Genomic DNA, 130,387 nt, shown 5'->3' with positions numbered 1-130,387 from the left:
GAGTCCTCTGGGTCAGTATAGTACAGGTCAGTATACAATTATTCCGCTGCTTTTACTATACCTTCGAGATTGCTGATGATATTACCCTGCATATCTTTCAGTGCATACATCTTGGCTTGTCCTATGCCAAGTTTTCTTCTCATTGATTTCAGGCTGCGTCCATTTCTTACGGCTCCCTCCGTCTTTCTCACGTTATAATTTCGAATATCGCTTATTTTCGCCTTGTTGATCAGTTTTTATAGTTCCGCGAATTCTATCTTATCTCTTGAGTTGGACACTTTTATTCTTTGTCGTTTCTTTATTAGGTCCTTTATTACTTGGGAGAGCTTGCCTACTGGTTGCCTTGCCTCAAACCTCAATTGCTGCCTCTGAAGCAGTGGCGTAGCAACAGGGGGGGCCGGGGGGCCGTGGGCCCCGGGTGCACGGGGCAAGTAGGGGGGGGGGGGTGTCATATACGTCTGAAGACACCCGAAAATTGTCGATATCCTCGCCTTCCTCGACTACACACGAGGGGGGGGGGGGGGTTGACAGGAGAGCTAAGGGCCCCGGGTGCCAGACGACCTAGCTACGCCACTGCTCTGAAGCCAGCCTATAGTTACGGTTTCATTCATTAGCTCTATGTCATCATCATCTCTCTGTTCTAAGGCTGCATATTTGTTTGCAAGTACCGGTCTGATTTTGTTTTTACCCTTACTGCCTCTAGGTTGACCTGTTTCTTCTTGACCAATTTTGCTCTTTCTCTCTTCAAATTGAGGTGAATCCTAACCCTCACTAACCTATGATCACTGCATTTTATCCTACCTATCGCTTCTACATCCTGCGCTATGCTTGGATCAGCAGAAAGTATGAAGTCAATTTCATTTCTTTTTTCACCACTAGGGCTTTTCCAGGTCCACTTTTTCTTGTTACGCTTCCTGAAGAAGGTGTTGATTATTCGAAGCTTATTCCTTTCTGCGAATCCTACCAGCATCTGTCCTCTAGCGTGCGTAGAATCGACGCCGTAGTTGCCAATTGCTTGTTCACCAGCCGGCTTTTCCCCCACTGTTACCCGCTATGTCCTTATGGATTAGGAATCCTACCCCGTATTGCTTCTTATCTAGGAGACCTCTATAGCAGATGACATGACCATTATTCAACAATGTATAAGCCTCACCTGTTCTTCTAATGTCACTAAGGCCGATGATATCCCATTATGATATCCCAGTATTCCTATAAGGTGTTAATACCAAAATGATACATGCTTGTAATTTACTTTCTTGAGCTGACGCCGTCCGGTGGAGCTCCTTACGGGAACTACTGCTGGGCTGGGAGAGTGTTGAGGTATCTGTACAGGAAAAACGTTGATTCACAGTGGAGGAAAAGAACTAGGAAGCTTACCAGCAAGTAGGCGGCCTGTAGGATGGGCAACACAGCAACAAAGAACGTCAAGCGGGAAGTCAGAGAGGCTGAAATAATGTCATGGGTGGCGGCAATGGAAAAGAAACCTGCCATGAGTAACTACTTAAGAGGAAAAAACTAAATCAGGAAAGGAGAAATTTATGATAACTCAAAGGGAAGCTCATTACTTTTCGAAGCGAGATCGGGATGCCTTAGAACACGCACCTATAAAGCGAGATTAAGAAGGAAGAAGAAGCATGTACTTGCTGCGGTAAAGCTAGGAAATTATAGATTTTTAAATTCATTTCCTGAACACACAAGCAAAGTCTGCCCGACTCTTGGCCAATCTCCGTGAGAGGGTATGCGCCAAACTCATCAAGGACATCATCATCATCATCATCTGCTGGCCTCGACAGTGCAACCGTTTCGTTGACCTGCAGTGGTGCTTTGGCTGAGTATCGGGTGGTTTCAGGTGTCTCACTAACCTTATTTTAGTTTCTGGTTGATTGGCATTCCTTGCGTCAGCCGTCTTGGGCTGATGTCGACCAGTTCTCCTGGCCAGGCGCGATCCGCCTGGTCAGCATCCCTGCCACCTAATGAATTGCCTCTAGATTTATTTTTTCGCAGTGGCGTCAGCCCCATTCCTGTTGCACTTGTGCCTACGTAGTGGAGGTTCCATCAGGATCCCGAATCCACAAGCTGTCCAGAAGGCACTTAAGACCACGTCCAACCACTTCCAGGCCATCACTGACGTGCGAGCGTTTGGACGGGGAGGTATAGTGTGTCGTTCACCCGACCAAACCTGTGTTGAAGACCTCTCGAAATGCACTTCATTCGCTTCCACCCCGCTGAGTGCTTTTATTCCGCCTCACCTTGCGTGCACCAAGGGTCTTCTATGGGGCGTAGACTCCCGATTAAGTCATATTTAAACCCTGGACAAGCTCTCCGCAGCAGGCGTCATTGCCATCTACCGTTGCAATCGGCTGGTAAATAACGAGAGGGTTCCGACGGGGTCTGTAATTGCAACGTTTGTAGGCACATCATGTCCATCTGAAATAAAGGCGTGGCCTCTTGTGTTCCGTGTAGAGCCACTCGCGTCACGTCCAATCCACTGTCAGAATCGCTGGAGATTCGGGCACAGCGCAGGAGGATGTAAGTCTAGCTTGCGTTGTCGCACCTGTGGAGATGGTCATTCTTCAAGTGAGTGCTCTGCTCAATCTCAAAAGTGCTGCCTCTGTGGGGGAGCACACCCAGCAGACTGTTCGAACTGCTCAGCTCGCGCTCAAGAAATACAAATTCTTGAAATAATCAACCGCCATCGCTGCTCCCGAAGAGATCCAGTTGCATTTATCAAAGACAGGGCCTTCGGATACTCCGGTGTTACAGCGCGCAACACTCCAAGCGTGGATCTTAATATCTCAGAAGCAATTTACTCTGCTGTTGAAAAAGCAATGGCTAGCTAAAGCTATGGATAAATTGATATTCAGTCTGTCTGATTGTTTAGCGCAAATCATTTCCAGTCAGATGATGCAAATAATGCAGACCACTAAGGTACCAATGCAGTCCCAGGTATCTAACGGCACACTTCGAATACCTAGCAACGAGGTAGAGACGCCTTCTACATTTGCAGAACATTCCACAGACACTACTCCGCGCTAGCCCAACCAGGCCAGGATGAGCCCTCTTATTCAGACACTGTTAGTGTCGCAAATATGGAACTTGACACTCGAGCTCCCAAACGTATGGGATCCTCAATTTCAAAAATTATGAAACAAAAATAAATAAAAAGAGTCAACCATGCATCTCCTATAATTACAGAAAGTATTCTAAAGGCGGCAGTTGCCGCTGCTGTGCGTTAAACACCATTGGACAGTTGAAAGTACTACAGTGGAACTGTCGCTCTATATTTTCAGCTTTAACAGATTTATCTTGCCTATCTATTCAATTCAATCCAGATATCTTACTTTTCCAAGAAATTTGGCTTTCACCAGAGAAAAATTTTCATTTAAAAGGTTTTCGGTCTTTCCGATTATATCGACACTCGCGAGGTGTAGGATTACTGATACTTATTTCCAGTAAAATTTGTCACAAGGAAAAAATTTCTTTTCAAATCATGGATTCTGACTGCGAAATTTTGGCTATAGATTTATGTCTCCCAGGGTACCATCCATTTTCCATTATAAATGCTTATTTCCCCACCGGTGTGCAAAGTACACGTCAACTTGATAGGGCAGTGGCTGCGTGTAGAAAAGAAAATTTGTTTGAAGGGGATTTAATTTAATTCGCATCACGTGTCGGGGGGGAGGGATAAAAACACATTTGTATAGTAAGAGACTATGGGAGTGGACTATTGATAGTCACCTTTCATGTCAGAATAGAGGACAAGTAACATTTGCTAGAGGTCCCTTTCGTTCGGTATTAGATTTAACATTTTGTGGCGCTGGCATCAATGTTTTGTCGTGAGTAGCGGTTGACTCAGCAGCCAACAGTGATCATTTTCCTGTGTCATTTGAAATAATTTGTCCAATAACATCTTTAGAATACCAGGCATGCACATTTGTGAACCAGTCGAAATTTAAGACTTTCTTGCGTTCAGCCGTTTCGAAACTTGCCAATGCCAATGATAAGGAAATTGCTTCAGCCATTTGCTCAATTCTAGAGGATTCCCGGAAGCAAGCTGAATTTGTCATCCCTTCGGCTAAAGGCACCGCTTGTCTTTGGTGGAATAATGAGTGTACGCGGGACTATATAGAAAAAGAAAAGCCACTTGGAAAATGCTTCTGCATAATCAGTTCCCGACAAAATGGAAAAATGATGAGTTCCACGCTGGTGTATTCAAGCGTACTGTTAATCGACCCAAAGAAGAATACAATATTAGTCATTACGATTATCTATCAAATTCAAAAAGTAAACGTGCTTTATTTGCATTTCTTCGGGCTAGGAAGGTGCCACCAACACCCTCAACATTAGACTCAATTTTTTTGACCCCGCAAGAATTGAGCGCTTCCCTAGAAGAAATTGCCAAAGGCTTAGAAAAGCGATTTACGGCCCGGCTTCCGGCTATTCATTCTACATTAGATCCTTCGGATGGCTTTACTCGAATTTGAGACTGCACTGTGCTTGCCGAATTCAGCCCCTGGCCCTGACGGTGTCACAAATGCAATGTTAAAAATATTGTTACAGGAATCGCCTAACGTTCTTTTAGACCTGGTGAATTATTCAACTAAATATGCTTGGATTCTGTTGCAACGGGAGCTCGCCAAAGTAATATTGATGCTTAAAAAACAAGAAGGAAGGTTTGTATTGGAGAACATTAGGCCCATTGCGCTTATATCAGACGTAGTAAAATTCATTGAGACCCTTCTTCACCTTCGTATAATGAAATTTATTAATGATAATTCCAATCTTATTCCTTGTCAGATTGGTTTCAGGCCGGCTGCTCCATCTGGTATGCCCACGTCGACTTAAAAGCCGAATACAACTCGCTCGACGTCATAAGCAATACGCTGTCTTAGTGACGCTCGATATCGCTAAAGAATTCGACACTGTGGAGCACACTGTATTGATCAATCGGTTAACATCCTGTGGTGTTCCTGGGTATATAGTAGCGTGGATTCAGTCATTCTTAGGTGAAAGAGAATTCTATTGCTACGAAAGCGGCTTTTCTTCTTCTAAGCACAAACAAACGAGAGGCGTACAGCAAGGCTCAATCCTTCTTCCGGTGCTTTTTAATATTCTCATGAGCACACTACCTTGTCATCAAGAAGTTACTACTTATGTTTATGCAGACAATATTGCGTTTTTCGCAGCTGCAAACGACATCCACACGCTATACCAGCGACTGCAAACTTACCTTTGTGCTCTGGAGAGGTGGTTAGATGTTAATCACTTTATACTCAATGCCAGCAAATGTGCTGTTCTCGTTTTTCCGATACGTGACATAGTGCACATCTCATTGTCTTACAACCTTCAAGACATACCACAGGTGGAATCTGTTAAATACCTCGGAATTATTTATAACGCCTCTCTCAACTGGCGCCCACACATAGATCATGTGACTGGAAAAGTACCCGTGCAATTGGCATATTGCGTAGGCTGAGCAGTCGTCGAATAGGATTGAGAAGAGATTCACTCCTAATGATATATCGTACGTACGTTCGCCCTATATTAGAATTTGGTTGCGTGCTCTTCTACGGAACTCCAGCCTACATGTCCCGTCCTCTAATCAGCATTACGTCTGTGTTTAGGTCTTCCTAAATTTGTTGCAAATTCTGTTAATCTAGAATCCCGTGTTCCTCCTCTTTCGTGCAGGTTTCCGCTTTTGACAGTGCAGACGTTCTTAAGGATTTATAAATCACCGCTGCGACATCCCCAAACAATCTTTATCTCACAACCTGCGTTGTTTTTCGGTGTCAACTGGCCGCGACTACATACTCCGCATATTATATTCGTGCAAAAATTACTTGACTCTTTGGGAGTGCGCATATGCGATGTACTTCCTATTCCCGACAGAGCTGCTGCAACGGATATTCAATTCGATGACATTTTTCCTAATCATGCAAAATTACTTCCACAACGTATTCTAGACGGTAAATTACAAGATCATCTGAAGAACCTTCAAACAAACATTGTAATTGCGACAGACAGTGGCGTAGCTATAGGTCATCTGGCACCCAAGGCCCATAGGTCTTCCGCCCCCCCCCCCCACCGGGTGTAGCCGGCGGAAAGAAAGGTGTCTTAAGACGTATATGACACCCCCCCCCCCCCTCCACACACACTGGCCCCTTGCACCCCCCCCCCCCCCCGTTGCTCCACCACTGGCGACAGATGCTTCACAATTTGAAGTCAAGTTGTCTCTTCGGCTGCCAGATTTCATACCGATCTTTTTATTCGAATTCATGGCCGTGGTGGTGGCATTACGCAAATTAGGACCATCAATTACATCAGCCGTGACATCGATTCGTTATCATTGTGCTCATCCCTTACTGCTTCTCGTGATTCTCGCGTGATGAGGACGTTTAAGTCATTGGTACTTGGGTGCATGAGAAGCGTGCGTTTGATTTGGGTGCCTGGCCATAAAGGACTAATCATAAATGAAATTGCAGACTCTCTAGCCAAGGCATCGATAAGTGGTCCAATTCCTTACTGCTCTTTGACTGCACATGTTACTGCTGCTAGATTTCGCAGGAGTGTCATTATGCAGGCAGCATCAGGCTCCGCTTCACCAACTCTGTGGATTTCCGACATCTCCTTTACACTTGGCACAGAGATTTTTTTTTCCGAACACGGAAAATTGAAGTGTCCATCACGAGGCTGCGCTGCTGTATACCTGCGTTCAACTTCTATCGCCACAGATCTAGTCCCCTCACCATTATGCTCATTCTGTGACGAAGCGGAGACATTAGACCATTTCTTGTTGTCTTGCAGGCATTTTGCTATTATAAGAAAACGACTACTCGAAATCCCGCTTGGCACTATTGGTCTAAATCTATCAGTGCCTGTCATCCTATCTTTTGGAGCCTCCATTATTGGGTTCAGTTACATGAATGTTTGCTTGGCAATCCAAAATTACCTCATTGAAACTAATCGTTTTCCAAGACTGATCGTTCTCCCTCCCCACCATTGCTTTCTTTTATTTCTTATCTATTATTAATTTTTACCTTTTTCTGATACCCGGTTTCCTTATGATTTTTTTTCTCCAAACACAAAACGTTTACTTTTAAACTCCAATGTTCAAATTGCTAACTCCCTTGTTATTATTATTTTTCATGCACCTAATTTAACCACCCGATTCATGGCCAATCCCCCAATGTGGGTGTGTGCCACGGCCACTCAGAACAACAACAACAACAACAACAACAACAACAATGGCGCATGTTTTACTATAATGTGAAGACGTCTGCCCAGCGGTCGATTTAGGCACCACTGGCCTCCTTGAAACCCTTGGGTTCAGCGAGCAGTGGAAAAGTAAACATGTCCGCAATAGGGATTAGTAAGAGGCGACTGGAGGAAGAAAAGTAGGGAAACGACAAAATACGGAGACGTACAAAAGCAAAGTTCGCAATTGGGGATCAGAAAATTTGGTTGTGGAAGTTCATAGTTTTTTCTTTCTTTTTTTTCTTGTTTAACCTTGGTAGGACATTAAGCAGTATAATAGCAAGAGCTTGGTGGTGCTACCCATCGCCCCGTTCTAAAGGGGACGCTCATAACATCCATCCATCCGCTGCTGCTTACCTGGTGCCACAACGTTGGATCAATGCACAAAGAGCCCGGAACGAGAATTTATATAGAGCAAAATAAACATTTCCTCATTTCACATGGCGTTTGCGTCTACTTCTTGAAATTGCGCGTGGCACAGATTCGACGGAGGCCTGTAAAGATCGTTTGCAATCATTCTTATTTACTACTAAACCGATTCAGCACGAAGATCGCGCGTGGTTGAGCTGCAGAAAAAAAAAAAGAATGCAAATGACACGTCGATAAGCGCAGCCAGCGTAACGCGTTCCAGCTAGTATTCAAAACACGCGCGTCCAAAACCGAAACCAGAAGTGTGGTTCAGGTGTTTATGCCGGTGACTTGGAGCGCTACAGTTGATTCGCCCGCTGGGCTCTATGGGAGTGTCCACTCTAGTTGAATTTCTTTCTCTAAGGAAAAAACACCGTCCAATCCACTCAATCTCATTCTAGGCTGCGTTCCAATAGTTGCCGTAGACGGCAAAATAGACGGTTAAGCGGACAGCGGCCTATGGTCCCTAGAATATTCTAAGGACCATAGCATAGAGTTTCTGTAGGAAACTCTATGGACCATAGAGCTTCTCAGGGACCATATCTTGAGTCTCGTTCCAATTCTCACGAAGACATCAAAGTAGACAGCTTCGCGAAGACAGCATCGAAGTCAAAATGATGCAAGCTACTTTCATATCCAAACAAGATGGCAGCTTAGAAGCACGACGGGAAGGTCGTCGGCGCACAAGAAAACGTAGACACGCTTTCCTATAACCCTTACACGTGCGCATAGAGCACATGCGTTTGATGAATGTGCAAAACGTGCGACAGCCTCGGGTGTGCGAGAACTCGAAAGAGAAAACTAAAAATACAATAAAATACCGATAGCTGACTGGTGAATGTTACGTATCATTTCAAATTAGGTGCTGTACGTAAAAAACAAAAAAAAAGTATTTTTCCATTTCCCACGTAAGAAAACGAGAGCAAAACTGCTGGCCTACTTCCAGCAGTGGTGAAAGAGGCGCGGTTAGTTTCCGTAGCCTTCGCTTCATAGCAAAGCAAAGTTGTCCGAGAGTTTTTGTGTCATCATACCACCGTACCAATGCTGCCAAATGGCGCCACGCGTTTGCAGCGCCAGCATGTTTGTCGTCTGCTACCTACCCACGGACACCGCGGTGTAGGGAGCGTATATGCTGCACTATTGCTATAAAAAAATGACCATGTAGGTGGGCGGAGCTACTTTTCTACAACAGTTAAAAAAAAAAAAAAAAAGTGGCTACGCTCACGCAGCAAGAGTAGGTAAAATATAGCCCTATAGACAACGAAGCCGCAGCACAAGGCAAAGCTACGCGGGATTTTTAACACAATTGTTAAGTACCTCCGCTGCATTAGATTGCGGTAAAACGGGCAGAGTACGCCAACGCTGCTGTTCGGCTACTTGAAGTGGAGTACCCCCTGGGACTACTACTTAATCCTTCCACCAAAAGCCCTCTAGCATATGCTAGTGAGGAAGCCTGTACGCTAACGAGGCATTCATAAAATTACCCAACATTCAAATGTGTTACTCCCCATTTCCTCCGACCATGCACTGAGGCTTCGCAACACCTTGAAGTTTAATGCAGTTTTAGCCACACTTCGTGTACATACCTTAAAAGGGGTGGAGTGGGACAGATCTGAATGCACCTGGTAGAATAGCAAATGCCATACACTTCCTCTAACAAACTTGCGACATACTAAATGTCTTTATTGAAAGCCATCGATACAAAAAATAGTTATGCCACTAAAATGAGTCTTGTCGAATAGCAATGACGAATGAGCAAAAGAGGTGAATTAGCAATGAGGTATGATAACAGAACACAACTGAAAGCCCGAGACAGTACATGTGGCACCGGAAATTAAAACCCATGTGGGCCAGCAAAGCCTCGGGGAAAAAAAAAAAAAGTATATACAGTCTTACATCACACATCAGTGCAAAAACATATGACAAACCCCAAGTTTGAGGTGCAGCTAGGTGATCTTCAAAATGGGCAACGATGTGGTATGCTCACAGTGCGTACGCCAATGATGAAGAGTTTTAGTTAATTTTTACAGTAATTAAGTTAAAACAGTATCTTGCTTGTTACTCCACATGCACACATGTACAAAAGACGGGAGGTGAAAAGTGGGAAAAAAAAAAAGGGGGAGGCAGCCACTTTGCCCGCATCAAACAGGGGAGAAAGATTATAACACCCGTTTTGGGGCCCCATCAGAGCTTTTTATCTGTTTTAGAATAATGCATAACTGGGACCCTGCAAATAAAAAAAAAAGGAAGAAAAGAAAGAAAACTGAAGAGTTAACCAAAAATAAAAGTAAACGGCAACTATGAACACAAGTGGCATAGCCACAAGGCCAGAAGTCTGGAAAAGAAATAAAACGAACAGAAGGACAGGGGAAAGAAAATGAAGTGTATGCGTAAGAGTGATGCTTCTCAATCCTCGTCGTCGTCATCATCATCTTCAGCATCCTCAACCTCATCTTCTTCATCGTCATCATCTTCGTCATCATCCTCTTCCTTCTTTTTGGCCTTCTCCTTTGGTGGAGATGCAGCCTTGGGCTTCTTTCCCTTGTAGGCCTTCAGTTCCTATAAAGCAAATGACAGAACATGCTCAAAATCATTTCAATGTACAACAGTGCATACTGATATGCAACATTGACGAAGTATGAGGCAGCTACAGAATCATTTGAAACTTGCCTTCTCGTAACGCGCCTTGTCCTTGGCAGCCAGGCCCTCGTACTTTGACTTGACGTCGTCGCCAACCTCATTCCATCGCCGGCCCAGCTCTTTCGCCACCTCACCGACAGAGGCATCTGGGCTCTCCTGGCGCACGTTGGGTCTCTCGTCATTGCAGAACCAGAAGAAAGCAGACCTGCAATGAAACACCAAAATTCAGTTTGTCTTGTTCCAGCCAGGAAAGGACAAAAGCCAGCAGTAAGCACCAACTTCGCCTTGTCCAGCAGAGTCGCTCAATACACAGCATTCTACTGAGACATCAATATTCCAAGAATTTAAACTGCACTACCTGCGTCTAATCAAGAGTCTGAGCTCTAACAGCCTGGTCAACTGAAGACATGCTGAACAGAGTGGTTTACCACTGAAAATTTACAATCTGGTGGGGATGCTTACAAGGGGCGCTTAGGTGCATTGGGATCCTTTGCGCGCTTGCGCTTCTTGGACTTGTCGCCCTTGGGCGGCTTGTAGTCGGCCATCTCGGTGTCGAAGCGCTTCTTGTCCTTGTCGGCCATCTGATGGAAGCGCTTCTTCTCGCTCTCGCTCATGGTCTTCCAGCGCTCGGCACATTTCTTCGAGAACTCGGCGAACACCACGTTCTCGTTCGGGTGCTTCTTCTTGTGCTCCTCCCGGCAGGTCTGCACAAAGAAGGCGTACGCAGACATCCGGCCGCGAGGCTTGTCTCCTTTGCCCATGTTGATAACTTAAGTCAGCCGAATGTCACGAGAATCTGCGACAGAACGAGAGACAACGGGGAAAAAAAAGTTAAGTCGAGGTCCAAGCAGTTGTGGGCGCGTATATACAGGTTTACTCAGCATGGCATTGTAGCACCGTCGCGACCCAAACGCTTCCAAAATAGGCGCCAAGAAACTGCCGGGTGGTTATCGAAAAATATGACGCCAACAAGCGAGCGCCACTGAAACCGCAACAGCTACTATAAAGAGAGGAGGAAAAAAAAAAAAAAAAAAGGCGCGGAACGCATCTGCCGGAAAATCGTCTGCTTCGAATTGCTACGGCCACCCTCTCTCGTGACTCGGGGCAAATCACCTAAACTACTAAGCAGAACAAAAAACGCCCAGCGCTAAAAATTCTTCGAACTCTCCAAAATCAAGGAAACTAAAGATATGCGCGCCAAATGTAATTTATCGCAGATGCTACGTACAAGACTTCTCGGAAAAGTGCCGGCGAACGCCACGCAAGTAGCCGTGAAAAACGTTCGATTTCAAATGTGAGAAGTATATACAAAAGCACAAATTAATATAGCCACTAAACTCGGTGCAAAAAGAATACAGCGCGCCAATTGCTCATAAGCGGGCGACACAACCGGCTAGCAGACTACAGATCAACATGCTCTCGAAACGCCACGCAACTAGAGTTCAAGAACCTGTCAAGGAAAAAAAAAAAATGAGCGACGCGAGAAGACTTCAAACGTAATGGATTCGAATTCCGAACCGTTAAATCTGCTTGTGCACGTTATAACAGGACAGACGCCAGCACGACGCGTTTCTACCTGGGGCCCGCAAGCCAGGCGCGTAATGGAAGCCAACGCGGGAGTCGCAAGCACTGTAAATAGCTATGAGCGAGGAAGAAATCCCCGTCTTCATCAATGAAAACCCCGTCGAAATATGCCCTTGAACGTTATCATGGCTTCCTCAGCTAACACTTGCAAGCCGGGGTTCTTCGCGGCAAACTTACTAGCAAACTCAAAAGTGAGCTCGGGCACAGCCGGCTTTTCCTATGGAGCGGGCGTCCCATAGAGTATATAGGAAGCTTTAGGTTCCCTATGAGCGGCCGCTCTACGTGCATAGCAAAAGCATGGGAGCGCCTTGCAACAAAGGCTGGAAAAACGGCCCATTTCAGTCATTTTTCTGGCTATAAAGAACGCTTAAATTCGCACCGGAAAACAACGCGAAATAAAGTTCGAACCCTCTGTTCCACAGTAGAAGCCTGAGAATAGCATAAAATAAAGCGACTACAGCAGTAGAATTTTTCGAAAAGAGGTGATCGCAGCCCGCATGCCACCATAGAAACACTATGGCGTCCATAGGCTTCCTTTGTGAGGCCTCGTCTACCCAAGGGTTCCTACGGCCCCATAGAGTTACATGTAATGCTCAGTTTACGAACTCGCGAATAACTTGGTCTTGCAGAAAAATGTCACGATGAAAAAAAATCTCATTCATCTACAGTGTTTTAGAACACACTTACTGCGCACAAGATGGAGGCTCCAAGGTATTTCGTTGGGAAGATTTGCAATAAACAAGTCGACACTCACCGCAGCGATGGCTTCCTCAGTACCGAGCGACCCACGGAGCAGAAACGCTACGCCGTTGAATTCTCGCCACAGGAAAGCATAGGAAAAGTTGTGATTGGTGGGATTTGGATTGAGCGCAAAACCTCATCCTATAGAAGCGCGAGTTTTTATCACGTGGGCATTGCTCTTGGCCAATTGTGTGCGAGCAAGGAGCGAGCGCGGGAATCGCGCGTGAGCGACGTTGGCGCGAATAGCGACAGTGGTGGCAGCGGCCGGCAGCTAGCAGACGACGTCGCCTCGTAGAGAAAATGTGCATCGCCAAGAGGTGTATATAGTGTATGCTTGATCTACAGGAACACACAGTGGCAAAAGTAGGTGTCTACAATACTCTACATAACCTGAAGCTGAAAAACAGTGATTTAAGGTAACAAAAATATGGCTTCAGGCCTGTGCGGTTTATATGCGAAACATTTAGCCAACAATTATTTTGACACGTTTCGAGAAATAATGTAGCGCGTTGCTGCAGCTAAAAAGACGACTGACGATGAATTGTACACCAAACGAAGAACGAAAGTAAAACGACAAAGCAGCCGCAACATGTTGCTCTGCCTTTTTTGGTGCATGAGCTTGGCAGCGTGATGGTGATGGCACCGATCCATGAGCATTTCGTGACGTCAACGCAGCGCCGCCGTTTCATCCAATCGGTGTCTAGAACGGTTTTCGCCGTGTTCGCGCTCGTGGTTTTCTGCTACTCTGTGTGCGTTTGTTTGGCGTATTTTTGCGATTTTCTCTCGCTCTCCTGTGCGCTCTCTTGCGCCGAAGCTTTCACTGTGCTATCTTCCTCCCCTACTCCCTTGCCACCATCGCCGAAGCTCTTTGGCGTTGCGCTCGGAGGCACATACGCCGGTTCTGTGCGCTGTCAGCTACACTGAGTGTAAACAAACTGTAGCAGTCGCTACATTGGCTTCGTCACAAAGTGAACCACATCCTTGCGTCGGCTCGGCTACCATCCCGATTCATCTCTTACGTTGTTGTGACAAGACCGACAGATCTGCGGTCCCGGCGTCAAGGTAAATATCGCGGCGTTCTACTCCGCGACTCGTCGGTGCAGCCGTGCGCCGATCAGCCTGCAGAAGCACATGCCAGCCACAGCGTCGTGTCTACTGAGATTTGGCGCCAATTAGCATCCGTGAGCTCGAGCAGCCTTCATTGCCTTTCCCTACAGCAGTCGCGATCGACTCTCGGCTGCCGCCGTGTCTTACCGCTTTGCGTTGCAGCCGGTTAGGCCTACGTTTTGAGCGACGTCGCCCTCCCGCGAGCGCGTCGTGCCCTCTCCGACATCTCGTAGTATGCCCGCGGTTGGCATGCGTGGCCGCGCCGGCGGAAAGTCGAGGTCGCTCTTGCTTCGCCCTGCCTCGGTGTCAAAACTCTCGACCGCCCTGCCACTGTTGCGCAAACAGCAGGTCTCCACTTCAAAGACCCCTCTGACAGACACTTCCCTGGTAGGCACCCATCATCGCGACCGCCCCGGTTGCTGCGGCGACCTATTTTTCATGCCGGGTCTCGTGGCTTGCATGACATGTGGCCTCCCTGCTTTGGACAGCTGATCATGCAGCTGACGATTCGGGCATCCAACTAAGTTCTGCGAACGTGCGCCTGTACGTTTCTAGCCTGCCGCAATTCCCAACAAAATGTGATGGAATTCATCGGCGCAGCTTCACCATCCGGTTTAATGTACGATTAAATTTCGTGCGGAGCTGCGCTTTTACATCTGCGGATTAATTTTTGCCTAGCGGCTGTATGTGGATCGCGGCGGTCTGGGTGGTTGCCTGCCACGCGCCGAAATTTTATTTTACTTCCCCCTAACGAAAGCCCCATTAGTCAGTGTTGATACAGCGTAGAACGCGCGCCCGTTATTGCGTTGTTTGTATCATTGCATTCGAGAGTGCACTTTCAGGTTGTTGTGATCGTCCGCGACCTGTTACTTTCGCCCGTAATTCGGTGATGCAAGCTCATCGGGAGTGTCGTGCTGCGGTTTTCTTTCGTCTGTCGAGGATGCATGCACTTGGCGTGTGCCTCCCATGCACCGCGGTTAGCCTGACGTGCTGCGACGTCTTATGTTTTAGAGAGGCCTGATGAACGGATTTAGTACAGAAGAAGAAACGCAGAGCGGGCACAACCAGATCTGCTGTCTCTTGGACGACTCGGAGCGGTGCACGCGGCCAGCCGGAAATGCCAGCTACAGCAAACGCATCCAGAAGACCGTAGCTCAGCGCAAGCTGAAGCTCAACATTGATCCCAGTGTAAGTGACGCTGCAAAAATTGAAAGCATCGTGTTGTCCAGTGTTCGCCCGGATAATGCGTCCATATAACCACTTTGTAGAGAGGCTAGGGGCCGCCGGAGAGCGTCCATGCTTTAGTTGTGTAGCGCGCGGTCGACACGTTTCCACGTCTCGCCGCATAAAAATGCGTGTTTTCATTTTCTTTTTGTGCAGGCACGACACATCTACATCTGCGATTACCACAAAGGTGTCATCCAAAGCGTGCGCACCAAGAGGAAGCGTAAGGACAGCGAAGACGACAATGGTTCCAATGAGCAAGAAATGGACATTCCTGAGGCAAGTTTACTTCTGAGAGGATTCGGGCTACGACGGAGATAAAACTTAGCTTGTAGAAATTAGCCTTGTCACACTATGTTGTGTCTGCATCCCTTGGATCAGTGTGCAGACATCTTTAGCATGAAATGATTCACTTTGCAGACTAATATTTGGTGCATGCTAGTTGGTTCAATATTTAAACTTAATAGTGGTAAATAATACAAGGACAGCACAGGTGCCAACTTCCAAATGATATTAATGCCAGAAACCTACAGTGAAGTTGATGCATGCATGTTTACACACAAACAAAAACAGCAACCATGTAAACTCCATATTGTATAGACAGCTCTATCTAAATACTTATGTTTATTGCAATAGAAAGATATAGAGGAAATGCTGACATTGTGCTCTCTTTTGCTTAATGGCTTGGGAAAAGCTGTGACCAGTTTGCCCTATATTTAACGGGGGCATTCTACGTATAGAAAAAGGGAATGCAAAATGTCAGCTTACCCTCAGTATTCCTCTATTGCAATGAACAGATGTATTTAGACATGACTGCTGCTTTTCTTTTGTGGGTGTGTGTGCATGTGTGCGAAAACCTACATGCTCCCAAAGTTTACTTTTGTGTAGGTTTCTGGCATAAAAATCAGCTTGAAATTGGTCCTGTCCTATCCTTCTTGTCTGTGCCTTTTATGTATTACGATATCCTTAAGAGTGCCGGATGGCTTTGTCCAAGGGCATGTTTCATTGTGACCTGAGCTAGTAGTAGCTTACGGCAGCTTGTGCGTACAGGCTTAATACTTGTCTGGTACTTGTAGGGGATGCTGTCTCATCTTAGGCAAGCGAGATTAGAGGCTTACGCATTCTCACTTGTCTTCACTGTACTCTTGGACTACCAGTATCATGACTGCAGTAATGTCCATACAAGCCTAGTATATTCACCATGTGCTGTGATGTTAAGGTGTGTCTTGTTACATAAAGCTGCAGTTCATTTAAGAGTTTTCGCTGCTATCTCGAGTAGTCGGGCTGCTTGCTCGTCAATTACCAGCCTTATTTTTAACAGTATGTTTAAACAATCATGGTTGTTTTGCTAACTTTCCTGCCTTCTTAATGATTACAGGTGGACCTGTTCCAGCTTCAGGTGAATACGTTGCGAAGGTACAAGCGGCATTACAAAGTCCCAATGCGGCCCGGACTCAACAAGGCAGAACTGGCTGATGTGAGTGTTCCTTGCATAAAAAAATGGTGACAATTTGGCATTGCTGTAGCAATTAAAAGTGCATTGACGTGTTCACAATGCCCTGAATCTCTTCCTTAATTTGAAATTGTCTGGCCATTTTCGAATAATTTCTTCCGTAGAAGTAGGAACATGTACAAGTTCCATTCAAGTTGTAACACTTCACATTTGACAGCCCACACCCAATGTACAACATAATTAAATATAGTTTGTGGTGGATCTTGCTGCTTTTAATCAATTGTGTTGGCAACTGTAATGGCTGCTGTTGCTGAAGATTGAAGAGCAGATTTAAGTTCAGCATTGGAGGTCATGCCTTGAAGCTTCCTTGATGCGTGCAACCCATTTCATTCATGCAATTCATCTTAGTACCAAACAGCACTATGATTTTACAATGTGGCTGGCTAACCTTATTGCTCTGGTACCCATCTTATCAGCAGTGTGTGTGCATTGTCAGTGGTGGTATTTGAAGGAGAAAAGGTAGCTACTTCTTCACTGGTGCAGTCTTGTTGTCATTAGTGATGGAGCATAAACTGACAGCTTCCTTTTCATTCCTGAAGTCAAGCAGTTGTACGCATAGCGTGTTTAAGCAATCTCAGACTTAGCCACTTTATGTTATGGCTACCCTCTAATTCCCAAGTCCTTCCTGAAGAAAAAATGCTCATAAGTTTTTAAAACCTTATTTTGCACAGTATACTTGTCATATAACTTCATGTAATTTATCCTTGCTTTTGTGGTTTCTTAATATGTTGATAGTGAAATGCATTCCCGAGGGAGTTATGCTAAATGGAACACAAGGCTTTGGCTTCAGGCGGTATTCAGTTCCTAATTAATTGAAACCCAACCATGCCTATTCAGCTTTCAACTGTAAAAATCGAACCAGGCATTTATGCCCAAGGCCACATTTCAGCTTTTGCATTAAGAGCAGCTTTTCTTTCCAATGATCTACTGTTTGGTATTTGCTCTATACTCGGGGCGTTTTATTTCATGTTTACACAGGGGATGTATTATTGGAGAAAACTTTGTCCACAATGATGGCGATGCAAGTCTATCATCCTCACAGTCAGAACGCAGAGCCAGGAGCTGCCAGTGTAGCTTTCTTTTATATCTCATCACGGTGTAAAAAGTGACTTGAGATAGAAACAGTCCCAGTGCCTACTCAAAACTATAAGTTTGCTGTTGGAAGCAATGCTGAATATGTAAAACAATAACAGAAACCAGCTCAACAACAGGGGCGGGAAAGCGACAATAAGGGAAACAGAGGGGCTAAATGTTTTTGGAGTTTGCACTTTAATAAATATCTTCACTTGCTCATGTTGTCTGCTTGTTTCCATCCCATGTCTGTTCCATTTGCTCTTTCACTTAACCTTCATGACACATTACCAACTAGTCCAGCCCAGGTGCAGTTTAGTTTGCCAGATCACTGTTGCAGGTGTTCCATCTGATAGGCGCACATGGGCACTTGAACACAAGTTGCAGGCTGCATAGTTTGAGTGTCCCTAGTTTGCATAAATTTTTTGTCTCCAGTGGAACATGGATATAACAAATTAGACATAACAAAGTAGATATAATATGTTGCCCTCCAGTACTGTCGGCATGTAATAAGATATTATAAAGTTCAACTGTACTACTGCACTAGTATTTTAGGCAGCATCATAATGCTTGTCCTTGTTTTCCATGCAGACTTTGGCACGGCACTTCAGGACCATTCCGATTGCAGAGAAAGAAGCCATCACATTTTTCATCTACATGGTCAAGAACAACAAGAATAAGCTGGACCAGAAGAATGGCGCCGACCCATGCTGAACCTGATCAATGCTGTTGGCAGAGTGATGTGCATTTTGTGAAGCCGGTGCCCATATTCGTCTCGTGGACTGAGGAATGCAGTTAGCTCTATCATCCCGCAATCACCACATTCATCACTTCCGCTTGTATATATACCATCTAGCTGCTTCCTCTTGTACATACTATACATATAAACACATATAAAGTCAGGTGCATTCTGGTGAAAAAAAAATGTGTACATAATAAAACCGTGATTGTTTATTTGTGGATGCAACTACATTCGTTTTTGTTGCTTCGACTCTGCTTTGAAAGATGCCAGTGTAAAGTTGAGTCACTGCCATCTGCCATGTTGCTTCTGGGCACAGAATTGTTCATTTATGTGGAGCAGTTTCCACAACCCCAATAGCACAGCAACAGAACCAGTGCCAACATTTTGCAAGAATTTTATTTTCACCTTTATACGCCACTGAAATAGGCACTGTGGCTGATAAAAAAAGAAGTAGAAATGAAAGAAAAATATCATTACAATATACTATAACGGCAGGTGCGTGTAGGATGTTGCAAGCCTTTAGGAGTACAATTTTCATATGAAGGTAAGTCGTCATTGCAACAATCTGATGAACACTGATTATGCTCACCTCATGGTTTCTTGCTTGGTCATGCTGTTCAGGTGAAGGTGCACGTGGCACATCAAGGCAGCCCTTGACGCTACCTTGGCACTTGTACAGCTCTCTCCCTAGGGCACGTGTAGCGGCCAGAGTGTGCTGCAACTGTTAGCATTCTTTTCAGGGTCAACACACCGAGTACTTTGCCTTTGCCAAAACAAACAAGAATGGCAATAGACGTACTCCAGTTTCATTTTTTGCGTTTGCTTGAATATAGTGCTGGCTGATACAGAGTTACATACTTTAACCAGGATGACCACTTGTGCTTTGTAGTGTAAAGCTTATTCGCTATTTACTTTTTCCGAGTTGCACGTAATGTTCTTCAATGGCTTGTCGCTGGCTGATCCAGAGCTATACACTTTAATCAGGATGACTATTTGTGCTTCGGAGCATAAAGCTTATTTGCAATTTGCTTTTTCCAAGTCGCATGTAATATTCTTCAATCCCTTGTTGCAGCTTTTTGGGGTTGTAGTTTCAACTTTGCAGGGTTGTAGTTTCATGTGACCTGGACTAGAGATTTCATTTAGATGCGCAGTCCGCTTATTTTAACGGACACCACGTTGCAAACACATATGTGACCACAGCAGCGCTGCGATGAACAGCTGTAGGTCTGACTTGTAAAGATTGCTATCACCTGCTCTCTTGTTTGGTGGCTTCTGCAGAGAATCGAAGTTTTGCATCTTACCTTTCGAGACTTGAAACTTGGCCGTCCCGTAAATTGTAATGTACAGATGATTTTTTCATGCTAACAAACCTCATTTCAATACAGGCCGCTCGGATAAGGTATTTTACTTGCTTTGAGAGGGGCATTTACATGTTGGCCGATTCATCTGGTCAGCAATTTGAGCCAAGTAATGACACCATAAAAACACTCTGCCTGTAAGAAATACACAGACATACGTATAGACTACAGGAATGAAATTAAGTGCAGTATAAAACAAGTGGGAACAAAACAAAAGTTCATAATTGAGTTATCAGATCAGATAAATGGACAATTATCCTAAAGAAGAAACCAGGTGCATGTCGTCTCCTTATTTGAAAAAAACATGCAATAATGTCTGAAACGTATCGCTTCCTCTTCTTTCATGTTTGCAGAATGCATTAAAAAAAAAGAAGGGGGTTTTACGCGCCAAAACCGCGATCTGATTACGAGGCATGCCGTAGTGGGGGACTCTGGAAATTCGGACCATCTGGGGTTCTTTAACGTGCGCCTAAATCTAAGTACATACATGGGTGTTTTCTTGTTTTGCCCCCATCGAAATACGGCCGCCATGGCCGGGATTTGATCCCGTGACCTCGTACTTAGCAGCCCAACACCACAGCCAGTTTGCAGAATGCATGCAGCCACAGAACTCCTGTGTGAAATTAACATTTATTACTGATGCTGATCATTATCTTTGTATTATAATAGGATGCTCATGGCCAAGAAAATGTTTAAAAGAAAGAAAAGACCTGCAAATACATCCGGGACATATTTCCAGTTTCAGTTCAACAAATGAGTAGCCAGGTTGCATTTAAAATCACGACTACTTAGTGTACCGTAGCTATAGAATACAATGTAATTTTGTTTCAAGGTGATTACAGGAGACCTATTAGTGAGATTAGTTTGAGTATGACACAACCAAGAGATCCTCTATCATAAATGGCAGTAAAAGTAGTTAGCAAAGTCTTACCACGTTTTTCATATATGAATTTGTCTTTGTTGTTTGCAAAAATCACCAGTGCAGTAGCTTCCCAATTTTCTTGCAAGAAGACCTAGTCAGCATCAGAATGCAGAATGCAGCAGCTTCCTATCGCACTACACACTTGTTAGCAAAATCGGTTATATTAATCTAGCCGCCTGCAGACCACCTCCGGTAGTCTCTCGCACATGTCAGTCACTTACTTTTAGGGCACACTATTATATTAACTATCTACTATAACTGATATGCTTGACAACAGATGATGAAAGGTGTTGCAGCTGTTGTAAAAATTGTGCAGTCTTTCAACACACAGTAACAACCAGCACACTTGGCATAGCACTAAGACATTTCACAGAATGAATGAGAATGCCACATTTATTCCATGGCTTCCTGTCTAGTTGTTGCTGCCTCCTGAAGGAGGTGGCGGTGGCGGTGGTGGCGGCGCTAGGGTCGGCATGCCGTGGCCGAGAATGCCTGGAAGCTTTGGCTTGGCTTCCAACTTGAAGCTGAACTGCAGGAAAAACTGCTTGCTGTCTCGATTCCAGAGAGTCCAGAACTTGCCCTCAGACTTGTCCACCTCTCTACTTGGCACCTACAATGTCATTGCAAAATTCTTTCAGCTGAGAAAAAAAACCTGGCGGGCCGGTGCACGATAAATTAAACAGGAATGAAGTCGTAACCTTACACTTACTGCAAACACGCACTTGCCATAGCCCAGCTGTCTTACACCACTGTTACCCAGGCTTATACCCAAATGATGTGTGTAAAGTGTGCGAACACAGAGTAACGCTTTGACACACGCTCTGGAAATGTGCCGGCAACAATGGTACTGCAACCGCCGCCGTTCGCGATGCGTCCGTAACGGCACACGTTACCAGAATACAGGAAGCCTAGAGCTCGCTGCTTCCTGGTGCCGCCCCAGCTGCGGGGGCTGCTGGGCTGCTGACCCTCAAAAGCTCAGAGCTGGAAGATCAGTTCTGACTCGTCCAGCAAGCCGAAGATGCCGCCCGAGTCCAAGGACTCCAAGCCGGCACCTGAGGCCACCACAACGAAAACTGCTGGACCAATCTTTTCATTAAAGTTTGTTTTCTTCTGGCAAGCCATGAGATTTTGCATTCATGGGTCAGATGTGCAGCTACCCACTCTGCTCAGTTTCAAACATGGACAAGAACTAAGCTAGATTGGAAGATTACAGATTTGGAATAACAAGTTCACCAGCCTGCCGTACATGGATGCTCAGTAGGCCGGAAAGGATGCAAGAACTATAAACACCACCAACTTCAGAATCGTTCGCCATCATCCCTTGATATCACGGATTTTAGTAGAATCTGCTCAGTACTAGCTAAATTTCGACATACATATTAGGGTGCATTCAAGAGTAAGCAGATTCAGCATGGAAGCTATTGGCACTTTGTCCTGCACAATATCGACCTACCGTAAGTACGAGAAAATACCATGAAATATGTGACATCAGAATCTCAGTTTAGGCACAAAATTTTCGAATGGAGTTTTTCCACCAATGATATGCAAATAAAGTTCTGCAGGATTACTCTATACCATTCTAAAACTTGCTTACTGTTTTTCTTTAGCATCACCTTAATATATTTATACTCAATATGAAAATTTCCATTTAAATGGAACACAGGTAAATGATAACAGTTCACAAAGACACAGATTATCATTGGCTTTATACATTTGTTTTAGCTCACTTGCACGGTCATAAGTAGTAATGTTTCCTAAATGATTTCGGGGCACCGTGCAGCACAATGAGGAATCTAAATTTATTTACATGAAGTGCAATGTTCCAACTGTTCCACAGTGCCATTTGAACACAGAGCAACACTACCCAATAATGCGCTAGTGCTGAACTCAACTTTAAAGGAGTATGGCAGACGGTGCATTGACACCAAAACTGAGCAATACAGAAAAGGAGAGAGCATAATAACAGTAACACCTATCAGACATGGCATACTCTGATGCCCCACAGTCAAAATAACTAGTGTTGACTCTCCCTCCTCAAAATCCACATTTAATGGAAGCAAAATTTTAGAAATAGCTAAAGTAGCTCCACACACTTCCTTAATGTTTCAAAATACTATGGGTATCAGTTTGTGCATAGTTACTCAGTTACATAGGTACTGAGTAAACAAAACTTTTATTTTGGAAATATTTTTTTGTTAACTCTACAGGGTTCATTGACAATTGTCTAAAGCTGGGTATTTATCTTCCCAAAAAAGTAAAGACCTTTCCTATTTACCAGTTGCATTCAATGTGTCTTCTGTTTAATGGTCAGTGGGCTTTGTCTTAGGCTGTGTTCATTAATACTCAGCTAAATAAATATGTACCAACTTGGCCGGAAATCTATGTTGCTAAATCAACTTCAGTCAGCGCATATATTCACCTTAAAAGCAATGGTTTCATAAGGTTCAGCTGCAAAGAGAAGGTACTGCCACTTCTTGTCTGGTGGTTCCACCTTCTGTTCATAGGCCGACATGAACCGATGTCGAGGCACCACATTGTCATTGACCTCGGGGTAGTCCACTTGAAACAGCAAAGACTGCTGGCCAGTTTCACCATCCCTTTGCTGCATAGGATCATTGATTGAATGAAAAGGGCAACAACTTTTAGAGAGGCAGGTCTCAAACCTGTGGTTGTACTATGTCCAACCTTTTGTGTTTTTTGCCACAGAAACTAAAAGTATACCATGTTCCAATCTGCTAAATTAACATATGTATGCAGTGCACAATCAATACAAAAACTTGACATTACATGCTAGAACCAAGGACTCAGAGTTGTAGGTTTTCTTGACTACTGTCAGAGTACAAAGTAACAGGTGACATGAAGTCTGTTCCTAGCTTTCTGTTTTATCTGTATCAAAGTGAAAAGGAAAAAAAAAAAAATCTTTCACACAGAGATCATTGAAAATGACTTGCCAGATGTTGCACAAGCTTACGAGCAATAAAAAACAGCGCTAAACGACAGGACGAGTGAAGGGACACAGACAACAGCCTGTCGTTTAGCGCCGTTTTTTATTGCTCATAACCATGAATCATCCAGCCCAAATGCGTATTCTTTTGCACATGCTTTTCTGATGGGTAATCATACCGATGCTTGTTGACAACTCTGCCACAATGCATGCAAGACTGAGAAATCTTACTGTTATGAATAGTGCATCGGAACTGACCCCTGTATACTTTTAAACGGTCTTGGACTCTAACCTCTTCCTTCGCTTCACAAAGCTGAACACAGTGCCGGCCCTACAACAGAAGTTGCTAAGCTTAGGAATGGCTGTGCGGTGTCAAAAAAGCGCAGTGATTATTTCCGTGAGGAGGCAGCGCTATCATCTTGAGCGGAAGTACTGTAAAATACCGTGGAAGTGCCCAGTTTCGCATAAGCACCCAGTGCACATTTCCAAAACTTCAGAATTCTGAAAATTCTGTGTTAAGCGCCCACCCCCTCCAAAATACCAGCATCAGTGGAAATATTCACCCCACTGCAGTCGCTACGAGACCGCTAAGGGCGATGACAAGATATTTGCTTCCTTGCAGTAGAAAGGAAAAGATTGATGGGAGTGAAGATAATGCAGAGTGACAATTAACAGTCCTTGAAAGAAAACCCAGTGGTCGCAGGGCTTTTGTGCGACAGATCTTGATAAAGCGTGCAGTGCAGCCACTGTTCCCGCACTTCTCATGCAATCCGCTAGCCACACGATGCACTCCTACACCATCGCCAGGAAGATTGAGGTCGTCAAGTGGCACAGAGCATCGGGAAAGAGTGTGAGTTGCATGTCTCAGCATTTCAAGACAGAAATATAATCCGTGAGTGGGAATCCACAAGTATGATGCCCTAGAGCACCTCAACTACGGCAAGCAGAAGACGAAACGCGAACGCATGGACGGCGGGCCCGCCTTCCATGAAGAGTTGGACGACGCCCTCTTTGATTACCTTCGAATGAAACGAGATGCTGGCCGCACTGTCAGTAACTGGCTCCTAACAGAGGAAACACTGAGAATGGCTGGAAACCTGAACCTTGGCAACTTCAAGGCCTCAAGCATGCCCCCATCCACAAAACGAAGGCTGTTGTCGACGCAGCAGAAGCCGCCGGAACCAACATAGTATACATTTCAGGAGGCTGTACAGGAATCCTGCAGCCTGCGGACGTCTAATGAAATAAGCCATTCAAGGACTCCCTCCGCATGTAATGGACTGAGTTCATGAGCAAAGCAGAGAAAACTCCTAAAGAGAACCTCCGGAAGCCTTCACGCCAAGACATGCTGAAGTTTGCGTTGGCGGCTTGAGCTGCTGTGTCTGAAGAGATGGTCGCTCCATCCTTCAAGGGGTGTGGGATCAATGCCGCGTTGGACGGCAGCAAATAAGGGTGCTTGCATAACCGACTTGCAGGCACCGGAAAGCCCATGGCCTGTTCAAGTCGCGCAAGTGTCAACGACGAGTGCATTGACCTCCTATTCCACACTGACTCGGAAGAGTCGTTCGCTGGGTTCAGTGACGATGAGTAGGAGTGTACCCCAGCCCTGCCTCAAAGAAATCAATGTAGAAAGTTGGGCTAGTTGGGGTTGACGTATTTGCTGTGACATATTTACTAATGCTAGCAAGACTAATAGAAAAACAAAATTCCGAATTTTGGCACCAATCTGCCATTCGCACCTCTGCCATCGAGTCCTCACCGCGTCGAAAGCTTGTGGATGCAACAACTCGGAATTGGCCTTCAGAGCTCGAACTCGTGAGGCAGCAAGATGGCCTGAATTCCTGTGGGCACTCCGCCTTCCTTCGTAGTGCCATGGAAATAAGCCTGCTGCGGGAATCCGGCTCCTACGTCTGCCAAGGTGACGTACCTTGGTGGTTGCAGTGTGCCTAGCAAGGTTCATGATGTGCTACAACATGGCCCAAAATTTTGCAATGAACCAAGTGAAATGCCTGTCTCTTTCTTAGGTCTTGTCAGAAAAATTGCCAGCTGTTCTAACCCTGAGGCACAAAGTAGATCTGTTTCAGAAGGTGCTGACTGCCTTCCCTCCGGAGGTCACACTAATAATACTAGTAAGGCAATTAAGCAGTCCGTTAAATTTTTAAAGGTTAATAACATGTCTTTGTTGGAGTCTGATAAAGAGTGGGGTTTCATTGTCTTGTCGCAGACACGTTTTCTTGAAAAGGCACATGCTACCTAGTGCTCTGTCCTGTCCCAATTTTTTCCCCTGTTAGTCTTGCTAGTGCCAGTAACTATGTCACTTACTCAAATATTTTCGTTGGCCACCATCTTTGTTTTTACTGCTTCGACTGGAGAAATGCCCATATCTAGATTAACCCAATCTTCAGTGAAAGTGGAGAGGGCAATTCCACGGCATTTTACAGTACTTTCTTGCCTTGAGGTAGAGTGTTGAGTGGAGGAACATCTAGAATACGGGGATAAGTGTTCACACCCTTCCCTCAGCAATGGCCACAGTGAGAGCACAAATTTTATATACCTTGACAATACATTCTCTTCGCATCGTACACAACTAAAGACTGTGTTCAGCAAATGTGCGCAGTGGAAGCACAGGGTCCCGTATATATCAATCAAGAAGTCTCTTACCATTTGCTTGTTATTCACACAAATGTTAGAGACCACACTCCCTGACCTTGTTTATGCAAGTGTAGAGCTGCTGCTGGTACTTTTCTAGTTTTATTGACAGAAAGGAAAAACCTGACCAACAACGGCAGTGTTTAACTAAGTTTAATTGAGCTCACTAAGTGGCCTGTTATTAGTACCTGCCTGGAAAGCCCATTCCCGCGCTTTTGCAATTGTTTTATTTATAGCAAACGAGGTTAGATCAGCCACATCCTGCTTGCACTCGCCAAAATATGGTGCTTAACTGTTTCAAGTGACCGTGGCATGCCATGAGATTGTGACTGCAACACATACTTGCATTATCTTACCTTGGTAACCCTGTAGCCTGGTCGCCCAATCTTCACAAATTTCTTGATGTCGACACGAGGCTTTGCCGGTGCGGGCTGGATAGGAGAGTCTTTGGCTTCCTTGGCTGCTCGGCGCGCAAGATTGGCCTGGTGCTTTTTGCCTTGCGTGTGGGCCAAGTAACTGCCTTCGTTGTTGTGCAGTGTCAGGCACAGTTTGCACTCGTAAGAGCCTGCAACGAGAAAACATTAAGAATCATCAGCTTCTAATGTTCAGAGCAAGAGATGCTCTGGCAAACACCGTCAATTTGTGCAACATTGACTAAAACATCACCGATTTCCGTCTCACGGGGAGTAAGAGAACTGCATTTACCAAGGTGATTTTTCATGAAGTACGGGTCCTTTTGAAGATCGATAGTTTCCAGGGCAAGCTGTCGCAACCGTTCCCTCCGGTCTCTGTTGGACTCCGACCATGACGCGACGCCTCCGGAGCCGGTCTTGCCGCCGGGCCGATGTTGGAAATCCATTTCGTCCTCCCCTTTGCTTTAACCTAGAATATGAAGACGAATTTGATAGTTTAGACGAGCCAAGTCTTCTTGGGACCCCTGGAGAACCGCTCCTCGTTTGTTTTCAATGCTTAATATGAACGGTTGAAACGTTTTAATCGCAGACACGTAGAACAAGTGATATCGACTACAGATCAAAGCAACGTGCTCAATATTATCACCTCTTTCTGCAAATGATTTACATGTAACAAGAAACACCTCACTGAGTAAACTAAGAACACGAACGCTTCAGTTGTTCACACACACAGACGCCGCACACAGCCACACACGCAGCAACAAGCATTGGGACGCAATGAGAAGCATAGAATCACAGAATAAACAACCAACTTATGAGAAGTTGAACGGCTAGATGGCTGTAACATAGAGTAACACAGTCATTACCTATAAACTGATTACCACTGGTGGTTACGGCCAGTATTCCACCATACAGGCAGCACACCGAAGAACACGTACGTAAACTATGCTATAGTACAACCACAGCAATGATGATGATGATGGTCTATGCGGTCTTCCCTTTGTATCGGGTGATCAACGAGAGTTCGGATCTGGCACTCATTAGAAGAAACCGATTGAATATATGAGTATATAAAAAGACAAAACTAACAAGCAAAAAAAAGACACAATCACTTAGCGGGGGGGGGGGGGAGAAAAACATGAAAAAAAGGGGGAAAAGGGGAAAGGAACGATGGGGGCGGGGGGCACAGACACGAGACGTTCAGACGTTCATTTGAGGGATTGCTAGTCGTTTGTGCGCAGGCGTGAGAGAGCAAATGGGGGGGGGGGGGGGCTTTTGCTTCTTGAATATGACTCTGCCTACGTACTGCCAATGCCTCCTTTACTTGTACTGCGTCTTGTAGGCATTTGTCCCTAGGCGTGCCGGCAGTCGTGCTCACGGAATGAAACGCGTCAGTTTAGGGCTAAGTAATGCGCATACTTTCGTTTCAACCGGCTGCGGTTCGTGTCACATCGACGTAATTCTGGCGCGTACACTTACATCGGAGTCCTCGTCACCTTTGGTGACCAAATTCCTAGCGATATGACATGATGGTGCTCTCGCGTACTTTGCACACATGTAGGGTTCTACTAAACGCTCCGTGTCCCATTTCATTCCGTGTGCACTGTACCTTGTAAATAACATCATAGTGGCTGAAAGGCCGCCGGTGACCCAGCACCGGCGCCGCAGGCGCGAGAAAGTCTCCGACGTACCTTCAGACGCAAAGTTCTGACTGGTGCTGCAGAAGTCGCGGGGCGCGGTACTGCTGAACTTGGCGTCACAAGTTGGCAGCTGGGCGTAATTACATTTATTTAAACGTTTTTTTCTTTTTACTAATTGTAACAACGTGTCATTATTTCGCATTATTGGCGGCGCCTCCAGTACACCAAAGCGCAACGGGGACACCAAAAATAGCACTCGGACTGGTCCGTGGGTTGGGGCTCGCCGAGGCCTGCGCTGTAAGCCAATTTTTTATGCGAACACCCCCTGGCACGCTTCGGCCTCCGCGTCCCCAATCCACGGGCCGCCCTGCTTGCAGCTTTGATGCCCCCGCTACCCCTTGGGTGCCCTGGAGATCCTGCGCCGCCTATAACCTCAGCTGCTCGCCTGAGGCTTCCGTTTGCCGGTTACATGTGCCCTCTGGAGCAGTGCTTGTGAAAAATCCAGTCTGTCGTCGCACTCTAAGAACAGTTTACACCCTTTGGCTTGCCCCTTCTGCTTACCCACTCACGGGGATTGGCCAAGAGTCGGGCAGACTTTGCTTATGTGTTCAGAAAATGGAGGTAAAATCTATAATTTTGTTACATAAATTTTAGCGATTCATTAGACTGTCAACGGTTCATTAGACTGTCATGCTATGAAGAGGAAAAATTATCTATAATAGTTTCCCTAGCTTTATCGCAGCAAGCACATGCGTCTTCTTCCTTCTTATATCTCGCTTTATAGGTGCATGTTCTAAGGTATCCCGATCTCGCTTCGAAAAGTAATGAGCTAGCTTCCCTTTGAGTTATCATAAATCGTTTCTTTCCTGGTTTCCTTTTTTCCTGTTAAGCAGTTACTCATGGAAGGTTTCTTTTCCATTGCCGCCACCCATTATATTATTTCAGCTTCTCTAGCTGGCTTTCCGCTTGACGTTCTTTGTTGCTGTGTATGGCTGTGTTGCCCACCCTACAGGCCGCATACTTGCTGGTAACCTTCCTAGTTCTTTTCCTCCACTGTGAATCAACATTTTTTTCCTGTACAGACACCTCAACACTCTCCCAGCCCATTTACTTTTTTCCAGATTCCTCAGTCGTTCTTCATACTCAAGTTTACTGCGAGCTTCCCTCACTTCAATCACTCAACAGGCTCGTTGCTCCTGGTGGGTGTCGCTGGCAGACCATTTGTAGGCTGAAAGTGGCGCCAAATTTGAACCGGCGAAGGTGAGCGCTTCAGAATGTGCGTAGGAAATCTACGAAGAATCAGTTTCAGCGCGCTCCGTTTGTGGTGTTGATTACGGTACGAGGGGTTTCTATGCTGTATCAACGTAACTATCCCCTATCAACGCTACTATCCCCCCACTTTTTCCGAAGCATGCAGGCAACTTCCACGCTCACAAAATTTAGTGTCGCCCGCTCCCTCCACGCCACCGCCCAATTCGTTGAGGCTTCCCTGGATCCTCCGTGACAATGCCTTCAAATCTCGATACTTTTTCAACATAATGGTCTTCACAATGGCTAGAAACGTATAGCTCGGAGACATCAAGTGCTAGCCATCTTGAAGATAGATTGACATAGCTCTAGCTTCTTCTGGCCTGATCAAGCTATATCAAGCTAGCTAGTAGCCAACTTGTGCTTCATGGGATGAATATAACGAAGTAATTTTGCCCCCCTCTTGGTTATAATAAAATTTACGTATTCGTTAAGTGCCAATACCGGCAATAAACATTTCTGCTTTACTTTGTTATTTCAGTGTTTGCTATACAGAGGTTCAAAGAAGGACTGCAATTCAAAAGGGATGGCAGTGCTACACTGTCGTATTCTTTCACACCTGACGCAGCTGCCTACGAAACACAGAACCTATTAAAAACGTCTTGAAACAGCTACAAACGGCTATAGACGTCTTGATATACAATAAGAATGAACGCATAATTTCTAAGCATAACCTAAGCATCTGGAATATACTAGTACATATTCTATCTGCGGTAAAATCCACTACTGGTGTCACTATAGAGTCTATCTTGGTAAAGACATTCAGAAAGTCTAACTCAAGAACTTTATATGTTTTTGTCTAAATGTGCATAAAATGCCAAACGGCGTGTTAAAAGTGCGGTTAATTACCGTCGGCGTTCACAAAAAAAAAAGACGCCATAGACAAATAGAACTCGTAGGAAGCAGCATAATTTGGCTTCAATGTTGATTAATTTCACACCGAAACTTCAACCACGGGGCGCACACACGACACCTGGAAACAGCTTATATGCTCGCGCAGCAGGCATTTTCTTTCTCTGTGAGCAGGCGCCGACAGCAGCAGGAGCGAAAGGTCGGTGTCGCAGTATCACAGCGGTGTCACAGTGCTAGTAACCGCGCTGCGATCACTGTATGCTTCGGCGCTAGTTAAGTAGACAGGCTATAAATTTGTCAGGCATCTCACTCCGTGCTGGAAACACAAGGAGGAAGGAATCATATAGAGAAATACGAAGAAAGTTTGAAAAAACGGTCACTGCTGCACGCAATGTCTCGGTTGTGTGCCGTTCTAAGCCGTTCTGTACATTTACTATATATGAATTAACTGGAGTCATTCAACTGTACTGACGCTGTTTGCTGTGCCTTTTGCATCAGTGCTTCGCGACATAGGCTGTATTTCGTGTTTTCGCCGACGCCTTGCGGGATTCGCGTTTGCAGGCTTCGTTCTCGATGTTTCTTTGTACGTCGCACTTCGGATAGCACTTTCTCCGGCACTTCGTCTTGCGTCAACAATGTCTTAATATTTTTAGGTGTTACCCGCGACAATTCTTGATGGTTGGGCTCTTCTGCCCGCCGGTTTTTGTCATCTTGTATGGTTAACGTATAGCGTCAACCAAAGAGATCAATTGGACCATCAACGTCCTACAGATGTCCAGCCAAGAGAAGGGAAGGGCAATCGAGGACGGCCGAAGGCTATAGGTGGCGCGATGAAATTAGGAAATTCGCGGGTGCTAGTTGGAACCGGTTGGTGCAGGAAAGGGGTAATTGGAGAACGCAGGCCTTCGTCCTGCAGTGGACATAAAATAGGCTGATGATGATGACAATTCCAAATGCAATAGGCTGCAGATGTAAAAGTTGCACTGATGCTTTGTTCTAAATAAGCTCACAAGCAAAATGGGCCGAGGGCCGACCATGAAGAGCTTGGACCGTAAAGGGCCGACCTCTCTTGCCGACCCTGTCGGCGCTGGCTCGTTAACGGATGCTGGCCCGGATGCGTAGGGCTGCGTAATGCCGAGCACGAAAGTTTTGGCTGGCCAAGGACGTCGGCTTCAAGCTGGCGTGTCGCTGCTGTCCGATCATATATAGGATGCCGCCGCTATAGTCGGCGCCCAAAGAGATGACGCCTGCCGGCGCCGACTTCTTGTCCATGGGCCAGGAGCGCGGGAGGGGGGGGCACTTGGGGAGTGAATAAAGCACTTGACAAAGAGATGTTCCTTGCTAGCGTAACTAAAACTGACTGGTCGGAAGTTATATAATCTAATGAACCCCAAAAATCTTTTTCGAAGTTTTTAACCACACTTTCATCGCATTTCAACTGCCACTATCATAAAATAAAATGCAGAAAAAAGGTATCATCGCTACAAAATCCATGGCTTACAAATAGCCTTCTGAAAGCAATGCGGTCTCGTGAAAATTTGTAGAAAAAAACAAAGAAGCAACATTTCAATATTAAACTACTTGCCCGTTACAAAAATTTTCCGACTCACTTTCTGCACAACTTAGAAGTGCGAAGAGGATTTATAATGAACAAGAAATTATAGAATGTGGTAATAAGACTAGGAAAAAGTGGGAAATAGTTAACACCTTTTTAAACCGTAACTCTCAGAACGTCATTTCGAGACTCATTCACAATAACATGGAATACATTAATCCACTTGATATTGCAAATGCCTTTTGTGATGCTTTCTTCAATAACACTACTGATTGCGCTTCATGCTGTAACATGTCCTTTAAACGCTTACGTCATTCATTTTTCCTTTTTCCAACAACACCTGGTGTAGTAATTTTAGTAATTAGAACCCTTAAAGCCACTAGTGCTGGTCTAGATAATATTAACGCTTACCACATTAAAATGATCGCGCAATATATCGCTAATGCCCTCTCAGCTATGTTAAACCTGATTTTTAAAACCGGTGTTTTTCCACGTGAACTCAAACGCGGTCGAGTCATTCCCGTTTTCAAACAAATGTGATCGCACGCTTACACGGAATTATAGACCCATTTGCGTTCTTCCATTTAATTACACTTTTAATAAAGTTGTTGAAAAACTTATCGAAAAGCGTCTAACAAAATATTTAGATAAATTTAGTATTCTTTCCCCTTTTCAGTTTGGCTTTCGTTCTATAGCTTTTCAACTAATCTGGCACTTATATCTCTTACTGATTATCTCAAAAAAGCAACTGATGAAGGTAAATTTGCAGCCTCGATATTCGTTGACTTATCCAAGGCCTTCGACACAATTAATCACACAATTCTTTGTGCTAAACTTGAAGCCATTGCCTCTCCTCATCGAAGTATATTCTGTACGTTGATGATACTACTGTATTTAGTTGTAACAATTGTATATAAACGCCAACACGTGAGCTCAACGAAGATCTCGTGAAAATTTCCACATTGTGTGAACTTAACAAGCTACAGATTAGCCATAATAAGACCAATTTTGTCGTCTTTGCCTCACATCAGCGATCGCCTGAGCTCCTTCAGTCTATTTCCATCAACAATCACCTAATCACTGCAGTCGATCATTGCACCTAATTAGGTGTGGAATTTGACCGCCATCTTAAATTTCACCTTCACATAGCTAATGTTAAAAAGAAAATAGCATACGGAATACGTGTTTTAATCAAAGCACGACCATATTTCTCATTTTCTACTCTCATATGTCACTTTATTAATTATGCTTTTGTTCATTCTCGTATTAACTATAACATTGAATCATTGGGAAATACTTGTAACAGTCACCTAACTTCGTTGCAAGTCATTCAGAATCGAGCTATTCGACTAATAACATTTTCACCTCGTAACATTAGCGCAAATCAGCTGTTACATGCACATAATATTTTGAATGTGACTGACCTTCTTAAATATAACCTGGCCATATTTATTTTTAGGGCATTAAACAATGATATTCCAGTAACCATCATACCAAAGACATCCCTTACTAATATAAATAATACTAGATTTGCAGGAAATATGAACTTCATTTTACCCTTAGTTCGCAACAACTATGGTAAGCGGTCATTACACTTTTCAGCTTTATCTCTGTGGAACACATTACCATTCCTTTCAAAATTGTTCAAAGCTCACAGATTTCGCACAGAACTTCATTTTGTTTTAGCTTCCTCCGACTTTCCCATTTTAGTACGGTATGAGTTGTATTAATAACTTCCACTTTGTTTCTCTATTTGTCTCCCGCATTTTTTGTTTACTTTTTTCTTCTTAAGCTATTTTTGTAGTTTTACCTTTTGTTGACTAATCCGAAGCTTTATTATTGTTTAATACATTCATCTGCAGCTTTTCTGTTCATTTTTGCCTTGTCTCCTAAAACCTTTATTCGTAAATTTTACATTGTTGTTTGTATTATTATTTCTAGTCATCATGCACAGGAGGTCCCATTTCACTTTCTAACTACGGGACCTCCTTCTGTATATACTTAATTATGCTGTAACTATCCCCATTTTTGTCATGAATAAAACTGATTGTGATTCTGAAAGAATAGAGACTGCCGCCTCAACCGTCTGTGGCAGTCGGGTCAGGCAGCATTCACTGGAAATGAACCGGCGAGAGGCGGGCGTGTAGGTGGTGGCCCTTTGGGGGAGCTTTTGGCGGAAAGAAGCGTTCAGTGGCTGCTTGATCGGCGCAGCTTCGCACGGTTTCTATATGGGGCTGCGATTCTTGTTCGTGAGAAATGGATGTTTCCAGCCAGCGGATTTTCATCTGCTACGGACGTTCACATTTACGCGTAAGTCGCACGTATTATTTACGCTATCAGAACATACATATTTTGTAGCGTTGTGGAAGGAGAGCGCGTAAGGCAGCGTTTCCCCGTTTAGAGAGCTCATCTGCACTTTTCTATAAGTTGAAATCGACAAGCTAATAGCACGGCCTGAATTCGATGTCATGCGCTCTTTGCAGATGCACTTAATGTGCGAGAGTTCGTATGTCAAAGCTTGTCGTGCAAGCGCATTAAGATACTGTGGGTGCATCGCGATATGCATGGAGCGCCGATGTGTGCATGCAGTGTTCGTAGCGAACTATACAGGGTGTCCCAGCAAATCTTAGCTAGAGTTAAAAAAATGGAAATGTCACGTAGCTGGACAGCACAAAGTAATGTCGTTTCCAGTCGCTTGGAGATACTCAAACTATTTTTTTCATTCCGCCTAATTAGATAGTGTTAATTAGTCAGCTTCTCGAATATTATAATTCGATGAAAAGTGTAAATGAGAAACTTGTAGAGTGAGATGAAAAACTCCCGATACAGCTTTCTGTTCCTCAATGCGTGCTACATAAACGCGTTTTTCCGAACGTGAAAGAAGCCCGCGAATACAATTAAGCGCCTCGAGCGGCTAGTCGCGCGGCGATTTCGCATGTATTTGCGGGCTTCTTTCATGCTCGGAAAAACACTTTTATGTAGCACGTATTGAGCAACAGAATGCTGTATCCAGAGTTTTTCGTTTCGCTCTACAATTTTCTCATTGACACTTTTCATCTAATTATAATATTCGAGAAATTGATTAATTAATTAAGACTAATAATCTATTAGGCGGAATGAAAAAAAATAGTTAGAGTATCTCCGAGCGACGGCAAACAACATTACCTTTGTTCTGTCCAGCTGCGTGGAATTTGCATATAGAAACTCTGGCTAAAGTTATCTAGCTGGGACACCCTGTATATAAGCGCACAATGTAAATATACTTAGGTGGCGGTCGTGATGATTTGCGTAAGATAATTCGTAGAAACGCGAATTTTGACCCGCTGGCGTAAGATTGTTGTGACGCTTATTACTTTGAGGCTAAATAACGTGAGACTGCGTTTGCATGTGCGATGCGTATTTAGTGTTCGTCGTGAAAAATTATGGATTTGTCAGAGTCTGTTCATAAGTACAATGCTTAAGAGTTAGAGCGGCCACAAGGCGTCTGGTCCAAAACTCAGCACCCAAACAATAGTTACACATGTCCCATTTCTGAAACTTGCATAGTAAATGTCTGTATTTCAGATGCCAAAGCGGGCCCGGGCCATATAGCAGAATCAGTCAATTGTGACCTGGCTGCACAGTTCTCCTGTGAATGAACTTCAAGGAAAAACATTTTCAACAAGCCATAAAAGAGTCATTAATTCACGTTTTATGTTTGGCACAACCACTAATCTACTATCACCACATTTCACAACAAACTATTCCAATTTCTGTTATGTTTCTATCTAAATAGTTCAATAAAATTTGACAAAAGATGAACATGTAATTATAATTTGTCTACAAAGCGCTCGCCTTCTGTAGCGCGCTTTGACACGAAGATGTATATGAATTAAACGCCGAATTATACAGGGCGTGTTTTCCTATGTCAATTTTTTTATTTATTTACTGTTGCAGATACCCGCATCCCGCTTCTTCATCTGGGCTACATTTAACAGGTGGACATTACTTTCGAAATGAGTAGTAGTGCATAAGGTGCTGATTGACAAAATTGTGCCAATTACATTTTTAATTATTAACTTTAGTGTAGATGTTGCGATGGTGGAAAAGAGTCCGTTAACGTGCAAGGCCTATTCAGTTGCAACAAACCAGTTTCAAGATATGCGTCAAAGTATGCAGCAATATGTCTTGGTGTCATAGCTATTTTCTTGTTGCACTGCGAATATATGCAATGCTTGTGTAAAGTAATCAGGACATCGACTCATTTTGCTGACTCGTATATCTCGAAATTGGTGCTTACTACAAAATTGGTTCCGACTGAATAGGTCCTGCACATTCACGGCCTCTAATTCCTCCATTACATGTGTCCTAAAGCAATTAAGTAAAGATATAGTGAGGGCGATTTCTTCAATTAAATGCCTCTGCACTTGCCGCTTATCTAGAACGCAATGTCCACCACGTGACGCAATCCTGTTGAAGAATCTGAACACGCTGGTATCTGCAAAAAAGGCCTTTAAAAAATCGACATAAGAAAAAGCACCCGGTATACGTGACTCAAAAAAAAAGAAAGAAAAAGAAGGAAACCAAAAATGATTACCGGAAAAAAAAAAAACGCTGGCCGCGGACAAGCCATACTTGCCGTCGTGGGGAAGGCGCCGGCTCCTCTGCCAACTGCCTGTCGTTCCGGAGGTCGCCAAACGGACTGGCCAAGTGCAAAAACCAAGCTCGGTCCGACCTAGACGGCCGAGATCGGGCCGCATACTTTTTAATTGGCCATGGGAATCGGCCCGATCTTCTGCCCAGCTCATACTTTTTTGCTTGGCTTGCTGAAGTACTTTTAGATGCCCACCGCTACAAAATGTCTTGATCAAGACAGCTACTAGACTTTTGAATTAGGCCGTTCAAGTCATCTTTTAGACTTCAAATAGCTGCTTCCGTGTTTCGTGGGAGTGAGCTTTCATGCAAGCGTAACAGGGCATAACAAGGCAAATACTAGCACCTTCAGAAGGGCGCGAAGAAATAGAAAAAAGAAACATTCAGTCCCTGTCCAGTGGACAGAAACTTCGTCTAACAGGATTTCTACGTCGAAAGCCCTGAAATTAATTTAATAATAGAGGTCAAAACTTAAAGTGCGAGCATGCCGGAAGACAGCAGATTACGGTTTCTCTTCTGACACGCAGAAAATGTGCCACTTCCACATGCAGCGAGGTGCACATGCAGCTATAGGTGTGTTGCTGTTTACCGGCTGAAGAGCTTGTATAGACGTCACAAATATTTTTTGCGCAAATGCGAAAAGTGTCGCGCCTGCCCATAACCAAACACACGCCTAAACACATTGCCACGGTGTTTGTTAGTGTCTATACAGGAAATAGCCCAGGTAGCACACAAAGTCTTGAAAACGTCGTATTAAGGGATTCAACGTCTGAAACGGATTTTTGACCAAAATCGACGCATCAAAGACGTTCCAAACAAGATAGCTTAAAAATGAGGGGTGAATACGTTTTGATAACGTTGGAAGCCAGACAGCTTAAAAACGAGGGGTGAATACGTTTTGCAAACGACTCAAAACGCCACCGCCACGCCACGACGCGTCAGCCTCTTTAGCGGCTTCTACAATATTCAACAACCCATCAACGCTATCCAACCTTGCGCAAGGTGGCGATACCGTCGTCAAATCATGTGACCAAGGTGGCCACGTGATTCGTGATGCCGGGCAGCCGGGCGAGCCGGGGCATAGTCGCGTCGTCATGGCGTCGTCGCGTCACCGAACTCGCATTGCGCTGTGGTGTGTTTGCGGCTGTTCTGAACGTGCTGCCGCTGCCCTTTGCTATGTAAGTGTTGCAGTGTTTTGCTGTCAAGAAAACGATATTCTGTGATCAGTTTGGGTTGTGCGATATGTTTGTGTGGTTTTAATTTGGAAATCAGTAGTGTTTTCAATTGTTATGTGATCAAGGCGGCCACGTTATTCGTGAAGCCGGGCATAGTTACGTTATCGCACTCGCATGGCACTATGGTCTGTTTGCGACTGTTCTGAATGTGCTGCCGCTGCCCTTTGTCATGTAAGTGTTGCAGTGCTTTGCTGTCAAGAAAACGACATTCTGTGATTAGTTTGGGTTGTGCGATCTGTTTGAGACGGGCATAATAACGTTATCGCACTTGCATTGCGCTGTGGTATGATAGCGGCTGTTCTGAATGTGCTGCCGCTGCCCTTTGTCATGTAAGTGTTGCAGGGTTTTGCCGTCAAGAAAACGACGTTCTGTGATTAGTTTGGGTTGTGCGATCTGTTTGTGTAGTTTAATTTGGAAATCAGTAGTGTTTTCAATTGGAGGGCGCGGAGTGGAGGGCACTAATCAGCTCTTCAAGTTCATTGTCATGTTATGTGAGGCGCCTTTTCACTGACGCTGTAATTAAGGCGTTAAGGGCAGTATAAGGACGAAAGTTAGAGGGACGAAATCGTGCCTGTGTGTCCCTAGCGTCGGGGTCGGCCGCTATACGTGATCCTAACAAGAAAGCATTTTGCAGAATGCGAAGAAAGGCGGCAAAATTTCTGTCTGTGCGCACCTTGCCGATCTCCGCAGTAGAGCCATCATCGTGGTATTTTAGTCTCCCGTTTAGCAAGAGTGTTGCAGACAAGGGAACTGGTTCAAACAGGCTTTTTTTAATGATTCACTACTAGTGCGGTATCCCAAAAGGTGAGGTCAAGTGCTCGCCCTATTTTCTTCCCTCGCGCTACAGCGCACTGACAGAATTTTGCGTGCACCATACCGTGCTTTTATCATTTGCGCTTCAGGTTCTCGATTGTGTTTTCGCCCCCTTTACCCACGTGATGGGTATTTCATGGTATTACCGGGTACCACATGTGTCCATATATTGTGTCCAATATATGAAACGGCCAAATTCGATTTTATTTGACGCCTCAAATGGTAGTAATGTATTGAGTCCCTTGTAGCTTTGTGCTTGTTATCAATTTTACTATTTGGCGAATGGATACAGCATGTACGCTGCATAACTCGCTTGTGCATACTGCATACGTGAGTCGAGTATGCCCTTGGTATAAAATAACTTGTATGCTTTAGGTAGTACGATTGTTTGCAGTTTGGGACATGTGTCGGATTGTACGCTGTGCGCCCTTCGCGCTTTACGGCGGCCTGCCGAGTTCGTGCGGGTGCCATGTGTGCGCATGGAGTTCGCGAAGCGCTCTCGCAGATTTTTTTAAATATATATATACATGTGTTCTGTTCGCGCGCTTCGCACAACAGGGCATGTCGCAGTTCTTTGTCCTTGTGCAACACATTTTCCTAGCGTACGTCTGTGCATTATTTGATACCGGTTTCACACAGGGCTCTTTTAGCCGCTATCCAGTCCGTTACAAATCGAATTTCTCGGTCGTGATGGCTCCTCTGCGCAAGCTACGAGAGTGAGCCAGTCGCATCGATAATTTCGATCCGGATCGGGCTTGATCGCGATCGAGCGTGGTCGTGTGACACCGGTTTTACACATGGCTTCCACATAGGGAACACCTTAAGTTCAATGCTACTGAGTGAAGAGCAAGTGCATATATATGCCAGTGGTGGTATGTGGGCAAGTCTCTCTGGTGAAGCCAATACTTGTGCATTCAAAACATTTCAATTACCAGCGTAGTGCATCAATGTGTCTACTTCGACAAAATGGAGCACCAGTGCAGATATCTGAACATACCTGTCCAGGGCAGCAAGTGTGTCTAGATTGAAACCACTACCAGCATGTGCGGCAGTTCTATTTCTAGCAGCGGGACTGCACAATAATCAGTAGGGTGCTCTCAAGCTGTTTATCTATGAAGCTCTGCCTGGACTGTGTGCCAAATATTTTTGGACGTGAAAGTGGGGGTGAAGTGGTAAACATCAGTGGAACTGTGCCTGGACTTTGTGGCAAATGTTTTTGGATGTGAAAGTGTGAGTGAACTGGCAAAGAATTTGCTCTGGGCTACATGTGTTAAACGTTTTTTCTCATTCAGAGTGCTTTTTTTTACTTTAGGAGACTGGAGATGTGCGCAAAGTGTGACATGTCAGTGTGCTAATTGATGTATTTGCTGGTTTGCAAATTATTCGTTGCAACTTGCCAGAGAGGTACAACTTTGCCTCTTGTAAAGGGCTTTTTAGATAAAACACTTACTATTTATTATGACCATTGCTTCCTTTGTTACACAAATGCAGCTTCCAGTGCATTCCATTTTATTTCCATGTTTATGTGGGTTTCTAATATGAGGCTTGCATATTCATTTCTCACGTTCTGGAGTGGCAAGATGCAGCATTACTGTCTCATCGTTCGCTGTACTACAGTAGTGTTCACTTGTTACACTGAATCCCCCGTTTAAGTATTCTGTACTAATTTCACTTTATTGCTTTTTTGTTGTATGGTTATTTTTCTCGCCATTACCTTCTTTGATATATCCTAAAGGCAATATTTCCAATTTTGCATTGTTCCCATTTTTTTTATTTCTGTCACAGGATTGTTTTATGATGGTATGCGGTGGTATTTCTTTTTGTGCTCTTTTCAAGCTTCTAGATGATTGGTAACATTGCTTGGAGGCAGTTACCATCCAATTCATACTCTTGCATTTTTCAGTCTACTTCTTCCATTCGCTCCGATGTCACTTCTGCATAACTCTAGTCCATCTAATAGCACGCGCACTTTACTATGATAAATTAGACACTTTAGTACACTCCAGGTTTTTCTGTTCATTTTTGTATGTGTACTTGGAATTTTGTTTATGTGCTAGTGAATGTTCACTTTCGAGTTCATTACGAATCCTTTGTGCGACTTTTGTCATTGTTGATGTACTTTTATTTCTATTTGCATTTCTCACACAGTTTGTTCGAACCTTGCATAAGCATTACATTTTAATAAAGTGTTCTTGCTTTGTCACAATGTTCTCATTTCATGCATTCTTGGCATGAAGGGCTTGGTCTGGCCACCTGCCAAGACGTGGCCATTTGTTCTTTGCAGGATGTCATCCCCATTGTGGTTGTAAGCATCGTAGCTTACTAAAGGCGGTATTAAGGATTTATTATTCCTAACAGGCTCATTTTCGTGCGACTTGGTAGACGATGCGCCGGCCATGCGGGGAACAGTGCTTGGCACTGCGCCATGGCTCTTACAGTCAACACCGACGCTTCTACTCATCTGGGGCGCGATTGGAGATCGTTGTTCGAAACGCCCGATCAGTTTCACCTCACGCGATTGGCCTAGGCCGTGCCAACGGGTGCGGCTGACGACGTCTGCGCGGCATAGGCCAGTCGCGTGAGGCGAAACTAAACGCGTGTTTTGAACAACAATGTCTGATCGCGCCCGTCACCCGCGAAAATTAGCTTCAGATGATCGTAAACCTTTCAAGACCGCTTCTAGACCAGCTTTTTGATAACGCCCTAAAAACGTTTAGAAATTGGTTACGAATAGTTTTGGCAAAGGGATTACTTGTGTCTTTCCCAATCCTATTTCTAGACCAGCTTTTCGAATACGTCTTGCAGACCTGTTCTAGATCGTCTCAAGAAAGTAATTAAGCCGGACATTAGCAGAGATATCCGACGTTTTCCCGCCGAAGTTCTCTCATTCGTGTCTTCTTTAACCCGTTTTTATCGTCTTGGATAAACGCTACGAAAACGTTACGTATCTCTTTTGTGCTACCTGGGAGCTGGCACGACGTCCTGTATTAATCACACTGAAGAGTAACCGGCGTAGTTAAAAGAAACAGCTTCGTAAATTGGAAGTCCCGACAAACTATATTTTCCATCGACACAAGACACGTCGCACCAACATTTGCATCAATAAAATAATTTAAAGTTTAATTGTCTTTGACGAGAGCAGATGAATTCATTTCTTTTTTCTTTAGAGAAACAAGCTTTATTTCTCTCGCTGCATAACAGTTTACTTACTTGATCAGCGGGATTCTTCAACACCACGGTATGTTTATTCTGTTCGGTAAAAAAAAAAAGAAGAGATACACGCTAAACGTAAGCAACAGTATCGAGCAGCGCGCGGACCGCGCAAGCTCGTGCACAACGCACTTCACAAGAGCAGCAAATTTTTAGCTGCTGTACCGGACCTCGCAGCGCATTTACCATCTAGCTGACAGGGCCATGATTTCGATTCAAGACAGCCGCATATTGTCAATCCAGAGTCACGTCGTTTCTGGATACGTAGGAAACAAATGCATCGCTTTCCCGTTACAGATCTTGGGATTCGACGTCGACACGGTGGACACTGTGCAGTTTTCCAACCACACGGGCTACCCAGTCTGGAAAGGCCAGGTGACCGACACCGACGACTTGGAGTCAATGCTGAGTAATCTCGACACGTCTGTCTACTCGCACGTCATGACGGGCTACATTTCATCGGAAGCGCTGCTTGAGCGTGTACGCGACCTCGTCGCCGAAATGAAGAAAGCTAATCCCGAAGTGGTCTATGTGTGCGATCCTGTAATGGGAGACCACGGTTTCCTTTACGTCCCTGCCGAGTTGGTGCCGATCTACAAGAGAGATCTACTCCCGATGGCCGACATTGTGACGCCAAATCAGTTCGAAAGTGAGCTGTTAACTGGCATCACGATCCGTGACGAAGGGGCAGCGCTCGACGCTATGGAAGCACTGCACGTAATGGGCGCCACATCGGTCGTTATTACGTCGACTACGGTGGACAACAACGCCAACACACTGGTAGTGTTCGCCAGTAAGCGCACCGGGGACCGGATGACTTCGCTGCGAGTGGACGTGCCGCGCATAGACGCTCACTTCTGCGGAACGGGCGACCTATTCGCAGCCATCCTAGTCGGCTGGATGACGAAGTCGAACAACAACTTGCGCGTGTCTGTCGAGAAGACAGTGTCTACCATACAAGCAGTGCTAAAGAAGACTTACAGACATGCCCAGAACATGCATGCTGAGTCAGAGCTCAAGTATACCAACCACGAATTGGAGCTACGGCTTGTCCAGAGCAAAGACGAGATAGAGGAGCCACCACAGAACTTCAAATCCGTGGCCCTCACCTAAATTTATGCAACACCACATTTGCGCTGCTTTGCAGAAGTCGGCCAACGGGACAAAGTGTGCCAATAAACATGCCACCCATTACGAAGTTGTGTTTGCCATTACATCATCATCATCCTGGCTACGCCCACTGCAGGGCAAAGGCCTCTCCCATACTTCTCCAACTACCCCGGTCATGTGCTAATTGTGGCCATGTTGTCCCTGCAAACTTCTTAATTTAATCCGTCCACCTAACTTGCTGCCGCCCCTTGCTACGTTTCCCTTCTCTTGGAATCCAGTTCGTAACCCTTAATGACCACCGGTTATCTTCCCCCATTACATGCCCTGCCCATGCCAATTTCTTTTTCTTGATTTCAACTAAGATGTCATTAACACACGTTTGTTCCCTCACCCAATCTGCTCTCTTCTTATCCCTCAACGTTACACCCATCATTCTTCTTTCCATAGCAGGTTGCAGCGTCCTCAGTTTAAGTAGAACCCTTTTCGTAAGCCTCCAGGTTTGCCCCGTAGGCGAGTACTGGTAAGACACAGCTACTATACACTTTTCTCTTGAGGGATAATGGCAACCTGCTCTTCATGATCTGAGAATGCCTGCCAAAGGCATCCCAGCCCATTCTTATTCTTGTATTCATATAGGAGGTTGTGGCCAATCCTTCTCTGGTGAGGGAGTGCGTTGCCAGTTCTGGTCACCGGGATCAAGCTGTACTCCAGGCCTGTTGCAAGTGTTTGTCAAATTTTATTCAGGATTTCAAAAGGTAAGAACAGCAACACAGATTTACAGTGACCCTTCATTCGGAGATGCATGCTGCAAGTGCTGCAGCTGTGTCCAGGCAACCAACTCCCATGTGGTCTTTCACAGTTTCAATGTAAATGGCAAAGATATGGCAAAGAGAAATGGTAGCTTGATAGATCTAAAGACTCACACAACAGCAAATACTATAACTGTGCTTTTCTTTTATTCATTACAGGCCACAAATTGCTGCACTTGTGAGCTGGAATGACTCTATTGCAGTCAAAAGCACAGAGTTCAAAGTACTATCGTGCTCAATACAAGTTGCAGCACTGGCATACACCCATCAGTTCTTTCATTAATGAAAATGACAAGTGCAATTTTTCTTGCAAACAGGGCGCTATCAGTAATCGGAACGGTGATCAGCAAATTGTATGTGTAGGTGCTGCTATGCGGGTACTGTATGGCAGGCCCCCCCCCCCCCCTTACACACACAGATTCTCGCGTTGCAACTCGTATTGAGTGCGATTGTATACGGTCAGCAGCAATGTTGCAACAATTTGCAGCATGAGTGAGTGAGTGCATAAACTTTTATTGGGTGCAGCAAAACGTGATGAAACGTGCACCCGGCTAATCCCACGATGGGACTGACAAGTCTAGCCTGCCGGCCTGATCGCGGACGTGCTAGACGGCCAGAATCTGGTCTTCAAAGACAGGACTTCAGAGGAGGGCGTCCCACTCTTTCTTGGTGAACCTGGGGTCCAACGACCCGCTTTCCCAGAACATGTGAGACAAAGTAGCAGCCTCACCACAGGCCAAACAAGAACAATTCTGGTAAATCTCGGTATATATGCTATTAAGGGGTACCAGATTTGGGTAGGAGTTAGTTTGCAAGAGTCTGAGCATGGCCGCCTGTGGCCTGCTTAGCTTGGAATGAGGCGGCAGGAAAACCCTTCTCTCTAAGTAAAAGAATTAAGTGATTTCATTGTGCATGATAGGAGTGTCTCTGTGTCCGGGGAGAGAGTCGCCCTAACCGAGGGCAGTGTGGTCAGTAAAGCCACGCGCAGCCTCGTGGGCAGACTCATTGAGGTTCAGAGGAACCCCCTCAATCGCCCCGACGTGGGCAGTGTATGGAGCTGTTGCAATGTTTGGCACCTTTCAGAATTTGAACTGCCTGCCAGGCTGCGCGGCCTTTCTGGAATACAAGTATTGTGGTTAAGGGTACTGGCCCACAGAATTCCATCGCCTTTGGCTTAGAAAGGTTCACAGTTCACAAACCTGCATGTTATCTACATTAATGGCCATTCAAGAGTTCTTGAATGGCCACTAAGGTGTCTGAAAACATCCAAGAGTCTGACTGTGGGCAGCTTAGAGATCATAGCTTGCGTGGTGTTGTAAATGGCTTGAAGTTCCATTACTTGACTGCAGGCTTCCTGGTATGTATAACACTAGTGACTGTGCATGAAATTGTGTGTAGGGCTAAGAAATTATATTCAGCATGGATACCTTACTGGGAAGGCCATGAAAGGCTGAGCTATGTATCAAGATATTTCGTGCTTTATTGTCAGTTCCAGCTATAAGATAGCTATTTTTTTTTCTCCCGTAGAAATGAGCAACTTATCCAGAGAACAAAATTACAGAGCATACAAAAAGCATGTGGGCTTTGCAATTCTATAAAGATGACCTGTTACATCACACACAAATTTGTGCACATGTTAACAAAATAATATCAGTCATGTCCCACTTCCTTGCCAACTTGGCACTTTTTGATGAAATTGCCATTATGAAATGTGAAATTGACTTTCTTATTTGTGCTGTCAAACATGCATACTTTCCAAAAATTATTAGACAAGGCTCCCTAGAACTCGCATGACCAAGGTTTATTTTGAAAAAAGCATTTATTTACCTGCGCAGACCATGTTCCAGCACACTGCGCGTCAGAGCATACATATAACAAGAGCGTGTAGAAAAGAGAGCATATAAAAATGAAATGAGACTAGCGTCACTCATTTGAGCTTTTTTGGCTGTGCTGCAATAGACCAAGCACCGATCTTGTACCGTAACCAGATGAGAAAAAGGTCTCGACCCATCTCCACCCATGTCCAGATGGGTACAACTTTCGAGCCTGCAAAAGAGCAGCAAATAAGAATAGCACCTACATTCGCAACACAGTAGTTTTGGTAACGGAAGCAACATCTGAAGGGTATGAACAGCAAGTTCTGAAGTCAAATCATATTATAAATTGAATACTTTCCAAACAAAATGTTAATAGTTCTTGAACAGTGAATTTATTTGTTGTGGGCTTTCAAAGAAGTTCACCCAGGACACGTATAATGTAAGGATTCTTTTTATCATCCACCTTTCAGGACGGGCCGATAAATTAAAATTAAATTCCAGAGTTTTATGTGCCAAAACCACAATCTGATTATGAGGCAAGCCCTTGCGGTGGACTATGAATGATTTCTGACCACCTCAGGTTTTTAATGTGCACTTAAACTTAAGTACACAAGCGTTTTTGCATTTTGCCTTCATCGAAATGCAGCTGCCATGCCATGGCCACTAAGCTACAACTGGCCGATAGTGGTGATAATACAAGCAGAGTATACACTCAAGTGGTAATCTGGTTTATTCAGGATGCAATATGAGGGCCCATGTTCAGCTGCTAACTTTCTTCTATGCTTGTTAATAGCATATGTAAACTTTTGTATCCATCAGGGAACAGATATTCAAGCAAGTGAATCTGGTTTCCGACTAGTACTGCATCAGAAAACAATGTCACGTAATGCTAAATATGAGTGAGCATCTTTTGTTCCTCACGTTTTCTTGCATAGGGAAACAAAAAAGCATTAACCACCCAGAGAGACTATTTGAATTAAGTGGCATTAAAATCTACCAAAAACATATTGTGTCAGGTAAATATGCGAGATATGTCTGAATTACGTGAAATTATGAATAATGAAAGGTTGGATTACTGCAATATGATCACTTTTGATGTGTGCTAGCCAAACTTGTTATCATTACATCACATCTGACACAAAATAGCTTTTTTATGTCCAATATTCGTCATAAGCATATACAGTCAAACCTCATTATAACGAAACTGGATATAACAAAGCAAGTGAAAATTCTCCTTGAAGTCTCCATATATATATATATATATATATATATATATATATATATATATATATAAGCACAAGTTGGCTACTAGACATCTCCAAGATGGCTAGCACCTGATGTGTCCAAGTCGTACACTTCTAGCCATTGTGAAGAATACAGTTTAGACATCTTCAAGGTGGCTAGCACTTGATGTCTCCAAGCCATACACTTCTAACCATTGGGAAGAATTTTACTGAGAAAAAATGTTGAAATTTCGAAGGCATTGCTATGGAGGATCCAGGGAAGGCTCAACGAACTAGGATGGGGGGAGGGGGGGCGACACGGTCAATTTTGTGAGCACGGAGTAATCTATACTGCAGTACATGCAACCATGGTTGTAATGAAGTAACATATATATTAAAGTAATTCTGCCTCCCCCTTTATTAGAACAAAATTTTACTGTATTCGTTAAATGCCAATATCCGCAATAAACATTTCTGATTTGCTTTGTTATATCCATGTTCCATACACAGAGGTTCAAAGAGGGACTGTATTTCAAGAGAGATGGTAGTGCTATACTGACATATTCTTTTACATGTGATACAGTGTAGCTTTCATTCAAGTATAGCAGGGCATAACAGGGGAAATACTAACTCTAGAAGTTCGAAGAAATAGCAGTCAAAAAGACAAACCTTCAATCTCTGTCCAGTGAACAGCAACTTCAGCTATAGGAAACTTCAGTGATTGAGCTATGTACAGGATCTCGACGTCGAAAGCCCTGAAATTAATGTAACTGTGCAGGTTAAAACTGTTGAAGTGCATCGAGCATTGGCAATGCAGCAGAGCGTATTTTCATTTGTAACAAGCAGAAAATGTGGTGTCGCTTACCACCTCTCCACATGCAGCGAGGTGAAGAGGTGTGTTGCTGCTTCCCGGTTGAAGAGCTTGAAACCACATTGTGTGTCCGCAATGCCCCTCACGGTGAAGAGCCAAACAAGGAAATGGAATCCATACATAAGGAATGTCCTAAATATTGACCTCTGCAATGAAGAAATTAAACAGTAGCAAATTAATGATACAGTCAATGCATATTCTTCAGTATTTTAGAATGCCTGCCCAGCTGCACTAAAATTGTCGGATTATTTACAAGACGTCATTTTCCCAGATGCTGTTCACAGTTTAACCTCCTCAGTTGCCTGGTACCAAATTGGGTACATTGATTTTATTCCTTTTCAAAATGAACTCAGAAGCGATTATGCAACATATTCATTTCAAATATAGTAAAATGCATGTGAAATTGTGTGGAATTAGTTTAAGCGTATTATGGCGGTCAGATTTTATGAAAATGTCAAAAAATTTGGTTCAAACCATTGTGTTGTCATCGGTGCCGAAAAGCACCCATGAGGTATCTTTCAAATACTGCGCGTTGACAGGAAAATCGAGGATGCAGCATCGACATGCATTACTACCACACAATGTTACTCAGTTAATGTCCAATTTTCCAGACGCCCGATTTGTCGGACATGCCCGATAATTCTGACACCTTTGCGGCACCGCCATGTACCCCATAGGGTCAATTTATGTATAAGAACTTGTGAAATTTCGGACGCAAGGGCCCTTTTCCGTCTGATTTTTTTTACTTTTCATCATGTCCGAAGGTCCGAAACGACAATAATCAAAGCCACCATCGCCGCCATTATGAATACTTCGCCGCCTCGAACCGGCGCTCTCGCATGCAGATCTGGTGGCAGTCATAGCCACCACTGTGGTAATGCTACGCCTAGCTAGCTACTTCGACCTTTGCTACCAAGCGTCTTGCTGTTCGGTGCTGTGTTTTTTATTGAAACACTTCGCCGCCATTAGCAACAGCGCCGACTCCGCCTTTTTAGTTCTTACTTTGAAGCTCAAAAAGCACGATGCAATGCATAATGTCAGTTTGAGAAAGTCAGCTTCGCCCCAGTACAGCGGTGTTACACGATGTAGCATGTGCAAAGTATTTCGGTGAAGCATACCATGAGTAGGAAGGGGCAATTGTCATGGGACACGGTATGTATTCCACACGCATGTACCCGCCGTCTCCTATCACAGTACGAGATACCTCTGAAAAGGTATGCTGGCAGGCCTTTAGAGTTTTTCGGACATGCCTGTGGCGTTTTGAGCCCTTGGAGGCAGTAAAAGGCCCATATTCATTTTTTTTTTCAAAGTGCCTGATTTTTTGTCCATTTTCCCGACCCCTAGGGAGTCCAAAAAATCAGATGTTGATTGTACATTATCCTCTTTGTGCTTAGATCAATAAAAATGGCTTTTACAAGGATCATGAGGAGGCGGTTACTTTCTTTACTTTCATGGCGATGCTGCCTTAAACACCTAACTAGGGAACTGAAGTGTTTTTTTCAAGTTCGTAACATACCAGTCGGTAATAAGAGCAGACTTGAAAAGCAATTAATTTTCTGAGTAATCTTAGAGCCTGACGAGGTTGCAGGGCACACTCAGGGAGATGAGAACCTTTTTTCAGTGCTTGATGAAAAAGCAGAAGAGCAGCAGCAACACATGCCCAAGGTAGTTGGTGCGCTAACAATGACAAATACTATAAACTGTAGGACACTATTGAAGCCCGTGACTTTCAGCATGATGAGGCAGGTATCATAAATATACAGGAGGTCACCATCCAAGTCGAACTTACCTCGGCGATGCTATCCTTCTCCAGATGTGCACGTGAACCAACTACCACCACGTTAGTGCTCTACAGGAAGAATAATAAGTGTTTATAGGAGGAGCAGGCAGGACATGCTTTTGAATTTTGACATTCTAGGAACATTCCGACAACTAGGTGTCAAATTGGGAATATTCTTCTATTTCTATTCAAGAAAGTAAAACATGGCAGCGACAGTTCAGTTATTAAGCTCAACTTGCGTGCTTAAATGCCCGAGAATTGTTTGGGGTAAACTATCAAAGGTGTAGCAACAACCAAATCTTACACAGTACACACAGAATGAACATCACCAGACCATTTGCAAAATCCTATAGTAGTAGGCATCCCATAACAAATGAGACAGTTTGCCTGTGGCTTTTACATTTCCTTTTTTGCTTACTAATGAATTATGAACAAATTACTACTACTACCTCTACTACTTAAAAGCAGGGCAAATTATAAGCTTGCCTGTTTGAGCAGCTCATTTGCCACTTCTTCAAGCTTGTCCAGGTCAGAGAACTGTGTTGCACCATCGGCATCTGCAAAAAGCAGGTGCCTCCCTCTGGCGCTAAGCATCCCCTGGAATGAGACCATTGTCAGTGGCACTATTTCTAGCCGTGCATGACTGTTTAGAAGTTACTGATTTGCAGATGCTATTATTAGCAATGTAACCATTAATGCTGCATTGTATTAGGACTCGTACATGCTCTCCAAGGCAGATAATGTCTCCTGAACCCATAACTGATAATAGTACTGTTATTGCTCACTCACAGCGAATATCTTGACGGAGAAGGATCAGGAGAACTTTTGCTTTAATTGGCTTTGCTACCAATTGACTTTGTAGATATCCTGGCATGATGTTTACCATCATTTCTCATCCACCACTTTTTTTTTGCAAATCCCATTTTGACTAGTACTTTAATATGTGCACAGTTTGACGTTTGTTGGGCTGCAATACAAACACACTTCTTTTACAGCCGAAATAACATTTTTTAGGGCTTCCCTTGTAATACCATGATGTGGCACAGTGAGTATGTGACAAAGTTAGCAAACAGTGTGTGCATGTGTTTTATGGACCAAAGGAACATTACAAACCAGGCGCACAGCACCACCCTTTCCACGGTTCTTGGCCAGTGTTAGGACCCGGACCTTCTCTGTTCCATACTTGAGGCTGTACTGCATACCAACAGACGTCGTTCGATCCCGGCTTCCATCATCGACGATGATCACTTCATAGGTGAAGTTTGGATCCCTCTTCTATAATGTAGAAAATATTAGGTACTGTCAAAAAAGCTGGTGAAAGACAAAAGGTTAAAAAAAAAAGCTAACAAGAAGGACCAACATTTACTTGGAGGTAAAACAAAGGAATGAGTTTTAACTTTGTTACTGTTGATGTTATGACTCTCAAAAGGCTATCAACATTCGTACTAGTAGTCATCATATAGCGAGCAAATTGAATGTCATGAATTTTCACACACACTCAGCCAAAGCAACCGTGCATCGTGTAGGCATCAAACAGCAAGTGCCAAAGCTGAAGCAGTGGCATTTCGATGTGAGCAACTTTCAGATTGTGAGAACATGATCTGGGCGAAATGAAAAGAAAAATAGCAATCGGACATCGAGCTTGCAGACCTTCACGTTTAACTAAACAACAGTTGGTATGCTATGTCAGAACGATTCACCAGCTGCGCCAAGCGCTTTTGCCTTGAACGCCGTGCAGTACCGACACCGCTGTTTTCATACCTGCCTGGCCTCCAGATACTCCAGGCACTCGTCGAGCATAGGGGGAACTAGAAGAGAAAGAAAGAAATTGAGAGAGAGGAGAAAAGAAAAAGAAAACAGCGATGAAATAACACAATTAAATGACAGCGATGTGACAGGTATCTTGAAGTTTCTTTCACAGAGGTCACAGGACGAGTATATCTCGAAAATGAGCATTACTTAAATGATCTGCTTTACTTACGACGCTTCTCCTCTTCGTATGCAGGGACGATAACGGAGAGATCGATGCTTGGTTCATCTCTGAGATGAGGGTACTGAAAACTTTGGCCGGGTTGTGAAGGATCCTTGAAATTGAATTCTTCGGAGTACCGAATAATTAGCGGTATTCTCGATGAGGTGGCATAGAGAAAGACGCACAGCTGCAAACAACGAATGAAGAAAGAGAGAGAGAGAGAAAGAGAGAAATGATCAAGTGTCATATAGACAAACGTCAGTAGCAGTGAACTTGCCAGTCGGCAACGATTTAAAGAACTGCAAGTAGACGACGCTGTACCAAGAAAACACAGCGATGGAACATCAAATAGCTTTAAGACACGGCGCGTCAACTACAAAACCGGCGTGCGAAGCAGTAAGCCGCAACCACTCAAATGCTTTCAGAACGAGCAACGCAAGCGTTTTACAAGTCAAAAGTTCTTTGAGCAGTTGTTTGCTGCATGCGAGGTTATTTTCTTATTTTTTAAACACGGCACAAAAGGAAGCACATACAGAAATAAGTGAATACTTACCACCGCAAATATAAATCCCGCCAACAATAACAAATACCCAAACGCGGACCACCAGTCCACGTAGTCCCACATTGCAAGACGGATCACGCACGGCAGACAGGAACCGAAAGGAACCAAGAAAACGGAAGCGAACGGAAGCTTGCTAAAGTTAGGTAGAACATAGAGAGATACAACAAAACAAAAGTCGCGAAAGAAGTGTTTGCGCGCGCTACCGCTTCTGTGCAAACTGATGCAAAAATTGCAGCTTAAACAATTTATTGATTGTGTATTATTACCATCTCATTATTTTACAAAGATTGTTTCAAAATTATATATTTAAACATTTATAAGGTGTTCTATATTTATTAGGAGATGGCTCAAGTGGAGTGAAAACAGGTATTGCGTCACTTGTAAATCATGGCCCTGTCTGTCTAGCACGCTGTCCAGCGTGCATATCACCTGTAACGTGCACGTGTAGTGTCTGTCGTACGGCCGCATGCGATAAATACCGGCAATGACACGCAAGAAAATAGATAATCGGATACGTGTGCTCATTGAAAATGGCGTTCACACTGGCCACCGAACAATGTTTGTCATCGTCGGCGAAAAGGGCCGCGACCAGGTAAATGCATTCGCTAGAATTGTGCAACTCTTTCTGCGCGGCTATGTGTGCGCTCTCACCACTTTTATTCGCATTTGTCCCGACATGTGCAAAAGAAATGTGCGCTTTGATATTTCGATGCCTACGAAGTTCGATTGGATGCGTTACTTTATCGCACACATGGGAGAAATTGATGGAGCCCCGACTAATCTCAACGAGTCGGCTCACGACGCTGCAGCTGGTGAAACGGAATAACGGAAGAGAAATGAATCCTTCGCGGTGCTTGCGTTGTGCGATGCGTGTGCTAATAATTTGCCCTATGTTTTTCGCGCAAAGGTTGTCATACTCCACCACATGCTTTCCAAGACTACGGTCAAAGCTCGGCCCTCTGTGCTGTGGTGCTACAAGAAGGAGCTGGGATTTAGCTCGTAAGTAACATCTCCTTTGTAATCGCTGTGTCATAGCACTTGCAGAGCTCTGGCGGATATTTCTAGGTGATATAATGTCAAGTGATTAAACTTCAACAGTTTCATGCGTGACAGTTAGCTAAACCTCTTGTGCAGTCGTTCTATTTCCACAGACCATTCAAGTCGCCTGCCAGATTACATAACTTGATCTTTAACTAGTATGTATCTTTGTATTATTACCTCTGGCAGATAATGTAAGAATAAAGCATTGCAACTATTTACATCTTACTACCAGCTTGCTTGATGTTCCTAAATTGCAATATTATAAATTGTGTGTTCGTTGGTGTTAAAGTGTGCTATGGATATACTGAACTTGTATTGATGAGCGTTATATAACACAATTTCACTCTATCTTTAGGCATAGAAAAAAGCGAATGAGGCAACTTCAGAAGAAAATCAAGAGTGGAAAATTGGATGTCAATGAGGAAGACCCATTTGAGTTGTTCATTGCAGCAACAAATATCCGCTACTGCTATTACCAGTAAGTCACTGTTTTTTGCATTCTACTTTAATTAGTTCTGATGCAGTAAGTATTAGTGCATCCCCTAGAAAGACTGTGCGCAGCCAGAATGCTATCTCTAAGGTCCATCGAGACCTTGCAAGTTCCTAGACAAGATATTGCAGATGCTGCAGTATTCTTGCAGGTTTTCATATTATAGCAGTCTTGAAGGCTTTTTCAACCGGCCATTGTTGCTTAGTGGCTATGATGTTGGGCTGCTAAGCACGAGGTCGCGGGATCGAATCCTGGCCACGGTGGCCGCACTTCGGTAGTGGCAAAATGCGAAGACACCCGTGTACTTAGATTTTGGTGCATGTTAAAGGTGAATAAGAGAGCCCTGCGATTACCCTTATATATGAAGACCATGAGGCTCATGCTGTTGGGCATGCACAGCACTTTGAAGAGATTGCCGAGGCACGAGAGAGAGCTCAATACATCAGACTCTCCACCACTCAGTCCGGAAGACAAATCTTGAAGAGGGTAGGCATCTCACCCGCCACAGTTGAAGGTAAGTACTGTGAGATACAGAGAAAGCTGAGGGATTGCATCATGGTCATGCTCGTTTCGAGGAACATACACCCAGTACACAGTGTGGGCAGGTGAGCCAAAGCCCTGCTCGAGAAAGCCAGGGAACGAGTAGAACACAGTTTCGTCAATGCGGTGTTCAAACTCGGCAGGCAAGCATTCACCGCGGTCTGCCTGGATAGTAGAGGAAACGTCACGAATTCCGTGTCTCTATATACAACGGATCCAGAGACGGCCGAACAAGTAACCGTCGCCCTGGCACTGCTGGATGGCAAGAGAACCAGAATACAGTGACGTGAGGGCGGCAGTGAGAGCCTTTGCTAAGGGCTCACTGTTTCACTGATCCTCCGTGGCAAGGATGTTAACCCGCTCACAATCATTTGGTTTCTCGCACACGTGGCAGAAATTGATGGAGCCCCAACTAATCTCAACAAGTTGGCTCACGACGCTGCGCGAGGGCTTAGAGATTGCGTAGTGCTAGGGCAGCCAGGCTTGGAGGTTATGTACTGCAGAGACCATCTTCTCTCATACAACGAACTTGCGGAACACTTTTGCTTGGCGTGCAGATCATATACGCCTTCACACATAAAGCTGAACAGACCCCAAGCTCTCATCCTGAGGCTCTTGCAGACGGAAACCTATCCAATCCCTCGTTAATGAGCAGAATATTTCGCGATGCCTTGGCTTCATATGCTTGCCCTCAATGCGGTAGCATAGCAGACTTAGAACATGTGCTCTGGCGGTGCTCCACGTTACGCAGCGACAAGGACAACACCAAAGAGCATTGGGACGTGTCTCTCCGTAGCCCCGAACTAGAAGAATAGACATGGGCAGTCCATTGGGCCCGTGATGCGGCCGAGATGCTAGGCCTTTTGGTCCCGACATGGGAGCGGCCTGCCTCGGGCTAGGAATCTGGTGCAACCTGAAGGACCTGAATGAAGTGTTTTCATACTGTACCATACCCCACTATGGCATGCCTCATAATCAGAAAGTGGTTTTGGCACGTAAAACTCCATAATTAATAAATGCTTCTTCAGAGAAATCTTAGTAAGCCTTACAATAATCCTACAGGCTGTGTTAGTTTCTTGCTCATTGACAAATGCAGTAAATGCTATTGCACTTCATATAGTGCTGTGGATCAGTTCACTTTAGCACTAATTAAAATACTAATATCAAACTGTTCATGCTCACAATGATGGATCAGTGTGCATCTGTGCAAGCATTGAGCTGGCTGTGTACTACTGTAGTTCTGTTTGTCTCCTGTAAATTCCTTTTGCTTTCTGTGTGTAAATATGGTTTATATACTAGATAGATTTTCATTCTTGTTACAATACTGAATGCAGCTGGGCCAACCAGCCTGCTGGCTCTGTTGAATAAGTGAAAATGCACTGAAAACTGTAGCTTCGAGACCCACATAATAGTTATCACGATTCTTGTCTTTGTATATATGTGGGTAATTGGATGTCTTTGAGCGTGTCATTATCATCGTGCCACTGGTCTAGTTCTTGGCAGATAGCGCTTTGTGTTATATCCAAATGCAGGACAAATGACAATTCATGTTTGACTGTTAACACTTCTTTATGTACAATATGTGTGTGGTCAGTATAACGTAAGCCTCTAACATATTGCCCAGACAATAAGGTGTCCTATGCGTGATCAGGCTTATGTGCTTTCTCTTTATATAGTGAGACACATAAGATACTTGGAAACACTTATGGAATGTTGGTTCTTCAAGACTTTGAGGCCATGACCCCCAACATATTGGCCAGAACTATAGAGACCATTGAAGGAGGTGGCCTTGTTGTCCTGCTGCTACAGTCAATCACATCATTACGGCAGCTTTACACACTTACTATGGTAAGTTCTTCTCTTTGCAGCCTCTCTCGTACTGTGAAAAGTGTACAAAGGAGCTAGCATATCTAAGAGGAATACTGGTAAATGATAATGACTTGTCATTTCAACTAAGCTCAGTGAACTTCTCTTTTCAAAGAGTTCTTTTAGAAAATTGAGGCCTGCACACTTAGCTACAAAGACAGACAAAATAAAAAAAGTTACTTGCTCTTTGCACTATCTTTCTGCAGGACGTTCATGCACGATACCGTACGGAAGCTCACAAAGACGTTGTGGGACGCTTCAACGAACGTTTCATTCTATCGTTGAGTTCTTGCGAGTCCTGCCTTGTGGTAGACGATCAGCTGAACATTTTGCCAATTTCATCGTTTGCAGCAAACATCAGCCCTGTATCTCGAGCTGCTGAGGTAAGCCTGGGTACTCTTTACTGGTAACAAGTGGTGTTTTATAGTTATTTATGTCTGCAGCTGTAACCACAGTGTTCATGTAATGTGCAATTTTTATATATTTTATGATTGCATCAATTTGCTTTAGCTTACGTAATATTTATATTGGAAAATTTGCTATGATCTTGTTGCTGTAGGGACCGTTTAATAATTACCGAGTCTTTTGAAACCTTAATTTTCAGCTTTTTTTTTTTTCCCCTGAAGCTGCTGAACAAGTTGTGGGGCCTCTCATACAATAAAATGCTCTATGGGCACTTCTCTTAGCAGTAGACACTACTACCACACTTGGTTAGCAGAAACTGTAAGCCAAAGTGGAGAACCATAGGACTTTATCAAGTGTGCGTTTGCATCATTATTTATTTTGTTATTAATGCCTACTCACAAACGAGACAAGTGCCTTTCCTTCGTTATTCTTTCTGTCCCTCTGTCTATGTACGCGCTGTAGGTGATGCTTGCAATGAGTATTACTGTTTATCGAGTTCATCAATTGCTGCAAAGTAGGGTCATTTTCTGTGCAAGTTGATGATGTGTGCTTTCTTAAAGAAGCGTTGATTTATCATATACAGTCGAACCCAGATATATTGAATTCGAAGGGGATAGGAAAATATTTCGATATAGCGAAAATTTGATATACAGATATAGGCTAAATAAAACAGCACTTGCGATCATAACATATTGTGGCTTACCGATTGGAACAGCCGCGAATCACGCAACCACGAATCACGCATGCAATATGAAAGCGCTTTATTTCATAGAAAAAAATAAAACTACGTTTGGGCTGCTTTTTCCTCTGGGAAATGAAGTTGAAAACACTAGTCTCGATCTTCTCGAGACTGTCCAGGTGCGAGAGCCCAGTGCCTTCCATTTTGCCGCAACAGCGCCAAATCAGGCTGAACGCTGACGCCAGTTCAGTGGCTGTGCACGGACATGTTTCTTCGAAAACACAGTTGCCCTCGTCGTTGCTGGAATTGCCGTCTTGAACGCCAGCTATTCCGGCCACAATGTCCTCATCAGCGAGGTTGGCTACCGCTTGAACTTTGCTGTCAGCGTTAATGAAGTCCTCAGCGGTCACTTCGGACGGGAGGGCCCCGGAAAAATTGGACAGGTCACGAAATGCATCCTCCAAGCACTCATCGTCATCTAAAGCTTCCGGACATTCATCTCCGGCCACTTCAAGGCCTGCCTTGCCGAAACGGTTGGCTACTGTGGCCTGCTTCACATCGCCCCAAGTGCCCGTAATCATCTGGATCGCGCCGAGCAGGTCAATCTTGAGACCCATGCGGAAGTTTACGAGGAGCCGTTGAATAAGTCGCTTCGTGTAGCCTACCTTGAATGCCTTTATGATACCCTGGTCGAGGGGCTGCAGTCTCGCTGTGGTGTTTGGCGGGAGAAACTTCAGTTCAATGTGCTGCAGCTTGCAAGTCGTTTGATGGGCCGAATAGTTGTCTACCAGAAGGCAAACTCGGCGGCCCGACTTGCGCAACTCGACGTCCCAAGCCTGCAGCCATTAAACAAAATGTTGACGTGTCATCCAGGCCTTCCTATTACAGCCGTAGCGGACGGGAAGCTGTTTGCAGTTCTTGAAGCAGCGCGGTGACTTGCTCTTCCCGATCACGAATGCATACCTGCCAACCCTCCTGATTCGCCCGGGAGACTCCCGATTTTTTACTTAACTTTCCGATTGTACAATCATTGTCTTATATCTCCCGAAAAGTGGTCTCTGTTCATGCAATAATGGTTTTTGCGAAACCGGCACTGCGGAATTTACAGCCACGTCGCAATCGTCAGCATCACCAACAACGGCTGCACTAGCACCATCGGCATCATCTACTAAGCAGCCGACTTTGGTGCCTAGTGTGTGTAGTTGTGTGTGCTTGTGTGTGTGTGTGTGCGGGGGGGGGGGGTGTGGCAGATATACACCCCAAAGGGTGTAAACTTTTTTAGAGTGTAGATAAAGACATGCCTCTTATAGGCCATGTGTGTGCGGTGCACCGTGTAAAGTTAGAATCCTCGTGTGCTTGATGCCATGGCGCTATCAAAGCCCAAGAAAAGGTATTTGCAGAAGTTCTTGCGATCTTATACTTCTGAATGTCCGTGCTTTTTGACATCAAGAAAAGAACATTTTGTACAACGTGTGGATGCGACGTTAGCATGTCTCACGGTGGCAAAGGTGACTTGAAACTGTACATTTCCACGGCGAAGCTTCAAATCTATGTTCGCACCGCTCATCAGCAAGACAGCATAGTGAACTTTCTCCGGAATAACTACGACGACAGTGTCATATGTGTGGAGTGCCTGTTTACGGGATTCCTCGTCGAACGCAACCTACCCTTTAGTGTCAGCGACGACGTTGGGCTTCTTCTATGGAAAATGTTTCCGAAATGCGACGAGGCGACGAGGCAACTCTGAATAATGCGGAGGTGGCCAACCAAAAATTTATTTCACAGGCATCACTCTCAAGTCTTCGTTTCTTTATTCGGAGTTTCGCTCAGCTGCTGCCCCAAGATTCCAATGAATCTGTTGAAGATGCTTTAGATGCTCTCGAAGCTGAGTAAATAAAACGTCTCCCGATTTTTTTTATCTCTCCAGGTTGGCAGGTATGCAAATGGCCGTAGCTTGCACAAGCTGTCCATGTTGGCCACAAGCAGCAACAACACACGCACTTTGCTCATTTTACTGCCGTGACATGAGGTCCCACGAAGAGCGAGTGTCTTATTCGGCAACATTTGCCGAGAGACCAGTTTCGTCTGCATTGAAGATTTCTGCAGGCGAAAACTTCGCAGTGATCTTAGGCCACTTCTCAGAAAGCCACTGCTGCATCTATTGGCTGCTGACAGCCCCAGTTTCGCCTGAAATGGCCTTTCCTACAATGCCGTGGCGGTTTTTAAACTGTTGCAGTCACCCAGTGCCACCACAAAAGTTCTCTTGGCCAAGAGCCGTAGCAAACCATTTGGCCTTTTCGATTAACATTGGGCCATCCACGGGAATATTTTTCACTCGGATTTCAAGCAACCACGTATAGAGTACCTTCTCCACTTTGTCGAAAGCAGCAGGGCGCACATGACACGCTCCAGAGCGACTTTCCTCACCTGCTTTAAGCTTGCTGTCCTGTTTGTTTTTTAACAACGCACTTAAAGTACTCCGCGTAATGCCGAATGCATCTGCCACGGAGGACTTCTTTCCTCCGTTCTCGACGCGCCAGATTACCTTAAGCTTTCTTGCCAAGTCCAGATTCTTCCTCTTTTTTATGTCTGCGGATACCATAGCTCACCAGATGATCGCAGTCATACACGCGACACACGGCACGTTGAAACACGGGCACACAGAAGAAAAACGCACGAGGTGCAGATGGAGCGGTCCGAGCGAAGCCTAGCCAAGCAGCAGTCAACGGGGCTGTGAAGGAACGACAAAGGGAAAAGAAAAAAAGAGAGCGGGGATAAAGATGGCAGAATATGTTGTCGAAGGCGCTGCGGGCGCAATCGCCACTTCGCTATGCTTCGTTTTTTGAGCCCTCTCTGTCTCTCTTGTCTCCCCTGGTCCACGAGCGACCGTGCCAGACCCCTCACACAACCGGTTTTCTCTCTCTTCCTTTCTCCAGGAAGTGTGGCTTGGAAACGTCGCTGCACGTCTCCATGCCGCGCACTCTTCGCTGAGCTCCAATGACCTTGCCCAATGCACACATCGGTGGTACAGGAGGAGCGAGAGAACTCGCGCCGGTGGGGCGCAAAAACGGGGCCAAGGCTCGGCGTCTCCGTTGCTAGGCGACGGCCACGCATGCGCAGAGGAGGAGCCTGCTGACTGACTCTGTGGAAATGTTCTCCCCCGAGGACTGGACACGAATGTCTTTGGAAAAAGCGCACCTTCCAGGGGCGCGGTGCGGCGTTCGATATATCGAATGTCCGGCGAAAATGGAATTCCATATACTACGCAATTGTCCTATACGTTTACATAGTATATTCAAGGGGGTAATCTGTGTATTCGATATAGCCAATGATTCGAAATCTGCAGGGTCGATATATCCGGGTGTGACTGTATGCTGCACTTAGTCTTGCTGCTGCAGTAGTAGGCTTGCATTCAGTTCCTTGGCACTAAAGCAAACACCAGACAGACTTTCGCAGGCACTTCAGCTGGCCTGTGGCTCAATATTGCCCAGTGAGACTTGTGGGGTCTCTCACCCGTACTCTTGGGACAAAGGAACGACAACACAGTAGTGCAAACAATCACAAGGGCATTTATTGCACCTTTCATAGCTCAGTGCCTGCTAGCCGAGTTGCTATCCACAAAACATGCCAATGGGCGCGCGACAAATCTAGAAGTCTGACTCACCGCGACCGGAAGCGAGCAGATATGTTCGCCCCATGCTGGATCCCAACGCCTGGTCCTTCGCGTGTATGGTCACGCGAATCGTGGCGCGTTCGAAGGCGGCCACGCGAGGCGGTCTCGCAGAAGCATCGGTCGCCGTGCGCGCGGAATGTCCGCGCCGTTCGCCGACCCGCCGGGGAAGCGACAGCCCGTCCTCCCCTGCGCCCCCAAGTAACCCTGCCGTGAGGCGGCGTTAGCAACGCAACACTCGCGCCATCTCTCGCACTGCGCCCCAACCACATCGACCGCCGTGGGCATCACGCAGGCCGCGCGGTGAAGCCGGATTACAGGAGATGCGCCATGCGGGAAAAACATATCAGGGGACGCGCGAGAGTCGCGCATCCCCACATCCCCCCAACCTTAAATCACTACATATTCCGGCAAGACATGTGACACGGTCAAACATCAAACGGTGCTTCGCGAACAAGGTAGAACATTAAACAGTGGCCGCGCCGAGGAAATGTCCACGCTGTCCATAGCATGCGAGCCGACATTGTCCTTGGGTGCACCGCTGGCGTCCGCCGGTCACAGCGGCACCTTTGCAGACTCGACGGCACGATGCCAGGCCAGGACTCCGGAGACGACGACGCAGTAGTCGGTACGAACAAGCGTCGCTCGCGCCGACGCGCCCTGCTGGGAAGAGCCGCCGTAGCTGTCGGTGACCGCCGGCTCTTTGGTCCGCCGCCGAGGGTTGTGAGCTGGATGCAGGAGGCCGCCGAAGACGCTGCGCCGAACTAGCCACAGCATCACCATCGCCCGGGGCGACTCGATCGTAGTCCGGGGCAGCAGCGCAGACGATGTGCAGGTGACAGCAAGCCAGGGGTGACTCCAATCACGCTGTGTACATTCAACACACTCGGCAAACACTAAAGTAGTGCAAGGGAGAGGAATTATGCATGCGCATCGCCCACGTGGCACGATGTTCAACTCGGCCAGCAGAGGATCGGGCAGCTACTCAGATGCTAAATTCACGTGAACGAAGCTCGCTTTCTTGAGTCTAACGAGTAATTTCAATTCGTGCGAGGCTAACTAGAATGAGGGAAGCAACTTGCAACACCTCAACGCCACGGTCCACCAGGTTGTGTCCCTTCACGTGCGACAGGCAGCTTCGTAAAGCCTTAGGCCTAAAGCGTCGCTACCCTGACAACAACCGGCATCCAAAAACAACACCCAAAATGGGCGCAAAACAGGCAGCCGCGAGGAGACGTCAGCTCTGTGAGGTGGTCCTACTCCGCTCGGTGCACACAGCATCCGAGTTGACGGCGCCCACCGTCCCAGACGGTGTCGGAGCGCCCGGTGCCAGGCCGCAATACCAGTCAGCCCGTAGTGGGCCACCCGGCTCCCAGAGCCGCGACTTCATCCGAGTCAAAGAGATAGAAGAAGCTATTTACATAAGAAATTCGGATCACCCACGAGGCTTCCGTACTCACTCGCTTCAGGCTTGCCACTGCTTCGCGGGCGCTCAGCCTCGCTCTCCCAGGATGCAGACCACGTGGCTCTCGTACTGACGAATGTCATTAAAAAAAACACTTGCAAAAAAGCTTAGCATGTTGATATGTTCAAACACACTACAGCCACCATCACCTCGCTCAAGAAAGCACGCCGCCGACGCTAGCGATCAAAATCCACGCTAGGCCTACGCTTCGGTTCAAACAAAGGTCTCGAATGAAGCAAACTGTTAAAACTATCGTCCGATGCCCCAAGAGTCCTACGTTGGGCAGCCAGATGTGGGGTTTCTCATCACACCCGTGCTCTTGGGACAAAGGAACGACAGCAGAGTAGTGCAAACAATCACAAGGGCATTTATTGCACCTTTCATAGCTCAGTGCCTGCTAGCCGAGTTACTATCCACAAAACATGCCGATGGGCGCGCGACAAATCTAGAAGTCTGACTCACCGCGACCGGAAGCGAGCGAATATGTTCGCCCCATGCTGGATCCCAACGCCTGGTCCTTCGCGTGTATGGTCACGCGAATCGTGGCGCGTTCGAAGGCGGCCACGCGAGGCGGTCTCGCAGAAGCATCGGTCGCCGCGCGCGTGGAATGTCCGCGCCGTTTGCCGACCCGCCGAGGAAGCGACAGCCCGTCCTCCCCTGCGCCCCCAAGTAACCCTGCCGTGAGGCGGCGTTAGCAACGCAACACTCGCGCCATCTCTCGCACTGCGCCCCAACCACATCGACCGCCGTGGGCATCACGCAGACCACGCGGCGAAGCCGGATTACAGGAGACGCGCCACGCGGGAAAAACATATCAGGGGACGTGCGAGAGTCGCGCATCCCCACAGACTTTGTGGTGGCTTTTCATCTAGAAGCTTATTGAAGTCTCTCCTCGTTTTGTGCATCCCTTTTCCTTTCCCAAGGAAGCTGAATAGAGAGAAATGTAGGAAAGAGAACTGCTTTTGGTGTCCCTCACATTTTTGCTATAAGCAACTTCTCGAAACCTTCTCAGATCTTCTTTTTTTTATCTCAGTGTGAGATGACTGGGTGACTGATTCAATGGTAAATTTCTGTTCTCAGGACCAAGAGGCACAAGAGCTTTCGGAGTTGAAAGAATCTCTGCAGGACACGCAGCCACTTGGAGTGCTAATAAACTGCTGCAGCACATGTGACCAGGCTCAGGCAGTGCTCAAGTTTGTTGATGCCATTACAGAGAAAACTTTCCGGACCACTGTGGCTGTGACGGCAGCTCGAGGCCGTGGCAAATCGGCTGCACTGGGCCTGGCTGTTGCTGCTGCTGTGGCATTTGGCTACTCCAACATTTTTGTCACTGCACCTAGCCCGGAGAACTTGAAGACTCTGTTTGAATTCATCCTCAAGGGCTTTGATGCTCTTAAATATGAGGTATGCCTGTCACTTTGTGGAATCTTTTTGATGTTTGTCCGGTTTGATACTGCCGAGTTATCATAGTGTGCCACACTGCTCGTGATGTTTTATGTATGTGTATAAATAAAACAAATCATTCTTTTATTTCAGGATAGCTATTTTTAAATGTTATTGAAAGCCTTTTTAGAAACATTCTATATATATTCAGTAAATGAGCGTTCTAACGAAGTCGAAGGGGGAGCCATAATTATTATTGCATGTGCTGCACTATGAATTTTTATGAGGATTTCAAAAGGAATTTCCCTAACTTCTTTGTATCCATTAGTATTTTGTTATACAGTTAAACCTCAGTGTAACGAAATCGGTAAAATCAGCAATTTGCTTTGTTGTATTGAAATTTCGTCGTACTGAAATTCGACCTTTTATGCAAATAAATAGTTGCTGGATGATTTTTCTTATGCAGAAAGTTGCCGCAAAATTTTCTGAATTATTGGGCTATAATAAAAAAAAAAAAGCAAATTTGAATGGGAAGGCAATTAATTTTGATAAACTTGGGAGTCTGCAATGAATGATATGGTTTCATGCTACGTCTGTCGACAGTATCTTCATGTGGGCAGTTTACACAAATGGCAGATTACCTCTACAGCAGGGTGTATGGCTGCGTATGCGCTTAGCTGCACTTACAGCCCTGCGCGCACCAATTTACCCTCACTCTGTACCCCCCCTACCGCCCCCTCGTGTGCACTTGATTGCGTTACTGCAAACTTGCTCCCCTCCCTCTTTCCCTTTACTCGCACGGGAAGCCCTCACTCATGAAGGCAGCGTCTTTCCTGTCTCACCTAACCATGCTGTGACTCGCACCTAAAGCACATAGTGCGCGGGGCACAATAGGATCTTATTGCACTTGGAATTTATACGGAACATGATATGGCTTCACTTCAATGATCACTCTTGTCGTGCGGCGAGCAATTTGAGAGGTGCATTTGCAAGCAGCTGCTTGTAATGTAATTATTTGACCATATATGTCCGCGGAAGTTTCCATTGTCTCAGCATCCCTTTGTGGCGGCAGTGAAATTTCGTTATATTGAAATTGCATATAAACACATTTCATTATATTGAGGTTCTAAATACATGATGTATTGTGGGGCAAGAGGGTATGAAAAGTACGATACTTTCTTAGATTGAGATTTTTGTTATATTGAAGATCGTTATATCAAGGCTTAACTGTATACTTTATTGTTATTACGAGATTCAGAACTCATTTGAACTTCCCACAAATTTTAATAGCATGTTTAACTAGGGATGGCCAAATATTCAAGATATCAAATAGAAATTAAATAGCTTGTCTTACTTAGTATGTGTTTGATCTGAGAACTAAAAATGTAATATTTTTTAAAGATTCACTTCTCTCCAACCATATGGGTGCAGTATGATTGCTTGAGCATCCTAGTTGCTTCAACTGCTTCCTCTTTGTTTTTTCTTCCGAGTAATATTTCTCCTCGAGTACATTGTTTGTTTTTCTGGTGACCACTTTTCACTGGCTAACCCCTGTGATAAAGTTTTTGCTCAAGGCAAGACAGACTGACAGACTTCATTTATAGGAACTTTCTCAAATGTTTCTGATTCAATAGGGAAACAAAGTTGTCTGTAATTAAATTACGTATGAGATGCAAAGACTGTTTTATGTTCTAGAATGCATGCAAGCACCAGCAATTGCACTGAAATGTGCAATGAGTCGGGTGTGAATAGGCAATGCGCCTGACCTGCGGATAAGATTTCAACGACTGATGGCTCTGTTAGCTGCTGCCGTTGTGCTTGAGTGTTACTCGTTTTTCTGGGCACAAGTTCGCCCAATAAAGAGTTCATTTCATGACTCGCAGTTGTTTTACTGTCTTGTTCATCAGTGTCTCTACAACATGACAATATGGAGGTCATTGTTAACCTTACACTAATGCATAAGCAGTGCAAGTTTCCACATCTAGTTTGCATGTAGCTCCGTTTAGTTATGTTGCTCCATAGCCAATGTTGTGATCACCCAAGCTGTCATGACCTTTTCTTCTTTAGGGAAAAGGGTAGTCGCCGCTCACCACACTTGGTAGATTACAGTACCTGGTATTTCGTATGTGTACACACTATGTGTTCATTTCATGTGTCCATGTGGCAGGAGCATCAGGACTATGAAGTGGTGCAATCGACCAATCCGGAGCTGAACAAAGCAGTTGTGCGTGTGACAGTGTCTCATGAAGACCATCGACAAGTGATTCAGTATGTGCATCCATCAGATGCGCACCTGCTTGGGCAAGCTGAACTTCTGGTGATTGACGAAGCAGCGGCCATTCCCCTTCCCTTGGTGCAGAAGCTCCTCGGTCCTTACCTGGTCTTCCTCTCATCTACCATCAATGGGTAGGCAGTGTTCTTTGATGTATTTTTGTGTAAGCATATTAATCTTAATTCAGATGTTTGACCTCTCTGTACAGCCTATCTGCATTTTGTGAACAATAGTGCTAAGGGCATTGGAAGCACTAGGTGGCTAGTATGGCTAAGAAATGGTGGAGCAATGTCTCGTCTGCCACTAAGTTATTTGGTCTGGTATCTGCAGTGGCAGTTGTCAGTCTTACAAATGTCTTAGGGACCAAAAAGTTTTTAAAATGAGAAAAGCATTTTTAAAATGGTATTCGGGTATCTGTAGGTAGTCTGATTGTATCCATGGTGGCTACTAACCGTCTAGCAGTGTAGATATTTCAATATTTTTTGTTGCAGTATTTAATTAAAAGTTAGCTTTGTTTCTTTCTTTTTTTGCATTTTTACAAAACACCGTGCAGTCTTTTAGGAGCGATGTCTTGGCTATCAGGGCACCTAGAACCATAATCTTTATTACAGCATTTAGGTAAATGCATAATTCACACAAGGGTAGGAGCAGATTTTCAAATATTGGTTCTAACTTATTTTTTCTTGCTGGCTACATTTCGAACACACCACTTTGAAGTGCTTGATGATTGTTGGTACAGTGGAATCTCATTGATATAGTTCTGCACAATACATTTTTCTGGATAATAGTATGCTTCTTTTTCTTCTCCCAGCCAATGTCCCTAGGAGGAATGCATTTTCATACGGTTATTTCAATCGCGCTTTCACCTGAAATTGGATAATAGCACTGCAGAAGGGGGCTTTTACTGGTATTTCTAAAGCTCATAACTTCTGATCCTATTGCACTAGCTTAAGTAACATTGCACTAGCCTAAATACCACTGCAACAACCCACAAACTACATGTTAAGCCCCAGGCACTTTGGAGGGAAAACGCACACTGCGTACCGTTGGCATTTATGCGATACTGTGGCAGTGTAGCCATACCAACTGGCGCTGTGCTGCTGCTCATTTGAGTGAGGGAACGGCAAGTTCTTTTTTTAACTTCCAGAAGAACTTTCTTACGGTGCATTAAAAAGAAGAAAGTTCAGCACATACTGATGTGTGTGATGGCTGCTTTTCGTGTGGCCTCGAGTGATGCTGCTCTGCATAACGTGTTATGCGGAGCAGTTTGCTAGACTCTACACGAGCCTTTGCTTTTGAGTTTGTCACCGATAATGCCTATTTTCATATTTTTTGGAGCTTGCTTTGGTTATGAAGATTTTTCGGTGATAAGTTTTATTTTCCAGCTCTCGTGAAGATCGTGTCAATGCGACTCCACTGTACTTGTTATACCAAAATAATGTTCCTTTCATTGTGAACCTTATGCTTCTATAATCGAGCTCTGTGCCTAAGGCACTATTTTGGTTAGTAGTCATTGGCTCCATTGTTCCTGTAAACAATTGTAATTTATTTCTAATTAACATTTGAACTAATTATTCCTTTTAAATATGATGGAATGTTTGAAATCAATACAAAAAACTGAACTATATTGTGCTGTTTTATTAAATTTGATAAAGGAGCTCTAAAGAAGGCTTTAAACCTCACTCCCCTCCTTAACCTGGCCGTGATGGCCGCATTTTGGTATGGGCAAAATGCAAAAATTCCTGTGTACTCTTCATTGGATGCACATTCATTCGAGGGGTCAAAATTAACTTGGAGTTCCCCATTACGGCCTGCCCTATAATTGTATCATGGTTTTGACACATAAAACTTATTTTTTTATTAGCTCTGCTTTAATAGGCATAGCCAAAAAACTTCAGCCCTAACACTGCCTGCGTCATCATGTATAGTTACGAAGTCGAGCATGTGATTGAAGCCCATTTTTTTCGGGACAAAACACATTTAAGAGGGGTCAGGGCATTGTGAACAAGGTGCCCATGAGGGAGCCAAAATGTTGAAAACAATTTGAAATCCTTTTTTGGTTGGTGTCTTGACCCCTCCTTTCAATAAAGATGTAGTATAGTTGTCTATCATACGCAGCTTATGTCGGCTAATGGCTGTAGCTATGAGATTCATTATTTGTTTTTGGAACGAGAATTTGGCACATGCAGCTAAGTGTGAGCTGTCGATATGACACTACAGTAAAAGCTTGTTAATTCGAAGTCCGCTGGACCATGAAAAATCTGCAAATTAAATGGCTTTTCAAATGACCCCAAACTTTAAAAGTAGGGCAAAACTATGCGACATAAGCGTGTAATGTTTATTTTCCATGTAGCAAGACTACTCAAGGCAATAATTGATGCAGGATTGCTTGCTACAGTAGTTTGCTGCACTAAGAGTTGTGATCTTTGGCCCACTAATCATGTGCAGCATCCTGCATCGCCTCTGCTACACTCAACAAAACGGCAAACGATATTCAGGGACTTGATAACTGCCACTAACGCAGGTGCACAAGTGGGCTCATACAGTAATCGTCCCTGCCATTGCCTACTGGCCCACTGTTGGGGACTTCATCCTCCACATTAGCATGTAGTCGGAGAAGCCTTGTCAGCCTAGTCCATCACTCCCATTGCCATTCTGTACACTAGCAGAAACGCGCACATGGCTGAAACTTGTCATGTGGTTGGCAATTGTACACACACAATACACCAGCGGTGGGGAGAATGTGACAACACGGGTGCCACATTTATTGATGAGGATGGTACTCTGACTCGCTTCTTTGTAGCAGGTGGAAACACACAAAATTAATGTGCACAGCTAAAACAATGCAGGCACTTTGCACAGCTGTACGACCTATCAGTAGTACTCACATTGCGGAATCCTGTGCTTATCCAATCAGTGGTGTCCGAATCCCAATTCCAGAGATGGGTCTCTCGGAACTGATCTCGAAGGTCATCTATTTATGTACTGCAAGCACCAGAAGCAATTGCAGTAGCTGGAAACACATCATTGCTGCTATATTTCTGACACAGCCTCGCCGAAAGTGTGTCCTAGCATGCCAGTCTTTGAAGCCACAACTGGAAACTACGAATTATTCGCATGGATGTGCATTGAATTTTCGATTTATCCAGTATAACCTGCATTCAAATTATGGGACTGCGCGAATTCTATAAATTAACAAAATATTCAAATAAAGCAAAATATAATTATCAAGGTTTCACTGTACAATTAACCTCGACATAATGAATCTCAGTATAACAAAATTCTCGATATAATGATACAGTATCTAACTTTTCATAGCATCTTGGCCATAGAACACCATGTATTTAAAACCTCACTATAACGAAGTGTGTTTATATGCGAGTTCAATATAATGAAATTTCACTACAATAGACAATAAATGGAAACTTCCTTGGACGAAGATGGTCAAATGAGTGAATTACAAGCGGCTGCTTGCAAACGCACCTCTCAAGCAGTGCGCAGCGCACGACAAGAGCGACTGCCGAAGTGGAGCCACATCATGTGCCATATAAAGTCCTAGTGCGATAAGATCCTGTCACACTGCGTGCTTTAGGTGCGCGTGAAAATGTGCGAGGGTGGGACAAGAAAGATGGTGGCCTCATGAGTGCCGCCTTCCTGCACGAGCAAAGCGAAAGAAACGGATGGGAGTGAGCCCATGGTAACGTGATAAAGTGCGCGAGTCGGCGGGGGCTAAGTTGGTGTGCATCTTGATATCTGGCGCACATCTCGGCCGTGGCTGCGCATTTCTGTGAGCGCGACTGAGCACATACAGAGCCGCACACCCTGCTTTAGAGGTAATCTGTCGTGTGTGCAAAGAGTGGGCATGCTGAGACTGAGTGGCACCATGTAAGCTATCTTACCGCTCATTTAGTATTGGAGGTTGCGTAATCTCAAGTATCGGTGATCTGTTGGAGCGAGAGGCAGACGAAAAGCATTCGCTCCCCGCCGCCGGCACTTTTCTTGATAGCGTCTTGCAGTGCAGGCGACGCTATCAGCAGCGGGGGCAGAATGCATGCTTCCGGGAAGTGTGGCTGGCTTCGCTTAATTTGTACCACCAAGATATCATCAACGTATGTGGCATGAAGCTGTATCATCATCGCCGACTCACAAATTTATCAAGTTGAATTGTTTTCTCATTAAAATTTGCTTTTTTTTATTGCCCGTTAGTTTGTAAAATTCTGCGGCCCTTTTCTGTGTAAGAAGAATCGATAGGTGACTGTACTTATTTGCAGAAAAGGTTGAATTTCAATTTTAAAAAATTTCGATGTAACAAATCAAATTGTCCATTTTGCCGACTTCGTTATATTGAGGTTTAACTGTATATCATGACTGTGGGGAGAGGCACTACTTATTTCCTTTTAGCAAGTGACATGCCTTATCTCGCATCATGACTTCTTTCATGATGTCTTTCTTTGCAGGTATGAAGGTACAGGTCGATCTTTGTCCCTGAAGTTGATTCAGCAGCTTCGACAGCAGTCCGCTGTTGCTTCAAACGAAAACAGCAAGTGTGTTGGAGGTGAGCAAATTGTGTAACCATATCTCATTTGGGCAACCAGAATGGGAATAATGGGAATTGTTTGTTCTTGCAGTCAGAGGCAACCTTGATATTTGACATCGCGAATGTAGACAAAGGACGGCAAAAGAGGCGACAAACCAAGGCAAGTGCGGACTGCAAACTTGGGCCCAGGAGCAAGGGTGCTTTTCACCAAGTCAGGTAGGAAGACATTGTTGTCGGCATGGACAAGCCTGCTGAGGCTCTTTCTTGAAGTCGGCGTGTTGCGTTGGAGGTGAAGTGACAAGGCCTGTAGCCACATTTGTTCCACCATATGGTCGATGAGTGCATTGAACACCCGCCACATTTTCTGCTCGGTTCCGAGACTCGTTTTTTTCCCTCCTATCTGGACGTACAGGGACTTGCGGTACAGCCGTCCTTGTCTCAGCATCTGGGAACACAGGATTTTGCAGACCCTCAGCTCATGACTAGTGGATGGACTGAAGCCACCAAACGTGTACTTCTAGAGGAAGCTGCTTGGCATGAATGCAGAATGAAAGTACGTGAGTGTGATGCATGGTGATGGCTATGAGGGTTACCAAAAAGGACGAGTGTGAGTCAAACATTGCGGATCAACACCAGCTAGCCCGGTTGCATACCTTACTGCAGTTTATTTCTAGTTCTTCGGGCCCCTATAACTCGGTGCTCATGCACTCATCCTTTCTGGTAACCCCCCATAGCTACCGCCATGTCGCGCTCGTGTGCTTTCATTCTGCATTTGTGCCAAGCATCTTCCTCTAGAAGTACATGTCATGTTCAGTGGCTTCAGTTCATGCACTAGTCGTAGGTTGACGATCTGCAAAATCCTGCAGTCTGAGTGGCTGAGACAAGGATGCCTGTACCCCGAGTCCCTGTATGTCCAGATACAGCAGAAGAAAAAAAAAAGAGCCTCAGAAACGAACCAAAAAGAAAAGTCGGTGGGAGTTCAATTCACCCATTGAACATGTGGTGAAACAAATGCAGTTGCAGGCCTTGTTGCTTCATCTCTGCTGCAACGCGCCGACTACAAGAAAGAGCCTCAGCCCACACAGACAGCAATGTCTCCATATCTGACTTGTGAAAAGCATCCTCGCTCTTGGGCCTAAGGTTGCAGTCAGCGCTTGCTTCGTGGCGTTCTCACCCGTGCTCTTGGGACAAAGGAACAACAACACAGTAGTGCAAACAATCACAAGGGCATTTATTGCACCTTTCATAGACTAAGGCCTGCTAGCTGAGTTGCTATCCACAAAACATGCCGATGAGCGCGCGACAAATTGCAGAAGTCCGACTCACCGCGACGGATAATGAGCGAATATGTCTGCCCCATGCTGGACACCAATGTCTGGTCATTCATGTGCACGGTCACACGAATGGTGGCACGTTCGAACGATCGTGTTCATCCATTCAGGGGTAGGCTTCACGAGATGGTCTTCGCGAGATCAGCGCACACGCAGAACGTCGGCGCCGCTTTCCGGCCCTGAGCCAAAGGGGAAAAGCCTTCTCTTTTTTTGCGCCTAAGTGACCCTGCCGTTAGGTGGCGTTAGCAGAGCCACACTTGCGCCATCTCTCGTACTACCCTGCAAGCATACCGACCGCCGCAGCAAAGCCACGCGGCAAAGCCAGATTACATGAGACAAGAGCTATGTGAGAAAACAACATCTCAGGGGACGCGTGAGAATCGTGCATCCCCACACCTCTCACCGTCTTTTGTCTATGTTCGCACTGTTGAACTACACGAATCAACACCAACATGCCTGGTCGCATACCTTAGAAGCGGTTCCCCTAACTTCTGTTATCGTTTTAGAAATTAACAGACTCTGTACAGTAGAATCTCGATAATATGAACATCTCAGGACGACGCTTAAATTTGGTTAACCCGAAATTCATATTCCACAAAAACATTACAAATCTGGAAATTAAGGGGGAAACAGCAATGAAATGGCTAAGATTTCCGACTTCGTAGGGATTTTTTTTCTGCAATCCGAAGACAGTCCTTTATCTTATGGCGAAATAGTTGGAAGAAATAGACAACATATTTCGACAAAAATTGGGCACTTTGGTGTGTTGTCTTCGAAATAGGGAAAACAATTGGGCTTCGAAAAGTGCTAATGCTCATTGCGTGGCTTTCCATTTATGCAGTGCTGCCATCTTCTATTTCCATCTTCTATTATTTCCCATCTTCAGTTCCTATTATCTGCTGTGCCACTAAAAGCAGTTTGCAGCATTTGAAATTTAACACGCTTTAAGCCCATTGACTTGGGCCGGGACCCTTGAAAAATTTTTGTCAAGTGTGATCATTTCACGAAAATTCTACTAGCACTATGACTGCTAGGTATTAATATAAAAAGATGTGTTATTTCCACCTTGTATGTTAAAAATTAAAAAAAATTAAATTATGGGGTTTTACGTGCCAAAACCACTTTCTGATTATGAGGCACGCCGTAGTGGGGGACTCCGGAAATTTCGACCACCCGGGGTTCTTTAACGTGCACCTAAATCTAAGTACACGGGTGTTTTTGCATTTCGCCCCCATCGAAATGCTGCCGCCGTGGCCGGGATTCGATCCTGCGACCTCGTGCTCAGCAGCCTAACACCATAGCCACTGAGCAACCACGGCGGGTCCTTGTATGTTTGAAACAGATGTGTAAATATGGCATCATTTTTACCACTACCACTGCCACTACTAATACTATTACTGCTACTACTTGTACTTCAAGAGTAGGAAATGTTACTCCTGTGTTATTTCAAAGCTGTTTAACATGTTACAGACTGCTTGCAGAAAAAAAAACAGCATAAAATTGAAGATTTTGTTCCATCATAAGAGCAAACCTCCTGAAAGTGTTATCAGTCATTGAAGTTGTGGCATTTGCCAACTTATTCGTTTTCCTAAAGTACTACTCCATTTCTTTTATGATGTGTTGTTTTTAGGATTCCGGATTGTGGAGGAAATTGTTGTGTACTTGAATTCGATTTGAGAATTTACTTTCCTCAGCTATGCTACCCAAATGGAAGTGCCATTGCATTGCCAAATCATGTTCTGCTTTGCAGGGCGGGCTCTGTACGAGGTGTCACTGAATGAGTCCATCAGGTACAAGCCTGGAGACTCTGTTGAGAAATGGCTTAACCAGCTTCTTTGCCTGGATGCATCAGTACCCCCAGCTTCTGGCTGCCCGCCACCGCAGGACTGCCAACTATATCCTTGAGCTGCATATATTGAGTTGCCATTGTGCACACTACATGCACAAGCAATGGGATTGCAGAATAGGGCTTCATGTAACATGTTTTTCGAATTGACCAGCAACCACATCACTGAATGTGTGTGGCCCAAACCGTTGCAAATAATTAACCTGGATGTTATTGACAGCACTTTCAGTGAAATAAGTGCGACATGGCATTACATAGGTGTCCTAAGAGGACTTGAATTTGGCATGACATGTCATCACATGACTTGTACTACATGTGTAGTACATTGTTGTTGGTGCTCATGGAATGCCTTATAGAAAGCCGCAATAATTTTGATTAGTCTAAAACAATTACCATCACTGCAAAGTTGGCAAAGAATGCAGGTTTCGAGTGGGACATTGACTGTAGAAGAAGCTGACCAGGTTATTTGTAAGCACAGGTGCATACATTAATGCACTGGCAAACCTACTTGTGAAATACACTTATTCGATTTTTTCACTAAATTAGTTTTTTTTACTTATAATTATTGAGACTTTTGGACGATCCTGCCGACTTTAATTAAGCTACAAAAGGACCATGTATGAATGACGTGTCATGATGATCTTTTAGATTTCATCTTGCAGCTCTTTTCACACATAACACCAGCACAGCCAAGTGAAATTTGCATTACTTAGAGCAGGGTTTTTAAATTTTCTGGCTTTGGAAAGTCATACCAGCTACCCCAGAGTGCCATGAAATCTCTCCCCTCTCCCTCTTTTCGCTTACCTATGTTCTTATACAAAAAACTTTTTTTCTCTTTATGTCCTCCTTCCCCAAGGTGCTGAGCCATGCTCCATGCGCCTGAATCACAAATAATGTGTGAACGTGCCTAGTGTGTCCCTTACAATGTGCTGTTTAAACACCCCATATCATCATCCATTGGCAACAAAAGTTGACCAGGCAGGCACCACTAAATTCGGAAGGGGCTCTCCGAGTTGATTTCCGCTCGCATGCTACAAGCTGTGCTCGCGAGCACAAATTCAACATACTCAGCATGGCCACCATCAGTCCGCAAGTTGCATTATGACAAGTCTTATGTGCTGCTGTGGCGAGGGTCTCCTCCTGCTTGCGTGCAACTCAGAACTTAGCTTCTTAGCAGGCTATCAAAGTGTGGATGTGGCGTGCGATGGCTTTGTTAAATTGAAACTGCAATGCAAAGTTTCTTCTCTAAATCGATAAATTTTGGGAGTGAAGGGGGAAAAACGGGACGTGGTCGGATTTGTTCTGACTGCACAAAGAATCCTAAGATGCTGCTTGTCAAACCCAGTTTGAGAGTCCCTGACATAAATTATTAGTGAAATGACTTCGCTGTTGGCCACACCTCCGGCCTTCTTTGCGCAAGTAATAGTGCATTGCTAGTGCAGCAGCTTAGGCTAAGCGATGCCACTAGTTATTTCTTGACTCCCGGGCACATTTTACGTGAACCGGGACACCCTGTTCAGTTACCACAAGGCTTCGGAGGCCTTCCTGCAGCAGGTGGTGTCTCTGTATGTGGCCTCACACTACAAGAACTCGCCCAATGACCTGCAGATGCTGTCGGATGCACCTGCGCATCATCTCTTTGTGTTGCTGGCTCCGGTGCATCCAAACTCCAAGGCGCTGCCACAAGTGCTCTGTGTGTTACAGGTAACGCACAACTCTTGATAGTAAAATGGGGTTGCCATGTTGCTTCTAGTTCTATTAGGTGACAAAAACGCAGTAACATCCCATAACCAGTGCCACTGTCTCATGGTGCACATTTCCTGTAGTTTGCTTTATTGTCTGCTTGTTTGTGCTACTCGCAAAAAAGCATGTTTGTTTGCGAGTGACATACAGGGAGGAAACTTCAGTCTGTGTAAATTGGGAGGCAGATACAGATTTTTCTTTTCTTTCTATTAGGTTTGCTATGAAGGCGGCATATCGAAGTCCAGTGTTTCTGACAGCTTTTCTCGTGGACGCCGGGCTCATGGAGACATGATCCCTTGGACTGTGTCACAACAGGTATGTTACATTCCTTATTACCACTGGAAAACGAAAAGTCTATTCATTGACAGGTGCTGGTTTCTGGCCTGTAAGCTTTTATGAAAGCAACTTGCACAAGTACAGCTGCTCTAACTTTTGGTATGGTCCTAGTTAGTGATCTTGTAACAGCTAGGTGAAATCGTCAACTGTGGAACATGAATATACTGGGCACATCTGGAATTTTCTACAATTTTACTTTTCTGTATTGTCAGGAGGCACAGACTGTATGATGGGTGCTGGCACAACATTGTTAGATATTTCGGTGACTGCAGATTTGCAGTCAAGTGAAATGCATACGATCTTAAGGGGACAGCCTGTTCCACGAACGTGAATTTTTTTTTTTCAACTAATCTTGATGAAATTACGCAAACTTGTTTAGTTTTTCATGCCAATCTCAAATAATATTTCCTCTTTGTGCAGGTGAATTACTTCAAGAGTTCATTAAATTAAAGATCACATACTATTGTTTCAGGCCTCTATTAAAGTCAAACCCGTATTATAATGATGTTGGTTTTAACAACCTATTGGTTATGAAAATGAAAAGCTGTTTCACCGTTAGCTTTTGTATGTCTTCTGTGGTGAAATAACCCACTTACTACAATGCCCCCATGCCGCATTATGAGTTATAACGGTGAAGTCTGGCTGCTGGCTGTCTGCACTGAAAGGTAATGGAATGCGAAATTCTTGAAAAGAAAAAGATAATTTGAGCCACTGCGGCCTTGACCGCCACCCCAACAGCCGCCATGCGCTCATACAACAGAACCTGTTTTCCAGCCTTCTCTGCATTGTCAGCATCATGTGCCTCTCTCTTGTCACCCTTCTACCCCTCTAAAATAATATGGGTTGCACCCATAACTCAACGTTGTGCCACCCTCCGAAACACGAATGGACCATACCAACTGTGCCGGCAGTGCTGTTCCCACATTTCTTGCTAGTCCCTCTTTCTGTGCACTTCTGCCAACGGATTAAGTCGCTCGCACTCGTCTTTGTTGGTTGTGTCAATGTTGTTCCTGGCCACGTGGTTTCTTTGTCTTGTTTGACTCACTGCCAAAATGGAATAGGGCCGATCCGCCCGCTGGTCATTGGCAGTTCACAGTGTTGCCGGTGAAAAGAATGCGCACTGCTGTAGGTTTGGAAACAGTGTGGTATCATGAAGGACTACAAGGACGATAAATAAGTGTGCAACTTGGTGAAGAAGTTTGCACTATCACAACCAACAGTGTTGACAATCATCAGAGAAGTTCAGCGAAGAAAGCTGCTTGGTAGACAACAGGTGCAAACATGTTCTACAAGGTGCCTATAGGGAGGCGGTAGAGGCTCTCTACAAGTGGTTTCTCGGTGCCTGTGCTATGAACTTGCCCATCACTGGGCCATTTGTGGCCACAAAGGCAAAGCAGTTTGCCCTACTCATCAACAATGTGGACTCCCAGACAGGTGGCGGCTGTGTATAGTGTTTCAAAGAGAGGCGCAGCATTGCTTACAAAGTTGGCATCAGCGAGGGAGCTTTGCTTGACATGGAGACGAAGCAGAAGTGGGTGGAGGAAAGGCTGCCCCGCATCCTTGACAACTACATTGACACCCACATATATAATGGCGACGGAACAGGACTGTTCTTTCAGACATTGCCGTCCAAGCTGCATGCATTTAAAGGAGACACTTGTAAGGGTCGCAAAAATGGCAAATTGTGCCTCGCTGTGTTTTTGTGCCAACATAAATGGGAGTGACTAGTGCCCCCCCCTGCCCCTTTTGTCATTGGGAAATCAAAAAATTCTTGCTGTTCCTGGGGTGCTGTAAGGATACCGGTGCACTACCGTCGCAACTGCAAGGCATGGATGACCCAAGAACTTTTTAGTGAGTAGCTGTTGGAGTTCGATCAACATATTGACCAATCTAGGAGGAAGGTGGTGAAATTGTAGTGACCACTACTCCATGCCTGAGCTCTTAAGTGGTGAAGCTGCCGCTGAAAATGACGGCAGGCTTACAGCCTACGGACGCCGGCTTGATCGCCAATCTTAAAGTGATGAACTCTCCATCTCCTGAACAAGTTAGTCTGGTTGATGGATATGGCCACGTAGATAAGCAGGGAGCAACCAGACTTTAAGATCAGTGTATTGATGGCCCTGCAGTTTCTCTTTGGTGCTTGGCCCAAAGTAGGTGCTTCTGTGGTGTGGAACTGCCTTAGAAAACTGTGCTTTGTCTGAGGCAGCAGTGACTTATACGAAGCCTGCGAAACTTTCACTGACGAAGTGATACCTGAACTTTGGTCCACAGTCAGCAAGGATGCTTGTTTCTACATGCAGATGATGCATTGGAAACATCAGAACTTCTAACCAATATGGTGATCGTTGCAAACGTGCTCGCATCACATAGCGACGAGGACGTGGCAGGGCAGACTGCCTCAACATTGTCCTCGAAGGGGGCCCTGCAGATGATTCAGTGCCTCCGGGCCTTCGTTTTCACTAGGGACTTTCCACTGTACTATGTGGAACACATGTATGCCTTAGAGATGGATGTCGGCAAGCTTCGTGTAAAGCCAGCAAGGCTGATGTACATGGGGTTTTCTTGTGCAAGTCGGTGAGAAGTACGTGGTGAGATGCACGTGGCGATCTCACCTCAGCATTTCTTCTGGATTTTTTAACCTGACAGGCTGCCATGGCAGCTTTCTCTCATATTTTAAAAGGCCCCTTGTGGGGCTACCAAAGCGATCCCTCGGCAGAGCTTGCATGTCACTTGCTGCCTGCGACCCCTCTTTCCGTTTGTTATAACAGTGCTATTCTTGAATGCCAACAGCTGCGGCTTGTTACACACTATCTGAGTGCACAGGAAGCAGGGTTAAACAGTTAGACGAGTGAACACAATCAGCAGCCAGATGGAGGAAGGTGGTGAGGAGGGGCATTGGCCTACCCACCATTATAGTTTTCTCACGACAGCTCTGCCATGCCCCTGTATTGCCTTTTTTCATGCAACCAGGTTATAACAATTATTGGTTACAACAATGGAATTTTCATGGCACTTGAATATTGTTATAAGTGGATTTGACTGTACGAGAAAATTGAAAAATTAATATTTAATTTTATTGCATGGGTCAATAGCCAGAAAAGTGAATGCAATAATACAAGTGTCTTTAAAATCTAATCAATATAAATGTCATTATAACACATTGAAGTTCACTGTTTGCAATGGAGAAGCAATACAACAAACAAGAGCAAAATAAATAAATTTTGTATCTAGGACTTTACAATCTGATTGCATTATGCCACTTATCATACATGTAGCTTTATACAGCAAAAAAAAAAAAAAAAAAAAAAGAACCTCATTATAGCAGGGACATGGGTTTATAGAGTTAGTTTTACTATTACTTGTCCAAAACATTGATCCATGAAGCGAGATAATTTACAGATTAGTGCAAAAATACTTATGGATTTCGAAAATGTCAGATTGAAAATTGGCTCTTTTTTCTTTTTGGCCTCCTAAGACCAGGTTGCCCTCTTAAATAGTGTAGTCATCAGGACATGAGGGCTTTAAAACAAGGTCTTTGCTACTACTGTGACGCCTAAGCTGCCTGTACTCATCTCTAAAGACTGGGTGCATGCCATAAAGTTCCTTCCTGCTTGGGTATTTGCTTAATGTTTCTCTCAGCCTACATGTGAAGTGTTTTTTTTTTTTTTCTTTTGTGTAGTTCCAAGATGAAGAGTTTGCTGGTCTTGCTGGAGCTCGGATAGTCAGGATTGCCACCCACCCCGAGTACCAAAGGGTGAGATCTTACTCTGCCTTGTTATCATTCATTTGTTTGATCTGCATTTTACCATTTTGTTTTCTCTTTTGTGCGATGACTGAGAAAGTGCTACTCTTAATTTTTGCAAGGAATTTTACCATGGTTAAAGCTTTAGTTCTACTATTTTCTTACACAATATGTTTGTGCATTGTGTGAGCTAGGCTTTGGGCCACAGAATAATGCAAATTTCTCAAATATAGTGTGGACATTAAAGTGACATTGCAGTGTCAATCATTCATGGTTACCTCTAGCCTGGTTTTCAAAAAGTCTTAGCAAGAATGTACCTTTGCTAACAAAAGAAACACACGTGTTCCCTGCCTTTAAGAATGCATGAGTGAACCAACAAAGATTGCTGCTTTTGTTGTTTCTTCTTGAGCATGGAAGTTAAGACTAGCTGAGGTTTATATAGTCTTGCACAGTCTATCCACAGGTCATCGACTATTAGTGGTGAAGCAATAATACAAAACAAAACAAAAAATTTTACAGCACTGGTGGGGTGAAAAATAGAACCATGGGCATCTCAATTTTAAGGTCAATGCACTTCATCTATGTGTTGACGAATTGCAGCGGGTTATTTTGGCTTTTAAAGCGCATGGTGCAGGTCTGAGGAATAAAGTGTCTCATTGATATGATATATACATATAGTATGAGATGACGGTCAATGTGATAAAGGGACAGCCCAACAAACTGACATGAAATGTTCCCTTCAGTCTACTTAGACTGGCTAAAGCTGCGTGCCTTATTGTCGTGCGTGCCTTATTGTAAAACTGTGTGCCTTATTTGTCAAGGTTATGATGATGGGGTGTACAGTCTGTTTCAAATGTGAGCAGCATACCACTTTCACCAGTGAAGTGTGCCTGCTACCCTGTTCTAAAGCTCTATTTTGATGCCGTTTAAAATCCAGTCAAGTTTAGGTGATTTAATGCAAGTTTATAGTTTGCCTGCCGCAAGACTGCACATTAAACTTGCTGCCAATGAAAGCCTGCTGCAAAACTTGCTGCAATGAGCAGCTGCAATATACAGAAGCAAGCATGTGCCAATAAGGAGAACCCTAGTCTTTATGCTTTTGTGACATGCTGTACATTTACAAGCTTTGCGATTGAGAATACGTGCCACTCAATACAGGCGGAGCACTCTGGTGTACAGTTAGTGCACTCTTGTAGTTTGTAGATTTAGTGGACGCACTCCAAAATTGCACTCGCGCATTGTCTGCTGCCGTCACTACTGCTCGGAATTTCAAAAAGATCTCATGTGGCAAGTCTCACATGCATGCATGCACCTTGATTTCTGGTCTGGCTGTGGATTGTAGCAGATGATGTGGATTTGGGGAGTGCGTCTGCTAAATCTATAAACTACAATATGTGCCAGCCACTCGCCAGAGTGCTCAGCCTGTTTTGAGAACAAGGGGAAGGCGGGAGATGGAAATTCAATACGATGAGCAAAATGAAACAAACTGAAAGTGGGAGCCAACATTTTGACTAGTGGACTTGTCTTCTTCAAGGCGACATATGCTTTCCTTGCCACAGTATATATAGGTGGGGTTCTTCTAAATGGGAGAGGGCGTAAGGCGGGTGGGTGCAGCAACGAGCAAAAGTGTGTTGCCAGAGCGGGTGTCGAATTAAGAATAAAGGAGTGACGAGAAAAGCATATGTTGCCTTGAAGAAGGCAAGTCCACTTGTCGAAACATTGGCTCCTCCTTTCACCTTGTTCTCGTTTTGCTCATCAGCCTTTATTGAGTAGCACATGCTGCCATGTTTACAATGAATGCACTTGTAATTGTACTTCTATGTTAACATTCAAGTTAAGTGTCATTTCTTTAGTTCTGCTGGAAGCATTTGTGAGCATGCTTTACTTAGCGAACCGCGGCCATTGCAGATGGGATACGGACTGCGCGCCCTGGAGCTCCTGATGGAGTACTTCCTGGGCAACATCCCAAGTCTTGAGGAGAAGCCAGGCACGGATCTGGACAGCGTGTCGCTGGACGACGAAGACAGGGAAGGCGAAGGAGACACCATTGAACGACTGGAGCCACGTAAGGCACTGCCACCCCTGCTGCTCAAGCTGAGCGAGAAAAGAGCTGAGCAACTTGACTACCTGGGCGTCTCCTATGGCCTCACGCCTGACCTGCTGAAGTGAGTGTGGAATCTTGAACATGAGTTAGATCTAGCTGTTTCATCAGCAAAAGGAGTAGCTTTGTTGTCATTGTCAGTTGCCTGAGTTGTACATGTTAATGATGGGGCTTTCTACCATGCTTGCTGAACTCAGTATCGTCAAATTACTGGTACTGTGATTCAGGCTGTTCTTGAGTCAGAGTGAGACACATTGTGGTGTAACATTTGTCATAGAGCTGTGCTTTCCTTTTCTTTATATATGTATTTGTCCACACATTACGTTTAGCTCCTTCCACCTTTTTGTGTGTTCTACTATAACTCTACTGAAACGTTCAAGGAAACTCTTTGAGGTGCAGAAATTATGTGCTTTTTCTATCAAATGCTTTATGCAACGTATGACAGCATACCAAAGTATGCAAATGTTCACCTGTTTTGTTGTCCTTGCATATAAATTACATGCGAATTTGAAAAATTACTTGCACATAGGTATCTCAGGTTTCACACTTTAAAATGTTTCTTAACATATTTTATTGGACTACAGTCGAACCCACTCATAATATTCAAGTGTCAAGAAAATCCCATTGCTATAACTGATAAGTGTTATAGCCAGGTTACATGGAAAAATCAGAGTGTACAAACATTTTAATTACATAGAATGAAGTACAGTTGAACCCACTTATAGCACTACCAGTTTTAACGATACTTGGATGTAACAATGAGCATCTGTGACACTGTGAACATTTATGTGTGTTATATGGTAAAATAAACCACTTACTACAGATTTTTCTTGTAGCACAAATGGCACAAGGACGTAGAAGAACAGAGACACACAGGCAGTAAATGGTGTCTATGTGTGCGTCTCTGCTTTTTTTCTGCATCCTTATACTGTTTGCGCTACAGGAAAGATATGCGCAATGTTACACTAACAAGGCCAAATATCTACACTTACTATTGCAATGTTCCCCATGCTGCATTAGCAATTTAGCTATAACAATTAAATCTGACTACTGGGTGTCTATGCCGAAAAGAAAAATGCAGAATCTTGGGAGGAAAAAATAAAAATATAACGCAAACTGCCCCACACTTTTGCCACCCACCTTTGTGCCACACACCCCGCACAACAGTTTCACTCAGTTTCACACCTCCCTACGCATCACCTGCCTCTAGCACCCCTCTCCCATCTCTCTTGCACCCCTCTGATACACAAGTCGACTGCACTAACATCGAAGGGGTACATTTGTTTAACTTCTGTTGTAAGTTAGCACTGCCCTTCAGTTTTTCATTTGTTCTCATGTGTTTTCTAAATCAGGTGGTGTCATTACTTTAACTGCACTTTACACTGATATCACACATACCCTGTTGTTAATGTACTGATGAGCTTGTGATGTGAAAGTGCTGAGCATACTCATAATGTTCATTTTTTTCCCTCAGGTTTTGGAAGAAAGCAGGGTATGTTCCCGTATACCTCAGACAAACCCCTGTGAGTACATTGGTATTAGCGGTTGAATTGCCTTCGAATTACTGGTCCTATGGTCCTGGACATCTTCATTAGCATATGATGCAGTAATTGGGAAGGTTGTGAAAATTAGTTAGTGTGAGAAGTAAATTATGCACAGGAACCAGACTAACTCAGTCAGTATAAAGACTACAACTATAATTTTTTCTGCATTGTGTTTTCTTCTTGTGTGTTTCATTAGAATTATGCAGCACAACTTGGCATCCATTTACCAGCCTTACAGCTTTGAAAATGCACAGTTGACATCCGTTAATTTCACCCTGACGTGAGAATTAAATTTGCCCAATTGTCCAATGGGCTCAACTAGCAAGGGGTAGGAAAATCATCGAAACACACCGATGATTCATATGGCAGTAATTGCCCGATTCTAACACACCCCTGAATAGGATGCGCACTCACTTTTGTGTGTTCAAAAGTGAAAAACAGAAATAATGTAGACATGACATCAGAGCTCCTAAACTAAGCGCAAATCGAATTCACACCCTGTTTTTTAGCATGAAAAATGCAGCATGCCTCTGATTCTGGCAATATGAAAAAAATGAAATCAATGAACTTTGGCCTCCAGACATTGGAAATTTTAATGTTCATCATCATCCCTCTAAGACAGAACCTTATCATTGTCAATGAAGGATCGCATGTCATCCTGCATACTTCCAATAGCGCCTCTGATATTCTTCATTTATCAAGTGACTTTACAATAACCTCAAACGGGATGGTGGCCCATGTCTAACTAACCACTAAGATAGTTCATCCTGTGAAGCATGCAATTCATGCTTCACAGGATGCAATTCATGTTGCTGCTAGCTTAGCATGTAAAATAACTTATCTTTTGAATAAGCTTTTGTAATCGCACACTGAAAACAGTGCATTGTCGTTGTCATGCTACATGAAAACTTGTTCTGTCGCCATCCATGGTCACTACCTTGTGATAGCTGAGGCGGTCTAGGCCATGGTCAAGGCTGGCTCTGACAGTAGGCTGTTGCGAATGCCACAAACGCAGTTTTGGTTTAGTGTTGCATTGGAACGTGCAGGCAATTTTAAGATGAATTTTCTTGAAAAGAAGGTGCTTGTTAAAATTGGGTAAATATAGTAAAACCGTGGGTTAAGTCTTTCATGGTTCCAAAGAAGAAAAAAAATGTAACTAATGAAAAAAAATTGCTACAGCAACGTCGGAAACAGCTTTGCATGTGCGTATAATTAAGGTACACATTCTACGTCCCATGACAGTGGCCCTTGTTTTTCTTTTAATGTGCTTCACCGCAAAGCACTACTATATTGCAAAAAAAAAATGACTTTAGTCACCAGCAATGGGCACCAGCAAAATCTGCAAATGCGCCATGACATGCTTACCGGGAGCGACAATGTTGTACTTCTGGAAATTCGTTCTACTGAATTGCTGTTCACTGCCAAATTTACGTGACCACTGCATTCAAATAAAACATAAGATGCGGGAACATTACACAGTGACAATGTATCAAATGGGAACATGGGAGTTGGTGAGTTTTAGGTCAGGACTGTGAAAGCGCGGCATAGCAGCTGGAAAAACGCAGCAACGAGGAATGTATGAGTGGAGTTCCACTGTACTGTAGTAATTCCTTGTGAGCTACCATTTTCCCTTTAACGCTTTCCATACAGTGCCCATTGGGCATCATCAGCCCACTAACGATGGTTTGAAACGCTGGTTTCGAGACCTTCTACGCTGTTCATGGAAACACAGCGCTATTGGACATAAAGGAGGAGAACTATATTTTCGTTTTCTAAGCAGTTCGCTTTTCTCTCCCCAGGCGGTGATTTTTGAACACGCTCCGAAGTTTTCATGATCGTCAGTGTAGAAAGCAAAAATGGCTGCCTGCTATCGATGGTTTGAAACACCGCTTTCGGGACCAACTGCACTGCCCACGCACACTCCGCGCCATAGGAAGTGAAGGAGGAGAACTATAATTTTGTTTTCTAAGCATTTTTCTTTTTCCCTGCCAGGTATTAATCTTGCGCTCCAAAGTTTTGTGATTGTCAAAGTAGAAAGCAAAGATGGCAGCCTCTGGGAGCAGCGCGCACGCGCTTTGAAAGATTGCAGATCTCTTGATTCCGCTGCCTCTGCGGCTGATTTTATCGATGGATTGAGAAGCAGCGAGTCTGAAAATGTTTCATTTTCATCTGCCTTGAACTCAACTCTGAGAACAACGACAGCGTAAGCTAGCCCAGAGCATTGGCAGCCTCAGCCCGGCACGCCAAACTGTAGTGCTTGCGCTTAAATTTTAGTAGTGGAAAACCTGTTAAGGGGGGGGGGGGGATTGAAAATTCCAATTTTTTTCAGAGTTAATGCCTGTTAGGTTGCAGTACATCTTGCATATGTCGTAATTTTGGTTAAATATTTTTCTTAATAGATACAAGCATGGCTTTACAAGCTTTGTTCAGTTCTATCTCACAATCTTGATTCTGGCAATCTATATCTTCTTTATAACATGCATCTCGTTAATAAAACTTTTGTTTGTGAAAAGTGCATTCATTCTGCTTTTTGTTTATGTATTACTTCAAATATTGAGTGCAGTAGTTCCGAAAAAAAAAAAAATTCTGGCGTAACCTACGAAAAACGCCTATTTTCCCCATGGTAGGGAAAGAGTTAAGATATTCCTAGGGCAGGCTGAAAATAGATGTTTTCGACGAGAGATGACATGTTCTTCACGCATTCACCATAGTCTAAGCTCCTCCAAGACGGATTCTGCTGCTATTAGAATCACTAGTGGAGTCACCTTAGGGCAGGTAGGTTGCGTGCTGACTAGTCAAGTTAGAATTATTTGGTGAAGGCACATTTCAGGATCGGAATAACAAAAGTTTGGGCCCATTGAAGTTTGGAAATTGAAGTAACCGAAAAAATCAAATTAACCAGAGTCAAATAATTGAAGCCTAATGACTGTATATACCATTCATTTAAAACCAATTTAGCCAAAGTGAAATTTTCTTGTGGGATGCCTTTGAGGCTGCACTATTTAATTATACAACGCAGCTGATTCATAATCTCCCTGTTTCTTCTCCCCTCCCCCCGTGCGCCATTTCTTGCATGATGTGCTTTGATGGCCAGAATGACCTGACAGGGGAGCACTCGTGCATCATGCTCAAGTGCCTGCAAGAAGGTTCTCAGTGGCTGCCAGAACTATGGAAGGACTTCAAGCGCCGCTTCCTCTTTCTTCTCGGTTACCAGTTCCGAGAGCTGGCACCAGCCACTGCTCTTAGTGTGTTGCGAAACCCTGTCGACGATGCCATTCAGCCGACTGGTAGGTCCTTCTAAAATAAATCAATCAAAAGCTAGACTGAATTTTTCTGAGTGCTCATTTCATTTTATGTTGTACATGCTTTGTGCTTGTCTTGCTCATGAAAGATAGGTTTTTGTACCCCTAAGTTAGGGCATAATTTCTTTACATTGTGCGTTCTACATGTATAAAAGTGTGGTGGAAGAGCCTGCCCTAAGTGGCCAAGGCAGTAAGATCAGTGAGGAAATTATACAAAAGTAAGGATAAGCCGTCCTTTCTCTTTATTTATATTTATAAGACAGTCTCTTCATAAGTGTGATTATTTCCAGCCACTTGTATGTTCTGTGTCATTTAAAGAGACACCTAAGGAAAGTATCAAGTCGAGCTGGATCGCAAGATTAGGCTTCTGTAATAAATAGTCTCTCATTCTTAGCGAGACCAGAGCTTTTGTAAGCGAGAATATGACGAAAATAGAAAGTCAAAGTGACACCACCTATTTTACGTCTTGTGTGACATTGGCTTATTCAGAGACAGTGGTGGAGAGGGAGGTCACACGGAGATTACATCTGCTCATCCGTTTTGGCTTGGCTGGTTCAAATTGAGCAGCAGCGGGACCTTTGGCAGTAACTTTCTGAACAGCAAATTTGTATGTTGCCACACAGAAAATGACAAATTTCTGGACGAATAATATAGGGATGTAACTCGGCTTGATATTTTACTCGAGTGTCGTAAGTAGCATGACATCAGACACTCATGTATGCTGTCACATTGTGTAGTGATGGAGAACAAACACTGCCAGGTGTTTGAGTTAAGAATTTAACTCTTTATTCGGTGAACTTGTGCCCAGAAAGACAAGCAACACGGAGCACAGCATAGGCAAGAACAGTGTTGGTCGTCGAAACCCGAACTCGCAAGTCAATTATAGGGTAATCGCTGGTGCTTGTAAACGTTCGAGTGTACAACACCATTCATGTCGTGCATGCAATTTGATTAAACAAGACTAGCGTCGCCATAGAATTGGTGACAGCCTTCAAGAAATTTTGGATATACATTTTGCACTGAGTGTTGACTTGGCAGCAGGGATAATCCAGTGACAGTCACCTGCGAAAAGTAACAGTGTGCATGCGACAGTACATGAAGTTAAACCTCGATATAACGAACTTCAATATAATGAAATTCTCTATATAAAGAAGTATTGAACTTTTTATAACATTTTGTTCATAGAACATCATGTATATTTAACCTCAATATAATGAAGTGTGCTTATACACTACTTCAGTACAACGAAATTTCACTGCCGCCATGAAGTAATACTGAGACAATAATTGCATCTTCTGCAGATACAGATTGTCAAATGGTTGAATTACACGCAGCTGCTTGCGAATTCTCCACTCGAATTACGTGCTGTGTGACCAAGAGCAACTGCCGAAGCATAGCAGTGTCATGTCCCATGTAAAGCCCAAGTGTGATAGGACCCTGTCATGCCCCGCGTGCTGTATGCTTTAGATGCGAGTGAAAGCATGCGAGGGTGAGCTGAGAAGTATGATTTGTTGGCGAGTGCCGTCTTCCTGCGCGAGCAAGGGGAAAGCACACGGAAGGGGGAGAAAGTAGGGACATGTTGGCACATCTCCCTTTCTAACGTGGCTGTGGTTGCGTACGGCTCAAAAGAACGGAATTGAACGAGTTGGTGTTGACTCGTGCTGTCAAAACCACTGCTGATACTGTAGAAACCGCTGCTGTCAGAACCATTGATCAAAACCATGGTCACTATTGACAGGATCAAAAGTAGCGACTATACAGTTGTAAAGGTGCGTGGGCAACACAGTATCATATGCAGTGGTAAACGCAAGAGTAAAGCTTATAAAGGCACAAATATTCATGTAGCATTTCAGCATTCCTGTTGTTCCTGTACGGTTTCAGCTGATGACTATGATTATCGTGATGCGGACTTCACCCACTTCATTTTGGTTAGATGCTAGCTCCGCTATTGCTTTTTTGTGTTGCACATTTGCAATGCTTCCCACTTGCCATGCTCCAAACATTGTCCGAATTAACCGGTGTGGCACCAAGTACATCCGAAATAACAGGTTTGATCCCATGAAATTGTGCATATGCTTGCTGGGGCCACAGGATGAGACCGAGTTGTGCAGTTTTCTGAATTAATGAGATTTCAATTAGCAAGGCTTTAACATAACCAAGTTGCATCTGACACAGAAATACCTTTGCTATACCCAACATTTGTTACAAGCATATATTTGTGACATACTGATATCGGTGTGAAACATTTCATATTTACTTCATTTTAAGATCTGCTTGTCAATGATTCTGATGTTAATGTGTGTTTTCTCAAAATTATTTGAAAAGATAATATGAAAAATATTTAATAGAAATTTAGGATTCGTTAGTATAGAAAATAAGCCTTGATATAACCAAGTTCGTAAAATCAGCTGTTTGCTTCGTTATATTGAAATTTTGTTATGTTTAAATTCGACCTTTTATGCAAATAAGTACAGTCGCTGATAGATTTTTCTTGCAAGGAAAGGGGCCACCGTTCTGAATTATCGGGCAATAAAAAAAAGAAAAGCAAACTTGAATGAGAAAACAATTCATTTTGATCAATTTGAGAGTTGGCGACATATGATACGGTTTCAAGCCACGTTGACGATATGTTCACATCGGGACTACAAATTAAGCGAAGCCAGCCATGCTTTTGCGTACACTCCGTCCCCATGCCTGATAGCATCGTCCACACCACGACGACGCCATCAAGAAAAGTGCCAGCAGCGGGGAGCGAATGCATTGTCTGCCATGCACCTACAGGTCACCAAAACTCAAGATTCTGCGATCTACAATACAAAACGCATGGGACAACCGCTTACATGATGCCACGCCATCTTAGCACGCCAACTCTGTGCACTTGTGGCAGATTACCTCTAAAACAGGGTGCGCAGCTGTGCATGCACTCAGCTGGGCTTGCAGCTGTGCGCAAACTTACCCTCCAGTCCTCATGTGCTCTTGGTCACGTTACCGTGAGTTCTCTCCGCTCTCCCTCTTTCCGTTTGCTCGCGCAGAAAGGCAGCACTTGGGAAGCCATCATCTTCCTTGCCTCACCCTCGCATGCTTTCACTTGCACCTGAAGCACACAGTGTGTTGCGCACGATAGGGTCTTATCGCAGTTATCAACTCGGCAGCCACGCTTGGCATGCGGCGTGTGATTTGAGAGGTGCGTTTGCAAGCAGCCACTTGTAATTCAATGATTTGACCATCTTTGTCTGCGGAAGTTTCAATTTATTGTCTCGGCATTCCTCTGGGGTGGCAGTGAAATTTTGTTATATTGAAATCGCATACAAACACGCTTCTTTATATTGAGGTTCTAAATACATTGTGTTCTATCGACAAGAGATTATTAAAAGTAAGATACTCTGCTATATTAAGAATTTCGTTATATTGACATTTGTTATATTGACATTTAACTTACAATTTTTCAATATTGATATACCCTTAGTTTGACTCGCAGTGTTTCTAGAGCCATTTCCTTGCTGTTACTTTGCAGCTCTGACCCTTGAGGAAGTCGAGCGCCTCTTCTCAGTGTACGACATCAAACGGCTGGAATTGTACTCGCAAAATCTGGTAGACCACCACCTCATCACCGATCTGCTTCCGACACTGGCACAGCAGTATTTCCTCAAGACTCTCGGGGACATGCACCTCTCGGCCGTACAGTCTGTGAGCCCATATTTTGTACTCTTTGCATGCCGACAGGTTCCCAGGCATAGACATTTAGCTAGTAAAGTGTGTGCACTTACATTTGTTGTTATTCGTTAACATTGAAATTAAATTAAAGGCCATCAAAATTAAATTGAATGTCCACATAAATTCACCAAAGGAAACACCTGGTCTCAGCAACTGGAACTAATCAGTTTAGTGAAGATAACAAACTAGCCAAGCTTGCCACTAAGTTCCTTTAAGGCTTCACACAATGAAAAGCCGTGCCCATCACTGGCTATGTCGGTACCATTCGCTATATTGGGTGGGACTCTTGCGCAGTATTGAATGGTAATAGACCACTTTTGAGCATATGAGTGAGAAAAAGATCTATGAACAGTTTCACTCGTAATATAAAGGTGACAACGATAGTTAGCACAGCTCTGGTGAACTGCTCTGCCCTATGTAAATGCACTGCCACTTAGAAGTAGACATTGAATGGCCTACTGAAGGTACACTTGAATTATCGTGTTTGCAAAGAGGTACTTGATTGTAGCATTGATCATTGTTGATAGGGCACTATTGATACCTGTACTTTTTTATGTTATCACACTTGTCTGGTACACCAACAATTTAAATCTCAAGTGGGAGTGATAGACCTTCATTATTATTATTATTACTCCAGCACAGACCCGTTAAGTTTGGTCCACTACATAATTCTGAGCCAGAAAAGAGCAGATAACAACCATGGCTGTAGTACAGTCAGGGCACTAATTAGGAAGGCGAGTGGTTTAGGGGGTCTTGACCCCGACCTTCCCTTTGACTTTTTGTGCTTTAACCATTTGGGTGATGCTAAAATATATACATGCCTACACAGCAACTGCCAGATGCTGAAATTTTTCATACACTAACTGCCAGCAAGCAGCCTGCGGTACCAACGAAGCATGCCACCGACGTTTCGCTACTGCCGAGGTTGCGGCCGCTGACGATGTAGATGCTTCAGACTCCATGGTGGTACGTGCTGCTCGAGCCAGCAAGCATGAGCCAGCGTCACGAATGCGCCCCGTCCGCTCCTGACATGACGTCACAACCAGTGGGTAGTTAGGTGCCATTTTTTCACTTGTTACAGACACCACCAGCTTTTTTGCTTAATGGGCCATTTGACGCTTTCACATCAAAAATATTACAATAGAAATACCAGCAGTTGACATATTGCAGCACAGAGCTGGAATTACAGCAACACAGAGCTGCGATTATAGTGTCCATGAAGCGCACACTAAAGTGAAAATGAGAAAAAGCAATCAACCACACAACAGGGAGATACAGAGCAATGTTGGTGGCACACAAATTTTGGTGGGCCATTGCAAATTACATACCTTTTCTGTCAAGCCTGTGCCCTTTCTGGAGATGTTCAGTAGAAAACACCCGGTGCGCATGTGTCTATGACTGCTGCAGGCCATCCTGTTAAGCTTGGGGCTTCAACACCGCACTGCAGATGCCTTGGCCAAGGAGCTGGATCTACCGTGCACCCAATTGTTGGGCCTCTTCAACCGTGTGATGCGGAAGTGCTCCCAGTTCCTGCGTGGTGTGCTTGAGAAGACTCTTGACGAAGCCCTGCCACGATCTACGGGCGCGGCTGCCAAGCTCACACCTGTGCTACAGTCGCTTAACGAAGAACTTGTGAGTAGTGATCTAGCGGTGAAACATTAGCAGCTTGAACTGTTGCAGCTTTTGTAGGTTCTTTGCACAGCATTGATTAATTTGCATACAATTTTTTTTCTTATCATGCAGAGATGTACCTCTTCTCATAAGTGACTAGTGTTGAAGCACAGCAATATATTCTGAATGTTCAGTATCCTGGCATCGCAGTACAAATAACTTGCAGATGGAGCCCACTTTTATTCCTTTGTTCACCTTACTTACAAAAATATTTCTTTATTAAATACCTTCAGGGCTTGTAAGGTGTTACAGAAGGGCTTAAGGTGATGAAGCTTTGTAAGCACAAAAACAAGGACACAAAATGCTCTTCAAGCACACTCCTAAAGTAATTTGGATCTGTAATGGAGATGATGGAGGCAGGCAAGTGATTGCAGTGATTACATGTTTGAGGAACGAAAGAGAACTACTGTTGGAAGTTCTTCTGAAATTGACGAGTGCCCTGTTGCTTCAATGAAGACATTTGTATCCCCCACTTCCTGTTCATTCCCTCGCATGGTCGTACACTGCCATTTTGCTTCATTCACAATGTCTTTGTGCAGGCTGGTGCAGCCAAAGAAATTGAGGACCGCCAGAAGAGGGAGCTGAAGAAGCTGCAGCAGATGGATCTTAGTCAGTACAGCATCAAGGGTTCCGAGTCCGAGTGGAAGAGTGCTCTAGAGCAGCCTGGCAAGCAGCTTGTCAGCATAAAAAGGTGTGTGTCTTGCAGCATGACTGGCAGTCCCTCTACCTATTGGAACTATGCCTGCATGAGGACGTTATGGTAGATTCCTTCACCAAGCAGCAAGAAAATATCATATAGCATATACTTTGTACACATCAATTAAAAACTCACATAATTTTCCACATGCTTTCTTTGGCTTTGTTTACTATTGGCTTCATATGGTTGTGACTGACAAAAACTGGGCCATCCAGTTCCCTTTTTCGTCTATATTGTTTCACAGATACCTCAGTGAAAAAAATTCATTCACAGATATGTTATATTTTCCTGCTGTTCTGTAAAAAACTGTATTAGTCGGAATAGATAGGACGCAAACTATGCCTTTTTGCTGCTAAACCTTAGGAGGAAGACACTAGCCATGGTATGAATTGGGAAAAAATGCTGACTTTTCTCCTAGTGACTTTTATGGCTGTGGTGCATTGCTGAAATTTCATTTCGACGATGCACCGCAGATTTCTTCTTATGACGTCCCTGTGTGTTGAAAAGGAGGTATGCCGTATTTATTCAAATATAGGTGTCCCCCCCCTTTATTTAGAATGTTGCTCACAATGGGGGGGGAGCTATCAACTTATATTCATAGCCAAAGAATTTCGACCATATTCGTGAACAAAGCTAGCAGATGTACCAAGCCAATGGTGTTTCTCCAACACAATCATCTTGCAGCTACTCTGAATATTATCCAGACTGGCCTAATGCTACATATCCAACGCACACGGTGGCAATGAGGACCACATCATTTCGGCTGTCGAGGGTGCCTGTGAAGCATCCGATGAGGATGACTTCAGGGGCAGTTTCAGATGAAGATGCAGCTTCTGCCATCGAATAGCTCAGTTTAGTAGTTGAGCTTACGGTAAATAAAAGTGCGTCATGTTAAGAGTTCTTCGTTTTACTGAAATGATATAGGTGCAGCCATATTCGAATTATTTTCTATTTCTTGGCATGGTTCAATATATATGGCTTGACTTGCAGTTAAACCTCAATATAAAGAGGTCGGTAAAATCAGCAATTTGCTTTGTTATATCGAAATTTCGTTGTATTGAAATTCGACTTTTTATGCAAATAAGCACAGTCGCCGATCGATTTTTTTTTACACGAAAAGGGGCTGCAAAACTTTCTGAATGATCCAGCAATGGGAAGAAAAGCAAATTTGAATGAGAAAGCAACTCATTTTGATAAATTTGGGAGTTGGCGATGAACAATACGGTTTCATGCCGCATACGTCAACAATATGTTATTATCAGCGATACGAATTAAGCGAAGCCAGCCACGCTGTCGCATGCACTCCACCCCTGCAGCTGATAGCGTCGCCCGCACTGGGACGACGCTATCAGGAAAGGTGCCGGCAGCAGGGAGTGAATGCTTCGCCTGCCTCTCGCTATAACGGGTCACTCGAGATTAACACAACCTCCAATACTAAACGTGTGGGAAGACAGCTTACATGGTGCCACGCCTTCTCGGCATGCCCACTCTTGGCACACGCAGCAGATTGCAGGGTACGTGCCTGCGTATGCGGTCAGCCACGCTTACATCTCTGTGCAGCCAGGGCCAAGATGTGTGCCAAAAATTTAGCCGCGTGCCAACTTAACCTTGACTCCGCCCCTCGCGCGCACTCGATTGCGTTACCATGAGCTCGCTTCCCACCCCTTCTTTCCCTTTGCTCATGCGGGAAGAAGGCGGCACTCGCAAAGCCAGCATCTTTAGCTTTTCTTGTCTCACCCTCGCACACTTTCACTCGCACCTAAAGCACACAGTGCGCAGGGTGCGACAGGATCTCATCGCACTCAGACTTTATACGGAACATGATGCAGCTCTACTTTGGCGGTCACTCTTGTAGCAAAGGGCACAATCTAAGGAGCGATTGCAAGCAGCCACTTGTAATTCAGTCATTCGACCATCTTCGTCTGCGGAAGTTTCCATTAATTATCTCAGCATTCCCTTCAGGCGGCAGTGAAATTTCTTTATATTGAAATCGCATACAAACACACTTCATTATATTGAAGTTCTAGGTACATGATGTTCTATAAACAAGAGGTTATGGAATGTTAAGTACTTCATTATATCGAGATTTTCGTTATATCCAGGTTTAACTGTATATGTATTCGTGTCTGACCTATCTTCGAATAAATATGGTATATACTTGGGCTTCTCACAGCTTTATTTAATATTCACCTGCTACATGGAAATGTTATGGCACAGCAATAAGTTTCAGGGAGCAGTAGCGCACAGGGATGTATGATGTTTTTATGGCCAAGAAGAAACATCATTGGGAGGATGCATTAGCGGGATTGTATTATATACATGGAATGTGGTTGCAATGTTTCCTCAAGCCATTTACTACTACCATTGTTGAGGTTCTGGCACCGCTTGCTGCCATCACTGTGTCTAGCAAACCTTTAGTACTTCTAGTGTGATTTTAAGAATCTGAATCACTACTGCTTCTCCTTGCAGCATCAACAAACGTCCTCAGGAGATGGAGACGCAAGAGAAACAGCATAAAAAGAAGAAGAAGAAACGAGTGTAATCATTAAAAATGGTGTATTCAATACAGTGTACAGTAAACGAAGCTAAACCAGCTGCGCTTTCCCTTGTGTTCCTTGCATCCATTACATGCTGCAAGCAAAAGAACTGAAGGTTGGACAAATTGGTTTTGATTGATTTTGACATTTACTGACCAAAACAAAAGCAGGCATGCGGTGATGAACAACGCAGGTGAACTGGTGTCCTATATTACATGCACTCCTGGAGTAGCCTAGGGGTGTCTTGATGTTTACATTAAAGGGACCCTGAAACGATTTTGACGATTTTGTACAAACACACCAAGTTGTAGAATAGGTCCTTCTGATCATTAATTCATACGTCTAAGTGCTCCGCGTAAAGCGCGCAATTTATTGTAACGTTTTAAGAATGTATATCGCTGCCGATTGCAGCACATCGCTCAGCTGAATTTTAAGCCGCCCCTACCCATTTGACATCATTTGTCATTTGCCCCAATGACGTTAATAGGGCGAGCTATCCAATTGGCTGCCCACGGCGCGTCATTAATAATTTTTCCGACTTTATGGTGACCAAATGTTGTTTGTAATAGTTGGAATGTTAGTTAATTTGTTTCTATAAAAAGAAAGTAACAGAAAGAGAATGCACAAGAACAATTTCTCACTAAACTTGAGCACTTCCAGCACACAGCAAGCGTTGTCTGCTTTTTGTTGCAACATGCTCCATTTTGACGAGAGCTCCGCAGTCAGAGTCGTACTGGGTCTTTTCGCGAGCACCATGATTTGACTTTGTTGCATTGTGGGCTGCAAACGTAGTGACTGGCAATATGTCAAGCAGCAACATAGTGTCCGTCTGCAAGGCAGCAGAAGAGTGGAGTGGCTGCAGCGAATTTACGTGTTAGCGGCCGTCACTTTACACCAGAAGATCACTACCACAACAGAGTTTCGAGAGTCCAGTATTCGGGTAAACGCATGTGCAAGGGGACAGGGCCTGGCCATTTGACTGTGCCGTTTTGTAGGATGAGCAGAAGCGCAAACATGAAAGGTCTGCACAGTGCAGCCACCTGGTGGCACAAAGCTCAACCAAACACAGTAGCAATAACGAAGTGTATTCTTCTTTGCTGCTGGTGTAAACTTTTCACAGGAGCGTAATCGTTAACACATTGTTTTTGTAAATGCTTAAAATGTTTTACACTTGGTTAGTGCAATATTAGCTCTTTGTTTGGCTGGTTGAGCTCCGTACCAACGGGTGGCTGGACTGTGCAGACCGATCAGGCAGCTCACGTACACCTACGCTAAAGTTCCTTCATCAGCTTGAGTTAATGCCTCCACCCATTTGTCGAAAGGCCCAGCTCGCCTGTGGTTACTGGAATACCAGACACGTTTGGCGCTGTGACAGAATGCTCGCAATGAAGCCGCTTCGATAGCTGTCGCCTGGAGTCGACTGCCAAGCAGCTGGCGGAAAAGTTGGAGAGGCTTCATGTGCTCGCTCCTAGAGATCCGGAAGTAGACTACACGACATGCCATCATGACGCAGAGCCAGTGCAAGGCGGAGCTCAATGAACGAGTTGAGAAAATGCATGGCTATGGAGGAGGGCAACTTGTAATCGTTCGTAGCTCTCTTAATATGAGACACCACACACAAATTGTGGTGCGAATGATTAACTTTAGCTGTATCCTAAGCGTCTGCAAAATTTTTCCGAGCCATTTCAGGGGCCCTTTAAGTTTCATGCATACAAATTTCATAGCCCAATAGCATTAAGATGTCAGGTTACTTATTATTTTGGCTGTGGTACTATTTCTCTTGCAAGCTGGAGCTTACATGTTCTGTCCTCGCAAAAGATCCCCTCCCCTTTATGCCGGCCATCACAGCAGCTGTTTGGGTGCATTCAGATGTCATTGTGTAAGAAGTGCCCCTGAACTATACTAAAGATCAGTGGACAGCACCAATGGACAAGGCAGGGATCGTTGTACACTTGCATGCATATCCCGTAGTAGGTGGCGTGCTTTGTACTTTGAGGCCCGTTTGCTTTCGTTTTTTGAAATATTTAACTGTGAGCTAGCAACAATGAAACAAAGTGGGTTGTCATCATACTTCGTTTTCCTGGTGGCACTCTGGAGATTAAGCGGTAAGTGTGCGATAACAAATGAAGATGCTCTTATCATATGTCACTTTCTTGGTGTTGTAGTGAATAAGAAAGTGTAAAGAAAAGATGGGAAAGAAAAGTGTTGACATTGTCAAACTCACTGCTACATTGCATGTAAAAAACATCCTATCAAGGAGGTTTTATTTTGTATGTATTTTTAGAAGAGGGTAGCTCGTAAGAATGTGCTCTTGCACAATGTCCACTAGAGAATTGCTGGAGTTCTCAGTCTTGACAACAGTGACTTGATCCCACAGCATTACTGTATGTGTTCACTCTCTCCTGTGCTGTTATCATTGCCATATTCATATTTGTTTGCATTCATTGTGAAAGCTGCTTGTCGCCATTTAGGGCATCCTTGCCGATACCTTTAGTGACGTGCAGCACAGGACAGTAGCTCATTCAAACATGTTAGTGTTGGTAATGGTGATTCATGTGTAATCAAAAAGAAAAGGGTCACCAAACAGCAGTAGCTAGCCAAACTATTACTCTAAAGTTGTTCTACAACAGCAACGATGGCTCACATGCACACTGTCACAGACTTGAAATTAAATGATCGAATGTAGTTTTCTTTTCTGGTGACTTGTTCTGCCTAGGAAACAACTGATGAGCATACTGATGAGTACATAATGGAATTTCGCCCAAGTACCCGGAACACGTATTGCTATAAAGATTACATTATGTAAAGGTATGGTTAAGCTTGGGGGGGGGGGGGCTGGGTGCTGCCATAATCTATCGGCTGTTTTTAGGCCCCTGCCTGTAAAAAGTAGGAGCATGTGCTTACCTTCTACACCTGTAGGAAAATATGAGCTATTTTGTCCTAGTTGACACAAATAATTGTTTGAGGAAAGTTGCGCTAACAAAGAACTTGAAGCTGAGCATCTAGCATGCTCTGATCCTGTCATTTGCCACATTTCTGTTTCTTGACCTCCAGAACAAATTTAAGGCTCTTCTGTAGCTGATAGCAGCAGCCCACAAAGAATCAACGAAAAGGTGCATTTCTCTGTTTTACAATAATAATGGCATTGAAGCATGGTTATGTTAATTCACAAGTTTCTCCGTGCCTTTCTTTAACGTGATTAGCATTCTTGGTCTACTTCAACCACTTTGTGTCTGTCTGTCTAGCCTATTTGAGGCGTTCTTCAATTTATAAAAGAAATCCTTTAAAATTTTTTGCCGTGCTTGGTGGATTCGAACTCGCGTCAGACGGGTTCCTCAAGCACAGCAGCCCAACTCTACCACTGTGCTGCAAATGCTATTTTTTTCTTCATTGAGCGCCGTGAATGCTCACGGGCATCGAGGGATTGTTAATGAGCACTGGTGCGCCACCGGTGCAATCTCGGCAGCCACGCAAAAATAAGGGGACTTCGAGGGCGTGCCGCTAGATGATGTAGCGTGTCCAGAGGGAACCGCGAGAGAGGAATCCGACTGCAGTGCACGGCTGATACATGATGCCTTTCAGCCTTTCCCTAAGGTGATAAGATGTGTTCCCTAATGTGCTGCACAAAATAGCGCCTCTTCCTCTCTACATTCTCTCTGGCGATACGGTGTGTTGCTACATTGCTTGAATGCTTATTGTGTTTAAAGTCGATGGTCATCAGGAGATGGATTCTATCAGAATTTTTTTTTCTCTCGGAATCGGCTATGTGCTGGACTTGAAATCAAGATCAAGTTAACACCACTGGCATATTGTACGAAAAAAATTTTTCAGGAGGGGAGAGGGCGCACCCACTAGACCGATGTATGGGCGGGGGAGAAAGGAGGGAAGGGGCTGGGAATGCCGCATACTAACAAATTTCGGAGGCGGGAGGGTGGGCACATTTTCGGTGTGCCACCCCCTGGCTACACCACTGGTTACCAGAAGCAGCAAAAAAGAACGTCCATACATGTCGTTCATTTGCCAGTGTTCTAACAGAGGGCTCCGAATCTTACGCACATCCAGTAGGAGTTCAGAGCAGAAAACTACCATGCAATTGATATTATAAAGCAGAAATCTTATGTGCACCAGCTTTTTAAGAAAAAAAATACAGAATATCTGCGACTGAAAATAAAAAAATAAACAGTGAAACAAGTGAAGTTAATCTTTACAGAATGAAAGTTTATTTACACATAGTATCTATCTTGGTCACTCTCGGGCAGCACTTTATCGCTTGCTATGGACCGCAACATGTCCTCCGAGCCGAACGGCTCCGAAACAATCGCGAGCTGGATGGTGGCCCTCGCCTAGACTAACCGCTTAGCTAGTTGTCTTTCGAGGCAGGAAAATGCCGAAAACATCTGACGTGAGTTTGTTTCCAAATAAATGATCTTTCGAATTTTGTAATTGAACTGAAAGTGGCGCGCCATCGTTGCCATCCTAGGCGCAGTTCTTTCAGTGATCCACTGCAGCTTGCAGGCAATTTTCGGAAAAAAATGAGCGAGTTAGAAGCACCTAAATACAGAAATTATTCATTGTGAGCTGCCGTTCTTGCGTAGACTGAAAACAGGTGTTTTTGGCAGGAGATAACATAGAGAGCACTCACGATACATGTGCGTTACATAGACTAGGGTCAACATTAGGGTCAGGCCAACACCCCTTAGAACCATTTTCAGGCAAGTGCTCAAAATTTTAATGTTGCTTCCAGCCGGCCTGTCGTCCCTGGCTGGTCAGACGCGTTTGTGCCGAACAGTCAAATTTGAATTATTCAGCAAAGGCCAATTTCAGGACCGAAATAGTGAAAGTTTTGGCCCATGGCAATGTATCAGCGCCGGCTGCGACTCTCAGTCGGTAACGCATAAACTGAAAAAAAATTAATTCGTCGATGTTGAATTAACGAAAGTCTACTGCACTCGATTTCTTGTTCAACTAGTGGTGCACCCGTGCTCTACTTCTTATTTTGCACTTGCCGCGATGGCTTAGCGACTATGGTGTTGCGCTGCTACACGCGAGGTCGCGGGATGAAATCCCTGCCGCGGCGGCCACATTTTGATGGGGCCGATATGCAAAACGCCTGTGTCCCATGCATTGGGGGCACGTTAAAGATCCCCTGGTGGTCAAAATTAACCAGGAGCTTTCTACCACGGCGTGCCTCATAATCAAATAATGGTTTTGGCCGGTAAAACCCCCAGAAGTCATTTGTTCTGTCACCTGATGGCCGGTTAAAATAAGTTGTCTCTCTTTTTGGGCTCGGAAGTATAAATCATTATTAGAGCTCCGGGTATATGTTATTTCCTCAAAAGAGGGATCAGTAAGAATGGAGCGTAGCCTGCTTAATAAAAAAGTTAAGCTTGTCATATAAAATTAAACCTGTGCTCTTATTTTTTTTCAGGCTGCGTTAGAGAACCGCTGTTTCAGCAGAACTGCAGTAAGATAATTTCGTTTGTTTGCTTGCTTGTATAGATGTGCTTTTCTGGTGCTTATCATGGTAATATTGCACACTTGTTGTAGACTGATTCACTCAAGAAGACGCACCGCTGTGGCTTAGTGCATGTGGCGTTGTGTTGCTAGGCACGAGGTCACGTGTTCGACTTTCGGCCGCAGCGGCGGCGGCTTCTTGACTGGAGGGAAATTAATCCGGAGTCCCCCTCTACCTCGTGCCTCATGATGAGATCTTAGTTTTGACATGTAAAACCCCATAATTTAATTTCAATGTTCATTGCGATTACATGGAAGACTCCAGGCGCCTTTTTACCGTCGGCGTCGCCGTGATGTTCCGCATAAAGTACAAGGGCGATAACACCCTCACCGCGTGCCACATGCTGTAGGTGGTAGTGAAAGCGCACAATGGAGGAAAGCAGGAGGAAACGCGCCATCTTCCCTTGCGCGAAAGGCCCCGGGAGTAGGGGAGGGGGAGGGGTGGCGTTTTGTTTGGGGCGCCGACGATAGTGGTTCAATCTCGCGCGTGCAAGGGAGGAAAGTGGGGGAGGAAAAGCGCCATCTTCCGTCGCCCACATTGCGCTGGGAAGAGGGGAGGGAGGAGGGGGCGACGTTGCATTCCGGCAGGAACCGCGCATTGCGCGGCCGCACGCATCCCATCTTGAAAGCGATCTGCGTCGGGGGCTGAATCTAGGTGCGACGGCGGCTCGTAACATTGTGCGTACTGCGTTCTCGCCGCTCAGTTTGCGTTTAAGCGATACACAGCACGAAGGTCACTTCTCTCGCTGCTGCGTTTCCTCACGCCAGTGTTTTCACAGCGAGTGTCGGATCCGCAGTCATCGAATGTAATGTGTTCATGTTTGCCTGTGCGCGCTGGCACCGTGCTTGTTAATTTAGATAGGAAGCGAATGTTTACAAGTTTATACGGTCGATAAAACTACTGTACCTACTTGATATAGCTTTCTACGCATTTGCTAGCGCAATTGATGGTTCGCCTTTCGGGCGGAACTGCGACATTAGAGAACTTTAGTGCGTCCGGTACTCCGGCAGGCGCGGGCAGTTTGCCGGATGAGCGGGGGCGTAGATTGGTGGCGCCAGCTGGTGGTGCGAAGCTCAACCACCTAAACACAGAGCCAATTACTATATTCTTCTTAGCTGGGGTGTAGGTTTCCGACAGCAGCGTAATTGTTAACACAATTACGCCGCTGCCGAAAATTTGCACCAGCAGTGAAGCAGAATAAAGTAGGTTACTGCAATTTAAGCTCTGTGCTTGTCTGGTTGAGCTCTACAACACCAGGCGGCTTCACAGCTCCGGCCGCTCACGTTTACGCCCCCGACCATCCGGCAATCCGCCCAAACCGCCCCAGTTTGCCGGAATAGCGCACACGCTAAAAGTCTGTATTATAAGCTTGCGAACGGTGGCATCAAACAAAGCTGCCGTAAAGTGCAGCGGTGACTAGTATTTTCTACTCTGAAGATTAAAGCATGCTGCCTTGACACACGGATTTTTGTTAATTATTATTGCGAAAGAAATTATGTAGGCACTCCATGCAAATTTTCGCCGTCGGGGTGAAGTTTTCTAAAAAGTCAGTGCTACATATATCCAGTTGGATTGCGCGCCGTGTGCTGTGGGTGTGAGGGAAAGCGTACGAGGGTGAGCCGAGAAAGATATGGTCGCTTGATGAGCGCCGTCGTCCCGCGGGCCCAATTTGTAGGTTGCATCATGGTCGCATGATCAAGCGGGCACTAGAGGAGGAGAGCGCGGGGCTCCTGCTTTCCTGCCATAGCCTCAGAGGAGGCTATGTTCCTGCGGTGGCTGCGCATGGCTGTTCCCGCCGTGTTTTGTTGATAATCTGCGGAGGGTGCGAAGTTGAGAGCGAGCCGAGATGGCTGGTTGCTTCATGCCGGCTGTCTTCTCGCGTGCCTATAGCGTTTTGATGTCGCGTAGACGCGGTGAAGCGAGAAGCAGCACGAAGCATTCGCATTCCCCTGCCGGCACTCTTTATCACGCCAACGCTGTGCCAGCTAGGGGTCGCGGCCATCGAATGAGATCTGTTCGTGTTAGCCTGCGCGCGCGTGACGCCATGCTTGGTAATTTGATTAGTAAACGAATGTTTAGCAATTTATACGGCCGATAAAAGTGCGGTACATGCTTCGCGTAGATGTCAAATGCTTTGTTATCGCTATCATATTGCTTTCGCACGAAACTGCTTCTTTTTTCTTCTTTTTTTAACGTATATGGTTGTTCCAATATCTGGCGAACTTGTCGGGTGCTGTGACTGGTACTGTGTACGTGTTTGTACGTGCCACATATGTGCCGAGCGCGTTCTCGTGCCTGCAAAGATGTTCACTGCTTGTGAGTGCTAAAACTGTGATCCACTCTTGGTTCGTCGAGGAGGTTTTAGATACTCGCGAAATGTGAAAACACCCGTGTGCTTAGATTTGCGTTGTAGAAACCTAGGTGGTCAAAATTAATCCAGAGTCCACCACTGCGGCGTGCCTCATAATCCCACAATTTAATTTTGTTATGGCTTTAGATACAATATATTAACTCCTTATTGTGTGCTAATTGTGATGCGTGAGCTATGAACCAATCGTGGCGGGACGCCACGGTCTTGTCTACTCATTTATTTCAATTTTAACAACATGATTGGTTTCGCATAGCTTTATAAAAACAGGATTCTAACTTATATTGCATTGTTTCCACAGAAGCGTCCTGAATTAATAGCCTACGCCAATATCGCCGCGATCGGTCCATATATGTGAGACGGGAGTGCGAAGTCCGCATGATGCAGTCAATGAAAAATCCTGTTTCACATGGTACGGATTTGCTTGCGATTTTGCACGTGCGACGTCACAGGCGCGACATATACATATGTGCCGTCGGCCATTCAGAGGAACTAAACATAGTCGCGGCGTGACCACTAACAATGCGGATTGTTGGGAACATCACGGTGGCCTGCGTGCGTTTGCTATTTTTTTTTTGATAGATTAATATGCTTTCAAGGGCGAAAAGTTTCAAGAAAACGATTTCTCGCTTCTTTGATACTTTGTTTTCACCGAAGCGTCCCTTCAGCAAAATATAAGTGATACAGCTGCTGTGTCTTTACTGCGGATACAGTGAGCTAGACCAATGCCTCCTTTACTTTTAGTAAAGGAGGCATTGGCTAGACGGCTGATTGCGCAATTCTAGTAAAAAGACGATACTAAACCTTGCAAAAGGTGCTCGCATCATTGCACCCGAACGTCTAATATGTTGTATCTGTGCAACAGTCTCCAAAGCTAGCTTACATATGTTAAAAAAACAGTCACAGTTTCATCCGTGAATTTTTGAGGATCGCCTAACGTGAAATGATACCTACAGCTAACGCGCACTAGACTCACTCCCCTCCCCCTCCCAACCCCCTTTTACGTGAACATGCATAATGAACTTCACGTGTATAACAATCGCAATTCGCATTCTACATTCGTGGTTGCTGTCGCTGCTGCAGCGACGTCAAAGCAGTATAATAGGCGCCGTAAGAGCTCATGTGCTGTTTCCTCTCTCACCGAGGCTGTGGCCTGGAAAATTCAGTGGAGTCGAGAATACTGGGCGGAGAAGAGGCCAGGCCCCCTCATCGGTTTCCTTGGATGGTGAGTAAAGAAGAGACTACGCTTGAGAAGGGCCAGCTTCGGGGCCACGACAACAGTGTGTATATACCAGAAATCGCCTTTCGCAGATAGCACAATTATAGTCCTTGAAACGGTCTAATCGAAGAGGCGAACATTTCTTGCATGAATCGAAATCGATAATCGATTAGTTAACAAAAAATAACTTATTAAGTGTTTAACTAGTTACCTTACGACTTTGGCGCAGCCAGAATATCTTAAGTCGGGGGAGGGGGGGGGGTGTTGAGGGCACCCACTTCATCTGGAGGAGGAGCAGAAAGCGGGGAGGGGGGCTGGGAAGGCCGCGTACTAACGCATAAATTTCAGGGGGGCGGGGCACTTGCTTGGTGCGCCGCTCCTGGCTACGCCACAGCTTTACGGCACATACTACAATTTTACAAATTGTAAGTTAGACCATGATCACAGGCTGGTTCTGCCCGATTTTTTCGGAGGCCATATAGCAGGCAATCGTTTACCGAAAGAAAACGATGTCGCATATACCAAGTGAGTTTTCCATAAATCCGTATGGTGGTCGAATATTTATGAAAGGATAAAATTGTCATCTACCCTAGAGTATAACATTGAATGACTCGGTCTGGTAGAACGACGATACAAAGGCGTCGCACAGGTTTCTTATAGTAAGAAAGCTTTGCACTTGAAGAAAACTTCGTCCTGCTTCAGGGGATCGAACCCGGGACCAATGCACTCTGTCATCTGAGCTAACCAGAATAACTTTTTTCATACATTATATAGTTATTGCAGCGAGTACATCGTATGTGAGCATTACACAGGCAAAATGCAATACATCATACTTCGATTACTTTAGAAGGACCCGAAGGGCACGTCATGCTCGACTAACAGCCGATGAAGAAAACAGTCACATTTGACCCTGATAGGAGGGAACGACAGGCAGCTATAATCAAAAGTGAGGTATGCCAGTCCAGTTGAAATTCTGCTTGGTCATACATATGTTTTTTAGGTCAACAATCATTCGACTACACTGTACTTAAAAAAAAGAATTGGCTAAGCATTGTGGTCTAACATTCGTATCTTCAATAATCTATGTGGTGTAATCAGGAAAAAAAAAAACACATCAAAGGGTCCGTCATCTTCATCGGGTGCAATCAAGTATGAGGTGAGCGGGGCACAGCGCAAGGGCGAATTAATCGACAAATTGAAGCGAAGACACACTGAGCATAAAACGGTAAAGAAGAAAGGAATGGTACCATTTTACTCTTTCACAAAATGGCGTCGTGCGCATCTCAAATAATTTATTTAGAACGCGGCAGTGTCTGCTGAGCGATCTTGCTTCTGTTCACAGTATATGAGTCCAGAGCTGGCGAAGTCGCTGAAGTCTGCTGAATTTCTTTCTTTCTTTCTTTCTTTCTTTCTTTCTTTCTTTCTTTCTTTCTTTCTTTCTTTCTTTCTTTCTTTCTTTCTTTCTTTCTTTCTTTCTTCTTTCTTTCTTTCTTTCTTTCTTTCTTTCTTTCTTTCTTTCTTTCTTTAATTTGCTTCTCGCACTGAAACGATGACCACCCCACGCCTGTCTAGATCTCTTCATTTGCAATGATGGTATCCACCACCGAACAGTCCACCACCAACAGTAATTTGTTTACTTTCAACGCTAGGACTTGTATCTGGGCCCTACGTAGACTACTACATTCACAAAAGTGAGGTCCGCTGCTGCCTTTCAACATCTTACAAATTTTACTTATACAAATTATACAAAATAATAATGATTTATTATGAACACAATGGTGTCCTGTGCTTCATGACAGTACAATTGATTTATTTCCTCTTCTTTGTCTTTACTTCCTTCCTCTGCTCTCACGTATAATGCTTTCCATCCATTATACACTACGCAGGTACTATTCACTATAGGTAACTGCATGCACTGCGCTATAATCGTGTTGCTTTCATCTTTGTATACCACAACGCCAGAGTTCTTCCGCACGAAATCGCATGCCTAAAACACCTGCTTCATCTCCACAAATATCCACCAACTTAGAGATTGTTTCTCAGGTAGGCGATGCGTCTCCAACTTGTCTAGTTCTCGACACGACAAATTAAAAACAAACGCAATAATTGATAGCATTATTTCCATTTCATTTATGTAGACTACTCTACAGGGTGTTATTTCTTACACTGCACCAAATAAAAAAGAATTGCCTGTTGCAGATAGCACAATTCTAATTCTTAATCTAAATTACTCGATGGGGCGGCCATTGCATTTATGAGAAATCATACTTCCTTTGCGAACGGACTCCTGTGTAGGTTGTTTTCGTTTAAGGAACAACCTCTTCATATAGGCTGCTTTTCTTTTTTACATAATTAAAGAAAATTGTACATGGCATATAGTGGACATTATTTTCACGAGAAATCTAACTGCAGAATCAGTACGTTGATTAACAATGCTTTATTAATTAATTTAAGTCTAATTACTTTGTGGTACATGTTCAAATTTGCAGGTTGTATGTATAGTCCCTGGCAAGCCATGTCCACTTAGAGCAAGTTCTAAGGAAATGACACCAATTTCGAGATATTTCCCAAAGTGTGAAACTAAATGCATTGTTACAATTATCCTTGAGCTCCAATGCATAAAAAGGCATCCCACTAAAAAAAGAAAAAGAAAAGTGAAACTGCATTTTTACCGCAAGTTCTGAGAGCGTTTATCTTAAATCGCGTTTGTTTCAAGTGCATTCCGAGTGTATGTGCCTTGTAAAATCACCGTCTTCAATGAGTATATTTCATTATGTACTCTAAGGTTATAAGTTAAACAGTTGATTAGCGAAATGTTGCTAATTAGGTAATTATGCATCATAATTTCTTGCGCAAGTAAAGGCTGCCACTTCCAGTAATCCAAATCAGCAGGTAGGTAAGTGCTATATACCACAGGTGATTTTAAAAATTTGGTTAACAGTTAAAGGTATGATCTAGTAGAAAAAGTGTGACTTCCTCTTTCGCGAAGTTCCCGATTCATGAGCGTTTAGGTGAAGAATGTAATTGCATGTCAAACCTACTCGCGTGTACCGGTGCTTTCACATGCTTTTCGCTGGAGCACAGGTGGCCCTGGTGGACGAAGAGGAGAAACTGGTGGGTGGAGGATCGCTAATCGGCAATCGACACATTCTCACGGCCGCGCACTGCTGCTCAGAGTAAGATATTTACACATGATTATTTTTTATACTCCTGCCATACCCTTCCATACTTAGGATGATGAGTCATCATACCAATAAATTGCCTACAGATTCATTCATCACAAGAGGAAAGCTGAGAGGTAGACCTGAACTACTCTGTTCTGGCCTGCTTCGTAGCGTTGGGCAGGGGTGGGGCTAGGCGCAAAGTGAGAGAGAAAAAGTGAAAAAAGGGAAGTAGAAGAGGAAGAAAAGTAGATGCGGAGGAATAAAAAGAAGTAAAATCTTTCAAAACAGCGAAGCTGGTGGTCGTTTTCTTAATTTTGAACTCGTGTTTAGCGCGATTTTCATGAGTCTTTTGTCTCATTGTCGTTGTTTTGCTACGTTTGAGCTTCGGTTCCGGATTGCCCACACTCTTCAGTTGCGTGAGATTGTGATCAAATCACAGTCCATCACACACCTTGCAGCTGTGACCGCGCTCACGGTCGAGGAATTCTCTCTTGAACCGTCCATCGGCACCCCTAGTGGGAGGAATCTCTCTGGGTCGGCGTCTGTGCTCGGCCTCCTACTCTCGAAGTTGGAGGTTAGCTTGCTTCTGCTGGCGCTTGGCTTGCGCCTCCTGTTCAAGCTCTCAAGGGCTTGCGCCTCCAGCTCTCAAGGGCGCGCGCCGGCGAAACACTTGCTCCTATACCCCTCTCTTCCCCCTTCCTCCAGCGTGCGCTTATTGGTCCATTCCTCCCCAACCCCCGGTGCGCCCTCTGATTTGTCCGCTGCCATCCCGGCGTCAGGCAGGGAGATACGATCTCTCCAATGCTATTCACAGCGTGTTTGCAGGATGTATTCAGAGACCTGGATTGGAAAGAATTGGGGATAAAAGTTAATGGAAAATACCTTAGTAACTTGCGATTCGCTGATGATATTGCCTTGCTTAGTAACTCAGGGGACCAATTGCAATGCATGCTCACTGACCTGGAGAGGCAAAGCAGAAGAGTGGGTCTAAAAATTAATCTGCAGAAAACTAAAGTAATGTTTAACAGTCTTGGAAGAGAACAGCAATTTACAATAGGTAGCGAGGCACTGGAAGTGGTAAGGAAATACATCTACTTAGGGCAGGTAGTGGCGGCGGATCCGGATCATGAGACGGAAATAATAAGAAGAATAAGAATGGGCTGGGGTGCGTTTGGCAGGCATTCTCAGATCATGAACAGCAGGTTGCCATTATCCCTCAAGAGAAAAGTGTATAATAGCTGTGTCTTACCAGTACTCACCTACGGGGCAGAAACCTGGAGGCTTACGAAAAGGGTTATACTGAAATTGAGGACGACGCAACGAGCTATGGAAAGAAGAATGATAGGTGTAACGTTAAGGGATAAGAAAAGAACAGATTGGGTGAAGGAGCAAACGCGAGTTAACGACATCTTAGTTGAATTTAATTCTAAATTTAATATTCTCTCTTCATGCCAGTTTGGTTTTCGCCACGGATATTCCACAGAGATGGCACTTATTCATCTTACTGATCAACTAAAAAAATTAATCGACGAAGGATTTCTCGCCGCTTCAGTTTTTATCGATCTAACGCAAGCATTTGATAGCATAAATCATAATATCCTTTTTTCGAAGCTCGAAGCTATTGGCATTTGTGGGCCTGCCCTCTCACTACTAAAAAGCTACTTATATAACAGAGTTCCAGTTGTTTCCATTTCCAACGCTTATTCTAGACAGCGAATTACTAACGTTGGTGTGCCTCAGGGATCTATCCTGGGTCCACTTCTATTCTTGGTTTATATTAATGATTTACCTAACTGTCTCTCTTCCACAAAATGCATTCTGTACGCAGATGACACCACTATATTCACATTTCATAAAGAGATCTCATCTCTCGTTAGTAAGTTAAATGCTGACTTAGAAAATATCCTAAGGTGGTGTAATGTTAACATGTTATCTATTAATGCAACTAAGACTAAATTTGTTGTATTCTCTTCTCATCAGCGAAACATACCATCCATTCCACCTATCACTTTCGGTTCTCACCGCCTTCCTCCAAGTTCATGTTCATCTTTTCTTGGTATTCTAGTTGATTGTAATTTGAAATATCACAATCATATTGCTCACATAAAAAAGAAAATAGCTTATGGTATACGCATCTTAATTAAAACAAGCCCTTACTTCTCACGTGCCACATTACTCTCACTTTACCACTCTTTTGTCCACTCTCACATTACTTATGGCATAATATGTTGGGGTAACACCTATAATACTCATACTGAATCTCTCCAGACAGTTCAGAACCGACCCATAAGAACAATTACTTACAGCCCACGCTTTTCTAATGTCACTTCCCTACTACACGAGAATAACATTCTTACCATATCTGGACTCACTGAATACAACCTAGGTATTTTTTACTACAGATTTGTGAATAATGAGCTACCATCGATCCCATTTTCGCCTTCTAACCTGATGATTCATAGTACCACCAGATTTCCGTTGAATAACAATTTTCTTTTACCAAGAATCCGTACTAACTATGGTAAGCAGTCTGTAGAATTCTCTTCCATGTCAATATGGAACACGCTTCCTTTCACAATAAAAAGCTCAAGATCTTTATCACATTTTAAAAGAGAACTAAAAATGCATTTTTTATTGACAGATCAACGACAAGGATTACTGTAGTCGGTCATTGTTCGCTTTTTTCTTCTCTTTTTTGTTTTTCTTTTTTCCCCTCTTTCTTTCTTTTGTTGTTGTAAATGAACTGCTGGTATTTTGTTCGCGCACAATTTTGCTGCTACCATAAGATATGCTAAACCTTGTTATTTTTTGTAATCAATCATGTATTTTGTTCTGTAACCGTTCTTTTCTTGTTGCTTGTATACTTCCTTATTATATGCTGTTGTTGCCTTTAGATGTTAACTACAATAACCGTTCTTGTACAGGAGGTCCCGATACAGTCTTTGACTATGGGACCTCCTTCTGCATACTAAGTACTTGTAATTGTGACCCAACTTCTAATAATAAATTTTTGATTCTGATTTGATTCTGATTCTGAAATCAAGAAAAAGAAATGGGCATGGGCAGGACATGTAATGAGGAGGGAAAATAACCGATGGTCATTAAGGGTTACGGACTGGATTCCAAGGGAAGGGAAGCGTAGCAAGGGGCGGCAGAAAGTTAGGTGGGTGGATGAGATTAAGAAGTTTGCAGGGACGGCATGCATGGCCACAATTAGTACATGACCGGGGTAGTTGGAGAAGTATGGGAGAGGCCTTTGCCCTGCAGTGGGCGTAGCCAGGATGATGATGATGATGATGATGATGATGATGATGATGATGATCCCGGCTAGGCCCCGCTCCCTAAGGTCCCTGAATATTCAGGGACCTTAACGCTCCCTCCCACCCTCGGCGCGCCCTCTGACGGTGAGCTCCGGAACTTGCCCTCCTGCGTGACACAGGATGCCGGACCGCGAAGGCCTGACTTAGAACAGCTCCGATGTTAAAAAATGCTGAAAACGTTTATTGCACTCGCACATCCAGTTCAATGTCTCTCCAGAAAGTCAAGTTTATTTTCATGGACTGACACGCACAGTATTTTGTCCATGGAGCAAGAAAGAAGGCTTTTAGAAAGTGACCGGTTGTTGATGCGTGCCAGAGAGCTAAGCTCAGGAAGAGCAAGAATGAAGGTGGAAGGGGTAATGAAAAGGAACGGAGAACAGAGTGAGCTCTTTCCGAGCTGCGCTACAAGCCTAAAAAAGTCATGACATACCAACTTGCCCAAACTGCCACGCTTTTGGCCAGAGTGCTAGTTATTCATTGCCTATCTCGCAAGTACAGCGGGCACGCACAAAGCACGTGGTCTATATAGTCTCCGGCGCGGTTGAGGTGTCATGTTCCAGGATGTGCGCGCCTACAGTAAGAAAGCGATAGTTACGTGCAAAGGCCACATCAACTCTTAGTCTATATAGAAGGCTCGCGTGGCTTCTTTGAGTGTTGCGTGGTATTCTAAATTTATTAACTCACGATCAAGTGAGCGAAGGCGGCGGCGACGGTGGCTTGGCTGTGACCAGTAACTTGCATGCCTTAGCGGTGCGCAGAGTGTTGTATAACGTAGCGATAGCCCCTGTCCTCGTGAATGGTATTGAAGTGGAATCAGAATTGCGAAGGGTCAACTTAGCCTATTCGTCGGCGAGCTCATTTCCATCAGCATCGCAGTGTCCGACAACCCATTGAAATATTATGCGGTTGGCTGTTTCACAAGGCAGTCACAAAGGTCGGCCGCTTCGTGAGCTAACAAGCTATAAGGACCTCGTCTGTAACGGCCACCAATGTTTTCAAGAACACCGATGCTGGTGGGTTTAAACCTTAAGCCTGTGTAAAACTTTTATAAGGATAGCTTGTTCGTGACAAGTGGCGGCTCGTGAAAGAAACGTAGACTGGAGGCGTGTCATCAAGCGTCGGTTGCCAAAGGGTGATATTCGTGATGGCTTGTCAAGGCGCAGATAAACACGGAGTGGTTCCCAAAGGGGTACACATCGATAGGATAGATGCATGCTTCTGTGGTACCCCTAGGCGTACACGCAAAGCCTGGTCTTGCGCACTCTTCGAGGCACGTACGCTAGAAAGTCGCATGTCCGTAAGTACTGGTAAGTTATGGCTGAGGTAACGAGCGAATAGCGCCTAATACAACTTTTTCTTTTGCAGCAACACAGTGTACGGAGAGATCGAAAGAAAAATCTGCGTGTTTCATATTCCTCAATATAGGTTCTTGGATTGTAGTTGGCTCCCACCTCCTCGCTTTCCACCGTCTTTATTGCTTAAAACAGTCTGATTCGAAAATCTCAATTCATCTCCAAAACGTTGCTGTTTATCCGCATTTTTTATTTACAGATATTCCTGCAACCTCTCTCCCACTTTTGTTTGCTACGCGTTCTTTCCATCGTTGCTTTCTTCCTCTCCATTTTTAAATTGTTGCGTCTTTTCCCATGCTCAGACTTTCTGCCGCGTGTTTCGATCAATAAGCTTTCTCCCTTTGCGTACTGCAAAGGCTTGCACCACTACGAGCAACCGATTTCGCACAGGAGCATTATTGCCTGCCTAAACAGATGGAGATACGTATAAGAACACTTGCTGAGATACAGAATGAAAGGACAAGTCCTACTGGATTTAAGGTGGTACGCCAAAATTGAATCGATTGTTTTGCTTTCCCGCATAGGTATCAAAGCGCGCTGTCGTAGACAAAAGAAAGCAAAAGTTGACTGTACCTGCGAATGCTTAAGTGGCTTCTCTGCATAACGAGTCTATATGCAGAAATGCAGCCTTTACAGCACTGGGGAATGCTGTAAAGGCTGCGTGTGTGTGTGTGTGTGTGTGTGTGCGCGCGCGCGCGTGCGTGTATATATATATATATATATATATATATATATATATATTTATATATATATATATATATATATATATATATATATATATATATTGACTCACCATCCTGGCCCTGCGAAAGTGGATGTCCAGCAGCGAAGCTGTTGAACACCACTACTACAACTGAAGAGGGCGGCGGGTGTGCATTGCTTTATTGCTTCAGAGTAATGGGAGTAATAGTAATTTTGACGCAAGCTGCCATTGCCGCGGCAGCCTGCGCAAAAGTAATCTTTACGAGGAAACGTATGCAGGGAGCCAGCGCTACGTACTGCGCATTGCTATCAGGAGCGCCTTATTATCAATTGTATGGTTCGGATGCTTGTTTTGCGCTTATTATTTATTGAAACATATGCTGTTCTGTATGTTGTATGCATGAGTCCAAAGAATGTCTGCACTGGTCGCTTCACTTTGCCGAGTTCTTGAAGCATCTGCCTTACGAGAGTACGAGCTACTGCTCCTGGCCCAGCACTACCGCCGGGATCGGCCCACATTTTTTGCTAACAGACGCGGACTCGAAAAACGCCGACCAACTAGAGGCTAACAGCTTCGCTGTAAAACAAAAGAAAGGAAAAAGGGTAAGATTGTTGGCTAACCGAGGCAGCGGCTCTTGTTTGAAACTCACTCCATTTTAACGGTCACAACCAGAGGTTATAGAGTGGCTCCGAAGGAATTAAAGCGGAAAGCGGCTACTGCATATGGCGCCGTGCGGTATAGTGCCAATAATTTCTTTACAATGTGTGAAACGATCGAAGAAGACCACCGCGCTTATTGAATTAAAGGCTACCGCATCAAGCACCGAGTTATACAGACAATGGCGTAACTTGTCAACCGACTGATGAAAAGGACCACTTTGTTACATTGGAATTCTTCTCATTCTTGACTAAAGCCACTCCACGACGTTTTCCGCCGACCGTTTGGAGGCGCGTCGATCAAGGAGCATTGTTCTTGACATACGGTAAGCCCTTGGCGCGGCCTCCGTTGGCAGAAACCGTGGTTACATAATTTAAAAAAAATGAACGCAGGCGCCGGGAGCAGAAGCTCCGAGTTGTGCTGGGCGGCCACCGGATATCGTCGACGCCGCTGCCGGTGGCGGTCGTCGCGTGCGTGACTCACCCAGGCTACCGGGGCGTCGCGTACGTGCACGACATTGCCCTGCTCGTGCTGGCCGAGCCCGTGGTCTTCCACGACTTCGTCTCGCCCCTGTGCGTCGAGACGGTGGACACGCCGCTCAAGGACCGCGAGCTGTTCACCGTCATCGGGTGGGGACGCGTCGCCGAAGGTACGTGCGCGCCTTCTAGTCGCCGCATATACGCGAGGGCGTGTTGTGTGTATGCGCGCGCGCATGTTCCTCTCTCTCTATGTCTCTCCACATACGCGCACGCACGCGCGCGTCTGTGCGAGCGTGCGTGTTCAGGCAAAACGGTGCGAAAACGACGACACCCACAGACAGACCTACGCAAGATAATAATAATAATAATAATAATAATAATAATAATAATAATAATAATAATAATAATAATAATAATAATAATAATAATAATAATAATAATAATAATAATAATAATAATATAATAATAATAATACTGTGAACTTTTCTCCTCCTTTTATGTTTGAGTCCCCTTTCCGCCTTCCCCAGTGCAGAGTAGCCAATCGAGCTTCCTCAGCCATGTTAAATTCCCTGCCTTTTCCCTGTGGCTTCTCTCTCTATATCTCTCTTGCTTACTGTGAACAATTGTTACGCGCGAACCCAAGTGGTAAGAAAAAGTATAGCGCTCTTTTTGGAGCTACAATCACAAGGCACCGTTTTTAGCACCACCATTTCAAAGCTATCCGTCCAGTCTTAAGGTTAGGCGAGGCCTTTCTCGCATAACGTAATAGTTTGAAAGAGCAATGTGTTCTTTGGCAGCGTGAGAGGAAGCGCGACATTCGATGCGTGCTTAGGGGTTTGGCGAACAACTATACAGGCATTGTTAATGTTGATTACCTTTCAACACGGCACACCACGGACGTCATGTATACAACTCACTCCTGGCGACCGTATAAATTTTGCACGCGCAGTGAGCCAGACGAGCGACGTGCTGAAACTGGCCAAGATCCCTATCATGAGCCTGGCGTTGTGCAAGGAGCGGCTGGGTGAAGACATCCTCGACACCAACCTCTGTGCGGGCGGAAACAAGGAGGACACCTGCCAAGTGCGTCCACTGTAGGTCTCCTGTATAGCATTAGCGAATGGTCGACCGGAGCAAAACGTACCTTGCTTCGGATACAGTCTTGAACACATCGCTTTGTTTTATTTTCTGTTATGTTGGTGTTTCCACGGAGGTCCATACGCTGGCTCGCACCTTCCCACGCTTCAGTCCTTCGTTGTCTCTAATGGGAGGATGCACTGGAGCCAGGACACGCATGGTTGCTTCACTTATATAAACCGCCTTGCGTTTTTCGCCTATTAACTTTAAAGAGAAGAGAGATTTCGCGCCTACTTCTGATTTGTTATGCGAAGCATACTAGCCGCACAACCACGCTCTTCCTTGCTGCGCCGCGCGCGGCCGCGTAGCTACCATATGACGTCATAACAGCTGCAAAAGCGGAGGCTCAACTCGTGCGCTCTCTTGCGGCCGCGTAGCTACGTAGCCGGGTCTCAGCTCGTGCGCTCGCCCGCATGAGTTGTTTCTTCGTCTAGCCGAACCAAATATAGCCAAGCAACAGCAGTTCACCAGGCTAAACAGTGGTTCAACAACTAAAATAAAGGCTAGTATGCTTCGCATCCTGGGCTTAACCTTAGCTAAGCCACAGCCATGTTTAGCTGAAACTTCACAGCACGATCGCATGTTATGCTCCGGATTGTTAAATTTATAACACTTTACTGGCACCGCTACTTGCCTAGTCTATTCTAAAATATGCAAACTTACCTTCGTATGCGCCTTTCCAAAAGGGCAATAGTCAACTTTTCGAGAGGCAGCATAGGCGTATGTGCAGCGCGAGTCCTACGGGAATTTAATAATGAAAACACTGTTGAACTCGTATGGGTCCCTGCCCATTCGGGGAATCAAGGGAATGAGGAGGCGCACTGGGTAGCCCGAGGTCTAATCAACCGGGAGATGTGCCCCTCAGACTCGAATCCCATGGATGAGGCACCGACGACATACCAGGAAATAAACTATTACAAGCAAAAAAGGCGAATTTACCCGCCTCCAAACGCAAGCCTCACGCGAGCGCAAGCCTCGATCCTGCGTCGAATCCAAACTAAATCGTTCCCCAACCCACATTGGCTATCCATAATTACCAACGGGCAATGGAACCCAATATGTCAAAATTGCACAAATCAAACATTGGCTACCCAAAATCACATTCTTTGGGGGTGCGAGGGCTTACCCCCTCCCAGGTCGCTCCTGCCAGCTCCCTCACAACAGACGTGGGAAGAGCTGCTCAGAACGCCGGAAGAAAAAGTACAAAAAGCCCTCATTGCCTGGGCCGAAAGGGTCGCTCCTCGTGAGGGGCCATTCTAGGACTCGGGCCTGCCAGGTCATAACTGAGCAGAATGTCAATAAAGTTGTTACCGCCACCACCACCCCGCGAACAATGGAAATTAATTTCAAAGGTCATAGTTTGCCGCAGTACAGACGCCAGAAGTGGCAAGGTATATAGCATCATATATAGTTGCCATGTTTGGACAAACATTCGCTTAGAGGAACGCAGGCAAAGGGAACTTCGTTTTCTTTTTTTCTTTTTGACGAACCAGGCAAGTAAGAGCGCCAAGTGTTATATCGAACAATTCGGATCATAATATGCGATGCTTATGCAAAATAAGAGAAAAACAAAGCGGCAGTAAGCGCGATCTCTTTTTCTAATGTATAGGTGCGGCATAGGCGAAAACAAACGGTGGCATGTTCTCGAGCGGGAGAGTAAAGGCATGCGTTCATCAGCACTGGCAGATAAGGTATAGACAAGAAACGAGGGCGCGCATTGACTGCCTATGAGCGGTCAGCGTGACCGCGGACGAGGGAGGTCTTTCATTTTAAACAGTGCAAAAAAAAAAAAAAAACACACGGACAAGGAAGAGCACAGGACCAGCGCTGTCCTGTGCTCTTCCTTGACCGTGTTCTTTTTTTTTTTTGCGCTGTTTAAAATGAATGACCCGTACCAACTAGCTCGCACCCAAAGCCTCCTAAGAGGGAGGTCTGTCGATTGCGTGACACTGGGTGCACGATCACGTTTAGCGCGCGGTCGTGCTCAAAACTGGGGCCAGGGTTGCACGCACTGCAAGTCCCACGATCATATTGAGAAAGTAAATCAACAGCTACGTCGACGAGATGCATTGCACGGCGCCTTTTTTTTTTTAACGTTCTCGTGACGGACATTCACAGACAAAAAGGAAAGGTAGCCGGCGCGAACGAACGACAGCAAAGTCTCCTTCAATTCAATTCTGAGTTTGTTTTTTTTTCGTGCCGAAATCACAATCTGATTATGACGCACGTCGTAGCGGGGGACCCCGGATTAATTTTGGACCACTTGGGGTTCTTTACCGTGCACCTAAATATAGGCACGCGAGTGTTATTGTATTTCGCCCCTAGCGAAATGCGCCCCCATCGAAATGTGCGCGCTGCAACCGCGATCGAACACGCGACCTTGAGTTCAGCAGCGCAACGCCATAGCCACCAAGCTACCTCGGTGGGTCAAAGCTTTCTTCCGTTCGATTGTAACAGTAAACAAATAAGCAGAAATGCACAACTATTTGCACAACTGCACAACTATTTGCTACGCTGTTGGTGAAAATACGCGTTGACGACTATAGCTGGTTGCGAATCAGACGTGAACATATCAGAATTTATGTTCCATCTGACTGTTCCATCTGAAACGAGCTCGCACCTTGGGAAGAACGTCGAATTCATCCGCAAGTGTCCCGGATGGAGTGCAACGCAGTCAGACCAAGTTAAGGTGACCCTAGCGTATATTACGGTAGGTGTCAGTTCCATGAAACGCTGCCCGGTTTTGAGCTGGTGCTCCGTGGACGACGCCCAAGGAGTTCTCGTTGCAATGGTCTATATAGTGACCATCCTGTTCACGCGTTTCTGGTTACAGGGCGACAGCGGCGGTCCACTCATGCTCAGGAGAGCCGACGGTCGCTGGCTGCAAGTGGGCGTGGTCTCCTGGGGCATCGGTTGCGGTCGGCCGGGGTACCCGGGCATCTACACGCGCGTGTCCAGGTGAGCATTGCCAGTACTGCTCGCAAGCTTCGTGCACTATAGACCCTCTCGTACCGTGCAACTGTCGAGTATGCACAAACATTCCTACCAGCAGAAGGACATATATGCACGCTTATAATGGTACGCGCGATATGGAGAGGTGGATCTATAGGTCCTCTAAGTACACCATGCATTATGTGCTTTGTGCGTACTTGCGAGAGGGACAATCAGCGACTGCATCTTTGGCACGGATTGACAACCGGCCACTTCCTGAAAGCCTTGGATTGGGTTCGTGGCCAAAATACTCCGCGTGTCAGGCCATGAAGGCCATTGTGTGTGTTTTTTTAGGGAAAATGAACTGGATATAAATTCAGATAACTGTCTCCAGTTCTATTTTTCTTTTTTATTCGTGTGCATCTCCTGCTCTCGTACGTACCATTTTTGTATCTGTGGCCAGCTACTTGGTATTGTTTATTAGTTTATGCTTGCCAAGGCCTGTCGCTCTCACAAAGCTTTGACCTTCGAAGCTTGCCAAAGTGTTCTTTCCCAAAGTGATAAAGGGACATAGTTATTGTACTTCATATTAAACGCGTTCTACGGAAATCTACGACATTTACGCTGAGCCGTGCTCCCTGCAGGGAAACAGAAAAAGCACCTCTTTCCTCTATGCAACTCTCTCTCTCTCTCTCTCTCTCTCTCTCTCTCTCTCTCTCTCTCTCTCTCTCTCTCTCTCTCTCTCTCTCTCTCTCTCTCCGCGAGTACAATAGGGAAGATTCACGACTGGAAAACTTCGGTCCGTTGCGGTTCGGGAAAGGGAACAATTATTTATTTCTACGAAATTTTCGTACTCAGGAAATCTCACGGGGTTTCCCACGTAGTTTCGCTTAGCTTTCAGGAGGTTGCGATCTTTTAATTTCACAAACTTTATATAGTATTTGTACACTGTCAACGCGCATGCGTCCGCCCGGAACTTACGCCCGCTGCTCTTGGCCCCGGAGCAGGTACACGCAGTTCATCCGGAACGTGACCAAGGGAAGGCTGTGCAGCCAGGCCGACGACACTCGCAGCCTGGAGCTGGACAACGCCATCAGACCGCTCAGGAAGCCGAACCTCAACTGTGAGTCGAAGAAGAAACCTGGGCGACATATAGCTGGCTACACGGCTCGTACCGCGGAGCACGAGTTCTCCGCCCTCTTGTTGACTGCTCCGTGATTTATCGTGTTTGAACGTTTGGATTCCTTCCTCAACCGTAACACCCCAAAGCCCAACTTATCGTTTCTCATATGCCGAGCCTGGTATTTCGAAATTCTGCCTTAAAGCACGGGAAAGTTAACGCAAAGCCCGTAGTAAGTTCAGAAAAGCAATCACTAAGTAAATAATTATGATACGAATTACGATTTAACTTAACTGACATTTCATTCCGTTTTTCTGGTACGAATGTACTCCCTCGTGGCCAGAAAAGAAAGTGAACAAGTTTCTTTAATGTTCCTTGATGTGGAATTGAGTTTGGGGCTTTGTGGAGTCGTTGCTGCCACGTGGTCGTGCATAAGGCTTGTTGCACAAGCTTCGCCGTATATCCGCCGCGGTGGCCCATGCAGTGGCTGTGGCGCTGTGCTATGCTGAACTCGATGTCGTGGGTTCGATCCCCATTGCGATGGCCGCATTCCGATGAGGGCGGAATGAAAAAAAAAACAAATCGCTTGCAACTTGCATTGTGTCCACGCTAAAGAACACCGGACGGTCAAAATTAATCTGGAGGAATGTCAAAATTAATGCGGAGCAATATTATTCTCTTGGAGTTATCCAGCCTAAGAAGCAGAATTGCGCTACTCGCCACAGGCGATTAAAATAAATTTCTGTTAAGGTAAAAAAGAAGAAAAAAACAAGCAGGTGTATAAAATAAAGGCGTTTTGCTGTAATTTCTAGAACTGTGTGGGCAAAACAAAGCGGAAAACGCGGAAACAAAACCGTACTCCAACCCGCCCGAAACTGAACGGCAGCTACAGAGATAACTACACCTATGAGCTTCAGCTATCTTTTGACGTTTCCATTGAGTGTATTCGCTTTCTGACTGGTATTGTAGTTGATTTTGTTGAATGATTTTGTTGAATGTTTATATTGTCAGTGTTTAAGTGTGCAGCACGCGTCCGTAGTCTCAACAAGGAATGAAGCAGTTACAGTCGCACAGAACGTCCGAGGGCGCGCGGGAGCAAATCCTGGCCGCGGCGGTCGCATTTCGATGGGGGCGAAATGCGAAATGCAAAAACACCCATGTACCGAGCATTGGGTGCACCTTAAAGGCGGTCAAAATTAATCCGGGGTACTCCACTACGGTGTGTCTCATAAGCATATCGTGGTTTTGACACGCAAAACCCGAGAATTAAAAAAAAAAAGAAAGACAGAGAGCTCGCACAGAATAGGGCGATGTTATCGGTGCTTCCTGAAATCGTTATTGTCTGTGACCGGACAGGCGTGTGTATACAACCAATCGACTCACGCACACTCACCGGCTCATAAAATGTGTGCAATTTTGTGGGATATATAATCGGAGCTTTCCGCGCATTTCTTGCTTTTGCAAAGCTTGCGGGGTGGCTGGTCGCTACGGACACGGCCGCATCGTCGGCGGTTCTCAGGTCTTTGCCCACAAGTTTCCGTGGCTGGTAAGTGCCGGCATGCATCACTATAGTGATCGATGCCGTTTTCTTCATTCGTCAGTGTTCGCAGCTAAACATGCTAAACGTGTTCGCAGATATACAGACTAACGCTGAGAAGTTCCGTGTACGAAAAAAAGGAAGTGCTAGTTTTTCCCTGCAACATTTCGTATACTGGCGGGCGCTCTTGGCATCTCTTTGCTTACTACATAGACACTACTGCTAAATGTACGTGCCGTGGTTGCTTAGTGGCTATGGTGTTCGGCTGCTAAGCACGAGGTCGCGGGATCGAATCCCGGCCACGGCGGCTGCATTTCGACGAGGGCGAAAACACCCGTTTACTTAAATTTAGGTGCGCGTTAGAGAACCACAGGTGGTCGAAATTCCCGCAGTCCCCCACTACGGCGTGCCTCATAATCAAATCATGGTGTTGTCACGTAAAACCGTACAGCTTGTTGTTTTTCTTACTGCTATACATACGAGGTAATAATTTTTAAGTCCCACGCAAGTTATTAAATATAGCCTGTGGCACATAGCATAATCGTAGTTCTTTAACTGGATCACTCGATTCGGCGGACATTACTCGAACGAGAAATCGAAATGCGTGCTCGACTAATTAACAAACATTAAGGAATTAGTTTTCATTAATTATTTTACGGTGCACATTGCAATTTACTAATTTTAGCCGTTGAGTTTGCAAAGCGTATCCACTTAGAATGAATTTTCAGGATGACATCAGTTTCGAAATATTCATTGCCAAAGTGTGCGGTGAAATACATGGGTGTTTCAGTTATTTTTGTGCTTCAATGCATAAAACCTATCTTTCTTTAATGTAAGCGGAACAACAGTGCATTTTCACTGCTAGTTTGATGGCACATATTTCAAAACTGCGTCATCCTCAAAGTTTGTTCCAAGTTTATAGGCTTCGCAAACTAACCGGCTACAATTTGTAAATCGTAATATGTGCGGCCGTAATCACTTGAAAATTAATTAGCGATTTTTTCTAATTAGTTGATTACATATTTCGATTTATCGTGCGCGTAATGTACGCCGCTTCGAGCAATCCACCTCAGAGAAAACAATTATGCCATTTGCCACGGGCCATCTTTAAAAATTCTCTAGAACAACGATCACCACCTATGTTACCACTACTGTGGGATGTCATGTGTTCTGTCATTCAACTGATTTATTCCTTTCAGCTTAGATCAACTGCGCGCAGACGGCTAACCACATTTTGAGATTAGAAGAGCAGCGGAAAGTTCTTTTGCGGCGGTTCTTACAAGAAATGAGATGGACCGAGTAGACTAAGCATTTCCGGATGACGTCACTTTTTTCACAGGCTGCTATCATGTTTCAAGGCAACCTGTCCGGGTCCGGGGCCTACATCGGCAACGGCTACGTGCTGACGGCAGCAGGGGTGATCGGAAATGAGTAAGCGACCTGAAAAGAAACTTGCCATAGTCGTCGCGCTGAACGGCAGCTTGTCCCTTGTCGTCCTGCGTACTCAAAACAAGCAGACGTGCGCGTTCGCGCGAATGAAGACGTCGTGAGTCGAAAGTCCCGATGTCGCCCAAGGTGTCGTCGTTGGGTCAGCTGTCAGGAACGCTTATTTTTACGCGAGATAGGCTGGCACCTGCGACCGCCGGCCAATGTAACGAGAACGACGAAGTGCACAGTGGAACGCTCGCTAGCGAGCGTCCCTTTAATAATGGTTGTCACTCGGAGAGCTATCCGAGTGGCAACCATTATTAAAGGAACACCGTTTTGCCAAGGCCTTGCTTGTTAACTTCGTCGCATTTTTCTGGTGGAGGTGCTGTGTTCATCTTCCTCCGCTAATGCCCGGAATGGGCAGTCATAGACGTTTGAGGACAAATATGAATTGTCAATGTGAAGTTCACGGCATTTGACCGGTTTGAAGATGGTGCGACATCATCAACAGAGTAAGAGGATGTTAGAATGATATCACTGCACATCAACAGGCTATAATCGTTCCAAGACTATGCTTGTTAACTTTCGGTCATGCGTAAAGTACGCGCTGCGACGACATGTCATTCTCACGTTATAATTGCATTCGGGAGCGAAAGAAAAAGAAATTGAATTAGAGAAATGCCGGAGTGGTCAGGAGGAGGAGCTTCGTTTCTAGCCTGCTGTGGTCTGTGTACAGGATAGTTGAAATATGAAGGGAACCGGAAAGATAGATGTTTATGATGATGACGATGCAAATTAGATCCTGTTACCCAAGCCAAGATGCAGTTTGTTGAGTCATATTGTAATGTCAGTGTGTTGCAAAAAGAAAGAAAGAAGAGAGAGAGAGAGAGAGACTAGCGCCCGTTCTGCATTCTTCGATTTGTTCTCCCCTTGCGTTGGCGCTAATATGTATCCGTTAGGCTGTAAGTAACTCGAGCAGCCTAACGAGTCGTATAGCCTCGATTACAGCGCCATCTTCGGTCGGAGTGGGCTTCGAACTTTCGCCCCGTTGCAGCCCATGCGAACATCGCAGGGCGCTGTTGCACCCTGAGCGCCTGCAGGTCCTTCTTGGCGTGCACGACCTGAGCCGGCCGCAGCAGCACAGCGTGGCGCACAACGTGAGTCGCGTGCTGGTGCACCCGGGCTACAGGCACCCGTACTACGACGCCGCGCTCCTGCGGCTCAGGGGCGTGGCGCCCGCCGACGGGGGTGCCGACCACGTGCGGCCCATCTGCCTGCCCCAGACCGCGGACCGGTACATGCCCGGCACCAAGACGCTCGTGGCCGGCTGGGGCCGCGTGCACACCTGTGAGCATGACATACATACATACATACATACATACATACATACATACATACATACATACATACATACATACATACATACATACATACATACATACATACATACATACATACATACATACATACATACATACATACATACATACATACACACACACACATACATACATACACACACACACACACACATACATACATACATACATACATACATACATACATACATACATACATACATACATACATATTCTATCGAAGATAAGGCAGAGAGGTAGGCCTGAGCTAGTGTGCTCTAGCCTGCTATTTTGCGCAGGGGTAAGAGGAAAAGACTGGATGAATGAGGGTGGCTACAGGTTATAGGGGGATGCTAGATGCACGATCTTGCAGCACTGCTAATGGCACGGGCCCCCGTCGATGCTGAGGAAATGTTACAGAACATCCCTCAATGAAGATTGTTGCATACCTTGTCAAGCGACCACTGACGCGAGGGAAAATATTTCGGACGTCGAGCGTCCTATACAGTTTTATAAAATTGACTAGACTGAGCTCTGGATGCCAGTGTCTATGGGAGCTGCGAGCATGACGATACAGCCAGTGTGAGAGCGATGGTTAGTACATGGCTTTGCCTATAAGCTTCGTCCTTCTGGCTTCAAACGGCTTGGTAACATTGAAAATTGATTAATTTTAATAATGTGTATTGCGTTATAAACACAAACAATTCGCAATGACAGTGCATGCGCGTAGATTCCTATTGCCTTATGCGTTTGGAAAAGTAGAACTGATTCAAAGTTAATGCCAGTTAAGGCCGTTGAAGGGTAGTGCGTAATAAAGCCACGAGAACGTCTGAAGCTACGAAAACGAAGATCAGGTAAATTCATGTGTAGTCACCCTTCCCATGGTTACTGATCGATATTTACTAACCATCGATCCCATGGTAACTGCACGACCTCAGCGCCAGAGTTCAGCACAGACTACAGTTCGCACTGGCTGTGCACATGTGAGAGAGAGAATGAACGTAGGGCATTACCGCTACTTTTTTACTCCTTTCAACCGGACTACTACGCTGCTACAAGTCGCGTTTGGAGGTTGAAATGAGGTTGAAAGGAGTAAAAAAGTAGCGGTAATGCCCTAAATTCATTCTCTCTCACACAGATTTAAAAAAAAAAGTAGTGACCAGATATGGTGTCAAAGTTTTGTCTTCAGCTCCTAATAAAGTTGGTAAGGTGGGAGCAGCCGTTCAAAGAAAGAGAGAAGGAACGGGAAAGAACACAGGCTGTAAAAATAAACAATGGAAAAAAGTCCGTCAAGATTGCTGTCGTCTGCATAATCCACTTGTCCTGCGGCGTTAATACATAGGGCAGACAGGCCGATGCATCTATATGAGGCTATCGGAGCATCAGAATTCTTTAGGCAAGAAATCTACAAACCTGGCAAAGCACTGTATCGAATGCGAGTGTAAACCGTTATCTGATGCCACAAAAATCTTGTTTGTTCACACTGACAGCAGTGCAAGAGAAGTGGTGGAGGCATTTCACACAAGGAGAAAAGGTAGTGGCTGCGTTAGTCAGCCTTCCGTAGCCTTATCGACGAAGGAAATGGGTTTGTTGAACAGGGGCGAACAGCGGTGTTAATCACACCCGCGACCACGAGGCAATGTTTTGGGAATGACAAGTGCTTTTATTTTATTGACATTGAGCATGCGCGTACGCTTAATGTAAGGCTTCAAAAAGCAATCGTGTTCTTGCAATAAACGCAGTTGTAAGTCAGCGCCGTGTGAGTCCTATTCTCTTATCTGTGTTCCGTGTCGGCAGCGTTGTTTTTAAACATTACGAAAAACCACCAACTCTCTCAATCTGCCGTTGTTAAAAAAAATGAAGATTGCTCATTTCCGAGCATTTACGAAGAGTTTGTTAGGTTCTTGTTTCCGGGCATTATAATTATTCACAGCGCCTTACCTCCAGCATTCCGGAGGTAAGCGCGATGTTGCACGTAGTTAAATGCTGGTGTTACATGTAAAAATAAAATAAAACAAAATCGGTGTCGTAGGATTAGCTGTTTAAGGCTATTAGCGCAGCTCAGGACGAGCAAGAAAGGAAAGAGGTAGGGGTAATCAAAAGGAGCGGAAAACAGGGTGAGCGCTAACCTTGCTTAAGGACACTGTATCCTGACGGTTAAAAACCGCAGAAATTGCCAGACCAGCTCCGCGGTTTTTAACCGTCAGGATACAGTGTCCTTAAGCAAGGTTAGCGCTCACCCTGTTTTCCGCTCCTTTTGATTACCCCTACCTCTTTCCTTTTTTTGCTCGTCCTGAGCTGCGCTAATAGCCTTAAACAGTTATGACATACCAACTCGCCCAAACTGCCACGCTTTTCACCGTAGGATTAGCACCCGGTTACAGGCTCCTTTCACCTGATCCTTCAAGCTAAGCCCTACCTACTTCTCCTTCGCTAGTATGCATCTAAATACCTGTAGTGTTTTCTCGAGCGTGAAAGAAACCCGAGAATACACGCAAAATTGCCGCACGACTGGCCGCTCGACGCACTTTGCGTGTATTCGCGGGCTTCTTTCACGCTCGGAAAAACACTTTTGTGTAGCACGTATTGATCAACAGAAAGCTGTATCGGGAGTTTTTCACGTTTCTCTACAATTTTCTCATTGACACGTCTTATCTAATTATAGTACTTGAGAAATTGATGTATTAATTGAGACTAATTATGTAATTGGGCGGAATGCAAAAAATAATCTGAGTATCTCCAAGCGACGGCAAACAACGTTGACTTGGTTCGGTCCCACTACGTGGCGTTTGCTTATCTTTGAATTTCGCCTGAAGTTACGGGAAACACCCTATATAAAAAAATGACAAACTTTACCCGTGTGTTTAGATGCGACGACGAACGACTTCGACGCCATCGTTGTACTCTTGAGTGTTGTCTTCCTGGATACAAGTTTTCCAAATAAAGAATTAGGTTCTCAACTCACACTTTTGGCAGCGTTTTAGTTTTTCGCTGTCGCCGCAACGCTACAGTATAGTGCCTGCATGCTCTCCTAGAGAACAGATCCGCGATGAGAAGCTTTCATGCGTGTCAGAAGTCTACTCCCAATAACTAAACCTAATTTTACGGATTGGACAATCACGCCAGAAACCTGGCCAGTGCAGTTTATCCTGAACTTCACACTAATCGTAGAAATGTCCCGCACTGGTTTTTTAAGAGCTGGAATTAACGACAAGACCTTTAAAAAAAGGAAAGAAAGAAAGAGATACCTATTAAATAACTTACAGCAGGCGCTCGCGCGATCTGTAGCAGGAGCGCCTTGAGGGTCTCGCTGTTGAGGAATTGAGCAGGGGCAGACACTCAGAGCTGTGCGAGCTCCAGTGGTTTCGATATTTCTATTTACGTCGTGCCATCCCCTTAAGTATTGGCTATAGATACTTGCTGAGAACTTGACTGCGACTTGATGCCAATTCTAAGTCGTTCGTTCCCTACCGTGCCTCGCAGACGGGCCAATCAGCTCAACTCCCAACGAAGTGTACGTGAACGTGGTGCGAAGCGAGGAGTGCAGCCGCCGCTACAACGGTAGCTCGGTGCAGGGGCTCATCTGCGCCGGCGCCAAGGGAAGGGACATCTGCGATGTGAGCCTGCTTTTCCTGATCAGCTCGCCTTAGCATTAGAGTTACTGCTTCACAATATATATATATGGGGTTCTACGTTGGGGGTATGGGGTTCTAATAATTTGGACTACCAATGGTTCTTTAACGTGCACCTAAACCTAATCACACGGATGTTCTCGCCTTTTGCCACCATCTAAATGCGGCCGCCGTGGCGGGGATTCGATCCCGCGACCTCGTGCTTAGCAGCCCCACACCATATAGCCACTAAGCAACCACGGTGGGCGCTTCAACCAGATATCAGCTGCGCGCACAGAAGGCGTATCGCCAAGCGCGGGCGCACTTAGCCCTAGAAGGGGCTGTGATGGTCAAGGCGGGGGTTCTTCAGCATTAAGATCACTATGTATGCGCCTCCTTTACAAACTACGAGTGTCTTGGCGAAGAATAGAAAGGTCGCTTGATCCGTCGGTTCAAGTAAGACATCTGCTTGGACGATATCATCTTCATACCAGGGCTTAAAGTCCCCCTCCACTGAATATATATATATATATATATATATATATATAGTGATAGATATCATAAGAAGCAAACAATGACATCAAGGACAGCATGGAGGAAATTAGCTGTACTTACTAATTGAATTAAAGAAATTATAAATTAATGGAAATGAAAGTGGATGAAAAAAGAAATCAGTCGCAGTTTCGCCTGAAAGGCGAAGCATCAATTACGATAGGAATTAGTGGGCAGCTATACCAAGTAAGGATAGCAGTTTTATCGGCCGCGTAAACTTCTAAACATAGGCATACTAACTAAATTAACAAGCATGGTGTCACGCGCGCACAACAAGCATAAACATATCTCACTCGATGACCGAGGAAACCCGCTGTCAAAACGCTGGAGTAAGGAAGCGCGGCAGCAGCAGTGAGCGAATTGACCTTCGTGCTGCTTCTCGCATCAACGCGAACTAAGCCGCAAAAATAGCGCGCGGTGGACTCTGTCCCCGTCGAAGCTGCGGCTTGCAAGATACAAGACGGCTTGCAAGATACAGCGGCCAGGGCTGCCCGGCGTAGAACGCACACCTTGAGTAGAAGCGCCCCCCCCCCCCCCCCCCCGCGACTTTAAGCACTGCTTCATACTTTGCTAAAGATAAACTACGATACTTAGGTTAAGTTAGATTGGGTTTGTGTAAGAGCTAGTTGGTTGGTGTTCGCGCATTCAGCGTATGCGAAAGACTATCCACAGAACAACATTTTTGCATCACTTCGCCTCTCTGTGTCCCGACTTTGACACTGGAAACATGAAGAGAAGCATTAGCTGTCGTACTCTTTACGTACTTGTGCTATTGATCAGCGTCTGCGGCGTCCGGCAAGTTTCAGGTCCCGCGCTTAACAATATTCACCCGATTTCTGCCTCTCTGAAATGTCCGCTCCGGTTACGAGTCATAAGGCACACTTCCGTCTCCGCTGTATCTTGCACTGTGGCCTGCCTCGCGCCCTTTCGTTTTGGATGCGAATGCCTCAAAGAGCGCAATAGCTTCGTTTACAGGAACTCGATACGAGCGGGTGGAAACGCGGCGCTAAGCTCAAGGACGCGGGATCAAATGCCGGCATCGGCGGCCGCATTTTTATGGGGACGAAATGCGAAAACGCCCGTGTATACCGTTCATTGGGTGCGCGTTAAAGAACCCCAAGTGGTAGAAATTAGTCCGGAGTGCCCCATTACGGGGCGTGCCTCATAATCATGTCGTGGTTTCCGCGCCTAGAGCACCTGAATTTTAAGCGGGTCGAATTGGAAGTTCAGCTGACTGAGCGCGACCCGAGCGGGTTTACATGCATCTTGTCAAGCGGGTTGGGTGAGTTAATGCACCCCTTGCAGGCGGTTTGACGGAACTCGCTCCGACGTTCGGATAGCCCGACCCGCTATAGCGTTTGCCGGAATTGGGCCCGAATGATGCCGACTCGGCGCAACTTTATCGGGTCCATGTGGAGAAACAGCCACGTTAGACCACATGCTCTGGCGGCGTGCCCGGTCACGGTCTATCATCGATGATAGCTCGACGAGATGGGAAGCGGTTCTCCGCAGACCTCATCTGGCTGACCAACTCTGGGCTGTCCAGTAGACCCATGATGCGACGGAGGCTTGGCCTTCCGGTTCCCATGTGGGAGCGGCCCGCTTCGTGAAGACTCACGATGTGCAGGACTTCATTAAAGTTTTACCGTACCGTACCATATTATGTAAACGTGGCTGCTTCACGCTTACTTTCTTGGCGCATGCGCATGCAGGGCGACGCCGGCGGCCCCCTGATGCAATTCTACGCGGGCCGCTACTACGCGGCTGCCATCGCCGGCTCCGGCCTCGCGGGAGGCTGCGCCCAGGAGGGAGTACCGGCAGTGTTCACCCGTGTCGGCACGCTGCTCAAGTGGATACAGAAGGTCACTGACCTGAGGACACTCTAGCATACCGAGAGGCTCCGCCTGACGCATTATCGTCTCGCGCCTGTCTCCCTCTACATATCACCTCACTAGCCGTGGCACTTGAATGGACGCTTTCTAGATCAGTTTACAGTAATAAAGTATCGATTCAAAAATGTATTTTCGTTAGTTTGATGACAAGAGGTTGACTACCAGAAAGAGAATATGAAGGTGAAATTTTCGCTTCTTTTTTTTTGTTCAATTTCTCGCCAAAACTTCAGCGCCTGTAGGTTAGTGTGACGTCGTGGATTTCGAAGCACTTTCCCATGCATACTTGGGCCGCTGTGGAGCATAAATATTCTTGAAACCCTCTAGATTCGCTCTTTCACTCCTTTGGAATGGAATGTAGTCCATATTTACGGATAAAAAAAAGTAACTAAGCCGGAACAAACACTGTTGAAATCCATGACGTCACGGCGAGTTGATGTGGAACCTTCAAGGTGACGTCGCAGCCCATCTTTCATTTTTGCGTCTTTTCTCGTGCGAGCGCGAGCTCACCGCGGCTTTCCTCTCCCTCCCTCTCTCTATCTTATCTTTCTATCCCCTCTTTCCCGTCCCCCAGAGTAGGGTAGCCAACCAGGCGCATTTCTGGTTAACATCCCTGCCTTCTCTCTTTATCTCCTCCTCCTCCTCCTTACGTCTTTCCTGGCTTAGCAAGCTTCCTCTCAAGGTAAGCGTTACTTATTTAGTATTGTAGTAGCGCAATTTGCAAAAACTACCGATATTTTACTTTTTAGTGTCCCTTGTAAATTGGGCTTACAGAGAAATTTTAAGTCAGTTGCGCCTTTGAAATCCAGAATGTGCTGGTTTCAATGCAATCGGTATCTCCCTCTACCGGACAGAACCAAATAAAGAAGATAAAAAAGAATGTCGAATAACGGCGTCACCTTGAAACCGTCCAAATTCTTGGCCGATCCCTCACGGTGGGTACGTGTCGCTTGTGCAGAGGAGCAATAACAATCTCCGCGCCGCTCTTCGTGACGTCATTCAAATGTCTCAGAAAACCTACCGTAAGTAGATTAATAAAAAAAATTAGGGGCTGCCATACGATTAAAAAAGAAATTGAAACGCGGCCTATACACGCAGGATGTTACATGTTACCGCGCGGAAACGACCAGAAAATAAACAGATATATGTTGCGAAATCCGTGTTGACGTCATGATT

The 130,387-nt window shown here is 44.9% G+C and overlaps 7 protein-coding genes across 10 annotated transcripts; 4 read left to right on the top strand and 3 right to left on the bottom strand.

The window, feature by feature from the left end:
* Window positions 1–9,324: 9,324 nt before the first annotated feature.
* Dsp1 (Dorsal switch protein 1) lies at window positions 9,325–12,761 on the bottom strand. Of its 2 annotated transcripts, none has more exons than XM_075688583.1 (4): window positions 12,641–12,761; window positions 10,765–11,098; window positions 10,333–10,507; window positions 9,325–10,221 (listed from the first exon to the last, which is right to left on the bottom strand). In XM_075688583.1, exons 2-4 carry the CDS (start codon window positions 11,061–11,063, stop codon window positions 10,069–10,071), a joined length of 627 nt encoding a protein of 208 aa, XP_075544698.1. In that variant the 5' UTR covers window positions 11,064–11,098; window positions 12,641–12,761; the 3' UTR covers window positions 9,325–10,068. The 2 variants fall into 2 exon arrangements, with proteins under 2 accessions (XP_075544698.1, XP_075544697.1); XM_075688582.1 differs by having other exon boundaries at window positions 12,574–12,688.
* A 583-nt stretch (window positions 12,762–13,344) lies between these two features.
* On the top strand, window positions 13,345–18,509 carry Sap30 (SIN3-associated polypeptide 30). 2 transcript variants are annotated; one of them, XM_075688581.1, is made up of 5 exons: window positions 13,345–13,689; window positions 14,746–14,922; window positions 15,115–15,237; window positions 16,337–16,435; window positions 18,134–18,509. In XM_075688581.1, exons 2-5 carry the CDS (start codon window positions 14,755–14,757, stop codon window positions 18,254–18,256), a joined length of 513 nt encoding a protein of 170 aa, XP_075544696.1. In that variant the 5' UTR covers window positions 13,345–13,689; window positions 14,746–14,754; the 3' UTR covers window positions 18,257–18,509. The 2 variants fall into 2 exon arrangements, with proteins under 2 accessions (XP_075544696.1, XP_075544695.1); XM_075688580.1 differs by lacking the exon at window positions 13,345–13,689 and adding an exon at window positions 13,920–14,121.
* Window positions 18,510–20,939: 2,430 nt separating this feature from the next.
* On the bottom strand, window positions 20,940–27,569 carry Sf3a2 (splicing factor 3a subunit 2). Of its 2 annotated transcripts, none has more exons than XM_075688578.1 (5): window positions 27,437–27,569; window positions 26,863–27,039; window positions 26,514–26,722; window positions 22,984–23,166; window positions 20,940–21,174 (listed from the first exon to the last, which is right to left on the bottom strand). In XM_075688578.1, exons 2-5 carry the CDS (start codon window positions 27,014–27,016, stop codon window positions 20,977–20,979), a joined length of 744 nt encoding a protein of 247 aa, XP_075544693.1. In that variant the 5' UTR covers window positions 27,017–27,039; window positions 27,437–27,569; the 3' UTR covers window positions 20,940–20,976. The 2 variants fall into 2 exon arrangements, with proteins under 2 accessions (XP_075544693.1, XP_075544694.1); XM_075688579.1 differs by lacking the exon at window positions 27,437–27,569 and adding an exon at window positions 27,259–27,401.
* Window positions 27,570–41,907: 14,338 nt separating this feature from the next.
* On the top strand, window positions 41,908–43,001 carry LOC142578900 (pyridoxal kinase-like). Its single transcript, XM_075688576.1, has one exon. The coding sequence runs from the start codon at window positions 42,020–42,022 to the stop codon at window positions 42,926–42,928; it is 909 nt and encodes a 302-aa protein (XP_075544691.1). The 5' UTR covers window positions 41,908–42,019; the 3' UTR covers window positions 42,929–43,001.
* A 2,519-nt stretch (window positions 43,002–45,520) lies between these two features.
* Window positions 45,521–52,086, bottom strand: wol (Dolichyl-phosphate beta-glucosyltransferase wollknaeuel). Its single transcript, XM_075688574.1, has 9 exons — window positions 51,951–52,086; window positions 51,407–51,584; window positions 51,187–51,233; window positions 50,539–50,700; window positions 49,912–50,022; window positions 49,435–49,494; window positions 47,640–47,791; window positions 47,444–47,529; window positions 45,521–45,780 (listed from the first exon to the last, which is right to left on the bottom strand). Exons 1-9 carry the CDS (start codon window positions 52,020–52,022, stop codon window positions 45,662–45,664), a joined length of 987 nt encoding a protein of 328 aa, XP_075544689.1. The 5' UTR covers window positions 52,023–52,086; the 3' UTR covers window positions 45,521–45,661.
* A 255-nt stretch (window positions 52,087–52,341) lies between these two features.
* Window positions 52,342–94,929, top strand: l(1)G0020 (RNA cytidine acetyltransferase l(1)G0020). Its single transcript, XM_075688577.1, has 19 exons — window positions 52,342–52,551; window positions 52,867–52,958; window positions 53,356–53,478; window positions 55,707–55,878; window positions 56,103–56,279; window positions 63,196–63,519; window positions 65,666–65,904; window positions 70,228–70,325; window positions 73,389–73,533; window positions 74,975–75,188; window positions 75,441–75,542; window positions 79,243–79,317; window positions 81,214–81,470; window positions 82,881–82,929; window positions 86,045–86,237; window positions 89,767–89,939; window positions 91,374–91,598; window positions 92,177–92,328; window positions 94,804–94,929. Exons 1-19 carry the CDS (start codon window positions 52,444–52,446, stop codon window positions 94,874–94,876), a joined length of 2,991 nt encoding a protein of 996 aa, XP_075544692.1. The 5' UTR covers window positions 52,342–52,443; the 3' UTR covers window positions 94,877–94,929.
* A 1,983-nt stretch (window positions 94,930–96,912) lies between these two features.
* Window positions 96,913–129,332, top strand: LOC142577731 (transmembrane protease serine 9-like). Its single transcript, XM_075687184.1, has 13 exons — window positions 96,913–96,976; window positions 100,300–100,335; window positions 103,900–103,979; window positions 107,058–107,149; window positions 113,562–113,818; window positions 114,598–114,731; window positions 117,619–117,743; window positions 118,724–118,839; window positions 120,303–120,382; window positions 121,713–121,804; window positions 122,874–123,148; window positions 126,643–126,776; window positions 129,035–129,332. The coding sequence occupies exons 1-13, from the start codon at window positions 96,916–96,918 to the stop codon at window positions 129,206–129,208; spliced, it is 1,656 nt and encodes a 551-aa protein (XP_075543299.1). The 5' UTR covers window positions 96,913–96,915; the 3' UTR covers window positions 129,209–129,332.
* Window positions 129,333–130,387: the final 1,055 nt, after the last annotated feature.

This window comes from Dermacentor variabilis, chromosome 4 (genome assembly GCF_050947875.1).
Source record: "Dermacentor variabilis isolate Ectoservices chromosome 4, ASM5094787v1, whole genome shotgun sequence".
Lineage (NCBI taxonomy): Eukaryota > Metazoa > Arthropoda > Arachnida > Ixodida > Ixodidae > Dermacentor > Dermacentor variabilis.
This window is presented reverse-complemented; position numbering and strand designations above follow the sequence as displayed.

Coding starts and splice junctions, on each gene's coding strand:
- Sap30 (XM_075688580.1), top strand. CDS start 13,969: ATGCCCGCGGTTGGCATGCGTGGCCGCGCCGGCGGAAAGTCGAGGTCG. Junction 15,238..16,336: donor AAGAAATGGACATTCCTGAG/GCAAGTTTACTT, acceptor TAATGATTACAG/GTGGACCTGTTCCAGCTTCA. Junction 16,436..18,133: donor ACAAGGCAGAACTGGCTGAT/GTGAGTGTTCCT, acceptor TTTTCCATGCAG/ACTTTGGCACGGCACTTCAG.
- Sf3a2 (XM_075688578.1), bottom strand. CDS start 27,016: ATGGATTTCCAACATCGGCCCGGCGGCAAGACCGGCTCCGGAGGCGTC. Junction 23,167..26,513: donor CAGGCTACAGGGTTACCAAG/GTAAGATAATGC, acceptor GATCCTATGCAG/CAAAGGGATGGTGAAACTGG. Junction 21,175..22,983: donor ATGAAACCATTGCTTTTAAG/GTGAATATATGC, acceptor ATGACATTGTAG/GTGCCAAGTAGAGAGGTGGA.
- Dsp1 (XM_075688583.1), bottom strand. CDS start 11,063: ATGGGCAAAGGAGACAAGCCTCGCGGCCGGATGTCTGCGTACGCCTTC. Junction 10,508..10,764: donor AATGCACCTAAGCGCCCCTT/GTAAGCATCCCC, acceptor GTTTCATTGCAG/GTCTGCTTTCTTCTGGTTCT. Junction 10,222..10,332: donor ACAAGGCGCGTTACGAGAAG/GCAAGTTTCAAA, acceptor TTTGCTTTATAG/GAACTGAAGGCCTACAAGGG.
- wol (XM_075688574.1), bottom strand. CDS start 52,022: ATGTGGGACTACGTGGACTGGTGGTCCGCGTTTGGGTATTTGTTATTG. Junction 50,701..51,186: donor AGTATCTGGAGGCCAGGCAG/GTATGAAAACAG, acceptor TCTACATTATAG/AAGAGGGATCCAAACTTCAC. Junction 49,495..49,911: donor CAAATGAGCTGCTCAAACAG/GCAAGCTTATAA, acceptor TTCTTCCTGTAG/AGCACTAACGTGGTGGTAGT.
- LOC142578900 (XM_075688576.1), top strand. CDS start 42,020: ATGATTTCGATTCAAGACAGCCGCATATTGTCAATCCAGAGTCACGTC.
- LOC142577731 (XM_075687184.1), top strand. CDS start 96,916: ATGAAACAAAGTGGGTTGTCATCATACTTCGTTTTCCTGGTGGCACTC. Junction 113,819..114,597: donor GTGGGGACGCGTCGCCGAAG/GTACGTGCGCGC, acceptor TTGCACGCGCAG/TGAGCCAGACGAGCGACGTG. Junction 118,840..120,302: donor CAGGAAGCCGAACCTCAACT/GTGAGTCGAAGA, acceptor GCTTTTGCAAAG/CTTGCGGGGTGGCTGGTCGC.